This window comes from Neomonachus schauinslandi, chromosome 4 (genome assembly GCF_002201575.2).
Source record: "Neomonachus schauinslandi chromosome 4, ASM220157v2, whole genome shotgun sequence".
Classification (NCBI taxonomy): Eukaryota; Metazoa; Chordata; class Mammalia; order Carnivora; family Phocidae; genus Neomonachus; species Neomonachus schauinslandi.
In genome coordinates this window covers 154,055,621-154,199,799 of record NC_058406.1, presented here as the reverse complement: position 1 = coordinate 154,199,799, position 144,179 = coordinate 154,055,621, and the positions used below count along the sequence as shown (strand labels likewise).

Here is a 144,179-nt window from a genome sequence, read left to right as displayed (position 1 = left end):
AGCATAGCAGTTTGAATAAATGGCCTTTGCATATTTGGGTTTGAATCCTGGCTCAGCCATTCACTATTCTGTGACTTAGACTCTCCAAGCTTTAGTTTATGAATCTGAAAAATTAGAATAATAATAATTCATAGATTTGATATGAGGATTATGTGAGAGAATGTACATAAAACCCTTAGCATGGTGTCTGACATTTAATAAGTCCCTCCACTACCCGCTCTCCACCTAATGGAAGTTAGGAATTTAATTCAATGCATTTTCATGATGTGTAGCATGGTGTCCTGGAAAGAATCAGAAGAAAACTTGAATCAAGTTACTCCAGCTCTCGGAGTCTTCACCTCAATGTGTAAGGAAGGGGATGGATCCTGAGGTCCCCAGGACAGCTTATAGCTCATGATTCACTTTTTCCAGGTTCTCTCATTCTTTTGATCAGAAATAGAATTATGGAGGAGTGTCGGAGTTACGGTAGAGAGCACAAGAAAGTGGAAATTCAACCCTTCCAAGATTAAGTAATCCCTCACTGTAAGAGTTTCTTCTCTGCTTCCCAAGAATATGCCAGGCCACCCTCTCATTGACAATCAAGTACCATGGTCTGGAAGGCCAAAGTTAGGGAGAAATTGCCCTCTTCTGTCCAGGCTTTTTGCCTGGAGTTTAATAAAGTGCTAGATAGAATACAAGGTGTCACAGCAGCTGAAACTGAGGGGACAGGCCACTGGACAAAGGCTGTTCTGGAAAGCAGAAATACCACTGTCAAATGTCACAGGTAAATGCTTGATAAGCTTTACTGTTTTTCTTACATTTCCCTTTCCGTGTCCTCGAAAGTATAGAAAAACAACTGTTTGCCTCTTCCTCTGCATCTTCTCATGTGCTTTTTGTGTGTGATTTTCTTCGAGTGACAGTCTCATATACATAACAGGTGTGGAAATAACCTAAAATTGAAAGACAGCAGTAACGAAGGACCCGGGACTAACTTCCTGGCACTGGCTTAGCTCTTGTTCAGAGGTTAGAAAGGAAGACTGTAGCAAATTATTTACTTCCATGTTCTAGTGACTTATGCTAAGGCTAAGCATGCACTTAAAAAAAATTGATCTAAGTTTTGGCAGATGATGTCCTTAAGTCTCCTAGACATAAGGACTGGATCTAACATGAGAGGGAGGTTTGCAGAACAACGGTGGGTCTTGTGATTTTTTTTCCCTAATGTCAAGAGCTCCCACTAGTGTTAAAAGCATATCCACAGGAAATATTCAGAGCAATCCACGACTCTGGCTGGCTTAAGTGAAAGGTCTGATGTGCCTGTGTTCGGGTCATCACATTATACTGAGAGCAACTTATCCAGGCTCATAGCTGCATGCAGGCTAATCTTGTTATTGTTGGCCTAGGTTCCATTTAGGGCTCAACATTCCTTTTATGTTAACCCTTCCCTCAAAAATGCTCCCTTGTAAGTTATCTAAGAAATGTACCATATTTAACAATGTAGTTGAGCAATAAAAATGTATGTGTGTGTATATATATATATATATATATATATATATATTTTTTTTTTTTTTTTTACCTCATGATAGAATGTTCCACTCCCAGGGTACCTCATTAGTGCTGTTTCTGACTTGAACCAAGATGCTCCTTCAACACCATTGCAAAGGGCAGTCATGTCTTGTGAAATTCCTGTCAATTTCAACCGGAATATTTTTCTCCAGGCCGCTGACAATATATAGGCATATCTATGTTATTTGTGTAAAAAATAAGTATCCAGATGCTAGTCTGCTCTCTTAAACCATGGAAAGAGAAGAGACTGTGGGAAACAGTGCTAGTTTTGGCAAAAATAATAGATTTTGTAATAAATCAAGCCCCACAATGTATCAGAGCTATTATAAAACATTTGCGAGCATTTATAAATCTCATCTTTAAGAATATAATAAGGAGGGGCACCTGGGTGGCTCACTGGATTAAGTGTCCAACTCTTGATTTCAGCTCAGTCATGATTTCAGGGTTGCATCTGGCTCCACGCTCAGCTCAGAGTCTGCTTGTCCCCACCACCCCTTCGTCCCCACGCACTCTCTTTCTCTCAAATAAATAAAGAAATAAAATCTTCTTTTAAAAAAAGAATATAATAAGGAAAAGTCAGTCAGACATAAACTTACCATACAGTGTATTATGGATAAAGCCCCGTGACATGTCATAGTGGTGTCAGAAAAATCACCCCTGGGAACAAAACAATAATTAGCAAGAAAACTTATATCACTGTGGCAGGTCCATCAAACATTATTTTGACATAATTGCAGACTTCTATAGCGTGTAATCATTAGTCAGTTTTCCATATTAGTATGGCTTTAACAGTATGATAATTAAGTCAGTCAAGTAAAAAACAGAATAAAACAAACAGTCCATACTATAAGAAGAATAGAAAGAATGAAATCATCAGACAGACAAAGAATAACACAGAGGAGAAAGAAACTGTTTAGCAAATACACCCACGGAATTACAGCTCTAAGAAGTGTTGGGAGCCAAATCGGCCTACCATCGCTCCGTTAGACATCCTGCATCTTGCCCTGCCTCCCCAAGATCAAGTTTTGGAAATATTTTAGATGATAATTATAATGGACATTTATTGGGTACTTACCATGTGTCAGACATTTGCTGAATGGTTGCATCATCTTACCTGGTTCTGCCAGTAACTGTCCTCCTAGTAGGTAGGTACTATTCTATAACTGACTTCTGGAGACTGAGTCTCTTGCCCAAGGTTACACATCGAGGAAGTGAGAGAGCCAGGGAGGGAACCCACATCTCTCTGGCTTTGACCCTCTGGCCATCATTTGCTTGTTGCTCTCAGCTGCAATCTAGCCCTTCCATGATCTGCTGCACATCACGGGGAGCTAAATCTGTGCTGTCCAATTCGAAACCACTAGCTGCACGTGGTGCCTCAAATTAATTTAAAATGAAATAAAGTTTAAAATTCAGTTCCTCAGGGTGCCTCGGTGGCCCAGTCAGTTAAGCCTCCAACTCTTGGTTTTGGCTCAGGTGGTGATCTCCGGGCCCTGAGATCGAGCCCCGCCTCGGGCTCTGCACTTAATTGCAGAATCTGCTTAAGACTCTCTCTCTCTCTCTATCCCTCTACCCCTGCCCTCCTCTCTCTCTCTCAAATAAATAAATAAAATCTTAAAAAATAAAATAAATTGAGCTCATTGTTCATGGAGACCACTTGACACCTGTTTCCTGTGATTGGAGGAAGCTTTTTTTTTAATTCCTATCTCTATTGGCCTGATAGCGTCACTTCCTCAAGTTTGATTTTTCTTCAGTAATTCTTCCTTCTCTCCTCCACCCCTGAAAAGGTAGGAGATTTCAATATTTTGTGGAAAAGACCACCATCTCGTGGGTTGGGGAGATTCCCTCTTCGGTTTCCCCCACTGGGGTCTTTGCTTACCCCAGGGCTCACATTTAGTTGTTTATGGATCTGTCCTCTCCCCCACTAAATGGAGGACCCTGACCACTTGCAAGGAGAGACAGTTACACCTCCTTGCATCCCTAATTCTTATCCCAGGGCTTGGTAGACCCAAAGAGTTCAAAATAGAGTGTTGGAATGAACGAATATTACAGCTTATGAAACATATTCATTTATTCAGCATCAAAATATTTTACATAGAATATTTTAATATGAGAAATGCATGCCAGAAACTTTACCTATGTTAACATTAATATGTGAGGAATAGATGTACTTGAAATACCATGTACCGTGCTGTTTATCATTTGGTTCATCTTAAGCTCATCAATTTTTCAGGAACTTCCAGCACCAGCAGATGGCACCAACAAATATTGTCATGGGACTGAATTGGAAGTTGGTTGATATTTTTCGACATGTATTTAAAAATAAAAGCAAAATGAATACAACTTACTTAGTTCAAATGATAATAATAACTGGCCTTTATTTAGCATTTTCCAGTTAACAAAGTGTTTTTATACCCTTGTCTCAATTCTGTCTCAGATTCTATCAATGTGCTGAGAAAATCTTATTATGAACTTTAGATTTTTGTGGACATCTCATGTAGTCCTAGTAACAGGATAATTTATGCCACCTAATGACTGTTTATATTTATGACACACCAATTTTTCAAAGACCAAAATTTTCTATGGAAAATTTGGGCATGATCCTACACATGAGAACTGAACAGTCACTCAGACACTAATAATTTAGTGAACTATTCTTTTGGCTCATTAAACAGTAATGATTCCTTTCATTTACATGGTGTGCTGTGGATGCAAAGCACTTGCGTAGACACGGCATCCTTTGATGCTTGCAACAGCCCTATTAAGTGGGTGAAGAGACTATCTCTCCTCCTGTCCTTTCCCATTCTTCATGCCTCCTCTTGGGCCCCATTGCTGCCCTTCCCAGCTTCACTTCAGGCCTAATATGTCATAAATCTTAGCAAAATTCCAGTGACACATGAATGGCAGTTAATATTGGTTTCACTTAGAAAATTGCAAGGAAATGCTTAGGTTAAAACTCATTTCTAAGGGCACAGAGTTATCTGATACTAAGGTCCCAGACAGGAATGTCTATCTTTCCTCTCCCTTCCCAACCAGACAGAGTCATGTTTCCTCCCCACAGCTTCTAGAAACCACTACTATACTTTCTATCTCTATGGATACACCTATTCTGAACAGTTTCTATAAACGGGATCATTCAATGTATGTATTTTGTGGTTAACATTCTCTTAGCACAGCATTCTCAAGATTCATTCATGTCTGTTAGGTCTGGTTGGTGTATAGTATTGTTTGATTCTATTTCCTTACTGATTTTCTGCCTGGTTGTTCTATTATTAAAAGTGGGATAAAGAATGATTCTACCCTTTTGTTCTACCCAGTAACTTGAAGAATTGTATATAAAGTGCCTTCCAAAAAATGGATGAAATAATTATAATAGGTTCATTACAAGCGTAACAGGAGAGAAAAACAAAAGTAAAAATGTAAAAACTGCAACATATGATGATTTTATACCTTTTAAATAACCCAATGGGTAAAGAGTTTCTATTGGGATAGGAAGCCAAATTTTGAGAGGGGCAAAAAAAGGATTATGTTGATTCTTTTGTCTTGTTAGAATGGGACAAAAGTTTACACAAAACGTCTCTTGCGAAGTGTCTTTTGCAAGTCAGAAAAGGATTTTTAAATTGAGTCAAAGATGGCAGTGTAAGGTGTCTGCAAAGGCATAAGAGAATCGGGCTAATGCAATGTGCACTGCTTCCAGGTTCTAATACAGAGCATGCTGACTGGAGTTACCGATATTGTATTATGTACTTGAAATTTGCTAAAAGAGTAGATCTTAAATGTTCTCACTATACACACACACACACACAAATGGTAATTATGTGAGGTGATGGAGGTGTTAACAAACCTTATTAAGGTAATCACTTTGCAATACACACATGTATCAAATCACCATACTGCACACCTTAAATTTACACAACATTATGTATCAATTATATCTCAATAAAGCTGGAAAATAAAACAGAGAAAAATGTACGGTACTTCCCTGCGTTTGTCAATGCTATTGGTGCATGCAGTGATGGGTTATCAGTGCATGCAGACCCACTCTCCAAGTCTTGGCAGAAGTGCTGCTTTATCAGGAAGAGTATTTTTTTTAAAGATTTTATTTATTTATTTGACAGAGACACAGCGAGAGCGGGAACACAAGCTGGGGGAGCAGGAGAAGGAGAGGGAGAAGCAGGCTTCCTGCTGAGCAGGGAGCCAGATGTGGGACTCGATCCCAGGACCCTGGGATCATGACCTGAGCCGAAGGCAGATGCTTAACCATCTGAGCCACCCAGGCACCCCTATCAGGAGGAGTATTAACTTTAATATCTAGTACTGAGTCTGTACATATGCATAACCCAATTTCAAGGATTTAATTGGCATGTTTGAGTTAATATTAAGGACGGTCTACATTGAGTTGGCGAGGATGCAAAGAAAGGGGAACCCTCTTACACTACTGGTGGGAATGCAAACTGGTGCAGCCACTCTGGAGAACAGTATGGAGGCTCCTCAAAAAGTTAAAAATAGAACTGCCCTATGATCTAGCAATCACACTATTTACCCAAAGGATACAAAAATACAGATTCAAAGGAGTACATGTACCCCGATGTTTAAAGCAGCATTATCAATCATAGCCAAACTATGGAAACAGCCCAAATATTCATCAACTAATGAATGAATAAAGAAGATGTGGTATAATGGAATATTACTCAGCCATCAAAAAGAATGAAATCTTGCCATTTCCAATGACATGGATGGAACTAGAGTGTATTATGTTAAAAGTGAAATAAGTCAGAAAAAGACAAGTACCATATGATTTCACTCATATGAGGAATTTAGGAAACAAAACAGATGAACATATGGGAGGGGGGGAAAGAGAGAGAGAAACAAACCATAAGAGATTCTTAATGATAGAGAACAAACTGAGGGTTGATTGAGAGAGGTGGGTGGGGATGGGCTAGATAGGTGATGGGTATTAAGCACTTGTCATGATGACCACTGGGTGTTGTAAGTAAGTGATAAACCACTGAATTCTACACCTGAAACCAATGTTGCACTTTATGTTAACTAATTAAATTTTAAATAAAAAATTGGGGAAAAAAAGGACTGCCTACATTGAGATTTCATAATTTACTTTGTCCCCCACCATGCTTGATGCAGCAAATTAGTGACCTTGTAGTTGAGAGTATGTTTGCCATCTCTTTTTCCTTTCTACCTTACATAATGAATGAATTTTTTAAGGCTTAAACAAAAAATCAAAAGGAATGGCTGTGAAGTTGATCTCCTGGGAGATGTTTGAGAATCTGGGGACTCCTTTCTTCTAGATTGTACTTACTCCTCTTAGCACGGCAGGACCTGGGTCTCTAGAAGTCTTCACTGGGCTCAGGTGATTTTACTGTGTCTAGTTGTGTTCGGATTTGTGATCTTCTAGGGTAAGACACTGTGCTGGGGGAGGCTGGTTAGACCACAGAAGGATCACCATGACCTTCAAGTCTGTTCATTTCCATAAGTTAGACAAACAGAGTTTGCTTTTGTTGTATACAGAGTTAGAGCAAGCTTATTGTTCTGAGAGGAGGGATGATGTCATTTCTTTGCTGACTATAGTAATTGTTCAGGAACGTATTGATATGGTTTTCTATAGCTGGGTTTGTAAGTGTTTTGCTCGTAAATTGCCGAGGTGGGCATGGACATCTTTGTCTAGACAGGCTTTGGCACTCACAGGAAATCTCTGCTTTTCCTTCTCCCCTGCTCCCTGAAATGTGCACAAACTCCTCTCCCCTTTTCTTTACCGCTTCTCAAACTATGTTCCAGGGTCCCATGATGTGTCAGCCAGGATTCAGCTACAGATAACCGAACACTCTTTTGCTGGTTTTAGCAGGAAAGGATTCAATATAAAAAATTATGTGCTTATAGAACTTCTAGAGGGGCTGGAGGGACAGGCTCTAGGCTAAACCCCCCGGGGGATGAGCTCTAGTTCAGCCCCACAGAGCTTGGTTTGTCATATCTCACTCTCGAGTGAGATACATGTTGGGACTTCGGTGTAGACACTTGTCGGTGGGGAGTAGAAAGGGGGTTTGTGACTCATAGACATGAGGTACAATATTATTGAGGCAAAGTGACAGTGAAATTCTGTTCACTCAAAATAACTTTAGTTGAAATAGCAAAATGCTCATTTGTCACTACTTTTCACATACCACTGAAGAAAGAATGTGCCAAAATTCTGAGCTGAATGACTCGAGAGTGAGATATGACAAACCAAGAAAGCACGTGTGGCCGAGGAATGTCCACACACCACACACTCAGTGGTACAGAATTTTTTTTCTATAACTGAATTTAATGTTAATCTCAAGCCCCCACTTTGTCTAGTAGCATAGCTTAATCCCAGCCATTTTAGAGAAAACCCAGTCAAATCAGAGTTTTTTCATTCAGATCCGGATTTTTTTTTTCAGTCCATTCAGGATTTTCACCACCCTCCCCACCTCATTCCCTCGATTACGGCTAAATTCTGGAAGCTCTCACAGAGCCACAGTGCTTGAGGACCAGGAGGTGTATGTCCCAGCTGGCATCTATGGAGATGTGCGTCACCCCTCCTGGACATTTCTAGAACATCTGGGTTCTCCATCTGGTCTCTGGTAGTAGGTCCAGGAAGGTCACCCTGCCTCCCTCTTATCTCCATCTCAAAGTATCTTCAGGCCTGCTGACCTTTGTCAGCTACCTTTGAGCTCCTCCGAATGGAACGGGAAGGGCTTGCAGACATTGATTTTGGATATTCTCCCAAACTACCCTAGGGTCATAGGCGATCTATTAATAGTTATCTCAGGCTCTCCCTGCCTAGACACATCAGGCTGCCATTTCTATTACGGATAACTCACCACATAGGCCTGGGGCAATTCCATGAGGCTTGTCACCTCCTGGATTTTCACCTGGGAGCAAGGCACAGAACCTGTTCTTGCATCCCCCAGTCTATCTGAGGTTTTTTTGGAGGATTTGGTCATGAATCTTCGGGCATAGGAACCTGCTTGGGACCCACAACATCCATTTTCTCCTTACTTCCTTTCTGTTCCTCCCCCATCACCCAGTCTGAAGGATGGTTATCTCATCCTGAGTGAGAAAATTTGCCATTGCATGATCAAGGACTACTCTCAATTTGTATTTATGGTATCAACTTTATACCTTGACTTCTTCAGGGTTGTGGCAGAAACTGCTATTTGTGACCCTATATCCACTCTTTCTTTCTACTTTAGTAACAGAGTGCTGATTTTATTTGTAGTGTGTATGCCCTACAAAAGATTACGTTTTCTGGGCTCCCTTGCAGCTAAGCATAGCCATGTGACTAAGTTCTGGCAAATGAAATACAACATGAGTGTTTGTGGGACCTCTGTGGTGCCTTATGTAAGTGATCTGACTCTGTAGAAGGAATCCTTTCTCCTTTCCCTAGTTCCTATTGCCTCGGATGTGGATATAATAGTTGGAGCTCTAGCAACCATTTTGTACCAGGAGGTAATCATAAGGCTGTAAACCAGTACTAGGAGGGAACTAAAATACAGATGGAATCTGGTATCTGGTGACAATGTCAGGTCTACATGACCAGGCTTTTTTTTTTTTTAGATTTATTTATTTATTTATTTGACAGAGACAGAGACAGCGAGAGCAGGAACACAAGCAGCAGGAGTGGGAGAGGGAGAGCAGGCTTCCGGCCGAGCAGGGAGCCCGATGTGGGACTCGATCCCAGGACCCTGGGATCATGACCTGAGCCGAAGGCAGACGCTTAACGACTGAGCCACCCAGGCGCCCCCAGGCTTTTTTTTTTTTTTTATAAGAAAAAGACATAAACTTCTATATTTAAGTCTTTGCACTTTCTGTCTTATGCTGTCTGACTCTAACAAGGTTAACAAGGGCATTCCTGAAAACCCTTTTTTCTCAAGCCATTTTCTCTGCCCTGAGTTTACAAGATCTGTGTTGAAACCCAAAAGCTAAAATTGAACTCTTTCTGTTTCTTTGAGTTTATATTGCGACAATCCTTTTCTGAGAACGATGAGGAGGACATCTTCTTGCTACCTGAAAGAATAGAGCAGCTGCAAATAATATACTCCAAACTCTCTCTCCTGGCTCCTACTCAACGCCTGAGCATTCTCCCCTCAAAGGTTGAGGAGTCAATGTCTATATCCTATTTCTTTGTATCGCCCACTGAATTTCACAATGTGCCCTTAGTTAACATCTGCTTATTGGTCTGGGGCTTGCCGGGCTGCCCCTTTAATGAATGGTACAGGTAATCAACCTCATGAGTAACTTACTGCTCCTCTGTGTTGCAAATTCTATTCCTTGTTAAGGAAGTAATGGTTAGTCAACCATAGTTAACTAAAGTTTCCTCAAATAGATATATAACATAGGGCATGTCTGCCTTTCTTGATTTTATTTTTCTGCAAGGTTGTTAATGGAAGCACAACCTGCCACCCAAAAATATGCCACTTTGGCACATGATTTTAAACTAAAGTTACTTGAGAAACAGCTGGTGCAAGAAGGACACTCTGACTGTCCTTCGTTTCCCTGAAAGCAGGAAATAAATCTCCCATGTGAAGGTATCCTCCCTATACCAGGAGGACAGAAGGCATCCTTATGGCCAGAGATAGGGAATTCAAAGCCAAGAAGGTTGTATAAATAAACCTTGTTGCTTCATTAATTTGGCACCCGAGCCTAAACCCCATCGTTGTGTCAATTCTTCACAAATATGTTGTTTCTTTGTCTAAAAGGTATAAAAGTTGCCTGATTTGGTCACTTTTTTGAGCCTCATATCTTTGACGCTCCCATACGTAGGAAATTAAATGTGTTTTTCTCCTGTTAATTTCTCATGTCAACTTAATTATTAGACCAGCCAAAGGCCCTAGAAGGGAAGAAGGAAAAAGTTTCCCTCCCCTACAGTTGTGATTAATATGGTTGCCTAATTTGGTGGTATGGATGTTGAGTTAGCTCAGCAATCTAGAGAAGTAGAATTAGTTCTAATAAAAGTTCAATGTATATTAGAATATAGTCAAATAAAAGAAAAGGTATTTATGTTTCATCTCTAGGAATAGATGCCCCTGTGAAGACTTACTTCCCTCCTTTTATTAGATATTCATAAGACATAATTTCAATTATGTAGTATAATTTCAATTTTATAGTATCGATGCAAATGAATTAACTTGATTCCTTGATCAGGCATTACAGGGATGACCATGTTGACAAGGCCATGTGACTTATATTTTTTCAAGACAGTCTTGATTCATGTTTGTTTATACTCCACCCCATTCCACAAAGAATGTCATGTCACAAGAACATACACAATAATACCAATAAAATTCAAATACAGAATCAGGACCGAGGAAAATCAAGATAAGATAAAAGAAAACATAAATATGTAAAATCCAGGAACCTGAGCCAACAATTGTTTCCCATTTGTCTCTGAGCTTCCGGAAAGCCAAAGCAGAAGAGAAGACACAGTAAGTCACATAATTCTCATTATTAGAAAAAAGGAAGCAGACAATTTCCTCAGGAGGTGTTTATTTCGTCCTGGCCCCAAATTCTCACAGAAACTGTTTTGCGATTACATAGGTTGCCCTGAGTTGTGTAGGGGACAAAATCCTCAAGAATATTCACAAAGTAGCAAATTGTTTGTGACTCACTTTCTTTTACTTTAAGCCAACGCTAAGGAAATAACTCTTAATTAAAATTCAGTGAACGACCTCCCAAATTGGTGTTCCGGGGAACAATGTTCTGAAGGAAACTCAAAGGATTGTCACTTTTTAAAAAAATGTGTTCCATAGGCAAATATGTTTGGGAACCTCTGAGTTCACAACCAGTCAGGCAGGTTTCTTTGTTGCAGAATTTTTCAGAAACTTTGATATATTGTGCATTGAGGTTCTCAAAAACAAAAACAAAAACAGGACCATAGGATGAAGTGTTTCTTATTTTACCAGAGAAGTTTTTCTTCTGAGGCTCACCTATGAATAATCTCTGAATTCTGTGACACATAGTTTGGAAGGATGAGCCACAACCCCCTGATGGAAATGCGAGAATGAGAGGGCAGTGCAGTGGTTTTTCTGCTTACTAGCATGTGTGTCGGTCTTGGGCAGATTTGGGTATGAATCCTGTCTCTAACACCTACCAGTTGCATGACTTTGAAAAAGTTACCCAAACTCACAGAGCCTTAGTTTCCTCATCCATAACATGAAATGCATTAATTAGACATGTATTTGGCCCAAGGAACAGAAAATTTGTCAGAGTTACTTCATGGTTTATTTTTCTGATCTAATAATAAGTCCATATTTGGGCCATTCTGGGCCCTTGTAGCTGCTCATGAATGTTGTGGGGCTCTTTCTGCTTTGACATCCTCAGCATGGAGGCATCCGTCTTCCTGCTTGCTGTCCCGTGGTTGCAAAATGGCTGCTGCACGCTCGTCCTCACATCAGCATTCCAGTCATGAAGAAGGAAAGGGATGTAAATGACTTTTGAGTAGTCAATCCACAGTGTCAGCCATAAGGGGTAGTAAGAGAAACTTCCTCAAAGAATTATTTTGAGAATTAAGTGAGATAATGAATGTGCTTGCATAAGTGCCTAGTACTGGTTAGTGGTCAAGAAACATCAGTTATTTTGGGGCGCCTGGGTGGCTCAGTTAAGCGTCTGCCTTCAGCTCAGGTTGTGATCCCAGGATGGAGCCTTGCATTGGGCTCTTTGCTCAGTGGGGAGTCTGCTTCTCCCTCTGCCTGTCGCTCTGCCTACTTGTGCGCACACTCTCTCTGTCAAATAAATAAATAAAATTTTTTTAAAAAGAAAGAAATATTAACTACTGAATATGTATATTAAGTACCATGAGTCCAATATTGTCTCATGGTTGTGTGGAGCTGACTAACACCTTTGTGGGTCACTTTGGGAAATAGTGGGATAAATATCTATTTATACAGATTCACAACAGCCGTGTTTTGGTTTCAAATAGGAAAGAAAACTATTATTATTATTATTATAGAAACCTAATAGAAACAGAAGAGGAAAGGAATCTACACATAGACGAAGGGAATAGTGGGCAATAAATGAGAATGAGGCAAAGTTACATCAAATCGGGTACTTACAACATCCCACCTCATCAGCTGGGGAAGCCCTGGGGAGACAGCCAGGCTGGAGTCCCATTGAGAGGAGCGTCCTCCCCTCAGGTGAGACTTCCAACTGACCATCCCCATAAGGGCCATATTTATAGGGCAAATAACAGGGTTTGAAATTAAACATTTGGTCGCCTACGTGCAATTTGGAGCAAGCTGCATTTTCATGTGATCATGTTTCTCTATTTTCAAGGAGCCTGGGCTATGTCTGCCTCCCCTCCCAGATTCCATTCCAGGGGGCCAGCCCCGCCTGCAGCAGGAGGGGGATGTGAGAAGATTTGATTTGTAGCTCTTGGCGTCCAGAACAGAAGGGCCAGTTCTGACCTGGAGGCCAGATAATATATTTTAAACAATTAGGTTCCCAACGTTATTCACACAGCAGGAGTCTCACAAACAACATTCTTTTAGCCTGCCTGCGTGCATGCAGGCCCAGGTGGTCGGTTATGCAGGACAAATCACAAATCTTTATCTATACAGAACAGTATCCTACATATTAGGAGAAATGCATTGGCAATTAGAGAGAAAAGAAGAAAAGCATTCCAAAAGTAAATCGGAACTGAGTATCGTTACAGGTAATGAAATCAGCTACTAGGGTGATGAAGAAGAGGAGGGCAAAGGGGCGCCTGGGTGGCTCAGTCGTTAAGCGTCTGCCTTCGGCTCAGGTCATGATCCCAGGGTCCTGGTATCAAGCCCCGCATCGAGCCCCGCATCGGGCTCCCTGCTCACCGGGGAGCCTGCTTCTCCCTCTCCCACCCCTCCTGCTTGTGTTCCCTCTCTCCTGTCTCTCTCTCTGTCAAATAAATAAATAAAATATTAAAAAAAAAAAAAAGAGGAGGGCAGGGCTGCTGATGATAATGGCTGGGGTTCAGTCAACACCATGCCAGACACTGTTCTAAGTGCTTTGCAGACCATGAATTCCAAATATGTAATCCCCCCCCATTTTTAGTATCAATAGCTCACTTGGAGTGACTGCTTTGTGTCCAGCACCAGCACCTCGTCCTCACAGCAGATCTCTGATAAGATTTGCACTACTATCATTCTCATTCCAAGGATGAGGAACCTGAGGCTTAGCAGGATAGCTACCTAGCTACTAACTGGGAAGCTGAGATTGGATAGAGATCTGTCCTCCTGAGCCCAAGCACTTAGACTGCACCGTAGGACATAAAATATATACACTATGTATATATTGTATGTATGCTATGGATGCACATAGCTTTTATAAGAAAATGTTAACTTCTTTTCTTTCAAGAAAAATATGAATTGGGGATTTATTTCTTATGAATTGAGCATTGTTTTGCTGATTGAACTGAACCACCCAGGTTCTCTTACGGCTACATGATTTTTTGTTTTCATCATAGTATCTAATATCCATATCCTTTAAGTAAGGGTGGGAGAGCAATACAACATTGAGTCATCCCCTGGGCTAGACAAGCTCCTCAGTCTTTGGGACCAAGAGGAAAAAGATCTCTTTGACCCTCTGCTCAGCTGACTTCCAAGAGTTTCTATAAGGTTATTCAAAACCAATCGGCTGGGCCATGTTCCGCATTACCCGATTTATAACTAAATAAAGTTATCTTGTTCTATTGGGTATTTTCAAGTATTGTTTTGTTCTTTAATGTTGTGAACATCCAACTGATAGCCACCATTAGCGAACAAGCAAATAAAAAAGTAAATGGAGGGACGCCTGGGTGGCTCAGTCGGTTAAGCGTCTGCCTTCGGCTCAGGTCATGATGCCAGGGTCCTGGCATCGAGTCCCGCATCGGGCTCCCTGCTCCGCGGGGAGCCTGCTTCTCCCTCTGCCTCTGTCTCTCTCTCTGTCTCTCATGAATAAATAAATAAAATCTTAAAAAAAAAAAAAAGTAAATGGAGCAGAAAACCCAAGTAATTCTTGATTTCTAAAAATACCTCAGAAAAAAGTTTGTTAGATATTTAAAATATAAATTCTGTAGTATGGTACTGCAAAATTTAATTGAAAACAACAACAACAACAATAGAATATTCTGAGACCTGTGATTTGCAACCCTTATATGATTATCCATCACAGAGTAAAATGAGATTTGACCTCATCCTTCCTTTATCTACCCAGATCAATACCAATGTGCTCTTACTTCCATTCTTGACAGAAAGTCAATGGGGTTTGCCCCCTTTTCTGTAAGGATTATCACTTGAATCTGTTAAAAATGATTACGTATTAAAGGGAGAAAGAGCACAGATATTTATAAGATATTCATTCTGTGCCAGGCAATTTCATATTTTACCTATGTTAGTTATCTCATTTAATCTTTAATGCAAACCCATTAAGCTCTACTTCATCTTCCTCGACAAAGGAGAAAATTGAGGCTTTAAATCATTAATAAATCCACCTTAAGTCACACAACTAGAAAATGCAGACCCAGGGTTTGAACCAAAGTCTAACTCCACAGCCCGTGTCCTTTCCCCTCCACGAGCAGTTCTCAACCCCGGCTGCAGACCAGAGTCACCTGGGGAGCTTTTTAAAATATACTGACAGCTCGGTCCCACTCCCACCCAAATTAGTACGGATCCAAATCTTATGTATGACTAGTGTGTGGCACACTCCTTAATTATGACAAAAACTTCTCTGACATAGCAAAAGAGCTTGACTTTCAAATGTGTTCACTGCTGTTAGAAATGTAATTAGCATTGTTTTCTCCAACTTGAATCCAGAGGAGGAAACTGAGCACAAAGTCTCAAGCTATTTTCTCCAGATTCCCTCAGTGGTAAATAAGAACTTGGCAGGAGAATGAGAATTTTCAGCCTTCTGTGTCATCCCTGGAGCCCTGAGCTTCTGCTGACCACTGCCCATCATGGTACAGCAAATCAATTCTGAAGGACCAGGAGCAAATGCATCTTGAAATGGGAGCAAGTCAGATATTGCTTCCCTGTGAAAAGTAGAAAATATCTTCAGTGCTGTGTTTCAATACCCATATTTCTTCTTCTTCCTGAAGCCCCTGAGTGGTGCTTTCAAAGGCTGTACTTCCAAGAGGCACTTTGTGTTCAGGTCTCAAAAGGACCATTCTTTCCTGAGTTGTCACCTGGCATGTCTTACCTTTCCTGGTAGAATAGTTCCTCTAGATCTTATTGTCTCCAGGCCAAGTATCCCTGGTTCCTTTGACGTCTGGGTCTTCAGGGCAAGGGGAAAGTTCTCACAGCTCCCGATCAGTAGTTCCAGTCCCTAGAACAGACGCCTACACGACGTCTAGGCCACTCAGGAGCCTTCAGGTAGTGGTCTGACTGCTGACTGGAAAGGGATATCACAGGCCAAATGATATCAGAGAGTCCTGGGTTTAAAAGCTGGCTAAGAACTTCTAATTGTATGACCTTCTCCGAGTTACACAACAAATCTTAAACCAAGTTTCCTCATCTATAAAATGAAGATACTAATAATATCCCCCAAGATCTCTGACAATGAGATAATGTCTATGCATTGCACGGCACTTAGTAGGCGTTTGGAAGTAAAAATTCTTTGCTCCCTTTTCTAAGCTACCATGGCTAGGTGTATATATCTAGATGCTGGGATTTTACAAAGACTAAAATAGAGTCTTTTAAGGAGTTTTATTATAGTCAGCAATAATAAAGTCTTTATACTCGTGTTTATCTTCTGATTTCCTATTGTGTTTATCGTTCTATATTTTAGCTGTCTGATTAGGCTATGAGATCATGAGGAGTTGGATCTCTGTTTAAAATTCTTTCTATGCCCACAGGACTTAAAAGCACCCAGTAAATGCTTGATAAATGACAAATGAATTCATGACTTCCTAAGTAAGCATTTAGGTCATGGACTTCGCTAATCCCTATGTCCCACTAGTGCTTTCAGTCTAATAAACATTTGCTGAGCATACAGAATTCTCAACACAGTACCTTCTATGGAGCTAAGGCCCTTACCATAAAGTAAAGTATCTTTATCACTTTATAGACGAGCATAAGAACATCTATGATATGGATAGATTGGTGCCAGAAGCTCTAGAGAGAGCCCTGGGTGTTCAGGGGAAAGAGAGGTTACATTTGGTTGAGGGGATTAAGAAATTTTCATTGAAGAATGAGTTATCACCGGCACTGAACCTCAGAAGATCAGTAAGATTCCCATCGCGGTGGGGAGAGGATGCGCCAGAGGAGACTTGAGCCAAAGGAAGAATGTGTAATGGGCACTCGGAGGGCTGCAAGGAGCCTGATTTGAAGCACAAAATATGTGCAGCTTGGTTAGCTGCAAGGACAAGGAGGGCTTTGAAAGACTGAGAAACTGGTTCTTAAGTCAGGCAATGAGAGCTACTGAAAATTTAGAGCAGGGAAGTTTCTGATTTACAGTAGCCCCCCCTTATCCCCGGGGGATATGTTCCCAAACCCCGAATGGATTTCTGACACCGTGGAAAGTAGTGAACCCCATATACACTACGGTTTTTCCTGTACCCTATATACCTATGAAAGAGTTTAATTTCCAAACTAGGCATAGTAAGAGATTAACAACAACAGTAATCAAATAGAAACAATTATAACAATATACTGTAATAAAAATTATCTGAATGTGGTTTCCCTCTCTCAAAATCTTCCTGTACCGTATTCACCCTTCTTGTGATGATAAAATGCCTACGGGATGAGAGGAAGTGATGTGACTGACACATGACTCAGGCACTGGGACATCGCGTTAGGCTACCATTGACCTTCTGAGGACAGGTCAAAAGGATTGTCTGCTTCCAGAAGCAGTGGAAAGTGAAACCACAGATAAGGGAGGACTACTATAATCAATGTTTATTGAGTGTCCTTGTTTTACAGATTAGATAAACGAGGCTCAGATAGATTAAAATACTTGGGCGGATTTGAAGGTGGCAGGGATGGAAATCTACAGGGGTCCCTTGATATTCCCACCACACCGAAACCCTTCCTTGGGAAGATTGCATCGTGGAGCTGGGTAGCTTGGGCTGGAGCCAGGGAGACAGAAGCTAGATGAGAGGACATGATTGATGTTTCCTTTACATGCATCCAGCGAATCGCTGCCACACATAAAGTGACCTCCAACATAAGATGGTCTTCTATTTTCCCCACGAGAAACGAAAGGATTTTCTGATCCACATGCAGACACTGGCTAAAGGTGGTAGAAGGAGCCAGAGTTCGAAGTGAATATTCAGTAAGCCAGTCTTACTGAGTCTGGATCTTGAGGGCAGTGAACAATTCTAGAAAGGTCATTTTGCCAGCAGTGTGGAGTCTGGATTTCAGGCAAACAGGGAGGCAGAGAGGTAAGGAGAGGTCTGCAGAAACCCAGGAGGCGTGGTGGCCTGGGGGCGGAGGTGGTGGTTGGGAAGCATGCTGGAAAAGACGGGTGGGAAAGACGTTGTCAAGGGTATGAAACAGGATTCCATGACAGAGGCGGAGGGAAGAGCCAAAGGCGACTCCAGAGTTTCTGTTTCGAGGACTCTGGTGGAGAGAGGGCCACTGACTGTGAGATGTAAGGTACACGGATGAGGACACATTTACAGAGCTAGGCACTGGCATTAGGAAGGGAGAGATAAAGGCAAAGGATGGGAGAGAAAGGATGTGACCAAAATATAAGCAGAAACTGAGCTGGGCAAGAGGCTGGGCTCAGGGGAGCTTCATTCTCTCCTGTGCCTTCCCTACCAGCTTACGTTTCCACATTGTCTGGAGGGTTAATCACGTGGTACCATCCAGAAGGATTCGCTTTCCTGCTCTGAGCATTCCAGAAGGAGCAGGAAAACATGGTAATTACTACTCATATTTTCCTCTCAGGAAAAGCTAAATCTCCTCCAAAATGAACATAATAGTTCATGGACATAGAACAAAAATGGACATAGAACAAGAATGAAAACAATCTTCCTTCGAAAACAAGAATAAACAGAGTCATGGACTATAATCACTCAAGTCTCAACTGCCGTTGCCAAAGGAGAAAATGGCCAGAAGATCATTGGTCTGGGACCAGGGTGATCAGATTGTCCTGGGTTGCCTGGGACTGCCATGATTTTAGCACTGAGAGTCTCCCATCCCAGAATCCTTCAGTGTCACCCTAGCCAGCAATTAGACTTGGGTCCTAGTCCTGATTCTGTTGCTGATTGGCTGTGAAAACTTGGCACACAGCTTCTCTGAGGGGAGTTTTCTCATCCATAAAATGAGAGGAAGGGCTTCTCTTTGTACATCCCCCACTCCAGGTGAGTTCATTCAGTCCCATGAATTTAAACATCGTGTACTGCTGATGTGATACTGCAATATTATAATGCGAAGTATATATTTGGTCTTCATCCCCTTTCTTGGCTCAGAGCTCCTAAAACCCTTGGAATTTCCTAAATGATAGGAACCATAAAGGTGTCTTTTGTTAATGAGGTGACTTTCGGAAAGTCCTCAGTGATGTGGGAAAGAAAGGCCGAAGAAAAATTATTAAATTTCCTTACTACTTCCAGCCCACTGACATGGAAACAGGCAGAGTGACCTTCCTCTGGTCACTCAGCTGCCTTCGATGTTGACACTTTGCCAAGGGCAAAAGACAGTCTTAGCCTGACCCTCCAGGATCCTGTGAGTCTACTTTAAACATATAGAAATTCCCTTGGAAGCTCCCTTTTTCTCTATGCCAACCCCCCCCCCCACAAAAAATACATGTTAGGAATCATCCTCTAAGCATGTGACTCACTGATACACATCTGAAGGGTCTCACAGTTGAGGGTTTACTAAACCAGTAATACAGTGAGTAAAATGTTTATCTCAGTTCTGTGAGCTGCTCTAGCAAATGAATGGAACCCAGGGATTGGGTCATGGGAACCTCTGATCTATAGCACACGTGACAACCTGGACTTCTGATTGGCATCTGAAGTGGGGTGGGGGCAGCAGTCAGCAGCAGGAGCTGACCTGGACTTCTGCCCCGTGGCCGGTCAGCCACTTCCTCCAGGCCCTCCCTGCGGCCGCCAGCCCAGCAGGGCAGAGAGCTTACCTTTGAGTGAAGATCCACATCACTGTTGGTAACTTCCCTGGGACTTGCTATTCTCATTTCTGAATGGAGATCACGTTTGTGACTCCCAGTGACTAGCTGGCTTTCTGATACCTAAGAGTGCCCAGAAAAGTCTCAGGGCTGCTGTAGGTGCCAAGGAAAAACCTTCCCTTTTAGGATACATTTTTAAGAGACAGAGAAAAATAAAGCCATATTGGGATCCCAGCCCACGAGCTGTATTGCCTCACGGCGAGTAGCCCAGCCTGGAGCCAAGCCGGGGTCTGTCCTTATTCCAGGCCTTTGGCCCGAGGCTGTAAGAATGGAGTCGAGGCTACAGCCGAGGCTACAGTAGAGTTACCAGAGTCTCTCTCCTCCACTCGGTCTTCTTTGTCCAGAGGCTTTTCTGCGTCTCACAAATTAGCCTTGATTTTACTCAAGAATTAGGTGAATTGCCACTATTCTTTGTCTTTCAGGGATGTCAAATAAAGCTGTTCTAGAAGGATCTTTAAAAGAATTTAATTTTCCATGTCCACGTAAGTGATCTTTTTGAATATACGTATTTACTTGGGTCTTTCCTGGGTCTGACAGCCAGGAAGGAAGCTAAGAGGCCTTAAACAGACGAGGAGAATCCAATGAGCTTACCCTGGGCCTGCAGGGGACATCACCAGCTTTGGCACTGGCTGGAGCTGAGCATTCTCCCTTCCCAGAGAACAGCTTTGCATCTTTGATGCCAGGTTCCAGACATTTTATTGGTGCAAAACAAATATGTGAAAATCCCCAATCCACTGCCAGACAGCTCCTCACTAGGGACTCCCTTACATCTAAAATCATGTCTCACTTGCTAGTTACCAGTTTAACTCCAGAGAGCTTGCAAATGGAAGCTCAGACATCTTCAAAGGGAAACACCAACCCCTTACAGCCTAAAGCCAAGGAAGCAAGTTTTCTTCTGCATTATTCGGAGTCAGTTTTTCTGCCCAGAGCCAAGGACATGTTCCTTAGGATGATTTCTTGAAGGTGGCTGCTCTCCTCATCCCATGGTGCCCAAGGTACATTTTGCATTGAATAATGACCAAGAAAGAATTCGCTGAAAATTTAAGTAAACAGGCATTTATGTGGGCAATTAGAATTGCAATTTGGGAGGCACAGCTTCAGGTGGAAACCTGACTCCTGTTCCAAGGAAGACAAAGAGGAGGCAGAGTTAGAAAGACAGAGGTCATGCGTGCAGTTCTCATTTAGATCCTCTGTGCAGAACAGGGATTGAAACTATGGTGTGGGATTGGTTGGGTTAATACGAAAATGAGGGAATGAAACTTGTCAAATCACGTGGGCTCTTTTCAAAGTGAGGAATGCGAATGAGTCAGGTGTCATGGTGAGGAGGGAGTTAGGTCCTTGCCAAGGGCTTGCAGCTGACAAAAAGTTCATAGTTTCTCTGATGAGGACGTCCATAAATTCTTCCTCCCTTATGGCCTCCCAACCCAATTTCAAAGAGATTTTTCTCAGCTATGCTTGCTAGCTCCATTTTGAAATCTCCTTTATAAGAAGTGCCTATCTTGAAAAAAGGTACATTTGTGGTGAATTGGAGGATACAACGTGCTCAAATAAGGGCCCAGCTCTCTGGTACATTTACCCTTGAGCTGAGTTTTATATGCCAGGCCTTGCCCATGTCCTGGAATTTCAGGGTTGTAGCACAGTTCAACAGTAATTAATAACCCTGTGTTTATCTTCATATGCTGGGCAGCGTGCTAAGGGCTTTACAGACAGAGCCTTACTAAATGCCCCCGCTACCTTGGGCTACCAATTAGCCTCATTTTATAAATGTGCAGACCAGAGCATAAAGAAGTTAAATGACTTGCCCGAGGTCACAAAGCTAGTAAGTGGTGAAACTGGGATTCAAACCCAGGGATTCGGATTTAAGATCCACTCACAGCGTTTTGGAGACACTAATTCTGTCTGTGATCAGCTAAGCCAGTAGTTCTCAGCCCTGGCTGTGCACGAGAACCCTCTAGGGAATTTTGAAACCTCTTCCCGTGCAGATTTGCACCCCAGACAAATTAAACCAGAATCTCTGGGGTGGGACCCAGGCATAAATTGTTTTCGAAAGCTCCCCAGGTGATTCCACTGTGCAGCCATATTGCAAACCATCCATGCCAAGCGATCCTCATTCTTTCCACCTGCTAAGTTTTTTTTTTAACAAGGAAAAAATTCGATTCCATTTTGTTCCTTTCCAGAAGCGGTGGCTGAGAGGCCTCCATGGCTCGGTGCTACCATCTGCATGCTACCTTTCTCCTTGACGACCCAGCTGTCTCAGGCCATCACTTTCCTATTCTGGAACAAAAAGGAAGGAGTGATCACTATGGTAGATCTATAATACCCAGGTTTGCAGTACGTTTTAAAAAGATCCCCCAAATGTATTAGTATTACCTTCAAAGGAATTTTAATATTATAGCACAATTCAAAAGATGGCCACTGCCTTTGTTGCTGTTAAGAAAAAAAAGAGAAAAGTTGAGAACAAACGAGGCTGAGATTTCACAGATTCGTATGTAGGGTGCAATCATTGATCCCGGCGTTAGCGCTGGCAGCTTGGAAGTGCTGAGACACGGACGCTATAAATGGGGCTGCGAAGTCACTTGCCATCCACCGGGACAGGAAGGAAATTCACATTGATGGTGCAATGGACCGAGCATGGGGTTTCACGGGCAGGCATGTCCCAGCTCCCTGTTTGCAGGTGGTGGCATCCTGCCTTTCAGTCTTGGTTTCTTCATCTGTGAAGGGGGCCGACGAGGCTCACCTGGCAGGACTGCTTTACTGATGAGAGAGAAGAGCGTGTGTGCGAGGCACCCAGCTCTGTACCTGGCACGGGGCCATAATTATTATAAGGTGACCGACACCACGTGACCTACATTTGTTGTCTCACTGAATCCTCACAACAGACCCTCAAAAGATGCTATTATTTCCGCTGAAAGGAAGTGAGCCTCTGAGAGGCTCCACAATTTGCAACACCTCCCCCCGGGCACACAGTTGGAAAATGACACGTTAGGATTTGTCTCCTGCACCTGAGGCCTGTGCTCTGTTTTTCCTGGCCGGCTGGCTGCCAGCCCCTATTTCACAGTCCATCCCATGGCTGATGTAGCTATTAGAACAGAAGGACATAGTCTCTCTGGAGAATGAATGAAATAAAAAGGCAAACAAAAATTTTGGGCTCTCTCCCTGGCACATGGCCATGTTATGGAAAAGGATCAGAAAGGGCAATATTAGTCACCCCTTTTTCTTTTTTTTAAGGTTTTTTTATTTATTCATTTGAGACACAGAGATAGAGAGAGAGAGAGAGAGAATATGAGCAGGGGGAGAAGCAGGCCCCCTGCCGAGCAGGAAGCCCGATGCAGGGCTCGATGTGGGGCTCGATGCGGGGCTCGATGCGGGGCTCGATCCCAGGACCCTGGGATCATGACCCGAGCCGAAGGCAGACGCTTAACCAACTGAGCCACCCAGGTGCCCCACCCCTTTTTCTTTTAAAGTGGAGTTCCACCTGGAGAAGGCCTAGCTAAAAAACTAAAACTGCAAAGCTCGGGCTGACAATAACAGACATGCTCTCTGCTGGGTTAAAAAACCTGGGTGATCCGTTGTCTGATTGTGTCAGGATCTTCTAATAGGTCCCATATTCCTACGAGAATTAAGAATACACTCCAAAAAACAAAAAATACACTCCTTCTGATGCTGGTTTCTACGGTCTTCCCTGCGGGGTGGCTTGCGGGAACAATCCAAGGTAATTGAAGGAGACGTAAAGTGCTGAAATAGTTTAGGAGCTCACTGCCAGAGAAACGGGGAAGGATAGCCCAGCTGTGTGAACCACTAACAACAACAAAATGTCTCTCACCCTGTCGTACCCTGTCTTACCAAGAACCATGTTGAACTTTGGAATCTTAGCAATCTTTGGATTCTTAGGAATAGCCCTGATTCCTTCCTTCTTTCCACCTCCTACACCCATTCCATCAGCAAATCTTAATGTTTCTATTTCCAAAATAGAAACTTCTATCCATCTACCCTCTTCCTTGCCACTAACATCCCTCCCCAGGGCCACTGTGGGAGTCTCCTCAATGGTCTCCTGCTTGCATTCCTGCCTCCTTCCAGTCCATTCTTCTGTTAATAGTCTTGTATTTATTTATTTAGTAAAAGATTTACTTATTTGAGAGAGAACATGTGCACGTGTGCACGTGGGGGGAGGGACAGACTCTTCAAGCAGACTCCCCGCTGAGCACGGGGGGGGGGGGCGCCACTCCGCTCTCTGTCCAACAACCCATGATGAGATCACAACCTGAGCCGAAACCAAGAGCCTGACGCTCAAACGACTGGGCTACCCAGGTGCCCCTCCTGTTAATGTTCTTTTAGCAGTTATCACCATCTTAAATTATCGTGATGATTTATTTCTTTTCGTCTGTTTTTATTGTGTTTCCTTCACTAGAATGCCAGCTTGATGAGGGCAGGGGGCCAGGTCTGTTTTATTCTTCACTCACATTGAAGCTTTGAAATAAATACACATGGAGTAAATGAAAGTGTGAGTGAATACATAACTTTAAATATTAAGTCACGTTTGGGGTTTTTTTTTAAGATTTTATTTATTTGACAGAGAGCGAGAGAGCACAGGCAGGGGGAGCTGCAGAGGGAGAGGGAGAAGCAGGCTTCCTGCTGAGGGAGCCCGATGTGGGGCTTGATCCCAGGACCCTGGGATCATGACCGGAGCCAAAGGCAGACACTCAACCAACTGAGCCACCCAGGTGCCTCTTGAGTCATGTTTGTAATTTGCCTGCCCAGAAAATTCTTATGAGAATGGCTTCCCAGACTGCTGGGATGGGGAAAAGGACCTTCTATATTTTGATGACTCCTGAAAAGAACACGTTGGGAACACAATTTGGGGCAGGGGTTGCAAATGCCAATGTCTCAGGGCTCAGGCACGTAACACCAATCTGGAAGCTGCTGTGTGTAAGCCACAATGAGTGGTGGGGGCCGTGACAATCTAGAGACCTCGTAACTTAGCTAATGCACCCTTATCAGCTGCAGCCAACTGTAGCCGAGTGGCAGTAAGAGACCAGAGGGGTAAGATCTCCCAAATTTTCAAAAGAAGACGGAAAGTTTGTATATCAACTAGAATTGGGTTTGGCTGTGAGTAGTGACATGAAACAGTAGCTTAAATGAGGTAGAAGTATATTTCTCTCTCACAAAAAGAGGTCTGGGGTGTGCAATCCATGGAGACTCAGTGGAACGAGGAACCTAGGCTTCTTCTAATTTATTGCTCAGCTCAGCACGGCTTCCATTCTCAAGGTCACCTCATGACCCAGCAGACTGCTGTGGCTCCAGCCATTACCTCTTCATTCCAGGAAGCAGGAAGGAAAAGGAGAAAAGAAAGGAGACTTCCTGGAGGCTTCCATGCCCCACTATTATTTTTCATTGGCCAGAACTAAATCATATAGCTACTCCTAGCTGCAAAGGAGGCTGAAAAATATAATCTTTTTTCTAAGTGGATATGGGCCCAGCTAAGGAAGAACGGGAGGATGGATATTGGAGTTCTAAACTAGAAGTCCCTGCCAGAGCTGCCTTTTTCTGTGAAATTCTCGGGTTTTAACACCAAGACAGACAAACAGAGCATGTCTGTCATCTGGTCCAGCAGAGATACTGCTGGTTTGTGACCCTGCTTGGCGGAGCAAACATGGATGGGATACATTTCTGTGGCAGGTGGGGTAGCCAGCGAGTGGGGCTGGTGAGGGTCATTAGCAGGTGAAGGTTAACAGGGAGTCCAAACAGGAGTGTGTTCAGGTAGCCTGGGGTAGCGGGGAGCACTGTGGAGGTGATGGCGGAACAGGGTGAGGAGGTACAGTCCTTGGCCTGTGCACCGAAGGAGCGCTTGGGGCCTGGGCAGATCGGGAAGGTTCCTGGTGGCCCCTGTTCCTCTCAGCTTGAAGTCTTAGCAGCTCTTCTGACAGGTGCGATGTCAAGCTCCTCTAAATCGTGAGGTCTCTCCTCTTTCTGACCTTCACCAAAGATGCCCTCTTGAGCTAGGTCAGGGTCACCCTCTCTGGAGGGATAAGAAGCCTGGGCCAGACCCAAACTCCCCAAGCTCCCCAGCCCTTCTCAGTCACTGCTGTCACCCTCTCAGACTGGGGCTCAGCTTCCTCTCAGACCTTGTGAAATGGCTCAGCCTCCCAGCCACATTAGACCTTCTTGCCAGGAAAGGCACCACACTATACAACGGAAAAATCCCGGGATTTGCAGGCAGACTTCTCTCCCTTGAGTCTCTGCTCCATCGCTTACTAGTTAAGTGACTATAAATACTTTTGTAACTGTCAATTGGAGAATAGTGGTCTCCTTACCTACTTCATAAGGCTTTTTGAAGGGTTCACAGAGATCACTTATATAAAAGACATTTCTGTCAAAGAAAAAAATCTAAACAGCCCTAAATATAAATTTAAGGTTCCAGTAAAGACTCTCTATATTGTCCATATGGGCTTGAAACTGATGACTTTATCGACACAAACTTCACGATAGAAAGTGATGGTAATAGGATTGTGAGAATCAATTTTTGTATCACACACACATGAAAAAATTGCCAGATGAATTTCCAGTAGCATGGTTTAACTTCTGATCACTATCTTTGTGAAATCCACATTGTTCCAGGGAGAGGCAGATCATATATGCCCTTCATTCCCTTCTCCCCCAGAAGTGAGACCTTGTTTCTACACGAAACAGACGCTCTCTCGAGTTAAATCCCAAACAGCGTGCAGCAGTAAGTGAGGCAAAAACAAGGATGTGAAGAGAAACTGGTGTTGTCCACGACTGATAGCACACGGGGCGGGGGGGGGGGGCAGGAACACCCCACACAGAGACACGACGCATGTGCCCTGGGAGAACGAGCCCTTGAACTTGCAGGACCATCGCCAACCTTTGGCAGTTGGGGGCTCCTGAATAATGCCGGTGGGGCCATAGAAGTCACAGGTTTTGCTTTTATTTTATCATTTTTTTTTTATTTTCAAAACATGAAGTCCCCTAAAAGCCCTTTCTCAAAGAATCTCAAAATGATGGAGGTTTGGGAAAACTAGTTTTGTGCAGGGTAAAGGCTTGTGCAGTGATTAGGAGAACGCCCAGATCCAGGGTTTAAGAGAGAAACCTATTCTGAATGTAAAAGTGAGTTCCACTGTGGAACAATTCACAACATACCCTATACCTTAGGGTTGAATGTAGTCACCTAGTTATTAAGTCCACTGTTAGAGTCAGGATATACAAGTGTGACCGGCCAGACTCCAAATCTCTCAACATCTTGCAAGGTGCCTGGTGCAGGGTTGGTATTTAATGTTAAATGGATAAATACACAGTCTACGGAAGGAAGGAAGGACGGGCACTATTTTCCTGTGTTTGAGGAATAACAAAATTGGCAGGTCATGAGGCCGTTTCTAAATTGTAATCTAGGCATGTCAATTCTCTGGACCATATTATATAAACACACCATCAGGCTGCCTATTTCTGCTACACACGGAGTTTATTGGTACTGTCTGGTACATCTTTAGTCCTACCTTTCACAATCCAGGCTATGTTAACAGTCCTTTAAAAATCATGTTACATTACTTTGGAGGAAGTACTTCCACCTGAACATGTTTAAAGAAATGTTAGATAATAACATTTTCCCCACCTCTGATGTCTAACACAGGGCGCACCAGTCTCATGTCAACGTGAATGCACGGCAACCAGGTCTGGGCTTTCTAAAGCAACTCCTTCACAGACAGCACATGGCACAGTCCTGGCGCCGTGGTCGAGAGGCCAGAGCGAAGCCGTGTATGCTGCTGGTGGGTTCTGGATCATCGCCCTCTTGTGAGCTATGTCCGCGCTTTGATCAACAATTGCAAACGACCCAACTAGAGAGAACAAACACCAAGAGCACAAGCAGAGAGACCTGGAAAGCTCTGTAAATGCAGTGTCTGGCTGAGCCCTGAAGGGCGTCCCAGGTTGGGTGCGTGGACCATGGTGACCGCGGTATTGTGGTACGGAGGCTGACGTGGACACCGGTATGGGGGGCGGACATGGAAGGCAGATGAGAAATGGGTGTGACTGCCTCATGGAGAGCTCCCAAAACACGCTGTGGGTGTTGGGGGGGTTAGTTTGTGTGACAGGGGATCTGAATCTGTCTCCTACTGAGCTAAGGAAACGAGTAGAGCTAGGAGTTTTCCTGGTTCGTGATTTCTCCTATATCCGGGTTTGCAGTTGGGTGAAAGACAGCTGTTAAGTGAACACGGTAAGCTTTCTGATGGCGGTATTGGCGGTATTCCGAAGGAACGAACAAAAGAACTAGCTGGCCCGCAACAGCGCACACGACCACGCGCAGGAGAGCTCAGAACCCACGTGAGCATCTCTCAGCAGGGAACCTACTCCTACTTGTCTCTGTTTCATCACCCACCTGTGGCTTTCGCTCACCACTTTTCCATCAGACCACACTGCAGGAGTTGCAAAGAGGCAAACTGCACATTTGCAGCTTATTACCCTAGGCAAGTACTGTGCCAATTCATCAACGTGGTAAGTAGGAGGCAGAGAATGTCCCAAAAGCCCAGGCGGCCATTGGCCTGCCAGGTAAGAGTGTCTCAAGCAGCAGCATTCTTCACACCCAGCAAGGGCCACCCACTTCTTTGAGACTCCTTGATGGGGTCCAGCATGTGGAGGGCACCAAAGAAGTCCGTCCGCCCTTCTAGTAGAACACTCTGCTAGTTAACACAGTTCTTCGCCATTCTTCGATTTCTGTCCACCTGTCGGATACTGTCTGTAACATTAATGGTGACTTCTTTTGCAGACATTCGCTTAGCATCTCTTTTAGCCTGTTAAAGTTTAACATCATGAATTGAGTTAGTAGAAAATATTCAAATTTGCATTCATCTCTTGAGATTGTTACATAAACGTGCATGTGCGCACACACACACACACACACACACAGAGGCAGGAAGAACCCACGAGAACACATGCACATATACTCCTTTTCAGAGGTTTCTCTGTTGAAACTCTAATACTGACCTAGCACAGAGCCTGGCATAAGGCATGCTCAGTAAAACATTGCGGAATGAATGCATTTATCGCTAAGGTCCATCAAGGGGTAGTGTGGAAGGTTCCACAGTTAGCTTTAGTAAAGCAGCGAAGGAGTGGAGCTTTGGAGCCAGACAGACTTTGTGGTTCAAACACTGACTAGATAATTCCACCATGAGCAAGTTTTTTTCTAACCTAACCCTCAGTTTTCTCATCCGTAAAATAGGGAATATTAATAGTACCTATCTCACCAGATTATTGTAAGGATTAAATAAGGTCATGCATTAAGGGACTCAGCATAATGCCTGTCACTAAAAAAAAAATGACCACGGGGGCCCTTGGTGGCTCAGTCGTTAAGCGTCTGCCTTCGGCTCAGGTCACGATCTCAGGGTCCTGGGATCGAGGCCCGCATCGGGCTCCCTGCTCAGAGGGGAGTCTGCTTCTCCCTCTCCCACTCCCCCTGCTTGTGTTCCCTCTCTGGCTGTCTCTCACTCTGTCGAATAAATAAACTCTTTTAAAAAAATGACCACAAAAAGATTTAGTAAGTATAATAAGTAGAAAGTAAGATAGATTATCCACTTCTAAGTGAAGATAAACCAATGATAAAAGTCCAGAGTTCATATTAAATACTAAAGCACTGACTAAACTGTAGGTTCTTCAACTACATGTGTCCCACCTCAAGAGTAAACTTTAACTAGTGGGGAGTGATTTTGTGCCCGTTCTGCTCAACTGCTTGGAGTGAGCACGGGAGGGGTCACAGGAGTTGCCTCCACAGTGGATGGACAGAGACAGGTGGCACCCAATCCCCAGCCCAGGAAGACCTGGTGCCTAGCTCCTGGGAGCGGAGTCAGTAAATAACTTCCCAGTTAGCTGGCCCAATGCGGGGGTACAAAGGCCTGGCCATTTGGACACAAAGCAGGCCAGCTCTGACAAGCCGCTAGGCTCTACAGGTCCCCACGGGGTGGGGTCAGCTGCAGCTGCTGCTCAGCCTGCATCTGGCTGGCTCACCTCCTCCGTCTGGCCACTCCTGCTTCCATCCGTCCTCACCACAGTGGTTGATGCCCAATGAGCATCCTGTATAATGACATCTCAACATCTGCCTCCTGGAAAACACGGTCCGCCTCAGATCTGAGGGAGCATCTCCCAGGGCGTGAGCATCTCCCCATGCTGGGTGTGAGTGTGAATAGATGCATGTTCGTAATATAATATGACCCCTGAATACAAGACAATTACTTTATCTGTAGTGCATCCAAAGACATGGTGGACTATGGGGCCACTGGAGAAAAAGAAAGTGGCCTGTTTGATTTACTAACAAATGATCTGTAGTTTGTAACCTGTCACATAAATCCTGTGTAGTAGCTGCTGGGATGCCCCTTCCAGATTCTCTTACATGCCTGCTGCATCCATCCCCCAACTGCTGTGAGTTTTGGCAGCTAACTGCTCACAGCAGCACCCATGTTTTGAAAATTGCCCTCATCTGATCAGAGCCACCTTGCTCAGAAATGCGACAGAGGTCACACACTAATTCCTGGAGACAGCCCAAAGCCAATGTCTCATTGTTGGGGATACAAAAGGCTGGCCATTTTGCCTTGAGGGGATATAAATCTATGGCATCTTCATGCTCCAGAGCCCCTGTGGGATCAGGCTCCCTGTGGGATTCAGCAGAGCTCATACAAGCCTGAACTGGGTCCTCTGCCCCAGAAATTGTGAAATCTTGCTTTCAATCAATTGCTTGCACAAGAATCCTCGTCTTGGGCTCTGCTTCTAGGGAACCTGACCTAAGAATACTTTATGGGTGATCTGAGGGGCGTTTAGGGGATAATTTTGTCTATATGCAACTTTAGTCCTGTCCGTTGATGTCATGAGCTAGGACTTCACTGTTCTCCTCTTCATGTTCCCAGTGCCTGGCACCATCTGAAACAGAGCAGGCTCTCTACTGAAGTTTGGCTGAATTAGTGGATGAATGAATGAATGAGCACACTGCATTTGTCAATGTGCCCTTGTTTGAACAACCAGAAGTCAATGCTGTTTTAAGGACTTAGTCTTACTCTCAGCTTTTCCAAGCCTGAACTGGCACCAGGGTAAGCAGTGACTTTGATGGGTTTATTTTTCCCTAAAAGCAGAGAACTCCTAAAGTCCCACAAACAATTTTGTCTCCTAAAGAAAGAAAAGTGCGGCAATTAGGAGGCCGATTCCATCTGATTTGCGTTCCGGGTGTTGCTGCATACAAGCCTTGCAGACAGGGCATGGAATGGAGGCACAGAGGCTTTATTTGAAATGAGCCAAGTTGACAGCAGCTTTCCCCTCAAACTGGTAGGCAGTAAGAGAGCTTTCCAGAATGGAAATGTAAACTTTCCAAACAGTATAACTGCTTTTCTTTAGAGTTCTTGGCAAGATTTCACAAAAGGTTATTAAAGATTATACACAGAAAATGCTCTGTTCTATATTTTAGTCTGCTTTTCTAAGCTTAAAAATATAAGCAAAAATTCAATAGTTGGATGATTCTTCATTTCCTTGCCTGTTTAAGCGTCCAAAGCTACACAATAGTCACTCCCAGAACAGCCACAGAATATGTATGGTTTTAATCTCAAGAACAAGGGGGCAATTTCTGTTTTTCTTTTTGCAGTTTCTTAAATCTGGATATCCAAAGCCCATCCAAAGTGGCATTATTTAGAGCACAAGCTTTGGGGCCAGACAGAGCTCGCCTTAGGGCAAGGCTTTGTCACCAGTTAGCTGCTGCAAGATACGCTGCTTTAGCCTCTCAGTCTCAGTTCCCTTACCTGAAACATGGGGCACTAATGCCTGATTCTTTGTGGGCCTTTTTGAGAGAATTAAGCATGTCACTCAGCATTAATAGGGTGACCAACTTTTCCCAACTGGCCCAAGATTGGCCCGTTTTAAAACTGGAAGTCCTCCGTTCTGGCAACCTGGTCAGGCCCCCGCAAACCAGGATGGTCGGTCAGTCCAGTTAGAGCTGCCATTAATTCTATTTGCAAAATGATGATGTCAAACATTCTAAATTTCAGCTGAAAACCTTCTTATTCTACCAGAACTATGGGTCTTGCTGCAGCTTCTTCTAAACAACACCGACGGTAAGCCTGCGCCGTGTGCATTTGGATAAAGGGCAACTGAAGTTCTGTACTCCCGTGGTGGGTACAGCCTCTAAGCCATAAACGAGTCCACTCTCAAATAATCACACTGTATGAACTCTATCAAGTTAAACAGAACAACAAGGCATTCTCTTGCAAGTGCTTTATGAAAGAGCAATGCAGACATTCGGGGGTGGGGCGGGTGGGTCGTTGCTGGAATCTAGGTACACCTTGGAAATCTCAGATTTCAAGCCCAAATGAGAGGGAGAAAGAGAACTACAATGCCAGGTTATTTTCTCTAGAAGCCCTCTTGAGAAGTTGCGTTGCCCTCCTACAAGAGAATAGCTATCGGGATACACAGAACAATTTTCCTATTTAGTTCCTCAGACAGTGTGTAGAAGAGGCCTTTTCCCCTATGATGTGCTTCTCAGCCAGCCAAACCTTTTTATTTCACAGCCCACTCCCTTTATTTAACTACAGGAAAAGAAAACATGTCCCATTTGCAATTACTGGCTTAAAAAAAAAAAAATCTCCTGGTTTGCAACTCAGTGATGAGAGAAACCTAGTTGGCACCTTTTTCTTCTGTGGCTCTCTGCTCATTCAATCCTTCTCCCACTTCTAAAATTCTTGCTTTGTGAGTTTTATCACCACTGACTCTTGTTAATGGGCCACCTCTTGTTTCTCACTCAGCTTTACAGCTTTTCTCTTCTTCCCTCTGCCTCATTTTCATTTCTGCAGGTTTAGAACTCTATGAATCATGGATTTTAGTCCTCTTGATGCTGCCTCTTTAATTAAAAGTAATTTATCGGCTGCCGTTTCTCAAGGGTAACCAGATTGACCGTGATAACTTCCTGGCAGCCTCGAACTCAGATGAACCTGTTTCTCTTGGGGTTTTAGAAGTCGACGACCCAGCTCATTCTCTATGGAAGTAAGGGCAGTGTGCCTGGACTCAGGGGTGCAGCTGAGTCTGCTCACCATTTCTCAAGTCCCCCCAACATGGGAATACAGATGTTCTCAACTTTACTTTGACTCCACAAATACATCTATACCTAACACAGAATCATCTGAACCTTTTCACAGTTCCTCACACACAACAAAGACAAGCAAGGCTTACTGAGATTATGATTTAGCAGACATCGATTTTTCTATAACTGTATTTTTTATTTATAAAATCAATACAAAATTATAGTAAAAGAAATTCAAAGAGTAGAGAAGGCACAATGAAAGGCATTGTTATGCTCTGGCCACACTTGTGCTTCTCCCAGGGGTAAACACAGCTAATGATTTCTCTCTCCCAGTATTCTTTACTTCCTTCCCGGCCTTAACCGTGGTTTGGATTATGTATTTGCTTTTTTACTTGCATATTTTCTACATCCTCATCAGATTATAAACTTCAAGAAGGTAGGGACCCAGTGTGTTGCGTTCACCAGAATATATCCCCAGAATATAATTTAGTGCCTACCATGTAATAGACACCCAACAAATAACTTGATGAGCACATGTATAAAAAGAAATCTTCAGAAAGAAGACAAAAAATGTCCTGGGAAGGGGCGCCTGGGTGGCTCAGTCATTAAGCGTCTGCCTTCGGCTCAGGTCATGATCCCAGGGTCCTGGGATCGAGCCCCGTATCTGGCTCCCTGCTCCATGGGAAATCTGCTTCTCCCTCTCTCGCTCCCCCTGCTTGTGTTCCCTCTCTCACTGCGTCTCTCTCTGTCAAATAAATAAAATCTTTTAAAAAAAAAATGTCCTGGGAATAGCACACCTGTTTGCACTGCCCTGCCCTAGAACTTTCAAACAGTATTTACATTATGCTTACAATTGATTGTTTCTTGCGCCATCCCTGAGAGACAGCCAGAAATAGTACTGCACTCCCTTTCCCAGTGAGACAGGGGAATTCACTCAAGCCAACATAATTTGCCCAAGGCCAATGTCAATGAAGACGGTGGGTTGAACTAAAGATGGTGGACCCGGGTCCCACATCCAGCCTCCCACAACTCTGCCAAAGCTTACTCTGAATTCTCCACTGTTTTTTGGTAATGGGAAGGAAGAACATGGGGTTTGGAGGCAGACAGATCTGGGTTTTAAGTCTAACAGAGCCACATCACTATTCCTTGGGCCATGTTGGCCAGATACCTAACCTTCCTGAGCCTGTTTTCCCGAGTGGGAAACGCTGCTTCCCCCTTAGAGTGAGGTGTAAAGATGATGCCATATGCAGTGTGTTTGGCTCATGGTAGACACTGAAAATATCAGCTCCCCTCTCTTCCTTCCCAAAAGATTAAAGACTAAGCCTTGTCAGCTGCAACTCAAGACATTTTTCTTCTTTTCAGTCAAGCCCCATTAAAGGGAAACAGATAACAACTAACGTCTAGCTATTCCTGAATTCTGTGATTTTACTTGCTGCTGCTTCATGGCATTCATTCGAGGTCATCAGGAAACATTTGATCGTAGCAACTCCACCCAGGGCCAGATGCTAGGCTCCAAAGGCAGGGGTCAGGTTACGCCTCAGGCAAAACTCTCCAGAACCCCCCAAGCCTGGAGCAAATCCTGTGCTGACCACAGCCTCATGCATGGTACTCACTTAGGCTACTCAGCATAGGGGTTTAGATCTATCTGGTAGCAAGTGCCAAAAGGAGTTTTTGCTTTTCAACTTGAACCTCAGGTAGATCAAACACTAGGAAGGCAGCAGAATCTGCTTGAGAAAAGTACTGGGGATCCCACAGTACAGTCATCAATCATACGATGGTGGCGCCGGGTAGGGGTGGTGCTGTGGGAAAACTTTCTAATCCTAGTGAAGTTCTAGGCCAGCCTCATTCAATCAAGGAGGCCCAGTCAAGGATTTCTCAGATGCTGAGATGTCAGGAAGGTCCCAAGGAGTTAGTGAGTACATACTAGATTCATAACCCTGAAGTAGGCTCAGGGGGCAAGGGAATAATGAATAAGGAGGTCTCTGCCCTGAGAGTCTTCCAGTAGGATTGGTGTTTCTACAGACCCTTAGATGAATAGTGAGTCTTGCAATTCTTCATGTATATAAGGTGGCAGCCAGCAGATAGATAGCTGCAAATATGGAGGGAAATCACCACACACACATACACACACACACCCCTCCACATCCCTATACTGCTAAATTCCCTCCTTTCCCAGGCTCAAACAAAAATGTGTATCAAAGTGTCCTTCTGACAGGTCTCCCTCTCTGGTTTTCCTCAATGGTTTCTTTTGTTCTCTCCCTCCTTTTTTTTTTTTTTTTTAAAGATTTTATTTATTTATTTGAGAGAGAGAGAGAATGAGAGACAGAGAGCATGAGAGGGAGGAGGGTCAGAGGGAGAAGCAGACTCCCCGCTGAGCAGGGAGCCCGATATGGGACTCAATCCCAGGACTCCAGGATCATGACCTGAGCCGAAGGCAGTCGCTTAACCAACTGAGCCACCCAGGCGCCCCTCTCCCTCCTATTAATGGCATGTTTTTGTTTTGCAAGGAGAAACTCATATTTACTTTCCAAACACTTCTCATATATCTCCTATTACCACCACCCCGGAGAAATTCTGGGCTTATCCCATCCTCCTTTCTGGAGCAGGCCTCCCTCTTTGGCCACAGCCATTTCTGGCTGAAGTCCATCTTTCCTGGACTGGACTGAGCCTGGCCACCGGTCAGACATTGGGTTGGGGCGGGGGAGGGGGCAGGAGCAGAAGGAGGAAGCTCCTCTGCTGAGAACCAGTCAGGACATCGGTGGAGTTCTTTGGCACGGTCTGGCCACTTTGTCAAGAATAATAAAGTAACTCACAATGATGCAGCTTCTGAAGACATGCGGGCTCATTGGGAGGCCAGCCACACACTCAAGTTTCGTCTGCTCAGAGCTGTATCCACACATACATTTCTACCTTAGCTGAATACCTGAGGAGATAGTTCTGGGGGAGAAAAACAGGAGTCCTAAGGCTGAGGAAACGGCACATTCAGCCTGGAGAGCAAATATTTGGAGGCAGCCCAGAGTTTCCTGAACAATTAATTAGCAGGACAGAAGAGCAGATACAGGACTTGCTCCTGGGTTTTTGTCAAGCTCAGGGAAGAGGCTGGGGGAAGGAGACCCAGTCAAGGATTTCTCAGACGCTGAGACGTCAGGAAGGTCCCGAGGGACTGGAGGGAATCAAGACACAGTAGAGAAAGAGAAAGAGCTCTCCACCGAGACAGTTCCAACTTGCCGAATATCCTTACCATCACATTCCTCTCGCTAGTTAGCACCTCTTCACACCAGGCGGGAGACAGGGGCCGAGGGGATTGCAAGAAGGAAGCTTTGGTCTGTCTGCTGGGACATGAAGTGGCGAGGGGCTCAGAGCAGGAGATGCTGCTACCCACAGCCATTAGCCCCGCTAGCTGTCCCCAGCGCCCTCCAGAAAGCAGTGCGACCTGTGCGGAGGTGTCTACCTTAATGGGAGGAGTTGCCATCCCCTATTAATGGCCTTTTATTTCCTTGAAATAAACAGCACTGCTTCAAATCGGTGAAGCCCTTGTTCATGTATTCTGTAGTATCTGACCCCCCCCAGCCTCACCCCCATTAAAATTGGCAGTCGCTTCAGAGCACAGGACACGTGTTCCTTTTCCACCCCTGGGTCCCTGGCATCAGAACAGTGCCTGGCACCTCGATGGCCCTCCATGGAAGAACATGACACGAATGAATCCAAGGAGTGCTTATAGGAACCGAGCAGAACTTTTCCAGGCCTCGCAAGGATTGCCTCTAACACGCAGACTTGTTTTCTACATCGGAATGTAGGCAGGTGCATAAAGATGCATGCTTCATGAATAGGTTCTTCTGGAGAAAGAAAGCTCTTAGAAAGTGCCCAAAGCCATCAGCCCGGTGGCCGGATGCCATACAGGGGAACACGGTGAAATGGTAATAGGTCATCTTGGAGGGGAGAGGAAGAGAGAAGAGGCGAGTGGATACTGCCTGAGCAGTCACTTTGGCCCAGAGTATAGGGGAGCAGCGAGGAAGAGGTATGTCAAAGGCCCTGGAGGGTTTAGGAAGAAAATGATTTGCCTTGAGCAGATTCACCGCTGAGAGCTATGTTGGGACGAGATAGTGCTGCTGACAGGAGCTTCAATCAGAGGTAAGCTTGGCTTGTAAACCGCCACTGTGGGTAGAAGAACCTCTGCCATGGCTTTTGGGGGGGCGCAAGACGTCTGGCGGCTGGTGAGATCCCAGGACACAAAGACCACTGATGCACTTGAGCAACTGTCTGAACACTCGGAACCGAAGCCCGCTGCTCCCTGATCCTGTTTGGCAAGTGGCTACACCACAGCCATTGCTCCCTGGGTTGTGAAAACAACCTGCATGGATGGCCTATCAGCGGGTACCACCTGCTCCCGGGGATGTGCTGGTCAGGTGGGCTAGCTCCTCACACCCCCCCGCCTCCGGGGGGGCCCCACCGTGTGTGTGTGTGTGTGTGTGTGTGTGTGTGTGTGTGTGTGTGGTGCGAGGGCTGCTTCCCTCGGCCATCTCTGAGTTTCCGTTTTCTGGTGACAATATCAACATTTTACAGTCATTGTGAGGATTGGGTGAGATAATAGAACAAAGTGCTTAGTGCCCTATGCCTGCCTGCAAGGCTGCTGTCATGGGCCTAAGGAAGACTAAGCACAACTTACTGGCTTTATTTATGTATTTGTTAAAAGATTTTATTTATTTATCTATTTATTTATTTGAGAGAGAGCGAGCAAGGGAGGAGCAGAAGGAGAGAGACAAGCAGACTCCCTGATGAGTGCGGAGCCTGACGTGGGGCTCTATCCCAGGACTCTGAGATCATGACCTGAGCCAAAATCAAGAGTCCGTCCCTTAAGCAATTGAGCCACCCAGGGGCCCCAACTTCCTGGCTTTAAATTCTTATGTTCCATAACTGGAATTCATCCACGGCTCGTTAGCGTGTAAAGCTGGTTAGCGTGGAAAACTACTTGTCAGTATCTATAGAAGTCGAATATATCCCCATCCTATGAACCAGCAATTCTACTTCTAGGAATATACGGAAAAGAAATGAATGTCCACCAGCAGGCATGCACACAAAGGTTAACAGCTGTATTGTTCACAGTAGCCCCAGACCAGAAACAACCCAAGTGTCCTTCAATAGAATGGTTACGTTCACATAAGGGGATACACATAACAATGAAAATGAGCAAATCTTTACAACTCACAACAGCACAGATGAGTCTCACCAGCCCCATGTTGAACAAAAGAAGCCAGGCACAAAAGAGCACATACCATATGGTTCCATTTACAAACGTCTAAAAAATAAACACAACTGACCTAGAATCTAGCTAGCTGTCAGAAGAGTGGTTAGGCTGCAGAGGTGGACAGTGACTGGCACATCCCAGTCACCACGGTGAGGGGCACAAGGGAGATTTCTGGGGTACGGAGAATGTTCTGTGTCTTCACATGGATGATGGTTACATGGGTGTGTCGCCTTATAAAGATTCATTGCACTTACGACCGATGTGGGCGTTTTTCTGAATGTACGTTCCATGTGGTAGATAGCATGATTGCCCTTAATCCTTTGCTGTCTCTCCATTGGGGACAGTGTGTACTTCCTTGCCCTCTTGATGTTGGGCTTGTCCATGTGACCTGCTTGGGCCAAGAGGAGGTTGGCAGGCAGGATACGAGCAGAGACATGAAATGGGTTCGGATAGTTTGGGTTTGCCCTCTTGGGTCTCTACTGTAGTCATGAGAAGGCATGTAGACATGCCTCAGAGATGCTGCTTTTCTGGCCCGATTCCCAAAATAATATACACGGAACAGGTGGAACTACACGTGGAGCCTGGTGTCGAAAGTCAGGCCTAGCCACTCAACTTGCAACTGATTGTGAGGGGAAAAACCAAAGATGACTGTTCGAAGCCACTGAACCTGGTGTGCTTTGGTATGCAGCATCACTGTGGCCATAAAGGACCAATACCTTATTCTTCAGTAAAGAGTCCATTCACATCTGTATGCTCCATCTTTATAATAGCGGCCTGTTTCAAGTTCAAGTCACTGGCACCCACCTCCAGCACTTACATGAACAACTCATGTCATAAGTCAAATGAATCGGTTTCCTTTTCTATAAATTGGGGATGATGCTTACTTTACAGCGCTCTTGGGAGAATTTAATGCCCCAGCAGACCTAAAAGCACTTTGTAAATTGCGGAGCACAATTTTAAAGGGCTGAATGCTGGGGGGGGGGGGCAGGAAGCCAGTGTATGGATCATGCCACACACCAGGCAAAGCTGCTTCCTGCCCACCAGGACCCAGCCTGACTCAAAGGGTGAGGGCACATGCGTGGGAAGGAGGCTCCGGAACAAATGTCAGGCCTGCGCTAAAGCAGTCACCCAGCTTTTGAGCATAGTTCTGTGGGGCCTACCCTTGGGGGGCAGGCAATGATGCTTACGTCTCTAGAAGGCCAGCTCATGCACAGGCCGAGTAGGTGATCCAGGACCCTCAGAGGGCCACCCTCAAGTTCAAGTCTATCCCCTCCCCTCCATGTCTTTCTTCTGAGTCTAAAGAGCTACCACCAGTGCTTCATTCCATCCTGTGGGGTGCTGTGTGCCTAACCATCCGCTGCTAATCCCTACTGCCTGTCTTACAACACTTCTCAGTTTACACAGAGCAGGCCCATCTGTTCTCTCATTGTGCTATTATTTCCATTGTGTGGATAAGGAACCTGAGATTCTGAAAGATTAAGTGGTTCCTGCCAGGCCACTTAGTTAACAAGCATTAAAGCTGAATTGGCAACAGGTTTTCTAACCAAGGGTTAGGGAGGTAACTCACTCAACTGAGCAAGAATTCCATCATTAAAGAACCAGTTGTAGAATCAGGAAACAGGTGGCCCTGGCCTGAGGGGACAGGACCAGTAAATTTTGACAGGGGAGAGCGGGGGCGGGGGGATAGGTTTGGAAAATCAGCATCAGGTAAGCAGTGGACTTTGAGGAGGGTGGGGCAGGGGCAGATGAGGAGGTGGGAGAGGAAGGAAGAGGGAGGAGGCCAACCCCTGGTGGGCCTACTAAGGGCAGTCTTTCCCGTGGGAGGAACTAGGGCCATCAGGGGGAGCACTTCCCCACAACAGCTCTGGGAGAAAGGAAAGACTCCAAAGGAGGCCCCCCGGCTCTGTGATGCCACAGCCCTGCCTCTTCTTCAACACTAACAGTCTGAGGGTGATGCTGCCACCACATTCTGCAATGATAGCCCCCCGCCCCCACCACCGTGGGGATGCTCCCACTGCCTGCCTCGGGGGAGGGTGTGAGGTAAAAACGCCTGGCCTGTCTCCTACCACACCTGTCTTCTCTCTCTCCTTCCCTGCCCACTGCCTGGCCCCAAACTGGTTTCTGTGCCCAGTACCATCCTCAGTATCAAGATGGTGAGAGCTGTGCTGAAGGGATCCTCGAACAAAGCTGTATTTAAGCAAACACACGCTTCCTTTAGAGTGCAGACAGCAAGGGCCCATCTCTGCTGATTCAACAAAACATGGCAACCCTCGAGGCAGGGATGGGAATAGGGTGGGGTCCTGCCTTTGCAACAGTTTTCCCATGGGTGGAGTAGAAGACTCTCCATTGGCATGGGGAGCCGTCACTGCTCCTTTCCTGGGCACCATCTCAGCGTGGCCCTATTCTGAAGCAAGCTTCTCCCCGTTTCTCCAGAACCAAGTGGCTTATGTGGCTGTGACCTACCTCCGTGGTCCGAAGGCCATTCTGTTTCTGGGTCAGAGGGCCTGAGCTGAGGCTCTGGGGATTCGGGCACTGGGTCCCACAGCTCATCTTCTTGTCTGGGTTGGAGATTCCACCTGGGGCTATAGATCGGGGCACACCAGTGGAGGAGAGTCCATCTTCCAGCACACCTTGGGGAAAGAAGCAGAGGATGGCACGGGAGTCTTGCACATGACAGTTGCTGCAAACAATCCCCAAGCGTGTGGGGGGAAAAGCCACAAAGAAATAAGTCACCACAATCCCACCATGCGGAATTACCCTTTCCTAAAAGAACATGTGGGGGGGGGGTTTAAATATACATATATATATATGTGTGTGTGTATATATATATATATATATATATATATATATATATATATGTATGTATAGGCTCCACACCCAGTGTGGAGCCTGATGTGGGGCTTGAACTCATGACCCTACGATCAAGAGTCAGATGCTTAACTGACTGAGCCACCCAGGTGCCCCTTTGTGTGTATTTTTTTTTTAACAAAAATGAGACTTTAAAATAATTTTGTAACCTGAAACTTGACATTTTTCCATGCAATTCAATATTCTGCCTTGTTAGTTTTCACACAATAAGTTTGCCATTGTACAGATGTGTCACCATTTACTTATTTTTAATTTTTTTTAAGTAAGCTCTATGCCCAATGTGGGGCTTGAACTCATGACCCCAAGATCAAGGAGTTGGATGCTCTACCGACTGAGCCAGCCAGCCAACTAATCCCCTCTAGCTGGTTATTTGTTTTCACAATAAATGTCACTGTGGTTGAAACTCCTTAGGCTTTAAGCTTTCTTCTTCTCCTTTTTTTTTTTAAGATTGATTTATTTATTTGAGAGGGAGAGAGGGAGCAGGAGAAGGGGCAGGGCGAGAGGGAGAGAGAGAATCTCAAGCAGACTCCCCAATGAGCTTAAAGCTTGATGTGGGGCTTGATCTCAAGACCCATGAGATCACCACCTGAGCTGAAATCAAGAGTTTGATGTCAATGGACTGAGCCACCCAGGTGCCCCTTAAAACTTTATTCTTAATTACCTCCTTAGGATAAATTCCTGTAAGTGGAGTTACTGGTTCGAAGGTTATACAGTTTTTTACACCATTCCACCTGCAGGTGTTGGACTCAGCATATGTTCCTTCCATAACAAATGCCAAGAAATGATAGAATGGGGTTTAAATAAATAGCCTCACTGAAAAGCAAGAGGGCTACATCAAGGAATACTTGGTTGAAGAGTACCTGACTGAACAGAGCAAAGGCGGCCCAGGAAGCATGAGGGGGACGAGCAGGTGGGAGACCAGAAGCGGGCAGAAGCTCTGCAGCAGCCACAGGGAGGCCAAGGGCAACCAGGTGGACTGGTCATTCTACTCCTCCAGCAGCTGAGGCCAGTCAGCAGTCACAGAGCGGTCTGTGAGGTGGGATGTTGTGACAGAACAAGAAATACATATGTGGTCTTTCCCCCCAGTTCCTGGCACAGATCTCCAAAAACCCTGGTAATTACCTGAGTGATAGGGTGATAGGAGCATCTTTTGTTATAACATTTGGTCTTTGCTCCAGTTCATGACACAGAGCTCCTAAATTCCTTGGAATTTTGTGAGTGACAGGAGAGACAGGGGCGCCATTTATTCTAATGAGGCAACTCTTGGAGGTCCCCTTGATAGCTTCAGGATAGGGGCCGGTTGCCAGAAAAACCTAATCTTGACTAAGAACTTGGAACTTTCAGCCCCACCTCCCAAACTCTGGGGAGGAGGATGGGGCTGGAAATTGAGTCATTTGATTATGCCTACATGATGAAACTTCCAATTAAAAAAACCCTTAAATAACAATATTGGGGGAGCATCCAGGTTGGTAAAAGCATCCATGGGCCAAGAGGGTGACAAACCCCAACTCCACAGGAACAGAATGCACTTACGAATCTTCTAGACCACGCCCTATGTACCTCTTCACCTGGCTGTTCATTTGTATCCTTTACAATATCCTTTACAATAAACTGGCAAACATAAGTAAAGTGTCCCTGAGTTCTGTGAGCCATGCTAGCAAATTATTGAACCTGAGGAGGGGATATAAGAACTCCAACTTACAGCTGACTGGTCACACGTACAGGTGGTGACCTAGGACTTAGGACTGGCATCTGAAGTGGGGGACAGTCTTGTGGGACTGAGCCCTTCACCTGTGGGGGCTGTGCTGACTCCAGGTAGTTGGTGTCAGAATTGAGCTGAATTGTAGGACACCTAGTCAGTATCCGGAGAGTTGGAGAACTGGTTGATTTGGTGGGAAAAAAATCCCACACATTTGGTGTCAGAACTGTTGTAAGTAGAAACAGCACAGAGAGGGGCCTGCCGCAGGGAGAAGAGCAGTACTCTCAAGGGCTGGTGACCCCTGAGAGAAAGAGAAAGAGAAAATCCACACCATGAGGGCTGACTCTGGAAATAGTGCCAAGAGTTAGGCCAATAGTTTCCATCCCTGCCTTCCAAGTGGGCTTCTTAAAAGAAGTAGGTGCAGCTGACGTTCTACATGAAATTTCAGTTACAGAAATTAGCACAAAACAAGAATAAACAAACATTTGGAGAAGGCCAATACCATAGAAGAGAGACAGCAAACTTTACGGTGGAGACCCTAGGAAATGTAGCTAATAAGGTATGTAGCAGAAAATCTTAAATAAGTGTAGTTAATCTGCCCAGAAAAATGAGGGAAGATAAGGAAAGCACAAAACAAGGACATGAGTGACTAAAGATATTTGAAATAATAATTTTAACTGTTGAAATGAATTTTTAAAAACTCAGTAGAGAAGCTGAATAGCAGGACAAACATAAAGAGCAAGTGAATGAGCTGCCCTAGGGATTCTCCTGGAAGGAGCAAGTGAAGGTATGAAAAACACGTTGGGAACACAGGATCAAAATCCAGACATTACAACCTCAATGGAAGATTGGTTCCAGAAGGAGAGAGTAGAGAAAAATGAAGGAAAGTGTTATTCACAGAAATAATAGTATTTCTCAGAACTGAATGAAGAAAGATGTGAAACCCCAAATTGAAATAGCCTACCAAAAACTTGACAAGACCAGTGAAAAGAAAAGCCAACCTAGATAGAGCTTAGTGAAAATTCAAACCCTGTCAATAACAAGAAAAGCTTCAGAAGAGGAAAACAAAAACAAAAACAAAAAGCGGAATGAGACCGACATTAGACTTTTTATCAACAACCAATGGATGTAAGAAAATATGGAACAATGACTTCAAGATTTCAAAGGATAGGCACATTGTAAAGTCTTTTGTAATACTTTGCCAGATTTACCTCTCTAAATCTCCAATTACCCTACTGCCCTCTGCCAACAGTATATGAAATGGCAATATTCCCCAAACCTGCACAAACCCTGAATATTTTCTTTTTTGCTTCTCATCTTTGCCAAATTTAAGAGGCAAAATAAAGTATCTCGCTGCTTGGATTTACACTTCTTGATTTACTAGAGATACTATATTATTTATGTGCCTATTGGCTAATTGCGTGGGGCTTTTTTAAAACTGTCAAGTCATTTGCCTATCTTTCTTTTGGAGTGTTAGCCTGCGTTTGCTTTTAATCAAACTTAAGGAAAACAAACAAAATCCTTTCCCAGAGTGTTGAGAAATTACTTGCCATGAGGCACGCATCAGAAGCACAGCGTGTTTGATGTACAAAGAGAGGGAGGCTTGGCTGACTAGACAGAGCTGGTAAGGCCACAGCCCCAGCGCAGCTGAGGAAGCAGTGATCCAAAGAACACACGTCCACCTAGGACAGCGTATATAGCCTGCATGCCGGATATATTCCTTCTGTTCCTCCACACTCACTTTCCCCTCCTCCCTACCCTGTTCTATGTCCCAGGACACTGACCTGAAGAAACCATGTCAACAGGCTCCCCCGTCCACTGGTTTCTGTTTGGGTTTGCCAATGGGTACCACTAGCTCCTGAGCAGAGGGGTCTAGAGTAGCGTACTGAGGTCAGGTCTTTGTTCCCCTAGCTGCCTCCCCGCAGGGTCGCCATGGGTGCACTGTGTCCTCTATACACTCCTCCACCAAAAAAATGTACAGAACCAAGAAAAGCTGGAGAGACCGTGCAATTAGGAGGCTCCTGGTGACTTCTGGGAGGGCTCAGAGTGGTAGGAACAGAGGACAGATGGCAAGTTGTTGAGTAGGAAGTTATAGATGCTGCATCGGTCAGGGTTCTCAGCTACAAGCAACAGAAATTGACTCTAGGGAATTAAAGTAGAAAAGCAATTCTTTTGAATGCTCTGGGAGGCTCTTAGACTTTCTGGGAGGGTTGGATGTTGAGTCACAGAGGTTATCTATTCAAGCACAATGTCCCAAATCCCTCCATAGGGCTTGGTCTCACAAGCCCTACACCCTGGAAACTGGCCTCAGCATTGCTGCCACGTTTGTATTAAAAAAAATATTGTTGTTTTTCTGAAATTCCTGAATTTTATCTGACAACCCTTCTGGGTGCCAAGTGCCCCAGGCAGGGGGACATTGTTGTGAAAGCTGCACTGTACTAGACCCTAAGCTGCACCTGCAATTCTACTCCATGCCAGCCCTCTCAAGTCTGAAAGATGGAAGAGTGACTCTTATTTTACAGCAGAAGAAACAAGTTTAATGCAGGTTCTGTATGTTTCCAAAGCTTGCGGTCTTAGCAAGTATTCACATATCCTTCAAAGAAAAATCCGAAGTAGGCAGTTCTCAAATTTTAGTGGGCATGAGACCCACCTGGGGTGTCCGATAAAATGCAGATCCCTGTGTCCAACCCCCAGAACTTCTGATTCAGTAGGGGCCCAGGAGTATGCAGTTTAACAAGTTCCCTCCACCCCTACCCACTTCCAGTGATTCTGAGACATGGAATTCTAAAAACTGCACTTTTAGGCTCCTGACATGGAAACTGATGCTCATGCTAGTTTTGAGGGTTACATGCAAAATGCCCAACTATATTTCTTTCCACAGTGAACTCTGTAGTAGGAAATTGAGAGACATCTGTGTGCCCCTGGGGTATGTCTTTTTTTGACATCCTTCACAAAATTTTCATTCCATCCAGAAGACAAGCCAAATCACCGACTTTGCCAAAAGATAGGAAACAGCTGTGTCCAAAGCTTGCTGAGAACTTGCAACCGATGACTTCTTGCCAGTTTCTTGCTATTTTGGAAATGGAGCTGGGAGGGGGTCAGCACAGAGAAATTAAAAATGATAGTGGAGGGGGCCTGAGTGGCTCAGTCGGTTAAGCGTCTGCCTTCAGCTCAGGTCGTGATCCCGGGGTCCTGGGATCGAGTCCCGCATTGGGCTCCTTGCTCCGCGGGAGGCCTGCTTCTCCCTCTCCCACTCCCCCTGCTTGTGTTCCCTCTCTGACTATGTCTCTCTCTGTCAAAAAAATAAAGAAAATCTTTTAAAAAAAAAATGATAGTGGAAGCCATGTGGAGAGCAGGACAAGGGGCAACTCCTCTGTAACCCAAGCATCTGGCTTTCTTTGGTGAAGGTGATCTCAGTGTCCAAAGTCATTGAAACCACCTGCAAGTCAGACCCTCGATGACTGAAAAGCAAAGTATAAGACACTAGCAGTCTATTCGGGAAGAATCTCCTAAAGCCACATCAGATGAAAACTCTGGCTCATCAGCGTCTGGGCTTAGGCCCTGAGCACGTGGCTGATGATAATTTTGCCTGAACTGAGGTATATATTAAATAAACTGCAACTACCCAGCCACTTAGAATTTGTCTCCTTATTTTTCAAAATGAACTAAAATGGAGAGGTAGCTGTCATTTCTTCAATGTGATGAGTAATTTCTGAGCACACACTATGTGTAAGAAGCTGGTATGTGGCTTTTTGTAAGGCTGATATCAGGAAGTCCTTTAAAAGTGGTGAGCAACCCTTACATTTATTGTCAATTGATTTTGAACAAGGGTGCCAATGGAGAAAGAGTTTTTTCTTCTTTTTTTTTTGGTGGGGGGGAGATGGGGGAGAGTTTTTTCAACTAGTGTATGGGGCAACTGGATATCTACATTTGAAATAATGAAACTGGACCCCTAATCTCATACCATATACAAAAGTTAACCCAAAATGGATAAAAAATCTAAATGTAATTGCTAAAACTATAAAACACTTAAAAGAAAACACAGGCATAAATCTTCATGACCTTGGATTAGGCAATGGTTTCTTAAAAATGATCCCACAACCACAAACAACAATAGCAATTGGGCATCAAACCCCCAACCAAAATTTTGGTTGGACACCAAAATTTAAAACTTTTGTGCCTCAAAGGACATCATAAAGAAAGTGAAAAGACAATCCACAAAACAGGAGAAAATTTTTGCAAATTTATATCTGATAAGGGACAACTAACCAAATGAAAACACAGGCAAAGGATATGAATAGACATTTCTTCAAACAAGAATGCAAATGGCCAATAAGCACATGAAAAGATGTTCAACATCACTAGCTATTGGGGAAATATAAATCAAAACCATGAGATACTACTTCACACCCACTAGAATGGCTTTAATAGAAAAAGGCAGATAATAACAAGTGCTGGCGAATATATGTAGAATTCAGAACCCTCATTCACTGCTGGAAAAACAGTGCAGCCACTTTACACATCGTCTGGCAGTTCCTCCAAAGGTTAGACATAGAGTTACCATAGGACCCAGAAATTCCACTCTATGTCTATGAAATGAAATGAAATGAAAACCCACGTCCACACAAAGACTTGTACATAAGTGTTCACAGAGCATTATTCATAGTAGCCCCAAAATGGAAACACCCCTAATATCCAACAATGACAGATGGATAAATAAAATGTGGTATACACATACAATAGAATATTATTTGGCAATAAAGAAAACAAAGTACTGATACATGTTACAACACTGATAAACCTTGAAAACATTATGCTAAGTGAAAGAAGCCAGTTACAGGTCACATAGTATACCATTCCATTTATATGAAATGTGCAGAAATAGGTAAATCTCTAGACAGAAAAAGAGATTAATGATTGCCTGGAGCTGGGGTTGTTGGGGGGGAAATAAGGAATGACTACTAACAAAGGATTTCTTTTTAAGGTGATGAACATGTTCTGAAATTGATTGTTCACAACTCTGAGAATATACTAAAAACCATTTAATTGTACACTTTAAGCAGGTCAATTGTATAGTATGTGAATTATAGCTCAATAAAGCTGTAATTTAAAAAAATGTCAGCAACGCATTATATTGACTAAAGAAAAGAAAGAAGCACATTTTGGCTTTGAACAGCAATGGGCTGTTCCTGGTCAGGGAGAGAGACTGACCGATGGACTTGTCCATCTACAGGGATAACGGCAATTCAAGTCTAACAGTTGCCAAAGGCCATGGGTCCTGGGTAGGAGGGTGTCGGAGGGCCCCTGTTCCCTGAGATGAGTTGCCAGCCTATCACATCTGCCCTTGGCCATGGGGATTGGTGGTGCAAATGGCTTCCCCCTGGTATTCCGCAGCGTGCAAAAAAGACTCCTGCTGAGAGCAACAGCTGAACTGAAAGGATCCCAAGAGAACCAAGGGGAGTCCCGTCTGTCCGCACTGAATTCAGGCGGGCCTGGATGCCTCTCTCCCCAGAGACACCCAAGGACAACAAACAAGCTAATGAACTGGGAGGCAGACAAAAGGAAAGATCAAGATCTCACTCTCCTTCTCCGTGCTGATACTGTTAGAATCTGTCAGTCTTACTTTTCCCTCTCTCCCTTCGATCCCCTCCTTCACGTGCTTTGATCCCCTCCTTCACGTGCTTCTTCCTCATCATCATAAGTGATCACTTATTTGTTCTTTTATCCTCTGTCTTAGAATTAGCCAGTCATTTGAAAAACACTTGTTCCGTGCCTACGACGTGCCAGGCACTCTGCTGGGTGCTGCGTTACACCCGAGCTTATGGTGCAGGAGGATGGCGGTCTCTCAGCGAAATCTTCCCTCCACCCACTTTCCCTTTCTTCCTGCCTCTCCCAGTCTGCACTAAACCCTCCAGGTCCACACCGGAGAGGGTAATGGGAGATGGATGGCAAAGGCTGAATTCCCATTGGCGGGGGGTGGGAGGGAGACAGAAGACAAGAATTTGGACTGGTGTTGACAATTATCTGTGACAGGTAGAGGGCGAGGCGAGGCGGCAAACATTTAGAAGACAACGCATCATATCCATCCATGCATCTAACTTTCCCTTCCTTTTCCATGAAACCCAGTCCGGATCCCACCTTCTTACTCAGGCTGAAATTGCCTCTCCAGAGAATTGTCTACCTGAGCAATCCCAGGCAATCCCCAACAAGTGGCGCCCTTAGCATGGCTGGGAAGGCAGTCCTGGGAATAGGGTGGAGTCCCAGGAGGCCCCTCCAGTGCCTGCTGCCATCCTTGGCCATGGCCCTGCCCATCATGGCCCCATTTCTGCTTGAATGGGGAGGCTTACTTTGATCTTTCATTCCTACCCCACTTCCTTATGTGTGCAGACAAGGTGTGCTGGCTTGTGGCCTGGCTTCTTCCCACAAAGATGGCAGATCTAATCAGTTAGGGTTTTAAAAACACTCCAGGGTTGCACCCTAATGCTGCTCACAAGATGCCTGGCCCCATGCTAGTCTTCATGGCCTGCCCTTCACTCTTTTACTTAGTGAAATTTTTCTTTAAGGAAAGAGTCACCCAATAAAATTTTCCTCTCTGTTTTCTTTTATTCCTTGGTTCATTTTGGGGGATGGTTAGCCCTTTAAGGAAGTGGCAGCTTGTTTCCTGGTGGTTGTTTTTCTTTTTACTCCTTGACACTTCCTGAGTTTAGTACAACTAGCTTTTTCAGCAGGCTCTTTCCAGGCTGGCTGTAGCTGCACTAAATCGTCCTCCTAGGTGGATGTTAGAAATTAGGCAAGACATCCTTATTAGACAGAAGTATATGTGGCTCAATCAGAATTAGGAGATTTAAGTCAATTGTATTGTTTTAATTCTTGACATTTTAAAATGATCCAAAGCAATCAATCAATCCTCTAGCATCTATAAGTGCCTACCCTGTCTAGCACTGGGCTGCTATTAGTGGATATAAAGCATTTGCCTACCTGAATTCTTTATGCTTCTGTCCCTTAATTGGAAACCTCACAGTTTATTTAAAAATTACTGAAAAACAGAGCCGTGCAAAATTCAAAAAACAAAATACTGTTTCTTACCTATCAGAATGGCAAAAGTTAAGTCTGATAATATTCAATGTTGAAAGGGTGTGGGTCCATGGGTTCTCTCATAGGTTGCTGCTGGGAGTGTAAATCAAACAATTTTGGAGGACAATTAGCAGAATCTATTCAAGTTTAAAATGTGCACACCACCATGAGTCAGCGATTCCAGTCGTCAGTGTCTACTGTGGAAAAGCTCTTATCACTGCACAAAGAGGCCTGTTGAGGACACTCTTTATACCACTGAAACAGTGGAAAATGGAACCAGCAGACCAATCAGTTTACTGAGCCAATTTACTAAGTAAACTGTGCTTTACCGATCCTACAGAATTCTGTACAATTTAAAAGTATAAAGATTTATACAAAAAGAAGTCCAATATATAATAATGAGTGTAAGGCAACTAGAGGATAAATATATTAAAAATGACAGCTTTTATGTAGGAAAAACACTTATATACGTTATTATATTTTTTCGCACAGCAATACACACGTGTGTGTATATATCTTTATGTATATATATGTATTTATATGTATACATATATGTGTATGTATATATGTGTGTATGTGTACACCCAACAACCTGATAACAATGTTTGTCTCTGAGGAAAAGGCAGGGAACCAAGATCAGAGGGTGGTTAATGGGGCCTTATCTATAACATGTCTCCTTTTAAAATATATTACTTCTGAAATAAAAATGATTTTTTAAAAATAGAGCTATGTCATATTCTGCCTTTTCTCATTAGTAGTGGCTCTGGACCCACGTAGAATATCTGGCTATTTAACTTGTAGTTATTAGATTATATTTGATCATCAAATACGCTATCAAAAATAGTAATCAAATATAACGACACACAAGAACAAGAACAGCCCGCAAGCTGTTGCTTAACATGTTGCTATTAGTCCATTCTACAAAGAAAGGTCAACCATTTTAAAATCAAGAGATGAGATGTCTAACTCTCTGTAGGGCCGTCAGACAATTCACTGGGGCATCCTAACAGTGAATGTGGATGGAACTAATTACAGATGTTGGTTAGAACCTGGGGATCACTTACATGACTGAAATCAGGCATGGTTAGTCCCCACAGAGGAGAGGATTCTTGCACAATGTTTAGATTCTTGCACATTGTTGCACAATGGAAAGACTGGGCATTGTTGACATGAAGATAATAAAAGAAATGAAATGAAACTCACATTTGTGGGCTCCCATTGAGTGCCAGCCCATGCTAAGAACTGAGGATCTAAAGACAGGAGGACTCCTGAAAAGGACTGGTAGCTAAGAGCATGGCATTGGAATTTGGTTCCCAACTCTATTTCTCTGTCACACCAACCATATAAGTAGGTCTTACAATCCCTTATTTTCCCAGAAGAGGAGACTGAGGCTCACGGAGCTTAAGTACTCTGCCTGAGGTCCTACAGCTGGGGCCAGAGCCAGGCTTCCACCCCAGGTCTGTCAGACTCTAAAACCTTTGCTTTCAATGCATTTGTGTTTACTCCCATCATCTAGAAAAAAAGAAAAAAGAAAACCTACAATGAATCATGTTCTCCCTTTTCAAGGCTAGGCAATAACAGAGGTGTTATGGTATCATCAAAATAAATGAAAGACTTTTTGTTTGTTGTTTAAAAGATAATTCCACAGCTCAAAGGTCTTACTCCTCAGGGTGGAGCTGGTCTTTAGAAAGACTTAGAATCTGGGCGCCTGGATGGCTCAGGCAGTTAAGCGTCTGCCTTCAGCTCAGGTCATGATTCTAGGGTCCTGGGATCGAGTCTGCTTCTCCCTCTCCCTCTGCCTGCAGCTCCCCCTGCTTGTGCTCTCTCTCTGTCAAATAAATAAATAAAATCTTCAAAAAAAAAAAAAAGAAGAAGAAGAAGAATACTTAGAATTCAAGTAACTTGCCAACAGATTCAAGTGGGTGGCAATGAAGTACAGACAGGGAGAAGATGAGTGTATTTAATTAAACTACCTTGGTGCATTTTCTACCCCTTGGAACCCTGAAATTGTTCTGCCAGGTGCGCAGCCCTCTGGGTCACCCACTACACATTCATCACTTGTCCTCGAACACTCAGAAGCCACTGCCAAGGCTCATTTTCTGCACTCAACATCTCCCGTTTCAGGGGTGCAGCCAGCTGGCCAGGGGCAATCTCTGCTCCAGGTGGGATCAGGACTACTTGATCCGGGATGGAAAAGAATTCCAGGGAAGCAAACAAAACCACAGTGTTGCAGACACTTGGTGATCCAATCAAGGGGACGAGAGAGGCTGCGGAACAAAGGGATAACGGCCTGGGGATTCCACTGCACAGCCAGAACAATCTTTTAGGACTAGGCATCAGATCCTAGCCCATCCCTTCACTGACTTCTCCACGCCTTTGGGATAAAGGTCCCAAATCCCCACGTGTCCCGCAGGGCTCTATGTGAGCACTCTTGCCTCCCCTGGCTTCGTGAGTTTATGCTCTCCCGACCGTTCCCTATGTTCCAGCCTCATTAGACATCGAAGGCACCTCACTGCCTTTATCACGCTGTCCCTTCTAATAGATTGCTCCTCCTTTGGCCTGGTTAGTTCTCTGCCTCAACTTAAACATGACTTCCTTGCAGGCAGAGGGCAAGGGGGCTTCCCAGACTCCTTCCTCCCACTAGGTCGGGTTCCCCTAGTTCTGTCCCATAGCACCTTGTACTTCTTGGGAGCAGCCAGCCCAGTTGGGAGTTTTTGTTCTATGCCCGCCTGTCCCATTAGCCTGGTTGCTCCATGAAGACAAGGACCATGCCTGTCTTGTTCATTACCATGCTTGGCATATATGAGGCATTCAAGAAACGGTCCTGAAGCACTGAGGATGCCAGCGCTAGTACCATGACGCAAGGAGAAGCCGCCCTCCAGACCTCTATATGTTGAGTGTTTTCTCCCTCCTGTACCAAATGGCTGAAATTCCAAAGGAAGCGAGTGCAAATGTGAACCATGCTTGCTGTTCTGATTACTGTGCAATTATCAGGGAGTGAAGGAAAGTGCACGTAAACAGTGAAATCAGCCTCCGACAGCCCTGTCCTATGACGCAGACCACTCTCCCCACATCCTTTCCAGGTTGCTGTGGCTCCCAAGGGCCCCCAGTCAAGGCCGGCGTCTTTCCAGGATCCAGGGCTAAATACAAAGACAAAGACAGTACTGTAGCTCTCCCCAGACTCCATTTTCACTTTAGGGGTTTGTGCTGCCAAACAAAGGGATGGCAGCTCATTGTGAACATCACAGCCCTCTGGTGAAAGCAGTCCTCTGACAATCTCGGCTAAGGGCACCCTGAGCCGAGGAACAAGAAGGGTTGGTAACAAGGCTGGGCAATGCTGCCTGGGGGCTGGCGACGGTACAGAGAGGTGAGTCACACTGGGCTGTCCCTTCCTCTCTCTGCAGATGGCAGCAGCGCTGCTAGAAAGGGGAGCTTTGATGATGGGGCCCTGGAAACATGCTGATGGCCTGACCCTTGGGCCTCTGATTCCAGGATGGAAAATCTCCAGGGGCAACTTTGTGTAGAAAAGGAAAGACCCTCCAAACCTCCAAAATGTTCCCTCCTTTCTGCTGATGCTTGAAATTCCTTGCCCCGGGGGAACGGTAACCTTTACGCCGCAATTAGCACTAAGTTTTAAAATTGAGTTAATTCCAGGAGAGTGACATGGTAACTTAAATTCACCTCTGTCCACTTCTCCCAATCATTTCAGAGCAGGAAGGCTTCTTGTTTGCTAGAATGACCTCACGGCTGCTTCTGGGTTTAAGAATCCATGTAAACAAAACAAAACAAAACAAAACAAAACAAAAAACCCAGTGGAAAGGAAGTCAAAGAAAAGAGCGACATTCAGTTGATTTATTTAATAGGGTTTAGGTGGAGAAGGAATAGGAAGCAGAAGAGTGGTATGGGCAGAAGGAGAGAGGAGAGAGATTTGGGGAGAGAGGAGCCACTGCCTGGTTTGTTTAAAAAAAAAAAAAAATGTCTGCGAGTCAGAAGATTTCCAAGAAGTTTTGCTGTGCATCAAAAGTAAACTCCTTCCAAACTCCTGCCATTTGTGACAACATGGATGAAATTGGAGGGCATTATGCTAAATGAAACAAACCAGACAGAAAAAGACAAATACTGCGTAGTATCACTTTTACGTGGAATCTGGGGAAAAAAAAAAAAAAAAACAGGATAGAGAGAAAGAAAGAAAAGGAAATAAAAGAAAAAGCTGAACTCAGAGAGATTAGAAAAGTGGCTGCCAGGGGCTGGGAGTGGGAGAAATAGGAAGAGTTGGTACAGGACAACCTTTCAGCTGTAAGGTGCTTAGTGTGAGGATCTAATGTATAACGTGGTGACTGTAGTAGATAACACTGTACTGAATCACTAAAATTTGCTGAGACAGTAGAACCTGAGTGTTCTCTCTCACACACAGACAAAAGGTAAATATGTGAGGTGATGAATGTGCTACTTAATTCAATGGTGGGATCCTTTTATAATGGATTTCAAGTCACATTGAACACTTTAAATATCTTTTTTTTTAAACATTTTATTTATTAATTTGAGAGAGAGAGCACGAGGGGGTGGGGAGGAGCAGAGGCAGAGGGAGAAGCAGACTCCCAGCCGAGCAGGGAGCCCGATGCGGGGCTCCATCCCAGGACCCTGAGATCATGACCTGAGCCGAAGGCAGATGCTTAACTGACTGAGCCACCCAGGCGCCCCGAACACTTTAAATATCTTACAATTTTGTCAGCTTTACCTCAGTAAAGCTGAAAAAATAAACTCCTTCCCTTGTGATACTTTTCTTTGTGAGACACAAGATTTGAATTACTTTTTTTCTTCATTCCATCTCTCTGAACCTGACTCTATTTCTTTAAAAGATTTTATTCATTTATTTGAGAGAGAGAACACACAAGCAGGGAGGAGTGGCAGAGGGAGAAGCAGATTCCCCACCGAGCAGGGAGCCCGATGCAGGATGCGATCCCAGGACCCTGGGATCATGACCTGAGCCGAAGGCAGCCGCTCAACCGACTGAGCCACCCAGTGCCCTGAACCTGACTCTATTTTGACACTGAATCTCTTGGGGCCCTACGAGTCTGTGAGTTGAATGACTTAAGTCTATGTTCATTCAACATGTATCACTGATGCCTGGCGACTGTACACCCAGGAGGAATGTGCTAGAGTGGGGCAGGCACTGCCTCTGGAGCCAGGCAGGCCTGGGTTCAAAGCTCAGCTCTGCCCCTTGCGAGCCGTGTGACCTTTCTTGAAGTGACAAAATAATAACATTTATTGTTTGTTTGTCAAACTCTCCACTATGATGACTCCCATTTTACTCACTGCCTCAGAGAAGCCAAGTAACTCAAAGAGGAACAAACAGCCAACAGTGCAGCCAGGACTCAACACTCAGATCTGTGTGACTCGAAAGACATCTTGTTCCCATCTACCATCTCTGTCATTGCCCTATGACTTAGCCTCACTAAGCCTCAATTTCCTTGGATATAAAATGAGAATTCTGATGCTGGCATCAAACAGTGGTGATCAAAGAACAGAACAGGTGCGCCTGGCACACAGTCGGGCTTGATTTCACAACTCCCCACCCCCAGGCACAGCGAGGTGCAAAGGCTGATTTCAGATCCTTTCTGGAGAGCGAGGGAGGGCACTGGGTGGATGAAAAAGAATGCAGAAAACCATAGCGACAAGAGAGTATCATCAAAGAGCAACGTGTCACATGGACCACTTTGTCCCAGATCTGGTCAGAGTGTAGCAACCCCTAAAGGGTCTGAGACCAGAGCTAAGGGGCACCCAGGAGGCCAGTCAAGAGGACAGAAGGTTGAGCTGCAGTGGGAGCCCCAGATTGCAGAACAGATTGCTGTTATCTTGGGGTGTGTTCACTGTGTGTTAGCAGAGGGCTGATATGGAACACACGTGACAGAGATAAAAGATAAAACATACTATTCACACCCCTACTGTGCCTCCCCTTCTTTGAAGGACAGACAAGTTGGGCTGAAAATGGCTGATATTTTAAAAATATTTTATTTATTTATTTGACAGAGAGAGAGGGAACACAAGCAGGGGGAGTGTGAGAGGGAGAAGCAGGCTTCCCGCGGAGCAGGGAGCCTGACCACGTGGGGCTCAGTCCCAGGACCCCGGGATCATGACCTGAGCCAAAGGCAGACACTTAACTGACTGAGCCACCCAGGTGCCCTTTTCCTTTTTTCTTTTTTTTTTTTTTCAGTTCAATGGATTTTATTTAGAGGTGAAAGCTTGAGGCAGGGTGACCAAGCTGTTAGCTATTCTAATTACAAAAGAAACCTTAGAGACAAGGTGCCAGAAACCCAAGGTTATCCCTGAAGCATTTCAAGGGATTCAATAGTGATTTTAACACAACAATGGAGAAGACTCCATTAGATTTAGTTTAGCATACTAGAACCAGGGGATGTGAAGCTTGAGAAAAATCAAAATTCCTTCCAGAGCCAGAGAAAAACAGACCACTGGGGAGCGGGTGGTGCCGCCATGTGCATTTCCTGCACCTTTTCGATGTGCCAGGCTCTGCTCTAGAGCTGGGGATGCGGCAGTGAAGGGGATAGGCACCATCTTTGCCCTTTGGCAGTGATATTTGGGAGGTGGGGAAGAGAGATGTCCAAGGGGTATTGCTGGTGGCCAAGTACAAAGCAGGTCAAAGAGAGGCAGAGGGCGAATCATGGGTAGCCATCGGCACCTCGTTAAGGAGTTTGGATGGTGCCCTGTGGGCAAGGGCAGCCTTGGGACAGTGTGGGGGATCCATGCGAAGGGCTCAAGCCTGGAGGCAGGGAGTCCAGTAAGAAGAGCCTTGCCTTTGGGGATCTGCCTCCTTCCAGAGCTTCCCTAGCCCTCTGAATGCATTTTTGAGACGATTATCTTCCCAGCTGCACTCACCAAGTTGGAAACCACTCTCAGAAGGCTGTGACTGGTAATTATGCTGCCTCAGAAAGACAGCTTTTGCCAAAATACGCATCTGACAAGTGCAATGGAGTATTTAGAAAGAAAGAGGGGGGAAAGAGAAAAATAATAGTAATTTAATTAGGATAATCATCTGTAACCACAATCTAGATGACAAGGATTTTGGTAACAATTTTGAAAGGACACAGCCAGAATGAACAGGATTAAGCTTGAGAACCTACTCACTACGTAGCTCACTGTTGTTTTGTTGTTGTTGTTGTTTGTTTGTTTTTTATTCATGAGAGACAGAGCGAGAGAGAAAGGCAGAGGGAGAAGCAGGCTCCCAAGGAGCAGGGAGCCTGATGCGGGACTCGATCCCAGGACCCTGAGATCATGACCCGAGCCGAAGGCAGACGCTTAACCATCTGAGCCACACAGGCGCCCCGTAGCTCACTGTTAATGTTTAAGTAGTTGGTAATATCCAAAAATCTCTTCTGTAGCAGCCACATAAGACAGAAATACTGTGGGTTTTCTGTAGGAAGCATACATTTAAGAACTCCAAATGGGCCAATCTGATTTTCTATTTCTGAAATGCAGTAACTGCCTCTTAAATCCCCAGTTCCTGTCTGTGCAGCTTTCCCCAGATAAAAGCAGGTTTAAGCTTACTTTTTTCTCCTAAGAAGTCAAGTTCAAGCTTCCCCCTTTTGACAAGTTCCTGCAAGGTTCTGGGAGTAGGTGCAGTTGGTTTCGCTTTAAATCATATTACCATTTTTGATATTTACAGGAGGAGGTGGCTTTTCCAGTGGTGTTTGGACCACATCATCTATAAAGACAACAACCTGTTTGTGTGACCTGATCCCACCCTAAATGCACAGAATCCATTTTGAAACAGTTTTGCTTAGTTTAGCACACTAGAACCAGGGGATGTGAAGCTTGAGAAAAATCAAAATTCCATCCAGGGATTTTCCTCTCAGGCAGTTTTTCTTCGGTGTAAAACAATAGCAAAACTGATTTTTCTCCAGCACTCCCATTCAAACTGGATGTACGAGAGGGTAGCCAGCCCTGTGGAAAGGTTCACGAGTCCCAGGTTCACACAGGGATCCCACAGATGCAGTACGGGGACTGGCTTACCCAGGCCCCCCACTATTGACCCACATGGTGTCATAGTTTCTGTTCAGGGAAAAAACCCAGTACCTGGTGGTTCGTGCATCATTGAGATGGCCACTTATCGAAACATCTTATTCCCTGCTCTCTCATATGCTCCTCAGAAATGACACCTGTCCTCACTGGAGTGGCTCACATTGGACACCGAGCTCTCTGCTCCTTTCAGTTCATCTTACCCGGTATCCGCTGATGCCCAACACGCACCAGACATGTCACCAGGCTCCGCTGACTCACAGAGGCATACTTTGCCCCGCAAGTCCTCACATCTAGTGGGAGAGTCAGAAACAGAAATCAGTGCAGTCCTTCTAAATCGAGTCATCCTCATGGTCCAAGTCTTAGAATGACATTATACTGAAGAAAACAACGGTCAACACTCACAAGTTATTCAAAAGTAATCTAAAGCCTTTACTTGCTTTTCTTAGAAAAAAGCAAAGGGAGTTCCCAACAATTTATACTATTCCTAGATAAATACTGAATTAGTGATCTGGAAAACGAAATTATGGGCATAATGAAAATAAGATAAGAAGTTCAAAGACGGGGAAGATGACAGATTAAAGAGGCTGAGCCTGGAGGAAGGAAAATTGGTCAGGACTGCTACACTATCTGGAGGACCTCAACTCGAGCAATGGGATGGGGAACAGGATGTGTTGAAGAGACGGGCGGAAAAGAGGAAGAGATTCAGATAGAGAAGTAGACAGCCCTGCAGAACCAGCTGCAGTCTAACTTTTCCACTTGGAAGTCCCTCAAGTCACTTTAGACTCAATGTGTCCAAATTGAACTTATTACCTTCAATCTGGTTCTCCTTGACTCTCTCCTCTATATCAGTCACGCCACCCATTTTCTAGCCTCTGGCCTTAAAACATGTGAGTTATTTCCTTTCCCTTCTCCTTCATCCCCTATCATCAAGTCTGACACTAAGCCCTGTCACTTCTTCCTTTTACACATCTTCCCATAGAGCTCTTTGCCCTCCACCTATGCTCGCATTGGAAAGGTCCAATGCACCTCACTTCCAGATCACTGCAGTAGCACGCAGCTGGCCTCCTTGATTCCAGTCTCTCTCCACTGTTTGGAATGTCCACATCATGACAGGAAGATGAGTCTTCCCCAAACATGGCTTTCTTCCTCACTGCATCAGATCCAAACACCTCTGCCCGGCTTTCAAGTGCTCCATCGAATGGGCTCACTGTAACTATCTTGCCTTGGTTCTCATCACATACCTTATCCTCCAGGCAGGCTGGTGTCCTTTGTGCCCCATAAGTGCCAGACTCCTGCCGACTTTGGTGTTACTGCTCCGGATGACGCTCTACCTGCAGTGTTCTTCCTCACTCCTTCACCTTTCCAACCTGGTGAGGGCAACACTGATCGGTGTTTGCTCCACAACCTAGGCATCTGTAGTCAATATCACTCAAGTAGGGCTCATTGATTCCTTGCTTGTTCCAAGTGCCCAGGTTTTCTCTCCCCAGCGAGGCTATTCATTTTTCAGGAACAAAATCTATGACTTTGCCCAGATACTTTTACTAACCTGGGAGGAAGAAAGATCTCCAGGGAGCTTTAGCATTTTGGTTTTTGCTCTCATTTACCTATATTATTCTCAAATGGAGCATGGGAAATATAACAATAATTTGTGACCAATTCTTACAATTTGTTCTTTAATTCATTTTTAATTATTAAATGATATATTTTATTTAAACTGAAACTATAAAGCAAGTTCAAGTCTTATAACCTCCTGGCTCACATGAACATCACTATCTCTACAAACTGCAGTGAATAATTTTTTTTCATCAGAGATTTTCAAGGGTTCTAAAAATGAGCAGAAGGGAGTTTCTATTTATAAAGAGCCCACTGCATGTCAGGCACTGAATTGGGTGCCTGGCTTTTAAAAAGCCTCATTACTATCCTGCAATAGGTGCAAAGACATTTTTTCCTTAAATTTTTTTTTTTATTTTAAAATTATGCTTTTAAAAAGTACTTGGATATGAAGTTGAAGAAAAGCACTTTAAAGTCTAATGGAAATTAAAAGTACTTTAATTGCCACATTTTGACTTTACAAAGAAAATAATGAAACATTGTTTTAGAAAGTTGCCTACTGAAATGAAGACGTGAAATTTCACAAGCAGTTTTAGGAAAAATCTAAAACATGAATAAATTAAGATCTAGAAAAATATAAGTACTCATTACTGTCGAATACATCTTGGCATATCATCAAGCAAAAATCAAAGTGTTTATAAATTTCATGTACTGAAAGGTTTAGGAAGGGAAAAACACTCCAAATTATGGGGCTATAAAAAGCATAACTGGAGGAACATGCAGGTAATATTTCCTTTTCATCAAAGTTTCCTTAGAACTTTCTACACCTTCCTAGCTCCCAGCTCCCCACACCATGCATTCCAATTTGCTTAAAGATAAAATCATCAATCCTTTCTCATTTTAAAAGGATATATTCTGGCGGCACCTGGGTGGTTCAGTCCACTGAGCTACTGATTCTTGATTTCAGCTCAGGTCATGATCTCAGGGTCCACAGATGGGATCCTCTGACCATGGAGCCCGCTTAAGATTCTCTCTCTCCCCTCTCTGTCCCTCCCCTATGCACATACTCTCTCTCTCTCTCTCGGATAAATAAATAAAATCTTAAAGAAATAAAAGGACATATTCCTCCTTAGAGAGTCTCTTCCGGATCTCCCTAATGATCCCACAGTTTGTTTAACAGCCCCTAAGATTCTAAACCACGTGCAGCGGCCTTTTCTCCACCACTGGGCTCTTTTTCCCAGGAACCCCACCCTCCCACTCTCCGACCTGGCGGTTTGCGTAGGAGCATGTGACCAAGGGCAAAGCCAATCACCGTTCTGTATTCTTAGGGACCATGTGATTGGTTCAGGGGCATCACATGACCCCAGTAAGTGACACTCAGGCCGTCTGCAGGAGCTATTTTAAGAGTCTGGCTCTTTCCCAGTAGATTTGAGTCTAGGAACTGCACGGTGGGTCTGTGGCAGTGGTCTGACCTGTACAAGGGGAGACCCTTTCTGAGGATGAAACCCACACGGAAGAATGGGCTTGAGAGAAAGAGAGGGAGACACGGTTTACTGGCACCATGGGAGCCTTGAACCCAGCCTCACCCCAAACCAATACAGTCTTTGCTTAGTGTTTTTGCTTAGTGTTTTGTTTTGGTGGATGTTGATATGTTTATTACTTGCTCCCAAAAGAGTCCTAACTGACACAGAAAGTAAACCACAAGCTTTACCCTTCAACTGCGCTCATACAAGTTCTGTAGCACCTGGGCATCGACTCACAAAAAAATCCTCTCGTTTGAGCGTAAGCTGGAATCCAGACTGGCGTGCAGACACAGCAGGACAAACTGGTGGGGGCTAGCAGCATATCTACATCAGGGCCTGAGGAGCCTCCTGAAAATAACTTGCCCTAAGGGAAGAGGAGCCAGGCCCAGCAGGCCTTACCCAGCAAGAAGAGCCAAGCCTCAAGGTCAGAGGAAGGAACAGTTTTAAAGACAATCAGTGCTTGTCCCTAAGACCTGTCTGCTGTCCACGACCTGACCCCAGAGAGAGGACATGGGCCATAAGCAAAAATTCAGAAAGCTGCTTTTCAAAAAATTATCTAAGCTACAGGGTGCAAGCAACGCTATGTGGGGGCCCCTCTAAAATCGCAGCATAACACAAAGTGGGGAGCGAGGTTTTCTTTCCTACTTTATAGCTCTGCTTATTCGGAATATCCTGGCTCTAGAGCAGGGTTTCTCCACCTCAGCACTACTGACTTTTGGGGACAGATGATTTTTTGTCGTGGGGGACTGTCCTGAGCATCGTGGGGCGTTTGGCAGCACTCCTGATCGCTACCCACTAGATGCCAATAGCACCCACCCCCTGTGGTGACAACCCAGGCTCCACACCTTGTCCAGTGTCCCCTAGGGAGTGAAACGGCCTGGTTGAACACAACTGCTTTAGAGTATTAGTGGCGGGGGCACTAAGAGGGGATGAGTGCAGACTGGAAGTAGCAGTGATGCTCTGCCACAGAATTAATGTGCCTGGAAGATGGGCCAGGGCCTTGGGTGTGGGGGGGAGGGAAGGGGGGAGGAACGGTGAGGTGGGAGGCAGTTTCCAAAGCAGAAAGTCAAGAGACCAAAAGCAAAGACAGAACCCCATGGGAGCGGACAGCTGCTGGTTGGTCTCACTGGTGAGCTGCACCCTGGGGACCCCGGAACTACTGTGACAAACTGCAACAGAGCTAGGGGCCTGAGAGAACAAGTGGTGGCAAGAAACAGTGAGAGAGGCTCTTTGCTTTTCATAGGAACCCATTTGTCCCCAGAGGCCAGTGAGACCTGAGGATATACGGATTGAATTCGGACAAATCCCCTAACGTTGAACCCTATCAAATAGCTTAGCTCACCATTACCCACAATTCTTCTCTCTGTCACAAGTAAATTTCCCCCTGGCCACAGGGGAATACACTCCAGACTCCACTTCCGGGGCTGAGGCATTCGGGTATGTGTACCAGGAGACCAAGAAAGCAGGAAGGTGTCTTCTGGGCAAATTTAATCAAGAGTGTCCAGGATAGCAGGGAGATCAGTTTGGATGCAGAGGAGGCATTGAGGCAGATGCAAAATAATCCCTGTGGGCAACAGAAGGAGTTTGGTGAGGGGCGCCTGGGTGGCTCAGTTCGTTAAGTGTCTGCCTTCCGCTCAGATCATGATCCCAGAGTCCTGGGATCGAGCCCCACATTGGGCTCCCTGCTCGGCGGGAAGCCTGCTTCTCCCTCTCCCACTCCCCCTGTTTGTGTTCCCTCTCTCGCTCTCTCTCTCTCTGTCAAATAAATAAATAAAATCTTTAAAAAAAAAAAGAAGGAGTTTGGTGATGAGAAACAAAGCCCTTTGGGATTTTCAGAAGGAACCAGATTCTTCTATTCACCACAGTTTTCTTGACCTCTTATGTCTGGGGCCGAGGTGTTACAGTGTAATGAGAATTGACTTCGCCACCAGACAGAACTGGGGTCCAATCCCTTCACCATCCCCTATTTGTTGAATGAGCTTAGGCAAGTCACTTCTCAAAGTCTCAGTTTCCTCATCTAATAAAGTACCAAGAGCAGGTCTGACACTTAGTAGGTGCCTTACCACACACTAGCTGACCTTCCATAAAGGGAAACAGGAAGTGACTCCCAGACATTGGCTCCATGGACAGTGATCGTGGGTGCTGTTACTCAGCGGCCTCTGGGGCAGGCCCTAAGGATCACAGATGGATGAGGCTTGGCCCTCTGGGCTGAAGGGGCTTAACATCTCATTCTTCAATCCCGTTCAACTAACATTTAAATTGTGTGCAAGTATAGAACTGGGTGTGTGGGCTCCAGTGAGGACTAATGCAAGACCCTGGCAATAAAAGAGGTCTCATACAAACAAAGAAATGGAAAGTGGGCCCGATTCCACAGGCATGTACCAAATGGGAAAGGAGGTGAGTTAGTGAAAGCAAGGTTCCCATGGTGGCCACTCCCACAGTGCTTTGTATTTCAAGTTCAAAGCCCTTAGCACATTTGTGACTCTCTTATTAATGACTTGGTTAATGTTTGTCTCCAGTGTAAGAGGATAAAGCCCTATGAGGGTAAGGACTGTGTCTGACTTTTCTCCATTATAACTCTTAGCACCAGCACTTAGAAGATAACTCCAAAATAGCATATATCTTGAATTCCAAACAACACATTTTTGTTTCTGAAATTATGGTATATTTTTAAATTGATGTGCATATTTAATCTGCTCAGCATTTTCCCCATCTTAAAAGCTGTTATTAAATTGATCTCACAGGACTCCTGGGTGGCTCAGACAGTTAAGCATCTGCCTTTGGCTCAGGTCATGATCCCAAGGTCCTGGGATCGAGCCCCGCATCGGGCTCCCTGCTCAGCGGGGAGTCTGCTTGTCCCTCTGCCTGCCGCTCCCCCTGCTTGTGTGCACTCTCTCTCTCTCTGACAGATAAATAAATAAAACTTAAAAAAAAAAATGATCTTACAACCTGCAGAGTTCTCAGAATTGCAGAAAGGTGTTTTCTAGCCAATTGAACAACGCAGGCAGGGAGTGATGTTTAAACTGCCCCTGTCTGCTCTCCTCCCTTTAGAGATGAGGGATGGGTTTCCATTACAGTTCTAGTGAACAAGAAAACTCAGGGATTGAGATGCCCCATCATTCAACCATTTCTAAGAAAGACACTGTTTGCCCTAGGTGGATTTGGGAAGGGCAAAGAAACACAAATTTAAGACAGGCACACCTAATAAAACAGAGCCCTCGGTAAGCATATATGGTACCTAAGGTATTGCAAAACCTAACTATTCCCTGGAGGTAAGAGGTCTTCCATAGAAATGCAGCTGTCCTTCCAGAACAGAGCCCCGACAAGGGTAGGGTGCACATCTGGCTTTCGATGGACGGCACACCAGTCTCCATTCTCCCAGGCCACCTATGAGACACTATTGCAGGCCAGCTGGGTGGGGAGACGCTGGCATAAAGTATAATGCTTTATTAGGGAAAAAGACAGCCTTCAACAGATGGTGTTGGTAAAACTGCACATTCACATGCTGAAGAATGAAACTGGACCCCTGTCTTACACCACTCACAAGAATTAACTCAAAATGGATTAAAGACTTCAGTGTAAGACCTGAGACCATGAAACTCCCACAAGAAAACACAGGAGAGAATCTCCTTGACATGGGTCTTGGCAATGATTTTTTGGATTTGGCACCCAAAGCACAAGCAATAAGAGCAAAAATAAATAACTGAGACTACATCATACTAAAAGCCTTCTGCACAGCAAAGGAAAACATCGGTACAATGAAAACACATACTGTCAAGTGGGAGAAAATATTTGCAGATCCTCTATCTGACAAGGGGCTAATATCCAAAATATATGAGGAATTCATACAATTCAATAGTAAAAAAACCCAAACAACCCAATTTTAAAAAATGGGCAAAGGACCTAAATAGACATTTTTCCAAAGAAGACATACAGATGGCCAACAGGTACATGAAAGGGTGATCAACATCACTCATCATCAGGGCAATGCAAATCAAAACCACAATGAGATATCATTTTGCACCTTTTAGAATGGCTAATATCAGAAAGACAAGAGATAATAAGTGCTGACGAGGATGCAGAGAAAAGGGAACCCCCTGCACTGCTGGTGAGAATGCAAACTGGTGCAGCCACTGTGGAAAACAGTATGGAGGTTCCTCAAAAAATTAAAACTAGAACTACCATATGATCCAGCAATTCCACTTCTGGGTATGTATCTGAAGGAAAGGAAATTACTATCTTGAAGAGATATCTGCACCCCTTGTTCATTGCAGCATTATTTACAATGGCCAAGACAATGGAAACAACCTAAGTATCCATTGATAGATGATGGATAAAGAAAATATGGTACATATATACTCAATGGAATATTAGCCACAAAAAGAAATCTTAGCGTTTTCAATAACATGGATGAATCCTGAGAGCATTATGTTAAATAAGTTAGAGAAAGACAAATACTGTATGATCTCATTTATATATGGAATCTAAAAAAAACAACAAAACAAACACAGAACAGAACTCCCAGAAACAGGGGGGTGGAGGTGAATGTGGTCAAATTTCCAGTTATAAGATGAGTAAGTTCTAGGGATCTAATGGACAGCTTGGTGACTATACCCAACAGTACTGTCTTGTATACTTGAAAGTTGCTAAGAGAGTAGATCATAAAAGTCCTCACCACACAGAAAAAGGTAACTATATGAGGGGATGGAGGTGTAAACTAATCTTACTATGGTAATCATTTTGCAATATATGCATATATCAAATCATAATGTTTCATACCTTAAACTTACACAATGGTGTATGTCAATTGTATCTCAATAAAGGGGGAAAAAATGAATTACAATGTTTTATTAGTACCACTGAGGTCAAACCCTCAGGTTCAAAAGTACCTTTCAGATACACTGTAATTTTTTTTTTCACAAATGCATTAGAAAGTATAAGTATACTTACTATACTTAGTAGTTTACTTAGTGTTTTAGTCTAATGGATGGTGTCTCCTAAAATTCAAATGCTGTAGTCCTAATCCCCAGGACCTCAGAATGTGACTTTATTTGGAGACCACTGCAGATGAAGTTAGTTAACTTGGTTAAGATGAGATCATGGGGCGCCTGGATGGCTCAGTCATTAAGCGTCTGCCTTCGGCTCAGGTCATGATCCCAGGGTCCTGGGATGGAGCCCCGCATCGGGCTCCCCGCTCGGCGGGAAGCCTGCTTCTCCCTCTCCCACTCCCCCTGCTTGTGTTCCCTCTCTCGCTGTGTCTCTCTCTGTCAAATAAATAAATAAAATCTTAAAAAAAAAAAAAAAAGATGAGATCATTAGGGTGGGCCCTAATCCAAAACAACTGGTGTCCTTTATAAAAAAGGGAAATTTGGACACAGACGCATGCACATAAGGAGAAACAACATGAAGGCAGAGATTGGGGTGATGCTGTTACAAACCAAAAAAACACTAAAAATTGCCAGCAGACCATCAGAGCTAGGAGAGAGGCACGGAGCAGGTTCTCCCTCCCAGCCCACAGAAGGAACCAACCCTGCCGACACCATGATCTCAGACGTCAGCCTCCAGAACGGGGAGGGAACAAATTCCTGTTGCTCTAAGGCCCCCAGGCTGTGGTACTTTGTTAAGGGGCCCTAGAAAATGAACACACTTAGTAACTAAAGAGAACAGACTAGCAGGAATCCAAGGTGGTGGCAGGGGACTGAGTCCTTTTGCAGTTCCTCCCTCTGATCTTCCCAGATCACACACCGAGGTGTCTCTGGCCACGGTTTCTTGGGGTCACATAACTTTGAGGCCTGAGGCACAGCCCCATGTGTGGCTCTCAAGCATGGATGTCTTTTTTTCTAGGAAAGAAGGAAGCTAATATAGGAACAGGAGAAGTATCGATAAACATTAGATCTTGATAAGTGAAGCAGATGTGTGAAAACTTTAGGATAACCACACGATGAGAAAGAGAAGGCTCATAGTGGTTAACGAGAAGGAACGAGAGAAGAGGCCAGCAGAGATTGAGTCAAATGTTCCACCCAGGCTTGGGAGTGGTGAAGCCACGGACAGGGACTATTCTACCCTCCCTCATGACACTGTGCCCTCCCTTTACAGAGGGTTGAATAAAAACCTGAGGCCTCTTTATGACTCATTCTTATGCCTTGATCAGACTCCAAAGGTACCCCTGCATCAGGCAAGTTATAAAACAACTGACTAAAAGACAGCTCTCTGCACTTTCGTCCAGATGGGTCTCCTGGGCCGGCGCCCTGATGACCCTGTTGTCAGCAGCCACAGCCAACAATTCCTCTCAGATGAGTCACTGCACCTGCTTGCCGCTCTCATCTATTTTAAGTTGATTCTTTTTCGCTTCAAGTTCAGAAGGTGACTTCTCACTGTGTTTTTGTCCCTCAGCCTCACCCCCCCCCACACACACACACACGTGTTCACATACATCTGGAAGCCTCTGGGCCCATTTGGGAGGGAGCTAAGGCTAACCCAAGGCAGCACGGACTAGAGGACATGCAGACAGAATTCCACAGTCGCCAGCTCTGGACTTTGGGCAAGTCACTAAACCTCTCAGAACCAGCATTTTCTCACTTGCAAACGAGGCGCTGCATGTTGGGAGACTAAATGAGATCATCTGTAACGGGCCCAGGTTACTGTCCGACACCTAGTAGGCACTCGATAAATGGTGGACCTCTTCTTCTGCAGCTCTGTTTGACCACAGCTCTACCAGGGACATGGTGTGGTCTGCAGAATAATGCCCCCCAACCCCCCCAAAAAAGTGCACTCTTAATCCCCAGACCCTGTGATATATTAAGTTACTTGGCAAAGGGGAATTAAGGTTGCTAAACTAATTAAGGCAGCTATTTTAAACTGACCTTTAAAATAGCCGAGCCTGGATTATCCAGGTGGGTCCAGTGTAATCACAAGAGTCCTTAAAAGTGGAAGAGGAAAGCAGAAGAGCGAGAAGCAAAGGGTGATGGGACTATGAAAAAAACACACAGAGGTGCAGTATCACAGGCTTTGAAGATGGAGGAAAAGGCCATAAACCAAGAAATGTGGGCAGCCTCTAGAAGCTGGGAAGGGGAATGAACTCTCCCCTAGAGATCGAGAGAGGAGCACAGCCCTGCTGACCCCTCAGGCCAGAGAGAGGAGGTCAGGCGTCTAAACTACAGAGCTGGAAGAGAACAAATCGTGTTCACCACATCTGTGGTGATTTGTTACAACAGTAACACGAAACGAATACACTGGCACTGTGGGAGTTTTCCCATCCTGCTTTGCAAACCTAGGTATTCCAATGACAACCCTGACTTCTGTGTCTGGGACCGATCTGGGTGATGAGATGCCTTCGCAGTGGGGCAATATAGAGTGGGGGCGGTGGGGCTGCACTGTTCGTCACCCCAACCTCTGCCGGAAAAGCACTGCTGGCAATCCTGTAGCTGCTGCGCGGAAGCCTACGTGTCCGCCTGTCGCCAGGAAAGATGCCCAGACACACCTGGGCCACGGGGCTCGCCCAACGTATGGATCCCCAGCTAAGTGCCTCACCCCAAATCTTTGTGAGGAGGGATCAGGAGTCGGCCACAGAATGACACTGCAAAATCCAGCCAGTATATAAAGTATGGTTACATGGAGGGGCACCTGGATGGCTCAGTGGGTTAAGCATCTGCCTTCGGCCCAGGTCATGATCCCAGGGTCCTGGGATCGAGTCCCACATTGGGATCCCTGCTCAGCCGGGAGTCTGCTTCTCTCTCTCTCTGCCCCTCCCCCTGCTTGTGCTCTCTCGCTCTCTCTCAAATAAATAAAATCTTTTCTTTAAAAAAAAGTATGGTTACATGTATTCAGGTCTAGCAAACAGGGTTTATTTTATAATGTAGGTTTGGAGGTTCTCAGCTTCCCTTTGTTGCAAAGTCCCAGGTTAACCCATACCAAAGCGGGCCCTATCACCGGTCGGCGGCAGCCCAGGGCAATGTCTGAACAAGGTTCATCCTGGTCTGGTGGGCCAAGCCCCATAGCAATGGGACAAAGCAAGAGATAAATGTGACCTCTTCCAAGCAGCAGAGGAACCACCATTCCTAAAGGGTCTGACTTTTGGCTCTTCCAGGTACTCTGTGGACCTTTTGGCAAGTTGTTTATTCTCACTAACCCTTAGTTTTCTCATCTATAAAATGAGTGTGTGATGGCTGTGAGACTCCAATGAAATAATCCATACAGCGTGCGTGAATTGGCCCATAGAGAGTGCCAAGAAATGTTAGTATTTATATTAGCTATTATTAACCAAATTCTCATTTATTCTGTTATGGCTATTAGGTCCAAATCCATGGTAGCTGTGGCCCCTAGGTCCTGGGAAATCAATATAGACTAAGACAGATAGATGCCAGATAGACAGACATTCAGCACAGGGGGAATTTTATTAGTTAGCAGCATGGAGTTACCACAAACCACTTACACGACTCCCTAGTCACAGCATGACCTGCCCAGGAAAATTTTGCAAAGGTTCATGTTCTAAAATTCCAACTTCCCACCAATCAATTCCTGCCCCTTCCACCCCCACAGCATAACCAACCCACCTCCGTAAGACGAGGGGAGTGGCGGAGAGGGACCCTCCCAAGAGAGCCTAACTGCTGCATCCTCTGTCCTAAGGAGAGGAAAACCAACTCTCTCCCCCTTTTCCCCTATCAAGCTTTGTTTTCAGGAATGCTGTTACTGAGGTTTATCAGGCTTTTCTAATCTAAGTATCCAGAGAGGAAAAGAAAGTAGAAAAACCACTACATAGATGATAGATGTTTGGTTAGCCAGAGTCTTAAAGAAGTTGGACTGATAAAAATCTGGGGATGGGAACATCTTCAACTCGGTTCCTTTACAGTGCTATCTTTATCTGCATATAATCCTGGCGATTCCGCCTCCACATATTTTCCTCCTTTCTGGAAAGGATCTTCCCCCAGGAAAGCTTGCTGCCCGCCAGAGAACTTCCAGGCAGCGCCTCACCTGGCACCTCTCGAGCTCCCTGATTCTGTCTGATCCTTTCCAGAAATCCCACAGGGGCCTATTTTCCAGTTTACCTCTCGCTGACCCTGCAGTGAATCACGAGGAAGGAGGCAAGGGCCGGAAGGCGAGAGCCTCCTTCCTTTAACTGCTACAGTGGGAGAGGTTGATGCTCTGCATGCGAAGTATCTCGGAAGCAGCCCCCCCGCCAGCCCTGCCCTCCCTCCTCTCCAGGGTTTTGTTCGGAAGGTCGACTCTCGGTTCCAGAGGCCGGTTCCTCCAGGGAGCCTCCGGGAGCCCCGCTGCAGCCAGCATGGAAGTCCCAGCTTCAGATTTTCGAGCCTGTGACTGTGAGCTCCCCACGGCCCCATCATGACCTGTAACAACCAGCCCCTGGCACCGCCAGGCTCCAAACGCTGAGTGGCCTGACCCCATTCTCTTCTCCCTCAGCTCCAGCTATCTTCCGTCTCCATCTGGGGATTGCATTCCTCCCACTGGCCCACCCTGTCCTATCTTTGGCCTCTTCTCTTGGCTGTCAATCGGCTCCTTTCTCCCCCTTGTTCTTCACAGGTCCCATTTCTGCATCCCCTCTCTTATCATTCTTTTCTGGCTTCCAGTCATCCCAGAACCTGGCCCAGTCCTGCCCGGTGGGCAGATCCCTGTCAGACCTCACATTCCCCCTGGGCCAGGAGTGACAACTTCGGGCTCCTGCTGAGGATACGACCACCCCTCCTTGATCAGGATCTGGGAATTCTAGGCCTCATTAGGTTTCCCTAAGCCCTGAGACCCTAAGGCCATCGTGACCCTCTACCAGCCCCCATCCACCTTAGTATTATTTCCAAGTCTCACAGTTGTGATTTGCCCACAGCCCCATCTCCCCAGTCAGACCCCAATACCCTGAGGACAGGAGCTCAAATGTTAGTCATCACCCAAGCCTGGAGCCTAGCACAGGACCCGGCACCTGATTGGTGCTCACAAAGTTTTAATGACTCCATAACAACTGCCTCAAATCCATTTTGGAACAAGAGAGGGTTTCACTGAACATACTCTGCCACAAACTAGCTGTTTGCCTTTTGGGAAGCCATCTCCACTCACATTCCTCAGCTGTAAAACGAGGAGGTTGGATCAAGCCTGGTGAATCTCCAAGGCTCCTGTTGTGCTGAATGTCTATGACTCCTGACAGAGCACACTGTGCTTCTGTCCAGCACAATGACCCTGTAATTGGTGGGTTTATTTGTGAACAATTATCCAAAACCTGGGAATAATGCCAAAAGATGATTTATGTCACGTAGGAGCACTTAATAACAAGTTCACCTAAAGGTCTTCTTGCTCTGTGGGCCCTAAGAGCCTAGCATCATGGCTCTCAACCAGAACAACTATACCCCCAGAAGATATCCAGAGACACTGGTTATTGGCTGGGAGAAGCTACTGGCATCTAGTGGATAGAGGCCAGGAATGCCACTAAACATCCTACAATGTATGGGACAGCCTCCCACAACCCAGAATTTTCCAGACCCAAAATGTTAATAATGCTGAGGATGAGAAACTCTGCTCTAGAGTGTGCAACTTTGTTCACACATTTGACTGTGACCCAAGTATGTTACAATTCTATGAACTGAAAATGTGTGGTAAGTTTCTTTTCCAGCTGCTAGAGAGGATAAACCCAAAGACGATGGAGCTGCTTTTCTGCCCATAAAATAGAATGAGTCTTGTATTTAATTTAGCAATGTTATCTCAGCTTTCCTTCTTTCCAAAGTCTATTTAAAATAAACCAACCAGTTTCTCATATTCTCTTTTTTCTGAGCTATTTATTTTGTTTTGTCATTAACCTTTTATTTGAGATCAGTTGGAAGAAATAATACACAGAGGTCTGTATGCCCTTTAGTGGTTCCCCCCAGAACTACAGGACAAGACCATATCCATGATGTTGACACTGATACAATCCACCCAGCTTACTCAGTTTTCCCAAACTTTACGTGGACTCTTTTCTGTATTTGTGTTTAGTGCTGTACAATTTCATCACATGAGTAGGGCCATGTAGCCACCACCACAGTCAAGATACAGAACAGTTCCATCACGACAAGAAGCCCTCATGTTGCCTTTTTAATAACCACACCCTCATCTTCTCTTTTGACCAGTTTATCATCCTGCTGTGACCCTCATTAATGAGTCCAATAGATAGTGACACCTACTCACTATTTCTATGAGAATTAAGTTTTTAACAATTTGAGAAACATGCTTGATATATTCCTTTTCCATTAATGAAATTTCCCTATTAAGTAGCAGCTCCAGGCTGAGCTCTGAAGACAAGCATAGACCAGATGGTTCCTAATATCTTCATCAGAGACTATATTAATGAAAACCATCACCCTTTGTGTGAGGAACACAGAGTAATCTTGAGAAAGCTACTTAACTTCTCTGCGATTCAGCTCCATCTTCTGTAAAATGGAGACAATAATGGCTCCTATCAGAAGGAGTTTGTGGCAAACTCACCTGGTTAATACACACAAAGCACTGAGACTGGCATGTGGTGCATAATAGAGTCTCAATCCATTTTAGCTATCATGCATGCTCTCATTTAATACCCGCAACAACCCTATGAGGTAGACACTCTTATTATCTCAGCATACCAGATAAGAAAACCAGGGTTCAGAAAGTTCAAGTCACTTTCCCAAGGTCTCAGCCTAGTCAGAGGCAGAGCTGGGATTAGAACTCTGGGCTCTGTGATTCTAAGTGCCAAGTGGCCCTACTCACTTCATGAGAATTTGGGACAATGTACTCAGAGAAAAAAGACAGAAACTCAGGTTCTAGAGGAACCCAGGCTGCTGAGAAGGTGGGAAACATTTCATGAGTTGGGTGGCCATAGAGAGAAACTGATCTTCTGAGATCCGAACACCTCTACCATCTTATTTCTAGTTTGAGAAACACCTTTGAACAAAAACTTCAACAACAAAACCCAAAGGAAAACCTTCCTAATACGAATGAAAGGGTATTTTGCATAAATTTTCTTCCCCCAGGCAGCTGGAAACACATGGGGAGAACACACCAGTCCTCACGGGCTCAGGCTCCTTTAGCAAGTCTAGCAAAGGGAAGGGAGCACGGTAGAAGGGCAGGCAGCACAGCACCCCATAACATCTGTCCTCAAGAAGCACAAGTTTTTGATTCATAGTTCTTTCCTGGTAATATTGATTTGCTCTGAGGCATAATGAGAAACTTCCTGGATCATGTCTTAGGCAAGACAAGACCTCAGCCAATCAGTAGCCTAGGAAATGAAAGCCAACTGTTAGAAAAGGCCGGGGGGTGGGTGTGGGTGTGGGGTGGGGGGATGAACCAGCAGCACAGACTGAACCACCCTCACCAGTGCCTCCCATCCCCACTTCTGTGGAGCTAGGACAGCCCAGCGTAGGGGTTTCCACATGTCAGGTCCTAGATGCAAGCTCCCCAGTGTGTGGTAAGTGAGAAAAATGACATCACGTCGTGGGTATGTGTGTGTGCTAAGACTGCACACAGCCTTTTTCAGCAAGAATGGTGTGCTCCTTCACTTTCAACAAGGCCTTCCTCCCCCACACACTCGTATCCCTCTTCCCGGCCCTATTTTTTCCCCTACAGCACTCATTTCTAACATACTATGTGCTTTCCGTCTTTTTTTAAAATTGTATCATGCCTTATTAGAATTTAATAACAAGGGAGAAATTTTTGTTTATTTTGTCACTACTATTCTTCAGTGCCTGGCACATAACAGATGCTCAATAAATACTTGCTGAATTAATTTAGAAATGTTTTCTCTGTGTGTGTGAGAGAGAGAGAGAGAGAGGAGACAGAGAAATATTCTTTCCAACAAAATGGTAATAATAACAAATGACAGACCTTTTCCATGCCCTGATGCAAAATTAAAAATCAGCTCCTCTATATTAGCATGTACACATACAAACACATCTTTTTTTTAAGTTAAAAAATTTTTTTAGGGGCACCTTGGTGGCTCAGCCGTTAAGTGTCTGCCTTCGGCTCAGGTCACGATCCTAGGGTCCTGGGATCGAGCCCCGCATCAGGCTCCCTGCTCCGTGGGAAGCCTGCTTCTCCCTCTCCCACTCCCCCTGCTTGTGTTCTCTCTCTCGCTGTGTCTCTGTCAAATAAATAAAATCTTTAAAAAAAAAAATTTTTTTTTTAAATTTTACTGGCCCAAGAATTCTACAAGTCTGAGACTCTTATGGCTGCAGGGAAGGGTTTTTGGAGGAAGGGCTTGGTTTGAATCTGTCTCCACCAGCTGCGTGATCTTGGGCAAGTTCCTTTTTTTTTTTAGATTTATTTATTTTAGAGAGAGAGAGAGAGAGAGTGGGGGAAGCGGTAGAGGGAGAGAGAATACCCAAGCAGACTCCTGCTGAACGTGGAGCCCGACATGGGGCTTGATCTCATGAACCCTGAGATCACAACCTGAGCTGAAACCAAGAGTCAGACGCTCTGAGCCACCCAGGCGCCCCCCCTCTTCTATCTTTAAGCCTCCATTTCATGACCTGCAAAATGGGACTAGTAATTGAGAGGATGATATACATAAAGTAGGGACTGGTAAGAGTAAGTTTAGTTCAGTGAGTCACTGTGCTCAGCCATGGTCGAGGCTGGCCTTCTCCACCAGAACCTCTTCTCAAAAGCCCACTGGGGGGGTGGCTGGGTACGCTCTGCGCTCCTGGTCCACAGCCCAACAACTGGGGCCAAGCTGGACAAAGGCCACCCAAAGGCAGTTTCCTGGCATTCAAAGGAGCTAATCTTAATTTAGTATTCAATTCCGTTGCTATAAATATGAATGATAAAATCAAAAGGTTTCTAGGTACCATTTCCAAATTGCTGGAGTCAGTCTATTTACTTGAGGGTGGCAACTTTGGAGACCCTTAGAAATGAATAGATTTATACATAAATTCCTTTCCTCAGTATATCTAGGAAAGAGAGGAATCAGGTCAGGAACCACTGCCATGGGGATATTTTTCAGAAATGATAAAATAACCCTGAAACTAGAACATAAGCAAGAACAGGAATTCTTTTCACAGCAATTTGATTTGCATGCATTTTCAATTTTTTGTTTTGCTTTCATTCAAGCATAACCTTGCCTTTCATTGGAGTTCATGCTATCGGAGAATTATGTTAATAAAGGAAAATGAGTAAACCAAGGGTGGTGGAAACCGAGGGAAGGTGAAGGTAGAGGTGGGAAGAGAGAGCCGCTTCGCTTTGAGAAAGAGCTGAGTCAAAGCAAAGAGAGACAAGTCTCTGGGCTTTCCAGTGTTTGGGGAGGGAGGGCATGATGAATAACGGAAGAGGCTAGAGCAGTTTGGCCACACTGACAGGCTCTGTCCTGGGGTTTTGCTGAGTGGATAGCAACCTGTATAATTCCAGGCAATAGAGACAGAGGGGGAAAGCCTCCTTCAGCCGTGGTTCCCATGTTTTCTAAATGATTCAAAAAAGTTTGGGGGGCTGTGGGCATACTGCTAACGGCCATCTGATGTTAAGCCTTTGCTTTGCCTTCGTCACAGAATCTTGGTTTTTAGCCTGGTATGTGGCCAATTAGCTAAAAGTCATTTCCCATCTTCCCTGGCAGCTAGATGTGGTCATGTGACTAAATTCTGGCCAATGAGATGGAAGTGATAGTGGATGCTACCGGAAGGTTGCCTTTCTTTTTTTAAGTTTTTATTTTAATTCCAGTTAGTTAACATACAGTGTTATGTTCATTTCAGGTGTACAATACAGTAATTCAACATCAGAACGTTTCCTTAAAGGCAGGAGGCAGGTCATTCCCTTCTCTTTCTCTACCCTGAAATGTGACATCACGCCTGGACCATGAGTCCAAAGGCCCCCCAAGCATAGCAGAGGAGTAAGCTCATGGCAGAGCCATGAGGTAGAAGAAGGCTGAGTCCCTGAGAACTTTTGGAGCCACCCTACTAGCCCTGGAGGGAAATAGACCTCTCTCATTTTAAAACACAGCTCTTCCGGTTTCTTCTTCACAACTAAACCAAACCCTAACTGATACAGAAAACAACACAGGGTTGTAGACTTTTTTGTCACATAAAACTTAGGAAATAAAATCAAACTACTATATTCTATCACACTAAGAAAGTGACATCAAAATAAAGAACCGTCTTTTAAGTTGAACAATTTTTTTTCATTTACTCAATAACCATTGAGCATTTACAATGTGGCAGGCACTGTACTAGGGCTGAGGGTATAGCAGTAAACATATACAGAAGACATGGGCCCTACCCTTGTGGGGCCAACACTGTAGTGAGACTACAAAGAGCTCCATACACTGGCTGTGTTTCTGACATTTTTGATATTATAAAACATTGCTTATACTCAAGGTGGTGAAAACTATGCTGGAACAGTTTATTAATAAAAGTGACCTAATGTCTTTCTGGCTAGAAGCATCCAAGTTTCTCTGGTTGACCATAATTTCATGGAGATGGGATGCCAGTAACCTAATCCAACAATGTTCTCTTCTTCCTAAGCAGAGCTTTTCTGAAGCTCCAAGGGGTTTAGCCATGGTAGAAAGACCAAGGCACCAAGAATGGGCCTTTTTTTTTTTTTTAAACTCACAGAAGAGATAGGTCTTTATTTCCAACACTGTTATCAGTGCACACACGTGGTGACCAGAACTGTCAGAAGTAAAGTGTTCTGTGTGAGTAGGAAAGGAGACACACAGGAGGTAGACCGAACTGAGTCTTTCTAATAGAAAAAGTCCATCTTGGGGAAGAAGGCTGCATGAGGAGATTGAGGATCTAGCCCCCTTTCAGAGTCTAATTAGCCATTTGCTTCTGGAGTTTTATTCCCCTGAAAGCTGCGCAGTGTCCTCTCTGAGTATTTTTCATTCTCTAGATTGCTTATGGATCAAGTGTTCTCTACAAGGGGAACCAGTGCTCTCCACATGGACAGCTGATGCTCCTCCTCACAGCATCTTCCTTCTTGATGCGATAGGGTTTTTTTAAGAGTTGTTTTTGTTTTGTTTTTTAAAGTAATCTCTACACCCAATATGGGGCTTGAACTTATAATCCCGAGATCAAGAATTGTACTCTCCACTGACTGAGCCAGCCAGACACCACATGTGATAGGTTTTTAAAAGAAATTTCTCAGGGGCCTCCTGGTGACTTTGAGAACTGCAAGACTGTGGGGCAAGAAGCATAACTAAGTTTGCATTCCTCAGATCACTTTACTCACTTCTGGCACCACTGTTACCAGTTATTTGAGATTCAAATTCAACTCTGTCAGGGTTTAATTTGAATAATATTCTTCCTAATATCTTATTAATCTTTTGGAACACAGAGTCATTGAAATCCGGTTGATTTAACCTTAAAAATACAGGTTGGCAATCTCTGGTCTTAGTGGATGGTTCTGATGTAAATTTCACAACAATTTCCCTTTACCAAGTGCCTTCTACATGCCAAATACTTTCCTACATTTTGGCCAATGCGCCTAAAAATGCAGGGGTCAGCAAACTCCTGGGGGAACTGAGGATATATTCTCGTGCTTCCACCTGGATGATAACTGTAACTTATTATTTACAATTTAATTTATTTTCAATTTAACTAATTAAAAAATTATAATCTTCATATTTAAGGTCATCCAGATGGATGTAGTAGAATTCCATGATTTTGGTGCCCCCGTTGGTATTGTTTTTAAGGCTGTATTGGCACCAACTCCCTTAATAGTCTTGAAATGCAAAAAAAATGTATAAATGAGACCTCTGCACTACATACATAAAAGGGAAATGACATCATAAATGAAGACTTTTGAGTCATTTTAATAGCGAAGAGAGTGGGAGAGTTGAATAATCACCCAGCATAAGGAAATACAGGGGTGCTGAGCTGGAAATGATGGCATCCCATTGTAACAGATGTGGTATGCAGTTCCCATCCTTCAAGGTACTGACTTGGTGGATGATGAAAACTGGCATTACTTTTAAAATGAAAAAGAATTACAATAATGATGACTCATCGGATGGTCCACTGTGCTCCCAAATTAAAAGCATCAAGTGCACAAAAGTGAAATAGAAAACAAGTGAACGTATCTTTCTACCACTAAAATCAACAGTATAACTCATTTTCTACAAAACAAAATTATCTGCTAAATTAATACTATTATTCACAATGTTACTGGCTTTCTAGTTTGTAGGTCTCACCTTTGTAAATTGTTTTTTGTTTTATGACTGAGCTGTAAGGGGTAGCTTTACCTAATTTAATATGTGCATTTTTAAATAGATTATGATTTAAATTCTTTTTAAAAATCTGTTTAGGTTATCTTTGGGGTCAATTAACCCTTGGCATTATTATCCCCATCTTATAGGGAAACTGGAGCTTAGGTGATGTGGAAATTTGCCTCAGTAATAAGAAGCCAGCCAGAACAGAATTCAGGATACCTAGTCACCTAATCCTTACAACCTTCTACTGATTTCCTAAAGCAAAAGATGGCCTCTGGGTCATTTTGTCAAAAAACAATTCACCCAGGGGCGCCTGGGTGGCTCAGTTGGTTAAGCGCCTGCCTTCGGCTCAGGTCATGATCCTGGAGTCCCTGGATCGAGTCCCGCATCGGGCTCCCTGCTCGGCAGGGACTCTGCTTCTCCCTCTGACCCTCCCCCCTCTCATGTGGTCTCTCTCAAATAAATAAATAAAATCTTTAAAAAAACAAAACAAAACAAAAAAAAACAATTCACCCAAATCAATTCACTGAAAGACCAATTTGCCAAAAGCTAACTGATCAAATACTCTTTTCACTGGGGTGGAGGGGGGGGGAGTGGAGCCCAATAATTAATCCCCTAAGCACGATCAGACAACAATTTTACCTGTGGTCTAGGAAAGTTCACTGGAACTATATGTGGTCCTACCCAGCAGGAGAGCAGTCAAGGACAGGGGCAGAAGTTGGAGTGGATACAGGAACCCAGCAGCAGTCCAAAGAAGGAGGGCAGACAGCAACAATGATTTAAGGAAAAGCCCCATTATTTACACTTAAAACAATCCTGGACTAACTGTTCTAAGACAAAGCAGCTGCAGGAAAGTTGAGGCAGGACCCCAAGTTGGGGAAAGCCCTTAGGCAGTCAGTGGATTTCCTACCTGGCAAATTGACTTGTGGAGAACTGGCCTTTGGACTGATAGTCAATTCCTCTCTTGCATGCAATCTCGATTTGGGGTGGGAAGCTCACTTTGCCCAGGTTTCCTGAGTTCATCCAGGCCCTCACTCTGACCTGAGAGGTGGGGGACACCTAAAATCTGCTGGTGAGATCTTTCCTCCTCTCTCCTTGTTGCTGTTCTCTGCTCTCCATGGGTCCCTGTCGTTGCCCAGCACTTACTAATGTGTTCTTTAAAATGAATGGTTCCACTGTTGGTGGGATTGCAAACTGGTGTAGCCATTGTAGAAAACAGTTTGGAGGTTCCTCAAAATGTTAAAAACAGAACTACCCTACACTCCAGTAATCACATTACTGGGTATTTCCCCCCAAAATACAAAAACACTAATTCAAAAGGATACATGCACCCCTATGTCTATTGTAGCATTATTTACAATAGCCAAATTATGGAAGAAGCCCAAGTGTCCATCGACTGATGAATGGATAAAGAAGATAGGATATATATACTCACTGGAATATTATTCTGCCATAAAAAATAATGAAATGTTGCCATTTGCAATGACATGGATGGAGCTAAAATAATGCTAAGCAAACTATGTCAGTAAGAGGAAGACAAATACCATATGACTTCCCTCATATGTGGAATTTAAGAAACAAAACAAACGAACAAAGGAAAAAGACAAACCAAGAAACGGACTCTTAACTATAGAGAACAAACTGATGGCTACCAGAGGGGAGGTGGGTTGGGAGGATGGGGGAAATAGGTGAAGAGGACTAAGGAGGGCACTTGTGATGAGCACCAGGTGTTGTATGGAAGGGCTGAATCACTATATTGTACCCCTGAAACTAATATAACACTGTATGTTAACTATACTGGAATTAAAAAAAATAAAATAAAATGAGTGTTCCCAAGATAATTGAAAAATCCTAGTGGATGGCCACCAGTAAGGGACTTGTCATGGTGGCAGAATTAGATAATATCAGGTCCTTAGAAAAATCCATGTGGAGGAACTAGAATCTGGATTGCATGGAAGAATTTGGGGGACCCAACTTAGATTCTGGGGGTTCCCAGTAACCTCAGGAGGAAGACACAGCAGGAGGTGGGGAGAAAGTCCTACTAGATTCATTGTTGTTAGAAGATCCAGTGTTGGATCAAGAGGAATCAAGATATATTTGGACTCTCTCCTTTTTTCAGATTGGCTTTCCTAAACTTCAGCTGGCTCTGTTTGACTTGATGGTTTTCCAAAGAAATCAGACAGGCATTTTAAAAGCTAGCCAGAAATTAAGATACATACAGATGTGTGCTACACTATGACAATTTTTATAGTTTCAAAAAAAATTAAGACTATACTCAATGAAACTGACAGATAAATGATATAGAGAACAAATTCCTATTTCAGGGTAAATCACCTTTCATATCCGCAGGCACATTCAATTTCTAGGAAAACTGGAAGTTTCTCCAAGCACCTTCCATTTCTAAGAACACTAAATTGCATAATTTAATACCCACCCTTATTAGTTTCCTAGGACTGCCATAACAAAATACCACAAACTGGGGGTTTAAAACAACAGAAATTTATTCTCTCACGGTTCTGGAGGCTGGAAGCCTGAAACCAAAATGTGGGCAGAGTTGGTTCCTTCTAGAGGCCCTGAGAGAAAATCTGTTCCATGCCTCTCTCCTAGCTTCAGGTGGTTGCTGGCAATCCTTGGTATTTCTTGGCCCGTAGATGCATCACTCCAATCTCTGCCTCTGTCTTCATATGGTGTTTTCTCCTCTCTGCCTGTGTCCAAATCTCCTTTTCTTATAAGGATATCAGTCATTGGATTAAGGCTCGCCTTAATCCAGTATAACCTTATCTTAACTTGATTACACTTGCAAAGACCCTATATCCAAATAAGGCGACATTCACAGGCACTGGAAATTAGGACTTGAACATATATCTTCCTGGGAGACATATTCTACCCAGTACTTCATATAATTAACACAAGGACCAGGAACCACCAAATCCATTTTCCACACTATAACCAAGGTGGTTTTTTTTTTTTTTTAACAAAACAAAACCAAAACAAAATAGGCTCATTGAATGCCAATTTTTAAATGAAGAATTTTATTATTGCAACTGCGATTAGCTCTGTTCCACTCCCCAATCCCACAAAAACACATGTAAGAGATCCTCCAAGGACAAAGAGAAGGGAAAGAAGAAATATTATTAAATTTTCTCAACAGCAATACTGGACCCTAGCAGACATGGACTAATACCTTCAGACCTCTAAAGAAATGGGATTTCCGTACTAGACTTTTACATCTAGCCAAACTATCAATTGAAGAGAGAAAGCATAAAGAAATTTTTTTAATGCAGTCTCAAAAATGTTACCTCCCACACAGGAAGCTACTAGAGCATGTTCTTGGCTAAATAAAAAGAACCGTCTAAGAAAGAGGAAGACACAGGATCCAGGAAATATGGTATCAACTCAACACAAGAGAGAGGCTAAGAGGGTCCTTAGGTTAATGGTGAAGATAGATTCCAAGCCAAGGGCTGTGCAGTGAGCCTGGAAAGCAAGCAGCCCAGACTGGAGCAGGTCAGAAAGCGCCAAGGGCAATTTCTTCAAAAAGAAAAAAATTGATAGAATTCCTAATGTGCTTAAACATGTTAAAAGGAAATTTATACAACCAGAGGATAGTTTAACATGAATCAGCGATGAGTTCAAATTTTTAAAAAAATTCCTAGTGCAAAAATAAAGTATTGTGTGAAAGAAGTAATCACAATAGATCATATGTTTCAGCTGTGAATAGTGTTGACAAAGTCGTAATAATACAAACATTGACCATCCATCTAACCAAATTATGCTACAACTCTATTGGGAGTGGCGGGGTTGGGGGGGGTGGGGAGAAAGAGTGACATCTTCACCCTCCCTGTGGGTAATCAGTAGACCAGGTCTTCAACTGCAACACTGAGAGAGAGTAACACTTGCAAAGTATTTAGAGACACAGAAGTAAAAACCAAGAGAATCAGGTGAAAGAACTGGAAGTAGTTACCTTGAGGGCACTGAAAACTGGAAAGTACAGCAGGGCACCTGTTGATTTTCATAGCAAGCCTTGTAGAAATTGTTTGACTCTAAAATCTGTACATGTATATAACTGGAAAATATTTAACATTACAAATATATATCATTGGATCAAGTTACTTTCCTGCTCAAGGCTTCTCACTGCTGTTAGGATAACATCCAAGATCCTTAATGTGGCCTATGGGGTCCTAATGTGACCCAGCCCCGCCTCTTCTCCACTCCTCACCCCCAACCCTTCCAGCCCTCCAGCCCCTCTTCTGCCTCCTCTCATGCATTGCTTCATGATGGTTTAATCACACTGGTTGGAGAGTGCCAAGCTCTTCCTGCCCCCAAAGCCTTTGTACATGCTCTTTTTTTTTTTTTTAAGATTTTATTTATTTGAGACAGGAGGGAGCACAAGCAGGGAGGGGGGTCAGAGGGAGGAGGAGAAGCAGACTCCCCACTGAATAGGGAGCCAATGGGGGGCCCGATCCCAGGACCCTGAGATCATGACCTGAGCTGAAGGCAGCTGCTTAACTGACTGAGTCACCCAGGCATCCCTATGCTCTTCCTTTTGCTAAAAATGTTGCCCACATCAACCCCAACCTAGTGAATCTCAAGCACTTCAGTTTTTAACACAAACATCAATATCTCAGAGAAGTCTCAGCCAAGCTTTAGATTAGGTTACGAGCCTTAGATTAGGTTACATTTCCCAGTTTCATCTTCTCAGAGTACCCGTCTTCTCTTTTGTAACATTTACAACAATTGTAATTAACTGTGTGAATCAGGTTATTATCTCTTCTACCTCCCTTTCTAATATGGTAGTCACTAGCTACATTTGAGCTATGTAAATTTAACATTAAAGAATATGAGGGTGCCTGGGTGGCTCAGTCGTTAAGCATCTGCCTTCGGCTCGGGTCATGATCCCAGGGTCCTGGGATCGAGTCCCACATCAGGCTCCCTGCTCAGCAGGAAGCCTGCTTCTCCCTCTCCCCCTGCTTGTGTTCCCTCTCTCGCTGTGTCTCTCTCTGTCAAATAAATAAAATCTTAAAAAAAAAAAAAAGAATATGAGAAATTCAGCTGCACTAGCCCCATTTCAAGTGATCGAGAGCTGTAGCTAGGGTATCAGACAGTGCAGATACAGAACATTCCATCATCACAGAAAGTTCTATTGGATGGCACTGCGTTTAACTGTAAACTCCACCAAGGGCTCTTCATGGATCTCTCCTGACTGCTTAGGACTATATTAAGGGCTTTGAAAGCGCTCCCTACGTAACTATTGAATAAAGAAATTCATTCATAGAGAGCAAAAAGTAAGGTCACTTCTCTAATTGGAAGGATAGAGATATTTGATCCATCTTAGTCTCCAGTCCTTTGATAACATCTATTTCCATATCATCCCAAAAGCAAAACCTGGACCAAAGAAAATTAAAACCTAGGTAACTAAATAAACACTCTGGGCACCATTCGAGGCAAAATAGTGTAGGTAAGTGACTCGTGAAGGCAAAAAGATTATACATTTCAAAAGGATTATCATTCCTAGAATGAGGCTCTTGATTTGTTTTATGAACTAATCATTAGAATTAACTGTTAAAGACATGTATTTTCAGAGTCCATTTAGACTTAAAGCATCCTAATGTGCCTTGTGACTGTGGCAAGCTAAGTCCCTTTGGGCATCAGTGGAGTATAAATCCAGTTTAGATGCTGTCTTTAGTATTACACACAAAGAAAGAGATTAAGTGGTTATGCTTTCCCTTTAAGAGGATTATTACCAGCCTTTCAAAGAGGCACAAGTACCTCATTAATGGTTAATGTGTTCACTGGGTTTCAACAAATTCAACAACCCAGAGATATATTCAAATATATTTATTTAAGCACTCTGGAGATTTTTAAAAAAAATAAAAACAGGTATTTTTTAATAACAGTAAATCACTATCTGCCTCTTCCCAACATACTGGCTAGGGGAGTCTTCTTACCAGTATTCTTGCCCATTCCAGAAAGCGGTATCTGCCCTCAGGTGCTCCCCGTCCCCATCCATATCTCTTCTCCATTTCAAGCCCAGATTCAAGGAGGTCCCTGGCGATATAGAAAGTATTCCTGAGGCCTGCAAAAAGCAGTCTGGGAAAGCAGGGCTCTCTCCTACTCTTTTCAATGACGAATATTTTTGCTTCTGCCTTCTTTTTTATCTGCCTCCCTTCCCTCTTGTTCTCACGCTCTCTGGAACCAAAACAACCAAAGGGAAGCCTACAGCCTTACAGGAGCAGGGACTGGCAAAAAAAGTACGTAGAGAAGCCAAGTGGATTCTGAGAATCGAGCATGACACAAAAGGCAGAAGTTTAAATTCAGGGTCCCTAAAAAAACCTTGTGTGAAGATGACCTCCACTCCCCAAGACAGATCCGTGTCCTGTACCCATCATGTGTGGTCATTTCAGGGAAAAGCAAACAACAGAGGCCCTACTTGGAAGACAGACCTAAAACATCTAAAAGGACTTGAACCTGTATAGCCTAGATGAGGGAAGTACATTGGGAAGGGGGACAGGGTCACAGCGTAATGAATGATGGCCAGTATTCAGAGAGCACATACGAGAGCTGTGTCCTTGACATACATTACAGCATTCAGTCGGCCCCACAACGTTCTAGGGTTGTGCTTTATTATAAGACAACCATGTCGTAAAGTGCTGTGTGGCCTCATCTGCAAGGGCCGGGGGGTGAGGGGTAATGTGACCTCACAGGGTTGCTACAAGTATTCCATGATTAGAACAGTGTCTGGCCCAACGTAAGTAAAACATGTTAAAACTTGTTATACGGAAACAAGTAAATCTCCAATTTGCAGATCACAGGTAAGAAAATACATTCTAGTCTGCATCCTGCTGACAAGCTGGGGCATCAGGAAGGCCCTATGCTCCCAGGTCTTGAACGTCTCATAAAAACTTTAGGGCTTATTTGGATCCGTTTTAGCTATAAACTTTTGCTGATGAACACAGTTTCTCTGTAATTTTCCTTCACTTTATCCCCCTTGTGCTCATGATCTCGGGGTCTTAGGTGGAGAGAGAGGTAGTTTAGAAAGGTATGAGGGCATTCTGGTGTCTTAACGGGAGCCACACTGCCATTTGGTGGTTGGATCAAGAGATGCTAAATGTCCAGCAATGCACGCAGCAGTCCCACCCCAAATGCCAATGGCTTCCCTATGGAAAACACAACCAGCCTCAGAATGTTGCTGGAAATCCTGATGTAACTTACAGAAAAAGCAAAGGGAAGGTTTTCCGGCAAGCAATGAAGCCATATGGGTATGCAGCCACACAGTCCCATGGTAAAGTAGCTACCCAGCCATGCAGCCATGCAAACAGTGGCCAGACAGCTAGGTTTCTATATATTCATGCAGTTAAACAGCCACACAACTATGCAGCCATGCGGTCATGCAGCAAAGCAACGGTGTGGTCACTGGAGCATGGAGTTCTGTATCCGTGCAACCACCCAGCTTTACGTCCATGGAGCCGTGCCTGAAATCTCACAGTTTTATAGCCAAGCAATAGCCCGTCATCTTCTTCAAATGCAAGATAGGATAACAAAGTATGTGTGCCGATCTTGTCAATCTCAGAAAACATTAATGGAGCTCCTATTTCATGCAAGGCTTCATAAGGGACAGATGATGAGCAAGACACGACTTTTACCCCCAAGGAGCCTCATTCCTATGGCAGGGTGGGCCTGTGCACATGTACACGAGGCTGACTATACAACAGTGGAAATAATGATAAAAAGGACAAAAAAATAGAATGGGGATATGGGGAGACAGATTAGTTCCACCTGGGGAGAACTTAGGGAGGTTTTGCAGAGGGTTGGCCTTTGGGTTAGACTTGTACAATGAACAAGTGTGAAGGTGAAATGTTCCATCTGGGGAAAAGGTAAGACTAACGACAGAACAGAAAGAAAAGGCCAGGCCTAGGAAACAGTAAGGACTCAGGAATGTGGAACTGGTAGGGAGAGAAGGCTCAGGCCAGGTGGCCAAGGGCCTGGAATGCCATGCTGAAAATTTCATCATTTGTCCAATAGGAAACAGGGGTCATAAGACGTTTTGGGGCAGGAGAGTGACAGGATCACATCTATGGTCAGGCAGGAGTGTGAGGAATGACCAAGAATGGAAAGGTCAGAACCTAATATGAGACTTCGAGTTGTAGCAGGGGCACCTAATCTTAGCCCTCCTTCCTGCCACCACTGGAATGAAGCCCAAACTCTGCCCATCATCTACAGGCTATTCATATTCCATCCCCTACACAGATCCTCTCCTACCACACACTGCCTCTCAGTTCCCTCCTAACACTTTGGCCTCCTTCTGTGCCTCAATCACATCAAGCTCATTCCAGCCTCAGGGCCTTTGCACTTGCTGGTGGCTCTTCCTGAGGAATTCTGGCTCCTAACATTCCTGAGTCCGTCCCCCCACCCCCCCACTTTTCACTCACAATTTAGCTCAAATACCACTTTTCATAGAGGCCTTCCCTAACCACTCAATCTGTTATTTCCTCCAACCCTCATCCCAGTTATTCTCTATTTCATTATCTGGGTTGTTTCTCCCCCTCCGCCATGGTGCTTACCAATATCTAAAATTACCTATCTTATTTATTTCTCTGCCCATCACCATTACCCCCAACCTGAATGTAAGCTCCAAGAGCAGTCTTGGCTGTCTTCTTTACTGCTACAATATTTAAAACAGTGCCCACCCCACACTGGGTGCTGAAGAATATTTGTAGAAAGGGAGGAAGGGAAAACTAAAAAAGAGCATTCTCTATCTGAGAAATGCATAAGATTAAACTGAGCTTATGGTTTAGGGAGAGATAAGCAGGAGCAATGAGAGAGGAGGGGGATGCCTGCCTAGCTATCAAGATGCCCCACATCCAGAGAGGTCAATGGGAAACAATTTGAAGATGAACATTACTAAGGGCCTGAACTAGGAATATTCCTGGGGCTGGAAAGATGGAAATGATTCATTACAGGAGACATTTCAGAGACAGTCTGGGATCTGATACTGCATTAGATGTGCAGAGAGAGAGAGAAAGATGGGAGTGAAAGCAAAATAACTGCCAAGTCTTGCACTTGGCCACCTAGAGGAGGACCATGGTGAACTGCGTGGGGACACATAGCAGCAGGGACCGATGTGTGGAAGAAGAGGTCAATCAGGCCTCGGGCAAGTTGAATTTGATGAACCGGGCCGACGATGGTCAGATGTCTTGTGACCAGCTGGAAATGTGGGTCTAGAGTCCGGAGAATCACGGAGCCACCACCAGGGGAAAACTGAAGTCAGAGGAGTGGATGAGCTCATGCTGAATGAGGGAAGACTACTGGAGGAGGGTGTGAAGAGTCACATCTCCATGGGTGGGGGCGACGGGAACCAGGAAGGAGGGAGCCAAGAAAGGAGGGGGAGGCAGAGAAGACATAATCAGAGGTAGAAGAGAAAGTCACCAGCAGCGGGGGCGGTGAAACCAAGGGGAAAAGCCGATTTCCAAACTGGGGAGGAGGGTGTGGGCAGAGGAGATGAGCCAGATCCACAGTGCTGAGAGCTGCAGAGAGCTCACGGGGAGTACTGACTGCATTTATAAGACCACTCTTCGTGGGAAGAGTTTCAGCAGATTAGTGGGCACAGAAATCTCCGGTAATGCAGTCTACTGCATGTGCAGACGTCTACCTGGACTCATCCCCGTGGCCCCTTTGAGACTTGGGGAAAGGGGATCAGAGCCAACATGCTGACACTTGTGAGGCTTGCTGTGCCTTTGTTTCTGACCCAGGAGTCTCGTGTCTCACTTACTTCCAAGAAACTCACAGCTAACTAGTCGAGTAAAATCTCAGACCCTTCACAGTTCTTAAAACTGCCGTGCTCTTCTAGAATCTTGTCATCCCTTCATCTGGGGTGGGGTCTAATTCCTCCCTTTGAATCTAGGGAGGCTTGTGACTCACTTGTAACCAAGAATGCAGGAGAAGTGACACTGCGTAATTCCGTAATTCCGAGGCTAAGTCATAAAGAGGCAATGCAGCTTCTCTTTTTAGCTGGGACTGTGCTGGAGCTCAGAGCAGTTATCTAAAGAGTCCAACTGCCCTGAGGCCACCATGCTGTGAGGAAGCCCAAACTAGCCCATGCAGAAAGACCATATGGAGAAGCCCAGCCAGCCCCCAGCTGATCCATCTGATAGCAAAAAACCAACAATTTTATTTACCAAATAACATTAGGGACTTTTTTGCTTTTCAAAATATCTCAGTCAACGTCAAAGGACAAAGATTTGCAACTACTAAATATGATCAAAAGAACAGGCCTAGAGATATGAACAAATTGTATACAGGAGGGAAAAAGCAATGTGCCCATAATCATGTAAAAAGACAGCAACCTCACCCATACAAATGCACAGTAAAACTAACTGAGCTACAATGCCTTATCTATTAAAGTGACAAAGCCCCCTAAGTTTGACAATATACTGTGTTGGCAAGGATGTGGAAAAATAGGCACTCTCATACACTGCTGGTGAAAATGCAAAATGTACAAGGCCTGAGGAGAGGAATTGGGCAATACTGAGCAAAATTACACTTGCATTCAGGCTTTGGCCTAGCCATCCCACTTTTAAGAATCTACCTAAAGATAACACTGGCAAAAATGAAAAAATACGTGGATAAGATTATTTGTGTAGCAAAAGTCTAGAAACAATCCCAATGGCCATTAATAGGAGACCAGTTTAACAAACTATAACATATCCACACAACTGAGCACCACACAAATGTAGCTATAAAAAAGAATGAAGAACTTATCTATATACTGCTTTGAAATGATCCCTGGAATACGTTAAGTGAAAAGGTATAGAACAAAGGGTATAGTATGTGTGTATACTTTTTTTTAATGAAAAGATGAAACAAAAAACTAATAAAATGAGTATCTATAGGAGGACAAAGGGAACAGAGTAAAGGGGGCAGAGATGAAAATTAGACTTCTTTTTTTTTTTTAAGATTTTATTTATTTATTTGTGTGAGAGAGAATGAGAGAGAGCACATGAGGGGGGGAGGGTCAGAGGGAGAAGCAGACTCCCTGCCGAGCAGGGAGCCTGATGTGGGACTCCATCCAGGGACTCCGGGATCATGACCTGAGCTGAAGGCAGTCGCTTAACCAACTGAGCCACCCAGGCGCCCGAAAATTAGACTTCTTAAATGTAATTTTTGTAGATTTGCCATTGGAATCATGTAAACTCCTTACCTAAATATAAGACAAGACAAAATTTAACTGAAATGAAAAAAAAAAGAAAATTTACCACAAAAGCAAAATGAAACATATGAACCTTTAAAACAAAGCAATCTAGGGGTGCCTGGGTGGTTCAGTCTGTTAAGTATCTGACTCTTGATTTCAGCTCAGGTCATGATCCCAGGGTCCTGGGATTGAATCCCGCATTGGGCTCCCTGCTCAGCAGGGAGCCTGCTTCTCCCTCTACCCCTCCTTCCCAGCTTGTGCACTGCTCTCTCTCTCATGCTCTCTCTCTCAAATAAATTTATTTATAATAATAAATAAATAAAATCGTAAAAATAAAATACCTGTTGATCCCCTTTGAAGAAACTAAGGAATGCACTGAAAACTGATCATCAAAGGGAAATAAAGAGGCATTTACTCCACCTTTTCAGGGAAACCAAAGCCAAAGTTATTCTTTTTTTTTTTTAATTTTATTTTATTATGTTATGTTAGTCACCATACATTACATCATTAGTTTTTGATGTAGTGTTCCATGATTTATTGTTTTTGTATAACACCCAGTGCTCCATTCAATATATGCCCTCCTTAATACCCATCACCAGGCTAACCCATCCCCCCACCCCCCTCCCCTCTAAAAGAATTCCAGCTAAGAAATGTTAGAATATTATCGTTTTGCAATTCCTAATAAAATAATTGATGTAGGGAATGATTATCAGCAACGGGAAGCTGAGATACTCTATAACAGATGGATCGAGTTGGCACAGCTGATCGTAACCTCACAGCAATGAGAGATAACCAGATACTGTTCGGTCCCTGATGTGTGCAGCGGGAAGAGTACATCATCACTTACGATGCATTCTTGTCCCCAAAACTGAACCTGAAGCCCTTCAAGCATGCAGTTCTAATTACTAGTTTACAGGGAACACAGGGACACATTTTAAACAACACCATAGGCATGCAATCAGCAAAATCCCCCAAAATGGGAAACCCTACAGAACAAAAAAACAGGTTTCTTCAATAAATAAAAACTGAAAGGGGGGAGGAGGAAATGGGAAATCTATAAGTTGAAGGAAATTTAGGAAAAAGATCAATGAAATACAATGTGTGGACATCTTTTGTATCCCAATTCAAACAAACCAGTTGTAGAAAAAACATTGGTGAGACCATCGGCGAAATCTGGACATGACTGAATTTCAGTTATATTAGAGAATTAAGGAATTTCCATTAATTTTTAGGTGCGATAATGGTATTGTGGTTATAAGGTTAAAGCATATAGAATTGCTGATATTACACCATTTCAACTTAAAGAAATGACCACTTCATATGGTTCAATCTTATCTTTTAAAAAAGCATCCCCATCTTTTGGCGATCCATACAAAAGTATTTATGAACGAAGTTACATGACTTCTGGAATTTGCTTCAAACTAGTCCAATTGGTGAAAGGGAATGGAGGTAGGGAGGAAACAAGATTTGCCATGCGTTGATAATTGTTGAAGCTGGGTAACAGATATGTGGGGGCTTGTTATACCATTCCCCCAATTATATATAGATTTTTGAAATATGTGTATGTCATTTTAAGGTCTTAAACTATTATATGTGTGGAAATGTTATGTTAAAAAAAATGCCTGAGGCTACAGTTAAGGGATTCCAGAGTTGTTTTGAGCAATTGCAAGCAGCTGGTGTCCACTGGGAAGAGCAATGCTCAGTTGAAAATATAATTGCTGATATGTGTGTGTGTATGTGACTACATGTATGTTTAAGTCATCTTCTCATGTAAGTTTTCATTACATTTCCCTCTGATTCTTTTGCTTGTGGCTGTGGGATTTGGGGGTTCTAACAAGAGTCAGTGTTTGAATTTTGAATTCCTGTGCAAAAGAAAAAAAATAAACTAACCGGCTTGGGCACACTCTCCCTGGGTCTCTTCGTCAACGTTTTTGGCAGCTTCTATTTAAATGATCCCTCTTCTCTAAGTTCACTGGGTGTTTTCTGTAGCCTTACGTAATGGCTAGAAGCCCCCATCTCTACAAAGGAACACCTGATTCAGAAAAGCAAACATCATAACAGAAACCCATTCATCAGCTGCCCAGACTCACAACCAACCAGACATGTGGCGACTTTATTTGAAAAGAGAGAGAGAGGCAGACTGAGAGAACAAGTGGGAGGAGGGGCAGAGGGAGAAGCAGACTCCCTGCTGAGCAGGGAGCCCCATGTGGGGCTCCATCCCAGGACCCTAGGATCAAGACCTGAGCCCAAGGCAGATGCTTAACCAACAGAGCCACCCAGGTGCCCATGGGCAACCTTTTAAGCACTCTCAGCAACGGCGTCACAGGCTGTGGGGGAAACTGAGTTAAGGGAAGGTGAGCAAAGCTCCGAGAAACCCAGGAAACTGACTATTCCTCACACCTTCTGGAAGCAGCTCCACACTCTTAGAAGAGTTGCCAGCTGGGAAATGCATTTCTGGAGGCAATGTTCCCAGCACTGAATCAACGTGACCTGTGCTGAAGGGATGGAAGAGTCCCAATTCCTGGAAGCCCGAGGCAAAGAGAGCTCCCCAGAGAACCAGGCACCTTACTCTGGGTGGTGCCAGGATACTGTGCTTCCCAGACCCCACTCCACTCAGGAGCATGATTTGCATAATAAAATATCTAATGCCTTAATGACCTAATGTTATCAGAGATACTTTCACAACCTTCAAAAATTGCCCTCAAGGTGAGAAATGCTCTTAGTCCCATTTATTTGCTCATCCCACCAATATTGCTAAGGGCTTGGTATGTGCTAAGCTCTTTAGAGGTGCATTTGAGGGCTGGGACTCGTAACTGCAAGCCCTGTTCTTTTCTCTCTTCCACGCTGCCTTGAGGGTTAAAGACCGTGGCTCTTAAACCTGGCCGAGCCTCTGCATCACCTAGGACAGGAATCGGTGTTGGCACAGGGCCACAGCCAGTCATTTATGTATCGCCCTTGGCTGCTTTGGTACTAAAAACATCAAGTTGAGTAGCTGCAACAAAGATCACATGGCCCACAAAGCCTAAAATGTTTACCATCTGGCCCTTTACAGCAAAGGTTTGCCAGCCTGTGATTTAGGACCCGCTTCTCTGAGAGGTCCCTGGGCCGGCAGCATCAGCATCACCTGGGACCTGGGTGGCTCAGTTGGTTGGGTGTCTGCCTTCGGCTCGGGTCATGGTCCCGGGGTCCTGGGATCCAGCCCCATATCAGGCTCTCTGCTCAGTGGGGAGCCTGCTTCTCCCTCTCCCTCTGCCTGCAGCTCTGCCTACTTGTGCTCTCTCTCTCTGTCAAATAAATAAACAAAATCGAAAGAAAGAAAGGAGAGAGAGAGAGAGAGAGAGAGAAAGAAAGAAAGAAAGAAAGAAAGAAAGAAAGAAAGAAAGAAAATGCAGAATCCTAAGCCCCACCCCAGACCCAGAGAATTCCACTCTGCCCTGACCTAGAGAACTTGTCAAACCTGCAGCCTTTCTGGACCCTATAGAAGCCCTGGGGTGGGGTCTTTTGTTTACATTGCCCAAGTGAATCTGATGTGTAGCCTTAGGGAAGCTGACTGAGAAATCAGGAGTATGGGCCCTCCCAGGATCTCCCTGCAGGACAGGCACCAGATCCTCAAGAGGCCAGGAGAGGTGACCACTGAAGGCTCATAGCTGAGCGCCTCTCTAGGAATTGCCCTCCGTGGAAGGAAGTGATCCCACCCAAGATCCCTTCCCCTTGCTGGGGGCAGCCTGTGGCTAAAACTTGGCTGGTAGAGGGTGAAAACGCCTCTCATTACAATATCTGAAGGGCCATCCCTGCTCCCTTAGCCCAGTCCCGCCCTCCTCACCCCTCACACATGTTGGTCCCTAAAGCTCGCCCCAGTAAAAGCCCACCTCAGTCTATTTCCTGACAGTCTGTAAGAGTATATGGCATGATAGTAGACATGACATGGCCATAAATAAGAAAATGCAAACCAGAATAAGCGTGCTAGGTGTGTGTTAGAAGGGAACACAGGACTGAGGTGGGCACACAGGAGCTGTGGGGCTTTCAGTGGGGGTGGGGGTGGGGCAACAGGATAAGGTGCTTCAGGCAAAGGGCAAACCCTGCGTCAGGCTAAGTGGAGAGGACCTGCAGACAGCTAGTGGAAGGGAAGGCTGAAGAGAACGCCTTAAATGCCAGGCTAAGACATTTGCATTCAGTTGGCAAAGAAAAATCATGAAAGGCTCTGAGCAGGAGAGTAACACAATAATGATCCCAGTTATGCCTCAGGAATATTCACCTGGCAATGGTATGAAAGATACTGGAGCGGCAGTGACTGGGGTCGGGGGACAGGTCACAAAGCTGTTGCAGACGTCGAGCTGCAAGGCAATGAGGCCCCAGAGCTAGTGATCAGTTAGGTGGCTGGCATGAAGGAAAGAGCACAGGGCTCAGAATGAAGACAGAGCCGGGTTCCAGAGCCCCCTCAGCCACTTACAACTTTCAAGCTCTGGCGCAGGCCACTGGGCCTCTCTGACTTCTCCCACCTGTAAAACGGGGATAACAGAATTAGGTAATACAGATTCCGTGCGGGGCCCACACTGGGCACTTGGCTAAGGGAAACCACGCTCGGGAGCCAGTGGCTGTGTTTATCTGCGTTTGCACACACACCACTTATCACCCCAGCCAAGCAAACCTGAGCCTGGCTGCGCCGGAGACTGTCCCTGAAAAGCGATTCTCACACGTAGCAATTTAATGAGGCCTCGGTTTCATGCTTCAACTTGAACCGTCCCCCTTATGAAGGGTGCGCAGGCAATTGGCACTTCCATTGTAGCTGCCGCTGTGCCCTGTTGTTATGACGACCGGTTTCCCAAACAGCCCTGCTATTTTCTTCAAAGCCTTTCAGTTTCCTCCTGCCCTCAAGTCCACAAGCCCGAAGAGACAATAGCAGGGTGGTTTTTTAAGATTTCCTCAGGAAATACTGTCAAGGCTTTAAATGAGCTGACAGGCTGTCTTGCTTCTCCACCAGAAGCCCCCAGCCTGAGCATCCGTGTGACCCTGCACAGCAGACCTCCACAAACGTTCCTGCCCACTGGAAATTGGTGCCACTGAGTAGCAGGGGGCACATCAGTTTCCGGCTGGCATTAACTTTGCAGGAAAATGAAGCAGAAAACAAAGGAATGCCCACTGCACATCTCGTGTACACCACACAGGGTCTGATGTTAAAAGACTATTCCAAAAGATTTAAGTTTAAGCTATTGTATTATTTCTCAAATCAGTTCAATATTAGCACATGTAACTTTCCCAACAAATATCAACCTTTGTGAACTCACTTAACACAAGGTAATACTAAAAACACTGTTTTATTATTATTATTATTATTATTATTATTATTATTACTATTGTAAAATCTTCATACCAATAATTATGTTGCTCTGGTGTCTAGCAGACCTCCCTCTCCTCGTTTTCCTTTCCCCTTCTCCTTCCTTTCTTTCCTCCTTCCCTTTCTCCTACTAATCTTCTCTCCCCTCTGAGGTAGCCTTAGGATGAAAGGTGTAGTTACCCTGCTGGCAGCCTACCCAATATCCATTCTCCCCCTTTTTTCTTTGCCAAAAGGACCACGAGACTTTTAGGGTGGTGTGCACCCAACTAAAAGTCCCGATCTCCTAGACTATCTTGCAGTCAGGGATAGCCATGTAACACAGTTCTGGCCAATGAGACTCAAGCAAAGCTTACTGGCTTCTGGGAAAGCTATCATTTTGCAGATAAAAAGGAACAGACTCGGGTAGAATGCGCCTTTCCCCCTTCTGCCTATCTAAAGTAAGATGCAACAACACCTTGCAACTATGAGGATGAAATCCACACACCACGGATGGCAAAGCAATCAACTCGGGTCCTTGACAGCATTCCCGAGCAGTGCAGCTGCTTCCCTCCAGACTCTCTGTGAAGCACAGAAGCTAAAGCCTCTACTTGCTAACCCACGTTCCCCTGGTTTCTGTTCCTGCCACCAAAAGCAGTTCCTTACTGATACAGAAGATGAGGAGGGTTCCCTCCATTCAACAAATATTCTTTGAGCGCCTAGTCTGTGCTGAGCACCATGCTAAGTACTTGGGCGACAGTACCGAATATGACCCGCAGCCCTTCACCTCCTAGAGTGAAGGAGTAAAGACATAAACAGTAAATGAACAAGACAATGACAGGCTCGGTGATCAGAAGAAAAAAAATAATCCGATGGTAACTGGGGAAGGCTGGTCTCTCTGAGGAGGTGCCATCTGAACTGAGAGCTGAAGGGTGAGGTGGAGTCAACGAGGGGGAAGGGGGAGGGGCCACATTCCAGCAGGTGCCCCAGGAAAGTGGAGGAAGCCAGCGTGGCTGGAACACTGTGAGGCAGAGAAAGAGAGAGCAGGATAAGCAAAGCTGGAGAAGCAGCGGGACCAGGCTATGCAGGTCAAGGAAAGGGGTTGCTGGGGTTTTATTCTATATATAATAGATTTGGAAGCTACCGGAGGCCGTTAAACAAGAGAGGGACACGAGCTGATAAATGTTTTTAAAAGATTTTTCTCCCGGGCGCCTGGGTGGCTCAGTTGGTTAAGCGACTGCCTTCGGCTCAGGTCATGATCCTGGAGTCCCGGGATCGAGTCCCGCATCGGGCTCCCTGCTCAGCAGGGAGTCTGCTTCTCCCTCTCCTGCTCCCCCCTATTGTGCTCTTTCTCCCTCTCAAATAAATAAATAAATAAAATCTTTAAAAAAAAAAAAAAAAAGATTTTTCTCCCTCTAACATGAAGATGACTTGTCAAAGGCAACAACAGAAGCAGGCTATTGCTGAGGTTCAAGTAAAACATGACGGTGGCCTGGGCTCAGGGAGGACCAATGGAGACGCAGAGTAGCCCTCACCCTGTGGATGGCACTGCCTGTGATGTCCTCACCTATGAACAACCTCATCAGTGCACTTAGAATCCAACCAGGCAGAGATGAGGACAGGGTAGCTAAGATGTTTTTTAAATGCTGAGGTGCCCAGAACATACAACAGGTGATTGGAGAGAAAGATGGGAGAATTCATAGCAAGTCTTTGATTTTTTTTTTATTTAGTATTCAGAGGGAAAGAACAGCAAAGTGTTGGGAGCTATTACATTGGGACTGTCACAGCATGTTAATAAGGAATTAATAGAATTGCCAAGAAGTGGTAAGAACACTGAGGTTCTCAAGAATAAACTGCTATTGGGTACAATCACCAACACCCATGACTTGCTCCAGCAACACCAGGCAACTCAGAACCAGGGATGTAAGGAGCACAGGGGAAGAGTACCCCAGGTTTGACACTGAGCCCAGGGCAAGACTGAAGAGGTGAGGAGAACCTAGGTACCAGAATGGCAGCTCTGAGAGCCCACACACTTCATATTTGTGAACACATTCATTCTACAATGATTCCTATCCTACATTGTGGAAACAGAAACCTAGACAAGCTAAGAAACTTGCTCAAGGTCACAGAGGTGGTCAATGTCTGCTGTCAGAGACTAATTCCCTAACAACTGAACTATAATCTTTAAGCAAAACAATAAGGAAGATGATGATGATAAAGAAGAAAGCCCAAAAAGGTCCAGAGACTGGAGGTCATGATGGGTGTGAGAAGCTGGCTCATCAAAAGGGAAGGAAGCATATGAAATTATAAACCGACAGCAGGTCAGGCTGGGTGGTCCTGTGCATAAGGATGTGTTACAGGCTGATGCAGCGGCTTGCAGGAGAAGCTCAACAGGCTCTGGGTTGGACTTTGGGGCTGAAGGGCATCTGGCCAGGAGCCACCCACTCAGTCTTGCCCAACTGCCCACTAAAATGCCTGTGAAGACAGAAAAAGACCAAGACTCACAATCACCCAAATGAAGACTAATAGAAAACCTAATCCCAGACTCTGGGAGAAATTGGCACTATTCATAAAGAAGATGGAGCTGGATTAAGAAAAATCTAAGGCTTCTGGTTTTGCTTCCTTATACAGACACCACACGGCAGGATGTAGGTAGACACTCTGTACTATTGCTCTGACACAGATCCAGAGCTGGAAGGGAATGGGGTTGTACCTGAAGCAGAACACTGAGCAGCCAGTCTACATGACCTCACGGGCATCTGAGGCTCAGACAGAGAGCGGGCCCCTACACCCCCCCCCACACACACACATACACACACCATAGACCATGTTGCTACAACCATAAAGCAACCATAAATCCCAGAAACAGCTGGGCAGAATATAAAACTCAGCCTGAGCCAACTGTGGGGGGTGGCAGGGAGGTGACAGGGGGATATGATTATCGTAAACGGTGGAGTCACGATATGCATTTGCCTTGTATGTTATTTACCTGAATTCAACTATATTTGCTTAGTATTGAAAGGAAAAAGGGGAGAAAAATCCCTTCACTTATCCAGGGCCTTCCCTACCCCTCACCCCTTCCCCCGTTCAAACTAGCCTTTGGCTGCCATGACCTCCAAATAGTTTCCAAAACACAAAGAGAAACAGAACTACTTTTTTTCTCTTGGCCTTTGAGCTTCCAAGAAATTTGAGGAAGTTCTCCTATGTCCCCCAAACTTTAAACATAATCCCCACAGAAGATACCAGATGCCCCATTGGCACCTAGATGCAGGACCTGAAGGGTAAAACACCCAAATGCTGACAGAGGTGTTCTTTCTTTCTGCGCGCTTCTCTAACACTTTCTAAAGTTTCTTAAGCAACATCCTTGTATTTGAAACCAAAAAAAAAAAAAAAAAAAAATATTCTGCCCTGAGACTGCTCATTTTTAAGGAGGCCATCAGGTGACTGGGATGCGGGTGATTTTCGGGGCACTGTCTGCAGCCTGCTCAGGGCGCTCAGCAAGGCGGGGGGGGTAGCGCTCGTCCCACAGGGTTGCCGGTGTCTGCTCAAGGACTCCTGTCCTCAGCCTTGTAAATGCTGGCAGGAGGCTCCCACTCCAAGTATTTTTTCAAAACCACTAAAGGCAGATGGGGTGGAGGAGGGCACTAACTCCGTGCTCAGCAGTTATGGCATGATGGCCACTGCCCTGGATTTAGAAACAAGACACCTGGTTTCTGATGCGGGCTCTTCCACTCCCTCTGCGGGTGACCTTACTCGCTCTCCTCATCTCACTGAATCTGTTTCCTCATCCAGTAAATGGGGATCACGATGGCTTATGAGATTATTTTAGAGAGTTATGTAAACTAATGTCCCAAAGAAAAATTCTCACATACATTAGATGCTCAATCAATGGTATTAGAATTTAAATGACAAGAGAATAGACCCAATCTCTGAAGGAAGTGTGAGGTAGTGACAATAGAAATTCATGATTTCCAAATGTTCACAATGTTAGTGCTCATAAAGACACTCATATTAGTTTTCCAGGGCTGCTGTAACAAAGGACCACAAACTGGTGGCCTAAGCAGCAGAAATTTATTGTCACACAGGTCTGAGACCAGGAGTCTGAGATCGGGGTGGTTCCTTCTGGGGGCTGTGAGGGAGAATCTGTTTGAAGCCTCTTTCTTAGCTCCTGGTGGCTTGCTGACAATCTTGGATGTTCCTTGGCTTGGAGAAGCATCACCCTGACCTCTGCCTTCACCTTCACATGGGGTTCTCCCTGGGTGTCTATTTGTGTGTTCAAATTTCCCTTTTTATAAGGACGCCAGTCACACTGGATTAGGGCCCACATTAATGACCTCATTTTAACCTCTGTGAAGACCCTATCTCCAAAAATGTCCCATTTGGATGTACTGGGGGTTAGGACTTCAACATAGAAATTTGGGGGGCAGACAATTGAGCCCATAACAACAGAGCGATGGAGGTGGTTGGGGGGCAGAGTGGGAGGAGAGCATGTAAGGTGAATGTTGGTAGCAGCTAAGACGGAAGGTACTAGATCATAATGTGGGCTCACGATACACCATCCAGCCTCCTTTCCAGATGAAAGCTAAGGAGGTGTTCAGACTAGCCAGAGAATCTCTGTAGGAGTCCCGGCAGAGATAGGATTTTGCAACTGAAGCAAAATGGTCTCCTGAGTGTGGCTAGAGGCCGTGGGCCTGACACAGAAAGGCTCCCAGGATACATGCCCAGGTCATCTGCCGGGAACGACAGGCTCAGACATCCGATTGCACCAAAGGCCAGGACGGCCTTATCAGCCGTCTTATCTTCCTTATCTTCCCTTCAGCAGGAAGGGGTTGTGGGTGCAGAGATTCCTAAGCAAAGGCAGGACCAGTAGGGGTCTAAGCCTGAGAGATTGCTGAGTACAGGACAAGCCCGGAAAAAACTCTGTGCCGACTGAGAGGGGACGATGTTCCTCTGAGTGGGGCCCAAGTCTGGAACCTTAAATTCATCTCTGGTTAGAGTCAAAATAGTTTATCTAGCATCTAACAAAGACACAGTTCAGTGGACTGATTTCTAAGACAAAATCATCTAAGATAAAACTCAGGAAAGAGGATATAATATAAAACTTCACTTGCTTAGTGGGATCATTTCTCCAACCATTCATTTATTTCTACAGGCAGGCGTGCAATGGTCACTCATGCAGCGCCCAAGCCGGCAGAGCTCCCAGGCTACCTGGAAAGACAAAACAACGCAGTGTGACCGGGGCCACCACGGGACTGGAGAGCCTGTGGCAGGCTGTATGTCACTCTGCCCAGGTGGGGCCTGGGCCATGAGCACAGGAGACTTCCTAAATTTTATGAATTGCCTGGGTTTGCTCCCACCTGTTTTTGTAGTGATTTTTGCAAAACAACCCTGGTAACAGAGGCTTGTGTTTGGCAAAGGGAGCAGAGAAAAGTGGAGGTGTTTTCTTACTTTGCAACCAATCAGGTAGACAAGAACCCCAAAAGGATGAGCAGATGGAACTTCCGAGGAAGGAAAACATTATCTCTGGGGAATCCAGGAGAACGAAATGGACACAGAGAAGCGTTAGGAGATTTAGTCATTAAAGAAAGATCACTTGAGGTCCTACTACAGACACAGTGTTAGGCACAGGGATCCGGTGGTGAGCAAAAAAGACCCCTAACCTAACTCATACAGCTTGTCATGCTTGAGGGGGCAGGCATTCATGGATAAATTATCTGAAAATATAACCACAACTGTAACAGGTAGACAGAGGGAGCTGGGGGGGAGGGGGAGGGAGGAACCTTATTCATCAGAAAGCCCCAGGTGGGCTCTCTACTGGTACTCCCTCTCAAGGAAGGAAACAGGATAACCTTCCTTCACCTCGCCCATGGTGACAGCCATCGGGAACAGTCCTGCTTCCTCTGCCATGCTCCTGCAGGGGTCTGTACACACACTGCTCCCCGCCCTCCACTCCCCTGCAAAATGAACTACTCAGTCTCCTGTACTCCTCCAGCATCTTTCCCCCATGCTGTTCCAGGATGGTCCACAGGCTGACCTGAAGTGCATCCACCTTTGTATCTGTCTCCACTATATTATTCATTTCTTACAGTTCCAGGAACATATCTTAATCAACTTTGTGCCTAATGTATATTGAATGAGTAAGAGAGCAAATAAATGTCTTTTATCTTTAGTCTGTCAACACAGGGAAACAAAGACCTAGAATATTGTCTTAATGGCACTATCAAGATGAATCAAGGTCAGCACATTTAAGTATTAAACTGAAACCAACAAGATACATTTTAATAGAAGTAAATACAAAATCTCAACTTTGGATGACTGAAATCAATAATATGACTGCAGGATTCATGAGGGGGAAAAGCCATTCATTTGGCAAACATTTACTGAGTGCCACCCATGTTCCAGTCACTGTTCCAGGTGCTGGATTTATAGCACAGACAACATCTCTGATGTCATAGGACTTAAATTTGACTAAAAAGTAGGATCTGAGGGTTTTAACTCACCGCAAGTTTAATGTGAGTCATCAAAGCAATACAGCCCCAGCAACCCCAGCCGGAAACCAGACAAATCCTAACCTGATTTTACCTGCACTAGGAGAGCTTCAGTGCCCACGTGTTGCTCCGTGCTGCTCAGCTAATACCCAAGAGCTTGGAGCTAACCACAGGTCTCTTGTATCAAGAGGGACTTTGACAAACCAAATGGCATATTTGGAAATAATATTGGTCAGGTCCCCACAAGTCTGAGAGATGACTGAAAGATTTGCATGTCTTTGGACTGGAGAACCAATGGTCAGAGGAGATGCAACAGCTCTCTTCAAATATTGAGAGTTGTCTGTACAAGACTTGATTGCAAGGGCATGGAGTTCACCAGGTAGAAATTACAAGGCAGCCAAAAGAGTTTCTCACAAGGGGAACTGCTCCACTAAGGTATGGGGGGCCTCCTTCCCTAGGGAAGACATACCCCATCCTCAGGGATGCTGCAGAAGAAAACTATGCTATCTGAGACCAGACTAGAATATCAAGAGATCACAGTAGACTTTGAGTCCCATCAACTGTAAAAGCAAGAATTCTATAGTTACTCTCCCATCAATCAGGAAGGCAATATTTAGGAGTATGGGCTTTGGATTCAGGCAGAGCTGGATCCCAGTACTGGACTGGGCAGTCACTCCCACACTCTACGCCTCATTCCCTTACTAGTAAGAGAAGGATGGTCACAGCTCCTACCTCATCCTGGCCATGAGGACTTGTGAGATGATTTACGTTAAGTGCTGCTTTGTACAGTCCCCAGCCCTCGGTAAGTCATCAATAAACGTTAACTGATGGTAATATTAAGTGTTCTTCATTTTATTTTACATATTTCAATTTATTTAGGTAAACTGTTTTCCTGTGAGTCTCTAACTTTGTAATCCTCCATCCTGCATTTACTAAAGCAATTATTATAGCAATCTAAAACTGTAAAGTAGAAGGACTTTAGAGAAATTTGATTTCAGTTCAGGTCTTGATCTCAGGGTCCTGAGATGGAGCCCAGTTTGGGGCTCTGTGCTGGGCATGGAGCCTGCTTAAGATTCTCTCTCCGCTTCTGCCCCTCCCTACCCCATCCCAGCCCCTGCTCAGGCTCTCGCTCTCTCTCTCTCAAAAAAAAAAAAAAAAAGAGCAGCTGTGCGATGAGAAAGGCACTTTGAAGAATCTAGGTTAAATGGGTCCAAGTGGGCAAACTTCAGTAGCAAGGACATCTTGAGGACCACCTGCCTGGCAAGGCTGCCCCATATTTGGCAAGGAACCACAAATGAGCATGCTTGTCCCAGGCCCTACCTGTTGCAGGGCCCCGATCTGATGAGGCACAGTGGGATAGGAGTCAGGATGGCAGACTAAAAAGGAGTAAGTACTGGAAATGAATATTTAGCCATCCCATAATAACCATCTCATACCCACACACTTAGGTACACACACACCATATACTCCCAGTTACCAAGGCAACCAGTCCTTGAAGCTGTACTTTTTTTTTCACACTAGATCTTTTCAACCATTCTTTCTTGGAGTGCAGCTCTGGCCTTTGACTCTGCTGAGAAGTACCACACCTCCTGGGGAAATGCTGTTAAATCTAACATTTACCAGGTCCCTTGTGAAGGCTTATGTCTTATCCTCATTTCTGACACTGAACTGAGCCAACACATCATTTGGAGATTTGCTGAAAGCACCAGCAACACAAAGTAACCATTATGATTACTACTGTGAGTCAGAAACATTAGAGACAAATACAGTGCTATGTCTTACACCATTTTTTTTCACTGACAGTTCTTGCTTTTTTAAAAAAAGGGACTCACCAAGTTCATATGAAAAAGGAGCCAGCTTTGGTCCTACAAGATGGAGGGACTGATTCTTAAAATTAAAACGGCAGCTCTTATGTAGGAAGCATGGATTTAGGATTATTGAACTTTTAAGAGTATTTCACATTTCTTTCCTCCTCCTTATAATATACAGTATGCTTCAAATTAACCTCATTTTCTATCTCAGATTTCATTATTCAAAAATGCCAACAACATAAAGGGGTCTGGAAAGAGTTAAAATATTCTATGCAAATAAGGATCTGGCTTTTGACAACATCCATATACTAAGTAGTGAGGTATTTTCCTTTTCCACCAACACATTTATGACTAAAGGTCAGTCTGTGGCAACAGACTATTTTTATCTCTACTCTACAATTATTAGTGTCTCCTTTAAAAAAAAAATCTGATGTGTGACTCGAGGAGAAAGTTCTTTGCATATTCTTCTGTTAAATTTCTGCTACTGGGGGAATGGTGAGAGTATGTAATTTACAGCCCTAGTCCACGCCTGTGCCCTGCCTCATATGAAGCAGGGAGGCACCACAGGGTGGGGAGAGAGTCCTCACTCAGGAACACCTGCTGGAGAAGTAAGCTTAAGTGCAGAATTAGTGATGGGGTGGGCAGGCGTGCACTGTGCCCTGGATCCTGGTTTTCGAAGCCCGAGGGAACTCCTTCCCTGCAGGGAGAGAAGGGGAAGCGAAGAGGAAGACTCCACCCAGGCAATCTGGGTCAGGCGCCGTGTCTATAAATCAAGGCAGAGAGGGTCCAGGCGGCGGGTGGATGGAGACGGGGCCGGATCGGGTACACAAGGGCCGGCGTGGGGGGGGGGGGGTGTGTGTGGGGGGGGGAATGAAGCGGGACAGAGGCGAAGGCAGGCGGGCCGGCGCGCGCGTGGGCTGAGGGGCAGGTATGCGTGTCAGGTGGGCTGTCCTCCCAGCGATGCATGGGGTCCCCGCACTGAGCGAGCACTGGCGGAGGCAGGGAGCTGGGTTCCCCGCGGCTCCGGGGATTGGCTCAGCCTCTGTAAGGGTCTCGCGCTGACCCCACTCCCTGGGCCTGGGTCTGTCGGTCTGTCTTCATCACCGCCCCCCCCCAACCCCGTACCACCCCGACGGAAATCTCAGGCTGCCCCTGGCGCCCCTCATCCCTCCCGCTTCTCTGTCGGCTCCGGCCTCCCCGGCGCCTGGGGTCCGCAGGAGCCGCCTCACTCACCCGCGTGCAGGCCGCCCGCCTCGGGGCCGCTGTCAGTGGCCGCGGCGCTGGGCGGCGCGTCCGAGTCGGTGTAGGTGAGCCAGGTGGACTCGGTCTCCCGGGTCCAGCTCTCGTAGTAGCGGGGCTCGATGGCATCGGCCCGGCTCCCGCCACAGCCCATTCTCCCGCGCTGCGGTCGCGCCCGGCGGCCCCTCGGCTCACGGCTCCGGCTCCCGCGGGAGGGGCGGCGGCTGCTCAGCCCCGGCAGCGCAGCCCAGGCGGCGACGGCGGCGGCGACATCGTGTCCCCGCCCGCCCGTGCCAAAGCCAGGCGCCCAGCTCCCGCCGCGCCCCCCGCCCCCTACGCGTCGCCCTATCCCCGCGCCCCTCCTCCCCGCCTCCCAGGCCCTCCCTTCCCTCGTTCCCCTCCCCTCCCCCTCGTCCCCCGCTCCCTCCCTCGGAACGCCCAAGCTGGTCGGGGGCGCAGGAGCGGTGGTCAGAGAACGAGAGGAAGGCGGGGTCCCAAGAGCGGTTCGGCCTCGCGGGCTGGGGTTACGCTCCCAGGGTCCTGTGCATCCATCCGTCCGCACATTCCCCCGTTCATCCATTCATCTATTCACCCATTCATGCATGTATCCTTCTTCCCACTTTCCTCCTCTCCTTCCTTCCTCCCTCCCTTCCTTCCTTCTTTCCTTCCTCCTTTTTCCCCTTCCTTTCTCCCTTCCTTCCTTCCATTCATCTATTCTGGGAAGAACTGAAGCGCTTGGGAAGGGATCCCAAGCGTTCTGGCCACTTGTTTCAAAAGCAGTAAAGCTGAGGACAATCTCCCCCCCCCCCCCCCCCCAAAATGGGCAGAAAATAATGCCACTAAGAATTAAGGAACTGTCAGAGACCTTTTCTGGTCTTAGCTGGTTTGGAGAGTAGGGAATGGGGCCTATGATTTCTGAGGGAGTTGGGCTAGACTCTATCACTAACACCTCTCCAGTTCTGTGACTTTTAACTTTGTTTTCAAGAAAGCAAAACAGGACCAGGAACCGTTGAGCATCCAGGACACCCTCTCTGGATGAGGCTGGCAGGCATGGCTGGCTTCCCTCCAAGCCCACCTGCAGCCTTGACATTCCTGTGTGCACAGCCCCGCTCTCAGCCCTTCATTCATTCCCTGTTGCACACTCAGCAACTTGTTGCACACTAGAGCTCAGACCTGGGTGGGCCAATGAATTTGCCTGTCCCAGAGAAGCCAGAACACCTGGTAAAAGAAGAAAACTGCCCTGGGCGCCTGGGTGGCTCAGATGGTTAAGCGTCTGCCTTCGGCTCAGGTCACGATCCCAGGGTCCTGGGATCCAGTCCCGCATCGGGCTCCCTGCTCAGCGGGGAGCCTGCTTCTCCCTCTGCCTCTCTCTCTCTGATGAATAAATAAATTTGAAAAAAAAGAAGAAGAAGAAAACTGTCCTTAAAGGAGAGGGCTGGAAAGGGGAAGAACTGGAAGAATAAATCCTCAGTGATCCAGCTCTGCCAGAATAGAACGTGATGTTGAATGAATATCGTTTTCATTCATTCAGCATATATTTACTAAATACCCATTATGGCAAAACATTGCTAGTATATATATAATACCCATATATTGTGTATATTACCCATTGTATATACACTGTAGTGTGTACTGTTTGACACATCTTATAAAGTATATAGAATAAAAGTATAGTATTCATTATATCCTACATAATGTATAGAATGTAGACTACATTGTCTATAATACATAGCATCTAGTAAATAGACCAAGTCTAGGGCATTGCCTTCAAATACTGTTCATCAAATATTTTCTTAATGAATGAATGACAAGAGGCAATATGGGGATGTGGTTAAGAGCACAGATCTAGGGCCAAACTCTCTGAGTTTGGAGCTTGGCTCTGCCACTTACCAACTGAATGGCCTTGGGTAAGTTTCCTAACCTCTCTGTGCCTCAGTTTCCTCATCTGTGAATGGGGATAATAAATGGTCTAAGTACGTGTAAAGTGCTTGGGAGTGTGCCTGGCACATAGAAAGCACTCAATCAATGTTAGCTATCATGCACATTTGGGGCAAGAAGCAAAAATGGCATTTCTGTCCCTGAAAGAGGAAATCACTGAAATATTATATTCACATGAGATAATGTCTGTGAAGTTCTTAGCACATAGAAGTTTGGTAAATCATATTTTTTCTTTTCCCTCCTTCCCTTTTCCTTCCTTTATGATGTTACTAGCAACCTTCCTGCAAATTTCTTACCACCATTCCTACATAATCATCATCGACAGAGCAACATTCTATTTTTTCATGGAATCTCTTCTGCTGTTATATAACACCACAAATTCAGAAAATTTTTGAACCTAGAAAAAGTTAGAGATCAGCTGATCCAGTCCTTTGATTTTACCAACTAGGAAATCATAGTCCAGAGAGGTTTGTGGTATCACCCAAATCACAAAGTAAAGTGTGATCTCTGGCAGAAATGAAGTTTCAATCCGTGTGCTTGGGCCTCTGACTGCTGGCTCTGTACTCTTTTTATTATAACTCTTTAGTTGGTACTGAATTTTCTCCCAAAACTTTAGAAACAAATAAATTAAATGTAAATATGTAAAGTGTAATAAATTATCTTAAACCATCTGTTCCAAATCTATAACTCAACTGGCATGAATTGGTCACCTTTTTTCTTCAAGTTTAAAAGAAACAACAGGAGGGGTGCCTGGGTGGCTCAGTCGTTAAGCGTCTGCCTTCGGCTCAGGTCATGATCCCAAGGTCCTGGAATCGAGCCCCACATTGGGCTCCCTGCTCGGCGGGGAGCCTGCTTCTCCCTCTCCCTCTGCTGCTCCCCTTCCTTGTGCTCTCTCTCTCTCTGTGTCAAATAAATAAATAAAATCTTTAAAAAAAAAGAAACAACAGGGACATTGAGTGGGTTAAGCATCCAACTCTTGATCTCAGCTCAGGTCTTGATCTCAGGTTGTGAGTTCAAGCCCTGCGTTGGGCTCCATGCGTGCAGCCTACATACATACATACATATATACATACATACATAAAATAAAAGCAACAACAAAAAATAATTATTTTAAAGGAAGGAGGGTTGCAACAAGGAATTGAAAGCCTTAGCCAAAGCCATCCTGAGCAATGAAGTACATTATGCCTTTAAAAACTATTGCGGAGGGGCGCCTGGGTGGCTCAGTTGGTTGGGTGACTGCCTTCAGCTCAGGTCATGATCCTGGAGTCCCAGTATCAAGTCCTGCAACAGGCTCCCTGCTCAGCAGGGAGTCTGTTCTCCCTCTGACCCTCCCCCGTCTTGTGCTCTCTCTCTCTCAAATAAATAAATAAAATCTTAAAAAAACAAAGAAACAAACTATTGCTGAATGGTATTTGTAATGTGATGGGATTCTCAGAATGAAGTATCTGTGGCTTTAAGAGCCCTGGTGGTGGGTATCACCCCTGGCTTGTTTCTGTGGAAACTAGAGCAGAGGGCTTTAGGGACCAAAGCCCTCTCACCTCCAGATCTTATTTATGTGGCCTAGCATCACAGAGCTCTGCCCAACTGTCAGCGAGCTGAAGAAAGGCGACCTTCACTGAGACAGTCACAGTCCAGGACAGAACAGAGGCTCTGCAGGACCTTCAACCTGTCCTCAGGATCAGTCATCTGAAAAAAGAATACAGACAGATTCACTGCCTTCTACATTTCAAATTTTACAAGCAAAAAAGTAACACAAATGAGCAGCTATAGCAGCAGTAATTTTGGCCAACAGGATGCAGACCCCAGGTACATCTCTTTAGTCCTGAATGCCAAACCTCAGCAAGTATCCCACAACTCCAAATTCAGTGAGCAAACCAGAACTGTAGCCCCATGCCCTCTGTCTGGAGGATTCTCAAGTAGTTTCCACTGAGCATCCCTCCTGTTCCCCAATCTTGACTAGCTGACACATCCTCATGGATCTACAAATTCTAATTTTGTTGTAAAGGAAAAGAGCTCCATGTTAGCGCCCCAAAGCACAAAATCTAATTGCATTCCTCACATCTGGGTAAAAAAAAATGAGCAAAGTGTCACATGGGCCCATTTCCTCCTCTCTCACCCTTAAAAAATGACTCCAACCCTGGGGAGATGTGTGGCACTGGAGTTCAGGAAATACAAGGTAAACATGACAACTGGAGTAAAAACAAAGAGAAACTGAAATATTAAAACAGCAAGAAGATAAATGAGTTTTGGATTTGGTTTAAGAAGTTAGAAAGGGTGAAAGCAGAAACTTGGAAAAAAGAAAGTAATTGCATGTTACCCCAAGTGAAACTAAACACTGTAAATTCTTCCCCATGAATCTTTAAACCAAGTAAGTCTCAGGAGAGGAGAGGTCAGCTCCTCTGGGTTATTTCTAAAGAGATTCAGCAAATTCCTTCAATGTCTTCAGAATTTATCTCGGCGCCTGGATGAATGTCCTGTGGCGCTTTGTTATATCCCAGAGGAAAACCCAGGACAAAGCAGTTGCCAGTGTTTCCAAGTTTCTGATTTCAGTATAGTTCCTTTCTGTGTAGGACTAGCTCATTGATAAGGTGTAATGAATAACCAATTTGTTCTCTCAATGGGGAGAATAAGCCACATTCTCCTGGAAACGGCCTGGAGAGGAAAATCAGATGATGAAGTGGATGTGTGATGTTTTAAAATGGCAGGACTTCAAATTGTAGACTATAATAGTTGGAAGAAAAGGGGACTGAATTAGAGGTGAGAAGAGATCCAGAGAGCCACAGTCCCACAGGACTAATTTCAGAGACAATTCTGAAAGCCCAGAGAAGGTTTTGATAAAGTGTTCACAGAGCACGACCTAGCACTTTGGCGCCCTCATTATCTATGTCCCCTAGCATCACCCTGGGTGAATTCAGTGTTGTTTCTGCACTTCCTCTTCACCTGAAACAAGGAAAGGTTGAATCATTTGCCAAAGGTCACTCTAAATGTCAGGAAGAGGAAGATTAGAGCCTAGATCTCTCAGTCCGTACACAGGGAGGCTTCCTTCTCTTTAGGGCAAAGGAAGGGCAGGTTGTAACTTCTGCCCGAGTTTGTAGAAAGAGCATTTTCTATGGCTTTGCATGTTGCTGTCTTTATTTAAAGTGCAGTGTTTTTTAAGAACAATGGTCTCAATTCCATGCATCAGCTCTCTCTGATCGAGCCTTCACCTTGAACCCAGGAAGATTCTGACAGCATGTGAATCGGAAAAGTAGTTTGAGAACCAGCAGGCACTTGTCAGAATATAATCTGATGAAGAGAGAGGAACTGAAAGGGAGAACAGATTCGGTCTGCTGCTGCTGGCGGGGGATTGCGAGTTTACAATGCCAGGAGCCTAGGAATGCAGGGTTTGGGTTTTTAAGGTGAAACTCGAGTACAGAACAGAATGTTCTCCTCACCTCTGACCATGGCCTAGAGCACGGAGGCAAACTGTAGCTTGGAGCTCTTGACCATTCTCAGAAATGTTCATGTAGCCCAGAGTAGGCCAGATCATTGAGACGCTTTCTCTGAAAGAAAGCACATCCAATTTTTTGTTTGCCGTTTGCTTACCTACAGGACACTTAACCTGGACCTCCAATCATTAAAGAGATGTGGTGTATCTTATTTATTTCCCTTTGCAAAGAGTTGCTTGCCTTACTGAGTCAGAGCAAATAAAAATGAGTCCCAGGCAAGTGAAAACATACAAATTAATTTTCATATTTATTATATTGCTCCTCAGAGTGGGGCAGGCTGTTAAGTGTACTTATGTATAATGTTAGACCACAGCATGGCAAAGCTCAGGGGAACAGATGGTGACTTTTGTTCATCTTTCCCAGATGAGGGCGAAAAGGACCACAGTCAGTTACTCTGTTGACGCCATCTTGGTTGTTGCCACTGGAATTGACCGCCTTCATCAGGGAAGGTATAGATGTAAGAGACAGGGGTGAGATGCATGAAAGTCAGGCCATCTCTCAATCCTGTCCCTGTAAAATTAACATGGAAAGGAGGTTCAGTTTGCTTTCTGCTAGTCTTCAGTCAACAGAAAAGTAATCGCCTTATCCTATCATGTTTTTCAACATGACTTCCTGATTATAGTGAAGAGAGGGAAGGAAAAAAATGAGCAGGGCAGACACCAGGTCTTTCATTTGTAATAACCCAGTGAAAACACTGCCTCCTGAGAGAGCTGGTTGCTCAGGGGCTGATGGGAGAGCAGCTGAGGCAGCATGCGGGGCATTCTGAAGACTGAAGTTGTCCAGATACATGAAGCTCCTGATACACTGCCCAGGAGAGGGGGATCCATCTGACTCTGCCTACATTTCAGGGTCATTAAATCAAGAATTTAGAGTGTTTTTGGCACTTTTTCCCCCCTCGAATGAACCTGTGTTCCAATTCGGACTCCGATGCTTACTCACGTGAGACCAGAGGCACTGTTCTGTGCCTTGCTCTCATCTATGAAATGGACATAAACACAGTACCCGCTTCACAGTGTTGCTAAGAGGGGACAGTGAACACAAGTCCTAACACACAGCGAGTGTTCAATAGAGGCTAGCTATTGTTTTAATCTTCAAAACTGTTCTATTCTCATCATTGTTATTCCTTGACTGGCTGGGACGGCTAGGTCTTCTTTCTGTCCCGCTTTTGACATCACAGGGCTGACCTCACATGTTCTCCTTCAATGTCCTTAAAGCCTTGGCCTCCTCAGAGCAAGACAGACTGGGAACAAGCTAAGTGAACCCCAAGGGGGCTCCAAATGTATGGAGGCACCTCTCCCTTGGTGTCTCCACCTCTGGCCAGAGAGGCAGAGCTCACAGGCAAGACCAGCTTTCTACACAGATGCAGCTGCATTTTTCACCCAGAGGCGACATGGAAACCAACTGGGGGCTTTGGAGGGTGACCATCCCTGCAAGGACGTCCTTTCTGATAAACAGTGTATCAGATGGACCTTTGGTGCACACCGACAGGCTTCCCAGACTGCAGCAGGTATGCTCAGGGGGCAGGCAGTGGTCTTCCACCCAGCTCCTATGACTAATTCTAGCTAACAGTTATGGAACACCTGTATGTCCCAGTCTCTCTATAACAGGCACTTTGCCTATGGATTAGCTCATTTAATCCTCACAGCAATGCCAGGAGGTAGGTGCTATTAAAAGCCCCATTTTTATAACAAGACACTGAGACTTACAGAGGTTAAGTGACTTGTCTAATGTCAAGCATAATACCAAAGCCAAGATTTAAACACAGGTACAGGCAACACCAAAGTGCACCCATTGATCACATTGCCAGTGCCAGTCTTCCATTTGAGAGCTGTTCAGATGGGGCTGGCTACCTGCAAACATCTAAGGAGAGGTCTTCTCCAAGGGCAACCCCATTTGGAAAAGCTACATGTGCTCCTACTATTCACAGGAGGAAAAATGAAGATTAGTAGAGCCTTGGGAGAAATTTTCCAGTTTCAAGCAGTGTCTATGCTGTTAGTAATCCTACTTGGAATTGAGAAAAATGAAACAGTTACTGGAAATAGGATGAAAAATACTCCACACTTTAGAACTCCCTCGTAAACAGTCACATGACCAAATCCAGGAACAAGCCATGAATGTGAGAACAATGATTTGATCTCTATGTTGATTACCTATATTGCATAGGGTGTTTATCCTGGCAGTGCTGGGGAGAAACAAGCTAGTAAAAATTATGTGTGGGCTGGTAGAATGTTTTATCTGCATTGTTGATTTTACCTCCTGATAGATTCCTTCATAAGGTTGAATTAACTGATGTGCATTTCAAGTTCTCAGCTAACAGCAAGCAACTCACTTAGGAATCTCAGGGAATGGGGCGCCTGGGTGGCTCAGTCGTTAAGCGTCTGCCTTCGGCTCAGGTCATGATCCCAGGGTCCTGAGACTGAGCCCCTCATCGGGCTCCCTCCTCAGCAGGAAGCCTGCTTCTCCCTCTCCCACTCCCCCTGCTTATGTTCCCTCTTGCTGTCTCTGTCAAAAAAATAAATAAAATCTTAAAAAAAAAAAAAAGGAATCTCAGGGAAATGCTGCCATCACAGGTCAGAAAGCAGGCAGCTTCATGCTTATCAAAGCATCTCAAATAATAATAGAAGTAGGATGGGGGAGGGGGGAGAGAAAAGGCACCTTCCTGAATAAGCCCTATACAGGAAGAACAGTATATCTCTTTTGGTCCCTCAAAAATGTATGGAGACATTTTAGGGGGAAAAGGTATGGGGTGGGGAGATGATTAGAGAATTAAAGAAAAGTAAGTGGTCATGGTGAGGAACAAGTTAAAGCTAAATATCTAAATCTCTCTGGACAAAGCTCAGGGGAACTCTACTTGCTTCAGAGACTGAAAGCCTCCTGGGAAGATTTGGGAAAAGCAAGCTTGCTCATAAAGGAAGGTCTTAGCAGTCAGAAAGAAGGAAGGCTCTTAGTGCAGCCTCACAGTGGTTATCCAGATTCACCTCCTGCCCCACACATGTCCCCAGGCTTCCAAATTCTCTTCCTCTATGAACTTGTGCCCAAGCCTAGAGAAAGGAGGCGACTGGAAGCAAAATGAGAAAATAGTTCCACTCGAAGCTGTCTGTGGTGGTTGCCAGGGGTGGGGGGTGGAGAGCAGGTGAAATGGGTGAAGGTGGTCAAAAGGTAGAACTTCCAGTTATAAAATAAATAAGTCCCGGGGATGTAATGTAGAGCATGGCGACCATAGGTAAATGATACTGTGTTGCATATTTGAGCATTGCTGAAAGTAGATGGATGGTAACTAGACTTCTTGTGGTGATCATTTCACAATATGTACAGATAGGGAATCGCTATATTGTCCATCTGAAGCTAATATATGTCAATTATACTCAATAAATAAGATTTTTAAAAGTTTTACAGCTGTCTGATATTAGGGCATAAATTTCACTCCTCTGGCACTCTACTAACCAGATAAAACACACAGAAAAGTAAGAGAGGTGTGTGGTCTGGCATGTCTAGGGCTCCTAACAGGAGACTGCAGTGCCTAGAAGTGGTGGCACCCAGGGAAATAACAAGGGTGCCCAGCAGAGAAGCCATGGCATCTGGTGGAGACATGGCAACAAGTGTGAATTTTGTTATAAGAACAACACAAAGTATTTTTCTCAGAAGAGAAACTAATCTGCTGTTCGGTTTTTAAAAGATCACTTGGGTGGAGAACTGATTTTAGGGAGTCAAGAAAATAAGTAGGGAGACCAGTTCACAGACTGCTGCAATCATCAAAGCAAGAGACAGACAACAGCAGCTCACAGGCTCGGGAAGGTGGCAGTGAAGATGGGAAAAATGGACAGACTGGAGGCACATTACAGAGGGAGAGTCAGGAAGGCCGGCTGATGTTTTGGATGTCAGGGGTAAGGAAGAGGGAGAAAACAAGAATGACTCTCTGATTTCTGCTTGAGTAGCAGGGTGGGTAAGAAAGACTTGATAAGAAATAAATTTAGAGAAAAAAAATCAGGAGTTCCACTTTAGATGCTTCGAAGTTAAACATGTCTGGGAGTTGAGAGAAGATGGGAGATCAAGGAAGGTCAGTGATGGAGCCATGAACAAAAGTGTGGGGTTCCCTAAGGAGAGAGGAGAGAGTGGAGAGGGAGAGAAGGGAGGGTGGTCTGGGACCAGCCCTGAAGAAACCACTCTTCAGAGGATGGGTAGAGGAAAATGAACTTGAGAAGAACATGAGAAGGGGACATCAAAGAAGCGGGAGGTGTTATCCCAGAAGCAGAGAGAAAAGGACCTGCCAAGAAGAGGGCATTCAGTTCTGACAAAAGCTGCTGAGAGGTGGTGTAGGTCAGGGACAAAGAACAGCGTGCTGGATTTGGGAACATGGAGTCACTGGTGACCTTGGTGAGAGAGAGGTCAGTGGGGCCGGGGCCGGAGCCAATAAACAAATGAACACACGCATCCAACTCTACTCCCTCTTGAAACCCCACATAAACCCCAATAACAGGACTATCTTTACCGTAAACCCAGAAGGACAGTGAGAAGGGGAGAGCACGAAACAACCACATTTGGAAAGCTGAAAATCCCATAGATAAGCTGTAACTGATAAAGCAGACTGAAGAAAGCTGCATCTGAGTCAGGAGTGAGGAAGCCTCGAACCAACACAACTGACACTTTCAAAGTCGCAGAGATTGGTGGCACCAGGAAACTTTTAAAAGTAGAGGTAAGGCAAGGGGGCTGGGAATTGGCATGAGAACAAGGAGAATTGGTTGAAAGCAGTCTTAAAAATAATTGTATATGCAGAACCCCCACCATGTCCTGAATAGTCTTTTACTGCTCTCCCTCAGATGGGCTTCATTCTCTGGAAAGATAAAACAATGGGTCTCTAGGCTGGGGTACCAAGCAGGAAGATGAGGAGACTGTATGCTTACGTATGCTGAGACTCCTCGGGGCTCTTCCCCCTCCTCACCTTCCAGAACACAGGCAGGGAAGATTCTCTTGGGAAATTGTCCAGTCCAGAGGCAAGATACCTACATCAGGGTTACCCAAGTGAACAGTCAGGCCAGAGTGCCCTCCTATGAAGCTCACAGTTGATAAGCTCTACTCATGTTAACAAAGCTTCAAACCAGCTTTTTGGCCCCCACTGTCAAGCATAAGCAGACAGCAACTATTACAAGATATCTGAAGAAAGCCTGTCATATGAAAGAGCTACTTAGAGAAAATAAAAACTATGTAAGAGGAAAAAAACTTCCAGAAAATAATATATGTTTAGTATCCTCAGAGATATTAGAGGAGATGCTACAACCACGAAAGAAAAACAGATTGCAAGTAAAATAGGACCTTCAGAGGACAAACAACAACAAACTAGAGTCCTTGGCAATTAAATTTAAGATGGTAGAAATGAAAGACTCAGTAGAAGGGCTAGAAAAATAAAACTTAGGCAAAAAAGCCATTAAGATGGAGTACAGGAAAGAAAATATACGGAAATTAGAGGATCTGCCTAGGAGTTCCAATACCCAAATAATAGGAATCCCAGAAAGAGATATGAAAACACAGAGGGAATGAAATAATTCAAGAAAATTTTCTAGAGTTGAACTGTCGAAATAGATGAAGGCAAACCTATCCCGAAGCACATCATTGTAAAATTTCAGAACACTGGGGACACAGAGGAGAGCCTACAGGCTTCACAAGAGAAAATAGGTGACATTCAGAGGATTAAGAATCAGAATGTCTTTGGACTTCTCAATCATAACACTGGAGGCTAGATCACAGTGGAACATTGCCTTGAAAATTCTGAAGAAGTTATTTTCAACCTAGATTCTTTTTACACCCAGCCCAACCATCTATTAAGTAAAAGCTTAGAATACAGGCAGTTTCATTTGCAAGGTCCTCCCAAATCTACCTCCCATCCACTTTTCTCAAGAAGTAACTGGAAGATGTGCCCCACAAAAACGGGAAGGAAGAAGAGTTTAGAATCAGGACCGAAAAGATGATGAAGAGAATCCCAGGCTGATGGTGAAGGGACCTCCTAAGAGACAGTGCCAACTACACCAGCTCAGGAAGGCAGACTGGAGAAGAACTAAATTTGCAAAGGTCAGAAGGTTCTGGAAGAGATTTCCTCAAGAGGATAAACAAAATTGATAGCTAAATCTAAATGATTTGAGAGGAGAGTTAAATAGTGACAGCTTGAAGTTGAACTGGTGATAAGTACATGGAAACTAAGCAAATAAAAAAAGGCATTCCCAGGGAAAATTAAAGATTGTATAAGAAAGAAAAAGTCATCTAGATTTATGACATAGTCAACTCTCAATATCTTAATAAAATAAAAACTGATTTTTCAATCAAGCAAACCTGTAATGTAACCATATCCTTAATCTGATGTAAGAGTGTACGTGAGTGCTGTGGGAAGAAGAAATGATGGAAAAAATGAGAGTCAAATCCTCACTCTCTCTAAGGGGGAGTCAGTAGATAAAATTGCCTAAAAGTCCCTGAAATTGAGGGATCAAGAAGCAACTTGATATTAGCATTTTATTTAAAAACACAGAATTAAATGCCAAAAAGAAAATCAGCAAAAAGAATTATAAGTAGCTGTCTTTCATGGGGGAAGCAGAGTAGGGGGCTGTTTTTCATAACAAGCCTTATAGAACTACTTGGCTAAAAAATGTGTGTGAATCACCTCACTAAAAATAGAAACCAAAGAGAAAAGAAGGTAAATGGAAAGTGAAGAAGTGATGGGGGCATGTATAGCCAAGTTTTTGAGATATTTGGTTCTAAAGGGGATTAGAATAGTGAGGGTAGGGTAGCTTGGGTCAAGGGTGTTTTTTTAAAAGATGGGAAATTGAGCACATTTGGCATGAGAATTATCTACCGGGGGGGGGGGGGGGAGAAGCTGATGGTGTAGCAGAGGGAGGATTCCAGAAGGAGCAAAGTCCCTGAGAAGATTAGAGGGATGAAATCCCAAACCCACAGAGTGGGGACAGACGTTGATATGGGAGGAACATCTCCTTCCCTGAAATGAGAGGGAAGAAAAAGATAGGCGCAGACACAAATAACACTGTAGAATTTGTTGGGACTCTGCTTTTTGCCTTGTCAGGCCTCAACAAGATACTCTGGGTGGAACCCAGTGGAAAACACCTACAGTTATCTGAGAAATCACACACAGACCATCTCCTGGCATGTTCCTGTCTCCTTCAACCCTCCTACGGTGTGGGATGCCAAACTGCCTCTGCTGAATAACTCCCACGATGGATGTATTACCCTTTTATCTCACAGGAATAAGCACGTCTACATTTGAAAATAAAGACTTCCACTGGTCATGTGCTGGATTCAATATTCTGGGGGGCCCTCCTGCTGCAAAATGACTACACTTACGGATGCAACACTGGGCTTATAGGAAATTGGGGAAGTTGCCAAGGCACCCCTCCCCAGAAAAAGGAGCAGACCAGAAATGGAAATTCGAGCTGCAAGCAGTGATCAGGCAGGGAAGAACAGAACTGTCCTCTGAGCAAATGGTGGTAGCAGTGGCATGGTCCAGATACAACCCTTGAGCCAGCGGCCAGGGGGAGGAGCCAAGCCTTGGACTCTTCCATTAGGCTACCATTCTAGAAGACATCTGAGTGGTTCCAAGTTAGCAGCGCTTGGCAGAAACAGATGCAAATCCTTCCTGAAGAGAGCACCCCCAATTTAAACCTGGGAGAGTCCCACAGATGAAGATCTAACAAATATGAGTTTGGCAGGCCCAGGAGGGGCAACACCACCATGAGTGAGAGTCAGCAGACACATTTTTACGAAAAGATAGGAAAAGGAGATTAAAACAAACAAACAACCCCTGTGTTTTGCTTTCATACCACTATCACCTGAGTTACTAAAATGCACATTCCTGGGTCCCAGTCCAGGCCCACTGAGATGGGGCCCTGGGGGTTGAGCCTGGGAATCTGCATTAATATTCCCCACAGAGAGAAAACCAGACACATAGACCTGGCCTTCCTTTCCGTAATCATATTCCTGTAGCTTTTACTGTCCACTCATCAAGATATCATCGCAGCAGGCCCATCCATTCAAAAGCTAAAGCAAAACTTAAGAAAATAGCTAAACAAGATAGCGCCCCCTAGTGCCAGCAAGATACAAGGACGGAGTTGGCATGGATCCTCTCTCTCCAGTTAGAAGCAACATGGCCCTAGTCTATCCAGCCCCCGAGCGCTGCAGCCATCACTGTGCTGGAATCCTGCTCACACTTTTGTGACTACAATGCATCCAATACTGTGACTGAAGACAATGGGAAGTGGGAACCATAATAACTAACATCATAGCCTAAGGTGTTCACCGGGCAGTTACACGTGCTTAGAGAATCCATGGGCGGGCTGTTAGGAGACTCTGCAGAAGGGACTAAGAAGGGACTGGAAGAACTCACTTCCAAAGAAAGATAGGCATAGGCTGGATCCAAAGACAATGAGCCCATTTCAAATAGAAGACTGATTTTGAGCAGAACGGAGGCTGATTCTAATTTACTTGGCCCAACTTCCATGGCCCTTATTCTGGGGAGAATATTGGACAAAAACAAACAAACAAACAAGACAAAAATGCCAACAAAATATAGCACTGCTTTGAAATTTTGCATCTTAAGGAGCACGGGACAGGCTAGGAGGGTAATGTTAAGTGCCTTGTGGGAAAATTGACGATGGCAACAGCCAGTCAAAGTTGAATGGCAGCTATGGGCCACACAGGGTAGAGTACTGCAACAGTCCTATCAGGCTAGCATTACTGTTATTATTTTACAAATAAAGCCGAGTTCAGAGAGGTTGAGTAACTTGTTCGATAACACACAGCAATAAATTGTAGAGCCAAACTTGAACCCAGGACTGCTCAACTTCATAAGGCACATTTTTAAGACTATTTTTTTCCTGATGTGATTGTTTAAGTGGGTGATTTAATTCAGGTTCTATATTTAGAAAAGTCATTATGGGATGTTCAATGAAAATTCCTTCTCTCTCTCCTGCTGCCAGCCACCCAGCTCCCCTCCTGATGGACAACCAGTGTCATTAGATTATGTGTGATATTCCAGAGATATTTTATGAATTTCATTTTGCTGCCCAAGTGATGGCAGATTATACATACTGTTCTGAACCTCACACTTTTTGCTGAGGAAAATGTCCTGTGGATCACTCCATACTGGTACATAAAGGGTTTCCTTGTACTGTTTTCCAGCTGTAGGATCTCATGGTGGTGTGGATGCCATGATCCTGTTTACCAGCCCCCGGTCAGCAGACATCATGGCATTTCCATTTTTCAAATAGAGTAGCTGATGCACTTTACTCTGAGCAAACTCCGCACCTCTGCAGGGACCTTGCGATTCTCCCAGGTAGATCAGGCTCCTCTAAGCTGAGAGACAGAGCAACACTCCCAGGTTACCTTAACCAGTGGGAGTTTATAGTGAAGGCAGGAAAGAAAGGAAACTGAAAACAGCTAGAGAACAGCAGGAGGCAGAGCAGCTTCTCCCAGGCACCAGGCACCTTTGCGCCCAAAGCAGGTGAGGTGCGCCATGAGCTACCCTCACTCTGCTCCCAAAGCTCCCACTCCCATCCAGTGCACCTGAGTCCAAACGTCTGCACAGGAGAGAGGAGGGTCTCCAGTGCATGAGCCCCTGGGGAGACTTGGGGAGTGGCTGGCCCATCAGAGACCCTGGGAGCAGGGCCCACCCCTAGTCCCACCAGCTGTAGCCAAGGCGGTGAGGTCAAGTGGGTGAAAATGGGAGGGCCTGTGCATAAGGGGCCATTTCCCTGGAAGGGCTTGGAGCCCCTTAAAGCAAAACAGATGCTTTGGTGGTACCTCTAGCCCAGCAATTTCTGAACTGCTTGAGAGGAATTTAAGTGGACTGGAACTCCTACCAAGCAAGTGAGGCCAGAGTCACAGAGTGCCTGTTAAAGTTACCTTGTTCTTAGATTCAGTCTGAGGGGGGAAAATGATTACATGGAACCACTTATAAAGCTTTCTAGCTTAAAAAACAAGCTCACATACTTTAGTTCACCAAAGTCTCCGGAAATGGCTATTATCAGTAGCAGTCCCATTTTAGGGATGAGAAAACTGACGCCTGCAAGGTTATGTGGGTTACCTGGGATCACACAGCCAGTAAGCAGTGGAGCTGAGACGCAAATCCAGGCCCTCTGACTCCAGTTTGTGCTTCCTTCCGATTCCTCATCGCTACAGTAGCCCCCCGTTATCAGCGGGGGGACACGCTGCAAGACCCGCAGTGATGCCTGAAACCGAGGACAGTACCGAACCCCAGACACACCACGTTGTTTCCTGGATGCACGTACCTCTGATGAAGTTTCATGTGTAAATCAGGCACAGCAGGACATTAACAACAAAAGAAGAGAACAATTACAACAATATGCTGTAATAAAAGTTACGTGAACGTGGCCTCTCTCTCCGAAGAGCTTACCGTAGGTACTCGCCCCTGTTCTGGGGAGGACGTGAGAGGACAGACCGCCCAGCCGCGCAGATGAGGTCACGTGAACGACGCAGGCGTGCTGACGCAGGGTGAGGCTACTATTGACGTGTGCTGATTGGTCAGGAGGATCATCTGCGGCGGGCGGGGGCGGGCTGCGGGGAACTGAAACCGCGGGAAGTGAGAGCACGGGTAAGGGGCTTCTGCACGTGCCTTTTTGCTGTTCCCGAATGGTGGTGCTGCCCACGCCCTCCGTTCGGCCCTCCGTTCCGCCCTCCATTCCCCTCCCTGTCTGGACTCTCTCGGCCTGTTGCCCTTTACTGGCCTGGTCGAATTCTAAAAGAGTGATGGCCCCCCGTTCCTCTGCGCAGCCCAGGCCTTCCTCCAGAGCCCCAAACTCGTATCGGTCATATCCTACTGGACACCCCCACGTAACCGCCCAAGTCACCGCAAGGGCAACGTCTCTAGAATGAGACTGCCTGTCTCCCTAAACCGCTTCTCCTCCCTGCTCCCTGTCTCAGGAGCAATGGCTGCCACTTCTCGAGCACGCCGAGCACGCCGTGTGCCATTTTATACTGGCAGCAGAGCGGTACTACCATCCCATTTTACAGGTGAAGAAACCAAGGCACAGAGATGCGCACTGACTTGCACAAGGCCACGGCGCTAAGTAGTTGACAGCCAGGATTCAAACTGAGCTCCATTGTGCAGTGCTCCCTCTCTACGAGACTGCGAACTGTAGGGCCACAGCCGTCCACACTGCTGAACGAGCCAGAAGTCGCGCGGTGCCCTCCCACTCCTCCCTCCTCACGGTCCCCACAGCTGCTCCAGAGCCAGGTCAACCAGTTCTGCTTCCTAAATGTCTCTCAGGCCCTGCCTTCTCTCCGTTCCTATCACCACTCACTCAGCTCGGCCCTCTATGACGGCTTCCCCCATTACTGAAACAGCTTCCTAACTAGTTGGTCTCTAGCATCAGCCCCCGCTTCAAATCCTCTCTGTGAATGAGCCTTCTAAAGTGTACCTGATCATCACACCCCACTGGTTAAGAGCCTCCGAAGGCTTCCTGTTACCCTGAGGATGAAATCTCAACTCGCTGAGCCTGCCATGGCCCGTCCCTCTACACAATCTCTTGCTGGGTCTCTGCGAAAGCCCGTCGCATGATTAATAAAAATGGGCTCACCTCTTGGAGGTTTCCGCTAACTGAGCCAGGATGCATCCACTGTCATGGTGCATTCCACCGATACAGGTCATCTACACTGTATTCCAGGGAATTACAGAATGATGCCTGCGTGAGTGCCCTTTATGTGCAGCAGAAAGAAAGGCTGAATTATGCAGGAACTACTGACAAGCCTCCAGTAATCCATCATGCTGTTGTTTACCCACTTCATCACTTCTATATTGTCTTTGGTACAATGTAATTTGGTGTTAGAACAGTGTCACCAATTACCCAGGATGGCAGGATGTTAAGTGTTACTGAATGATTTATTACTCCACACCTCATAGAAAAGTGCACTTTATAAACTTTCCAAAACTGTTCGACGCAGAGAGCATGATTTGTGCTCTGCAAAGGATTCTGTTGTTGGATGCACATTAACATATTAAAGACCCAGAGAAAACCAGCAATGCTGAAAGGAGAGCAATTTTGTTCAGTTTTCTCTCTGCACATCTATTCAGTAACATCTTTTTAAAAAAAATATATTTATTTATTTGAGACAGAGAGCATGTGAGAGCATGAGCAGGGGGGAGAGAGCATGAACGGGGGGCGGGAATGAGAAGGGGAGAGAGCAGGGGGGAGAGGGAGAAGCAGGCTCCCCACGAGCAGGGAGCCTGACATGGGGCTCCATCCCAGGACCCTGGGATCATGACCTGAGCCAAAGGCAGACGCTTAACTGGCTGAGCCACCCAGGCGCCCCTATCCAGTAACATCTTCTGAAAGCGTTTTCCCTTCATAGATGTTTGGGGAAGCACTAGAACAGAATGCAGAGGCCCTAAAGCCTTCTGAAATTTCACCTACTCTGATGGCAGGATGCAAGCACAGGCCCGCCACTGTCTGGACAAGCTTTGGTTAATTCCTACCAGTCTTTCAAGATTCAGGTCAGGCATCACTTCCTTCCAGAAACCATTACACACACACACACACACACACACACAGTCTCTCTCTTTCACACACACACACACACACAGAGTCTCTCTTTCACACACACACACGCGTTTGTGACACATAATTGTATATGATCCCATAACACCCCTCTTTCCTAATACCTCTCTCTATTTTCTTTTGGTTTCTATAGAGAATTCGGCTCAGACTGCCTGGAGCTGAAGGAGCATTAGAGGCCCAGGCACTGGAGGCGTGCTGCTAGAGTAGCCCCTGCCCCCCTCCCTCCCAGGTTCAAGTTCAGCAGGAAACCAGGCACATGACTCCTCAGTGGGCCCAACCCCTTGGTCACATGCCTAATCATGGAAATGAGTACAGGATTTCGGCCTAGACCTTGGATGCCACTTCTCAAGTTGGGGGAAGAAAACCTCTTGGGTAGGACACGGTTTTCAGGAGAAAAGGTGGAGAGAGAGATCCAGGATGGCCCAAACCACGAGTGCATAGCCCAGAGCAAACACAGCCTACCTCTTCTGTCTACTTACCTATCTGCCCAGGCAGACTGTGAGCTCCCTGAAGGTAGACCCGCTCTCTTTTCTCCCTACCCAGCCCCTAGAACCTTACCTAGCATACCTCATTTTGAACCAATGATACATGGGGGCACAAAATATTTAAAGCAAGACTTCTACCTTGAAGGAGTTTATGGTCTAGTTCCAGAGTTAGTATTTATATAGTAAAAATCAATTAACCATTTAAGGGAGCACTTGATAAGGGCCAAATGAGTGATTGGGGTATTGCCAAAGGAATTCAAAGAAGGAAAAGTTGAGGAAGGGGACCATGGACACCTGAAGCCACCACCCTACCCTCACGAGCCCCCACACCTCAGGAGGAAAGGGAGCCAAGCCAGCTACCCCAGCATGGGGAAACTTTCCTCACCCTGCTACGTCATTTTCCCCATAGATTTTGCCACTAGAATTTGAACAAGTTTGGTTTTAAGGGGGTGGGGGGGTGGTCTTCAATCTGTAGAATTTGGACAACAAACCCTGCTGGGCAGAACTTGTCAGAAGTGAGGAGGGAGAGCTGGTGAACAGTGGTTTTTTGGAGCCCCCTGAAGACATTTCAGTGGCTCCACATCACACAAGGACAAAATTTAAACTCTGTAAATGACTACCACAGCCCTCTCTGTGACCTGCAAGCCAGGCTCATCTCTCAGCACAACTTGACTTGCACATTACCTTCTAGTACCTCAGAACTGCTCATGGCCCCCACATATACCATTCCATGCCCTTGCTCATGCTGTTCCCTCCACTTAATACTTTCCACCTCCTGTCAGCCTGGTGAACTGCTGTTCTTTAAGCCTCAGGTCAGCTGTCATCTGCTCCAGGAAGCCTTCCCTGATCTTTCTGCCTATCGAGGAGTAAGGGTTCCGGTAATACATTGTAAGCATCTCTATTCCTATGAGCTGAGGGTAGGAAATATCCATGCCTTGCATCTAATGTTCAGCCGGGCATGTTGTGGACATTCAATACAATTTTTGAATGACAATGAATAAATACATTCATACAGGAATGAATCTTTGTCTCTGGCACACCAATCTCTGAACCCTTTTCCTTTTGGGTGTCTGTTCCACGTTTTCACTGTTCTATTTCTTTCCTTCCTTCCCTCTCTCCCTTCCTTCCTTCTTTTTCTCTCCCTCCCTTACCCCCAGCTGCCATTAATATCTTCCAACCGGAAAGCTTCCTATAAACTCAGTCTCATTGAGTATAAATGACTAATATGATATAATAGGTCTCCACCCACCAATGCCACCACCACTGAGGATTTTTTAAAACACCACACACAGTCTGAAAGCTAAAGGGACAAAACTATAGCATTGGGGTTGAGGCACTGACTGGAAGTGATCATCTTGGATCTGTGAGGCCCCACTGGCCCCGCCTCTCCTCACATGCTCTACTTCTCTGCTGCTGGGTGACAGAGCGCATGTGCGTGAGGTCAGAGGAGATGCTACTACCCAGCAGAAAAGTCATGAACAAAGGGAACGCTGCATGTGCAGGTCTTGGTGGTTGGGAGCTTAGACCCCAGATCAGACTGTCATCCACTGTCAGGTGACCTTGGACAGATCACTTGACTTCTCGGAGGGTGAGTGAAAATGCTTATCTCAGAGGAATAGTCAGGATTAAATGAGGTAATCTCCATCAAGTACCTAGCACAGTGCTTGACTCAGTCAGTACTTGACAAATATTAAATGTTGTATCAGCTATTGAGACATAACAAATCATCCCTAAAGTTAGTGGCTTAAAACAACAATAATTTATTATTACCTCACAGACCTGGGGATTCTCCCTTAGGGTCCCCTCTGTAGTTAGTCAGGTGGTGAGTGGGGCTAGAACCCCCTGAAGGTTCGCTCGTGTGTCTGGCACCCGGGCTGAGAAGACTCCAAGAGCTGATGGCTGAACGGCAGGGCTCCTCAACCGCCATACTGTCTCTATATCATGAGATATATAGATATTTGCTCTATGGACTCTCCTGCATGGTGGCTTCAAGTAGCCAGACTTCTCACATGGAGGCTCGGGGCTCCAGAGAAAGTGGAGAGAGAGAGAGAGACCTTTTCTGATCTAGCATCAGAAGTCTCAGAGCATCGCTTCCTCCATACTCTTCTAGTCAAGGCAGTCACAAAAGCCCATCCAGGTTCAAGGGGAGGGAGCATAGTCCTCACCTCCCCTCTTGGGGGAGTGGCAAGGTTCTAAAAGAATATATGGGGTGGGAAAGACTGTTATGACCATATTTAGAAAATACAATCCGACACAGCGTTCTTAACAGTTACCATTTACTGAGCGCCTACCATGTGTTTTATGATTTCCATATACTATCTTGAAATATTTTAAAGCACTGGAGGGGTGCCTGGGTGGCTCAGTCATTAAGCGTCTGCCTTCGGCTCAGGTCATGATACTGGGGTCCTGGGATCGAGCCCCGCATCGGGCTCCCTGCTCGGCGGGAAGCCTGCTTCTCCCTCTCCCACTCCCCCTGCTTGTGTTCCCTCTCTTGCTGTCTCTCTCTCTCTGTCAAATAAATAAATAAAGTCTTTGAAAAAAAAAACTGTCTTTAAAAAAAATAAAGCACTGGATTGGTTGAATAAATTGTAGGTTTAGGAACTGAGCATGAAAATAGACATGCTATGGGGGATCTGAAAGAATCACAGAAGATAAAATCCTTTTCCACAGAAAGGGGAAGGAGGAGTAGTTGTCATGACCAAAGGTACAACAGTTACACACAATTCATAGTTCAAATTGCATTGAATTACTCAAAACAAAGCTTAGCAAATTTTGTTTAAACTGCTTGAGAAAATTAAACTAATTTATCTGTACCAGCTAAAAATGATTTGTTCTATTTCTAACAAATAACATCTTTGAGGCTCTGGCAGCCTTGCTCTCTCATACTAACCAACGTTAGAATGCATTAGCCTGATTGTGCTTTAACCTTCCCACCGGCCCAGATGGGAAGGTGTCAAAGGAGGAAGAAACACGCAATGCCCTCATGTTACCTTACACATGGACAGAGTAGATGACTGTGTCTATGTGCATGGAAGCCTCTAGTTAGCCCCTGGGACTGAGATTTCCTCCATCTCTGACATTGCCTAAAGGCCTTCTTAAGAAGCATGTTTATCTAAACCAAGGAAGTAGTTTATCTGGGAGGGAAACATTTCAACTAGCTAGCAAACTAGGGGATTGGGTGATCTTACCAACATCCATGACCAGGTACAGTCACCCAGCAGAACGCAGCCCCTGGGGTGTGGGTGACGGAGAGAAAAGAATGGAAGGCTGGCAGGGTGGTGTGGAGCCTGGGGCTGCCGGAAGCATCTGGGAGTCAGAGCCTGGAAAGGTGTCCTGGATCCAAGAACAAACTTCATCCTTTCACAGCCAGCCCTACACGTGGTAATCGGTCTCAAAGGGATGTGCTTCAATCAATTGGGGGCCAGTCAGGAAAACGGAAACTACATGAGTTGTTTTCACAGAAAACTTAAAACAAGTATAAATACTGTATAAATAAATGACAGGTGGATTTAAAAAATAAACCCTGATGCTTTAAGGAGAAAGCTACACATACTCAAAATAGGATCTCTTTCCAGGCCAGTCCCTCCATGATTTGGGCTCAGATGGGTAGGTCGACTCTGAGTGCAATCAGAAAACAGTGGCATGGAAAGGGACGTCACTTCGACTCCAGACCTAGAAAGTGCCAACTGAATAGTCTCTGTGAATAAAGAAGAAAACGGAGCTTGTCATGTGCTAAGGCAGCATGCTATTCCATCCCCTTCTAATAACTTCTTGACCATTCTGTGAGGTCCATTAAATGGACTGTCAACCATTGTGCGACAGACAGCCTCCTTCGACAGAGATGGCCACATGACCCAAGCTGGCCAGTCAGAGCTTCCCATCTCTTAGCCAAAGAGGTTGGTTCAGGGTGGAATATGACTGGGTTGTCTTTGGGGCTTATAGCTCTGTGGACACTGCTGAGACAAGTTCACTTTCTACCATGGTTGCTGAGCATGGGAGATAGAAGGGGACGGGAGACATTTTCCCCACCATATCGGGGAAAGTTTGTTGAATGAAGCAAAACATCACTAGCAGAGAAAGAGAGAAGCAGCCCTACATCCAGCCATGTCTGAAACCAGATCCACCCCTGGACTTCCCAGCTATATGAACCAATGCATTCTCTTTCAGAAGCTAGTCTGAGTTGGGTTTCTTTTACTCCCAAAGAAGTGTTAACTAACACCAAGAGTAATATATTACCAGATTCAAGCACTAGAATTTCTGGTACTCAAGATACATCAGATTCTTTATAAACTATAAGGCTGTTTTTTTTTTTTAAAGATTTTATTTATTTATTTGACAGAGAGATTGACAGAAGAGCACAAGCAGAGGGAGTGGCAGAGGGAGAGGGAGAAGCAGGCTCTGCACTGAGCAGGGAACCCGATGCGGGACTCGATCCCAGGACCCTGAGATCATGACCTGAGCCGAAGGCAGACACTTAACCATCTGAGCCACCCAGGCGCCCACTATAAGGCTGTTCTAATGCTATTTTATGATTTAATGCATTCCTACGCATTTCAAGTTGCTTAAAAACCTTTAACGCTTAATTGTAATCTTATATAGTTATCTCGCAAATGTCATGCAAAGTACAACTTAAGCAATACTCACCTTCTTTGAATGCAAATAGAAATCCTTAATGGAAACCTATGTTTATTGCTAATTCAGGATTCACTCTAAATAAAATTAATGACATGCCCTTTATGTGGATATTCATTTAGCTACAATAAGGAGAGTGAGCTCTGTTGATCCTTTTATTCCCAGGAAAGGAGGTTCCAAAGTTAACATTTATCTAACTATAACCTCTTTGTTAAAACAGTAAGATGCAGGGCGCCTGGGTGGCTTAAGCATCTGATTTAACCTCAGGTCATGATCTTAGGGTCCTGGGGTCAGGCCCCTGTGGGGAGTCTGCCTTTCCCTCTCACTCTCCCTCTGCTCCTCTCCTTCTGCCCCTCCCCCTCTGCACCTCTCCTCCCCTGCTCTCACACACACTCTCTCTCAAATAAATAAAATCTTTAAAAAAAAAAAAAAGGAATAAAATGCAATATGGTACAAACAGAAAAAAAATCTTGATTCTTTCTGACCACTGCTTCTTTAAGCAACTGCTCTCTGGTTGTTCTTCCCTATCCCGGGATGAATTCTGAGAAAAGTTCCACAGCTTTTCCAGTCACTCCACTGATTAGTGAATACACCTTCTTCAGATACTGGAAAGTCCAGTTCAGTCTACTATCAAAGCTAAAATCCCACAACCAATGTAAAACTCAGGACTGACTCAGGCTGAGGAACTCTAAACAGAAGAGGAAAAGCATGGTGTACTTCTCCCCCATTTCTCACCTCACTCAAATACTGTTCTGGCACCCCCAGACTGAGAGTAGGGAGGGGAGAGGGATACAGCGTAGTACTTGATCAGCATGGGTAGTTTCAGGACAGGACCCAGGGGTGTGGCCTGCCGGAATGCTTACTCTCTCCCACAGGGAGCTCTTGCAGATTCCCCAGAGGTCTCTCTGTGAGGCAATATTAGACATCGGGGATGTTCCTTGAGCTGCCCAGTTATAACTGTCCCTGGCCCCTGGCTTCTGATGTCTGCCCCATCCTGAGTCATACTGCTGGGGTCACCTTGCCTTGCAGATGGTCCTTCGGGGCAAGCATCCCTTTTAAGGTAACTCAGTGTCAGCTCTCCTCTGTGGGGTCCTCATGCAGCTGCAAGAAGCTCTCCTCTGAGCCCTGTGGTCACGAGTGCAGCTCACTACCCTGTCTCTCTCTCCTTGTCCTGCCATCATGGGCTCCTCCAACCAGGCTCTGCATTTGTGATTTGAAATGTGGTTCAAGTATCAGTCCTTTGTCCTTCCCACTCCAGAGGGCACCCGTCGAGCATTCTGTGGGCACTCTGAAGCCAGAGTCTCACTAGGCTTATTGTGGGGAGAGTACGAGGCCAAGGGGGAGAAGCAGCTCCTCACACCACAACAGCTCCCACGCTGAAGAGCTGCTCTCCACCTGTCTTGTGCTGCACCCCACCCCCCAGCCTTTTCTTCTATGGTCTCCAGGTCGGTGGCAAGCTGAAGGTCTCAAAGCTGATTGCATAAGCTCTTAGTGAGTCCTGCATTGGTAAGCAGCTACATATTTCTCTTTCCCTTTGGGGTCTCTGTCGAAACTCTGAAACAACAGAAGGTGCATCTAACACCCTGTGCATGTGATTCACAAGACGCTTTCAAACTGTCTCCTCTGTTCCTCGCCAGCACCCGGAGAGATGGGCAGGCCAGGCGTCATGCTCTCCCCACCCCACCCCAGCCACGTTCCAGATGAGCAACGTGGAAAGGTGAGCTCCATAGGGACAGGCAGCCAGAGGACATGGGGCTGGGAGACTCCCCTACGGAGGTCCCAGCCAGAGGGATGGTGGAGGCCTGCTTTCCACGCATCAAGCTACGACGGCCTTGCAACCTTTCTTCACCCACGCGGGCTCTTTCTCCCACCCGTGCTTTGGTACCAGCTTGCTCAGGCTACCAGAACAAAGTACCACAAAGTAGCACAAGCTGGGAGCACAAGCAGCTGAGCTGTATCCCCCCGCGGGTCTGGAGGCCGGGAGGCTGATGTCAGGTGTTGGCTGGGTGCTTCCTTCCAAGGGCTTCGAGGGCGAGTCTGGGCCACGCCTCTCTGCTGGCTTCTGGCGACAGCCCGAAATCCTGTCCCCAGGCTTGGATGTGATCACTCCTGTCTCTGCTTCATCTCTTTCTTCCCCCAAGCCTTCCTAAGGCAGATGGAAATCCGATGAATCCACAGAAGCCTCTTGAAAAATCTCCCTAGGATCCCATTCTGGTGTCTGCAGGCCTCGAGATGTCCATTTTATAAAACAACGAATTACAATTCAGGCCCGTCTTCCCCTGCCTGCCCCTCGAGGGTGGGAAAACCAGTCCGAGAAGGGCCATGTCGCTGCCTTCCCGTGGCATGGCTCACGGAACCAAGAGAGAGGCGGGTTTCCCCTCCGCATCTGGTAATCATGGAGAGTTCAGTCATTTCCCTGCATCCTACACGGTCTTGTTCCGAGGAGGGATTGGACTTAACCAATATAAGGCCTGACAGGTATGTCTCTCAAATGAGTCAGTGGGGAGGAGCGGAAATGACATTTACCAAAAAAAAAGTAATATTGAAAGAGAGAGTTTTCTGCTCCCCCCTCGAGTGGAGAAGGGAGCCCTTACTATTCCCATCAAGGTGACGCGTGAGTCACGGCCCTTTCGTTCCTGTAAGAGCCGCAGGATCATCACAACCTGCCAGCCGTGGGCTCCTCTGACAGAGCCGCTTCCCCTGGAGACAAGCTCTGGGAACACACCACCCCCAGCTGCGCGACACTGCGAGCCCGCCTCAGTCTACAGCCCTTCGGAGATGGGGACAGACCAGCATAATCTTGCCGCCGGCTGGGAGCTGGTTCCGCAGAGGGGCGGCGTCCCAGCATCCTGCGAACCAAGTCCCCACAGCTGGGAAAGCGAACTGCAGTTTGTGTTTTTATGTCACATTTTGTGCACAAAGAAAAATTTATTTTTTGAATAAATTTGCTGAATTATTTACAGTTAACTACAGCCATTTTACGCATATAGTTCGAGTTTTGATAAAGGGATATACCCGGCCACTTTTGCCCTAATCAAGAAATAGGACATTTCCGCCATCCCAGAAAGTTCCCTCGTGCCCCTTTATAGTCAGCCTCTCCCACTCCCACTCCAGGTAAGCACTGAGCTGCTTTCCATCACTAGAGATTGGTTTTGCTTATTACAGAATACCATGGAAGCGGACTCACACAGTGTGTGCTCTTTTGTGTCTGGCTTCTCTAGCTCAGTGGAATGTTTTTGAGACTCACTAATGTTATTGCATGTATCAGCAGTTGAGTTCAGTGGCTGAGTGGTATTCCATTGTATGGATACATCACAACTGCTTTTTTTTTTTAAGATTTTATTTTTTATTTATTTGAGAGAGAGAGTATAAGAAGGGGTAGGGTCAGAGGGAGAAGCAGACTCCCTGCTGAGCAGGGAGCCCAATGCGGGACTCGATCCCGGGACTCCGGGATCATGACCTGAGCCGAAGGCAGTCGCTTAACCAACTGAGACACCCAGGCGCCCACATCACAACTGCTATATCCATTCACCTGTTGATAGGCGTTTTGGTTGTTTCCAGTTCTGGCTATCATGAATAAAACTGCTATGAACATTACTGTACCAGCCCTTCTGTGGAAATATGCACTTATTTCTCTTGCACATACATCTAGGAGGAGAGCAAATTGCTTTTTTTGTAGATTTTATTTATTTATTTGTGTGTGAGAGAGAGAGCACGAGCAGGGGGGAGAGGCAGAGGGAGAGAGAGAAGCAGGCTCCCCGCTGAGCGGGGAGCCCGTCCTGGGTCTCGATCCCAGGACCCTGGGATTATGACCTGAGCAGAAGGCAGACTGAGCCACCCAGGCGCCCTGCAAATTGCATTTTTAGCCATTCATCAAATGTGATGATGCAGATCATGAGCAGGAACTTGGGGGATATGTGACTATTACAGATGATTAGAAAAGAAAATTATAATACTATAACAGTGAAAATCAAGTGGTGTGGGGTCCTAGGGGCTGGGCAACAGGACAGCAGATACGGAGTGTCCTGGGATTTAATGCTTCCTTACCTTTCTCCAGTCAACATGAACTCGGACAAGCCCCGCACCTTCTGCAACCACCATAAAATGGAAGTAGTTATATCTGCTCCTTCCTTCACTGAGCTTTAAAATCATCTCTTAGCAAACGTTTGGGTCAAGAGAACTTCAGCTATAAAAAGGCAAGGTGACATATATTGTACTTATAAATATGGACTGAGTGCAGGCAGCCACAGAACAGACATAAGGTGAGGATGGCTGGAGAAATACAATCAAAACCAAAATCTTCTTTCAACCCACAAATTCTCTCCACAAAGGGCGTATAGAGAACAAAATCAGTTTTATTACTGAATAAGCATTAAACCAGAGTGTGATGCACAGCACAGACAATCCACTAGGAATTGCAGAGAAAGCAAGCAAGCTCACTCTTTCATAGAACCAAGCAGATGCCCATTCCATACATTTTCTCAGGATGAACCATGACTAGTCCTCAAGTAAAGGGACTTCACAGCACCACTGGTCACACAGAGTTCATCCTAACTTTACCTGGTAATCGAGGACCTTCTGCGCTAGCTAATTGGCTTTATCCAGGGGAGAAACAACCTTCTCCGACTTTATGATAGGATGTTATTTTGCAGTTCAGAAGGAGGTGCCCACTGAAGTTAGGCTCCTACCCTCCCACCTAAGCTGAGAGACAGAACACCATCTCCCCTGATGTTCACATTTCAAAGAGATGGTGCCCAGGTCCCAGGAGGAAGACTCTTGGGCCATAGCGCTGACAAAATGCCAATCTCATCTTCCAAATGATCTGTGTATCTTTCAAAGATGAGAGAAGGTACTTGCAATGGCAAGTGTCCTAAAGTCAATGCTTGGGGAAAAAAAAAAAAAGAAAGAAAGAAAGAGAAAGAAAGAAAGAAAGAAAGAGAGAGAGAGAAAGGGAAATCTTTTCCTTTATTTTCAGCAGAGAGAATCAAACCTATTTTTAATTTGTATTGGTCCTGACAGTACACACTGAATGTTCCTTAAAATGATGCACACAAAATAAATCATTTTTGATCCCTGCTCCCCATCTGGAGCCTCTAGCTTTGGCCCGAGTAAAGCTGAGGGATGCAGCCCAAGGCTTCAAACCCCAGCAACCTTTGACGCGCTGGACTCTGTCTCCGGACTCTTCTCTCCAACCCTTCCCATCTCATTCTTCTTCATTAGGTGGCTGCTCCTAAGAAACTGCCCTCCCCTCCTCCCACTGCTAGCTCAAGGGCTTTGATTTTTGTTTGGTCCCTGCAAGCCTCCAGAAGTCCCAGTAAAGTCCTTGATGGAGCCCTCGCCTCTGGGGGCGCCCGGGGTCAAGGATGACACGAGGCAGCCACGGCGGCTGGGCACCATTTGAGCTCAATGAATCACAGAGGAACTCATGGGATCCAAACCCGGCATGACCTGTGCCCCCTTTCCTGAGCTCATGCCCCTTTATTGTTCTGTCTACAAAGAGACATCGGAAGCTGCCAATCCAATTACTGCAGTTTCTTCCTCTCTCGAGTGCTAGAGATTTCTAACTGAAATGGGCGGCTTCCCTTTCTAATGAACTCGTGTGTCCTCTTCCCTGAAGGTGGCAGCTGTCATTACAGCTCACTTCATTCTGAGAGGACCGCTGAAACTTGGGGGACATACAGAGTCACCTTTTTGTTCCCCCTTGGTCATCTGGGCTGGTTTGGGGGGATGAAAAAGACACTGCTCAGCAGATGCCTTCCTTCACCCCGTCGGCTCGAGGGGATGCGCTGGGACACCCGTGGGTCGTTCCAGCCTTTTCGATCTCCCGCGGAGTGGCTGACTCAGTTCAGTGGGTGCGGGGCTGAGTTTGTGTGTGGTGATGTGTGACACCGCGGGAGGAGGAAGACGGTTGATACTGTCATTATTTAAAATCACTTCCACCTACTGGGCTGAGTCACTGGCACGTCACTGCCTGGGATTCTGCATCAGTCTCAAAAATAGATCTCTGTGGAGCTTTCCATCCTCAGCAGCACGCCCGTTCCCTCACTCAGGCCGCTTAGTGGATCTTGCACCCAGCCACGTCTCTGCCGAGTGCCTAAATCTCCCTCTGCAGCCTCCTGAGAACAGTGATGTGGCATGCTTGTGCAACACGACCTTTCCCACCCGAGCTTGAGGGAGGCCGTGCGGTGCCCCCACTTCACGCACAAGAAGGTTAAGGTGGAGGAGGCTGAAGGGCCCGCCCCGGGGTCCCCGAGAGCAGCCTGGGCCGGCTGGAATCTGCGCTCCCAGCCTCCTGGCCCAATCCTGAACCAGGAAGAGAGGAGAAAGGAGCTTTGGGTCTGACAACATGGACCCCCAAAGCGCACCTGCGGTGGGCCAAGCAGAGACCAAAATCCACTGTGGCTGAAGTGATCTGACCACCTGACATGTGATTTCAGAAGACATGAGACCAATTTCCCTTTTTTCCTTATACCTCAGACTACGATAAATATTCTCTCCCTGCCCCTCAAAGTCCAAAACAAGAGCTTTCCTCTAATAGGCATGACTGGTTTCCAGAACCCTTGTGACTATGCATAAGGAAAACTAATGATTTCCCAAGCAGTGAGTTCGAATGGTTCTAAGAACACAGCTTTGGGGCTGAAGCCAGCTTGTGTGGCTTTGGGCGAGTGACCATGGCTATCTAGTCACTCATGATTATTGTCATCACAGGGTTGCCGGGAAGGTGACACGAGATAACTAAGCACTCAGTACAGAGTCTGGCACTTATTAAACCCTCTGGTGGGCGCCTGGGTGGCTCAGTTGGTTAAGCGACTGCCTTCAGCTCAGGTCATGATCCTGGAGTCCCTGGATCGAGTCCCGCATCGGGCTCCCTGCTCGGCAGGGAGTCTGCTTCTCCCTCTGACCCTCCCCCCTCTCATGTACTCGCTCTCTCTCATTCTCTCTCTCTCAAATAAATAAATAAAATCTTTAAACCCTCTGGAAATGCTGATGATAGTATTATACATTTTCAGTTAATTATCTCATGCTAGCTATCTGGTAGATCCTGGATACTGTAATGGCCCAGTCTTACTTTTTAAGCACTTTCTATAATGACAGTCCCTTAAGATTTATTTTACATTTGTCATATGGGTGACTGGAGCCCCCTACTGTCAGGGGAGCCCCCAACTACCTGGTTTATGGTTTTTTTCCATCCAATTTCCAGACAAACTCTTGGGAGCCTTCAAGGAACCCAGCAAGTCTCAGGAGGGTTGGTTAACCCACGTGAACAGTTCCCACACTGCTAAGAACATGAGAAGAGCCACCCTCTGCATAATAACGGGGCATGCTCTCCAACAGGGATGTGACTTGGGATTTCTGGATGCTTGAATATTCCAGAGCCCCCTCTCCAGATAGGAACCTCCATCCTCCTCACCTCCTCACAGAGTCATGCCTCCTCTCACTGCACCTCTGGATCCGAGGTGTCCTTGTGGCTCTTTGCTACATGGATGCCAACCAGAACTACTCATGGCAGATGCCTCATTGTCCCCACTTTGTCCTGCTCTGAGGAAGGAATGGGGCTTGGGAGCTTCCCCCAGCCTCCTACACTTCAGAAAGGAAGTTCTCAAAAGAGGCAGCAGAGGGATCTAGTCACATGACATTAGCAAGGGTTGGTGTAGAGATGGGCCATAGAGGGGCCATCTGCCCATAGAGCGGCCATCTGCCCATAGAGGGGCCATCTGCCCAAAAGTGGCCTGCACAGAATTCAGACCAGCACTCCCACCGCTAATGGCTGCTCAAATGAAAAGTCCAGGTCCATCTGTCTGATCATCTGGGGACTAAAATAACAGGATCACAACAATAGACAGATATTTATACAGCACTCACTCTGTGCCAGGCATGGTTCTCAGCACATTACGTACATTACACTAACTCTTTAGTTCTGTCCTTAGGCCCCAGAATGGACAGAAATCTGCATTCCTTCCAGGTACTGGGGTGAGGAAGCATGGCAGGTGAGAGGGGTAGGAAAGGAGAGAGCTTTCTCTTTTCCCGAATATCTGAGAACTTGGAATCCTTCCCTCCCTATCTTCTCTGAGATGTTCCTGCTTCACAGAAGTCCAGCCTTTCTTCTGTTTTGGAATTCAGGCATCCCCCAAACATTCCCCCGCCCTGTTCCCCAGCCTGCAATGCCCAGTGTCCCTCCCCAACACCATCACCAGACCACCAGGTGGCCGGGGGTCACATTTGCCTTCTCTGGGCCTCAGCTTTCTAGATCATCACCAGCATCCCTACCCTAAGCAGCCACCTTCACATCCGGTAGGACATAAAGGTAGAATTCATCTGGCCCCAGTAGGACATAAAGATCCTCAGTCCACGAGGAAATTTCCGAAAGGGACCCCTGAGCTAGAGAGTAAATATTTTGAATCCTTTCAATATTGCTAAGCAAAAAACCCATGAGCTTCTCCAAGGTTGGAATTTTTTTCTTTGGCTTTCTATCTCCTACAGCTCCTGTGACCAACACACAGCAGGCACTCCATAAATGTCTACTCGGGAAAAGAATGATACCATCGTCCCAGTCCACACACTCGTACCTCTCTTCAAGAAGATCCAGATTCAGTATGCAGTTGATGAGCAACCGGTGGGCACTTCTAACTGGAACACAATACCTGTAACCGAGTTGAGAGACTGTGGTGGAATCATAAAATCCTTCGTCCATCTACCGAGACAGAGTGAAGGCGGAAGTGGTTCTGATAAGGGCAGACACAGGCCATCCTGTAGAAACCCTGTCAGTTCAAGGAATTCACACCAGGTCAAAATTTCAGAGAGACTCCATGATGGGTCAGTAACAGACGATGGGAAAAGACATTAGGCTCTAGGGGCGCCTGGGTGGCTCAGCTGGTTAAGCATCTGACTCTTGGTTTCCGCTCAGGTCATGATCTCAGGGTCATGAGATCCAACTCTGGCTCCACACTCAGTGGGGAGTCTGCTTGAGATTCTTTCCCTACCCCCTCCCTTTTTCTTTGCCACTCCTCTTTCTCTCTCATTCCCTCATAAATAAATAAGTAAATAAATAAATGTCTTAAAAAAAAAAAGAAATGGAGCTCTAGCTTCTCTCAGCAATTCCCCAGAATGAGCACTGCCCCCCAGACCTGAACCCATCTTCTTTAGTCAGAGCCTCCAGCTGCCACCGACATGCCCAAGAGAAAGGCCCAAGGAGAAAAATGCAAAGGGAGAAACGAACCAGGTAGAAGACAACAGGGTTACCTGCTAAATCCGTTCCCCTGAGAGGGAGGGAGAAGAGTTACCCGAAAGGAAGCTCGCGTACGTAGGTAATGGAGATGCCATATCAATGCATAGAGAGTTGAAGGTGCTGGAGAGGCCAGGCAATGTGGTGCACTTTTAAAATAACTGATAATAAATGTATAGTTTTGATAAAATGTTATTAACCAAGTTTTTAAAATGCAAATTTTGGTTTCCTTTAAAACAGCCCCAAATATTTTATGTCACTGTTGCCTTTGGGGAGGGGAAATGTCACTGACAAAATGAGTCCAAATGAAGCCAAACAAAATTCCATTGCCCGGTACGTGAGGGAATGCCTTTTGAATTTTTAGGGTTTTCCAGAAATCCACACACATTGACTGTATGACTTGCAGGTAATTTTAAAAGCAGTCCTCCTCTGCTTTGCTGTCTACAGTGGTATAGAACAACCCAGGCAGGTGGGGACCTCCGACAACCAATTGCAGGACGCGGCATCCGCCAGCCAGGCATTCTGAAGGGCATCGGTGAAGAGGCACTGTCTAAGCTTCCCTGGTCCGAAGCAGGGCCCTCCCCCGTCTGGCTCCTGTGAGCTCTGGAACCTGGTCTGTTCCTAGTTCACCCTTGTTCACTCCATTCCAGCCACACTGACCTGAACAGTTTTCATCCATGCTGAGCCATCTCCTGCCTGAGCTTCTCCCTCTGCTGGGATGCTCCCACCCCAGGTGTCTATATGGCTGGCTGCCTCCTTATCTCCTTTGTGCACATCTCTCTTTCTCAGGAACCCTGACCTCTACTGAAAACTACAAATCCACCAGCCTATCTCTATCATGCTTATCATCCTCTTAGACTCTCCGTTTTCCTTTACTTGCTTGTGGTCTGTCTTCCCCCTCTAGAATGTAAACTCCACGAGGGCAGAAACTTCTTTCTTTCTGTACACTGCTCTATCCCTAGCACATAGATCTTGGCTCTGAAAATACTTCTTAAATGGATGAAGATTATGTATCGGATTTGAAAGTGGCTTTGCCTTTTTGACAGATCACAAAGGAACAAAGTTGAAAAGTTTTAAAATGTTATTTGTGATTTTTTACCCATGTCCTCTTTGAAATATTAATACTACGAGTGTTAACCACAAGCATCTGTAAAAAGGCTAGAGTTTTTTGAATGGATACAAGGCTTAAAATATTAACTGATACTGTTTTCTGGTTTTTTCCCTTCTACCTACCTTATCCTCTCCCCACCCCCACCCCAGCTCTGCCTTCCACTACAACATATACATGTCCTGTTGGCTTTTTCCCCATTTAAGCATCGAGGCTGTTTTGTAAATTGAAAAATGCTACAGTGGAAGGAGAATAAAGGGATATTTTTAGCTTTAAAAGCGTAGGCCCTGAGAAAATTCAGAGCACAGAAAAATCAGGATGAACATGGGCCAGCTTTTTATACACTCAGATTAGAAAAAGATTTCCCAGGCTGTTGGGGGCAGAGACTAGGAGGGCAACAGGAATAAGGGGAAGAACCCAAGACATGGGGCCTTTATACCTGACAGGGCCTTTGGTTAAGGAGCTAAGTCACCATCCTCAGCCTCTGCCCCAGTGGGCACCAAACACCACCAGGGCTGGGGAGCTCCCTGGATGTCCTTCTCATTGACTTCTTCTTACAACACTTTTGGCTGTAAGTAACACACCTGTCTAAAGATAACATAACAACAGAGATACTTAATCATCTTATATCAGATGTCCTAAGAAAGAAAAGTTGGTTTGGCAACTTAATGTCATTTAAAAACCAGGCTCTCTCTTCTCCTACCTCAGAGGACTGTTTTTTGCTTGTTTGTTTTGTTTTGTTTTTAGGCTTGTCACCTCATGGATGCAAGATGTCTTCCACAGCTCCAAGCATCACATCCTCATACGACTGCATCCAAAGATATAATGAAATGAGACAGGGAAGAAGGGTTCTTGTGCATATTTCTTTTTAGTGGGGAGGAAAATCTTTCCTAGATGCCCTTCAGTAGACTTCCCTTTACATCTCATTGGTTAGGACTAGGTCACATTCTCTCCCCTAGCTGCAGTGGAGGCCAGGAACATCTGACATAGTCAGTCTCTATTGTGGGTAGAGAGCTCTTCTAACAGGGTATGAGAGGAAAGGGAATCTGGACTACTCTACTGAGAGACAACCAACAGTGTCTGCCACAATCTCTGATACCAGGTTGTCTGTCATGCATTAACCACCTCCAGCCACCACTAGACAGGGGGCACCTGTCTGTGCCCAGGAATCTGTCCCTTTCTGACTTATGTTTTAATGTCCTGAACACACGTAAAGCTTCTTCAAGAAGAGGAGGTCCCTAGACACCTGTCAAGGTGAAGGTACTGGGGGAGGGAAACATTCAACATTGTACCTGCGGCAGGGCTAACTGGAGGGTTTGCTTGGGATTCAACTCCTTCAAGCTACCCCTTCAAGCCAAGACAAAGGGGCACTCCCTAGCCCCCCATCATACTAGAACACGAAGGCCCTTAGCCACTCCAGGCCCTGCCATCACAATGGTCACCAACACGATACCGTGAGAAGTGTGGATTCCAAATCATAGTTTTTCCAATGACCAGTCTAAGTGGAATAGCCCAAGGAATAATATGGATTGGAAATAGAACGTGGTTCTGAGAAGGCTGGTAGGGGGGATTTATTTCAGTAGTAATAAGGCAAGACTGGCTGCTGCTTTATTTAGGACTTAGAAGCACTGTTTCGATGAGTAAAAATAGGTTCAAATAACATGAGCATCTGTATCTAGCTGTATTTCCTTTTTTATTAAAATGGAAGAGCCCAAACACTGGCAGCAAAATCAATATGGATAATCAGGCATACTAAGGAAGAAGGCAATAGGTAAGTGAGAACAGAATACCAAACAGGACGTTAAAAATAATTGTACTTACACACATACACACACAATGTAATGTATTATAAAAGTAACAGTTATGTGGGATTATGGATTAGTTAAGCTGTTCTCTTTTGTAGAAAACAGATATGAAAGATAACTGACTTACTTTGGCTTTAGACATATTGGAGCAAGATTTTGCTAGAGCTTTGCTCCCTCCCTTGCACTGAACCTCTTTCACACCCGTTACAAGTCCCACACTACAGTGGACGCATCAAGAACTAACTTAGCTCCAAGAGAAGATGAGTAAAATGAGCTGGCTGGGATCAGGGAAAGCAGCGAGAGGGGACAGTTAAGTCTCCATCTGTAAATGTAGATCATGTGTGTTGAGCTCAGAAATTTCTCTTATTAAACATATTCTATGTGATTCATACAACGTATTAGGTTTAGGAGAATAAATATAACTGTACCGTTGCACAGCGAAGACAAGTTGTATGCCTATCCTAGACACATGACTTCCGAAAATCCACCTTCCAAATTCTTCCTTGTATATGCTATGGCTTCTCGATCCTTTATTGACAATCTGTTTTAAAACGTTATTCGTGATTTTTTTACCCATGTCCTCCTTGAAATATTAATACTATGAGTGTTTATCACAAGCATCTCTAAAAAGGCTAGAGTGATTCTAAATGCCCCTTTTTGATATTTTGTAACTGAAATCTAGGTTGAAAGAAATTCTTGACAGGTTACTTAGTTGCTGGCTAGTTTCCTCATTAAGTTACAAAGGAATGATGTACTTTAGAAGCTAGAAGCAGCTTCTTGACCCTCACTTGGAGAGATTCTTGGACCGAGCTAATGAGCACTTAGAAGGAGGAGACAAAGTTCCTGCATCATTTACACATTCTGTTGGTTCTGCTTTTCAAAGTTGAACCTATTGAGGAAATGGCAAAAATAAATCTGCATGAGTGTTTCTTGTTTGCTTTAGTATTTAATTATTCAAGATAATGTATTCTGCAAAAACACTAAAGGAAAAAATTCAGTTTCATTTAGCAGCCTCACAGGGAGAAAGCGAGTTAGACTGGTGTTTTTTCAAACTTTTAGAGCCACAAGCCACAGTAAGAAATACATTTCACATCACAAAGTTTCACAAAACAGTATTTCTGCTTACAACTTGTGAAACACACTAATGTTTTTTATTTTATTCTACTCTGTTCTGCTCAGCTGTCTTTTTTTTTTTTCTTTCTTTCTTTCTCTCTCTCTTTCTAAGAAAGTGCTGCTTGAACCCCTCTATACTGGTTTTACCACCCTCTGATGGATCTTGGCCTGCATCTCAAAAACACTGGATCAAATGGTGATTATACATTAACAAGGATTAACATAAAAGATATTTTAACAGTCGTTTATAATACTGGGGCTAAGGGAATTTAAAAAGCCCCATGTTATAGACAAGATTATATTAGCAGGCTTTGTAGGATTTTATTACTTCTTCTTTTACTTAAACCCCCCCCCCAAAAAAATCTGTGTTAATTAAAATAATACTGGACTTGAATACGGTCTCACTGTAAAAAATGCACACCATCCAACTAAAGTAAAAATCTTTGTACACCACTCCTCACTCCCCACCCTGGGCTTCCCCAGCAGTGACTCTTTCCAGGCCTTTCCTAGGCATTTACACACATATAGGTCTCTATAGAAAGATGGAGTTTTGCTCTCTGTTTTAATAATACAGTCACATATTATAATATTGCTCTTTAACTTGCTTTTTTTATTTATTAACTTGAATAATAGCTAATGTCTATTGAGTGTGTGCAAACCCCCACGCTAAGCACATTATATTAACATGCTTTTGGAGGACTCATTAAAATGTTCAATTGGATTGAGAATAAATCATTTCTTAGAAAGCCTTTTAACCTTTTAATGTTTAACAATTCCCGGGATGCCTAGCTCTTTGTCTATAAACATGAATCTTCATATATTTTTTCAACAAGTCTTACTCTACTTATCTGATTCATGTTTCCTTCCATGTTATTTTCTCGTCCCGTTCAGCAGGCTGGTTTTCCTCAAACGTCGGGGGATCCCCGGCTATGTCTTTGTGCTGAGTGTCCTTCTAGGTCTGTCTGTGAGCACTGGGTCTGGCTAGTAGACTGCCTGGGGAACAGACAGGAGGGGGAGCAGGCAGGGCTCCTTCCTCCTCGTCCCTTGCTCAAAGCCTGCTCTGTCCCCGGGGCATAGCTCTTCACTGTCCTGCCAACATCTCCCTAGAAGCACACACACCTTCTTATTGCAGCTTGGCACAGAATGATTCATTTAAAATTTTTAAAAAATGAATAAACAACCACTGAAACTAGAGATGTCCCTAAAAAGAAGTTCTTCCACTAAGTTGTAGGAGCAGAGAATCCTCGGAAAAACTCTGGAGAAATAATAACAAGCACCACCAGGAGCAAAAAGTCCTTCCACAAAATCTCAGTGAAGACCTGGAAGAGAGAGCTCCATTGTCCGAACGCATCAGCTCTGGGATTCCACCTTCGCTCACGGTTATAGTCAGGACACACAGTCATCACAAACCCAACTGAACCCTGCTAAGGCCAAAAAAGGGAATTTATTGAGATGTTATAACTTAGAAGTCCAGGTACACATCAGGCTTCAGTATTCTAAATCCAGGGGCTCAAACTAGGTCAGCAGAAATCTATCAGTTTCCATTTTTTAGGTCTGCTTTGATTTTCCAGGTTGGCCTCATTCTCTGGCAGGTTCTTCCCTCTCCTGGTGATGTCAAGATAACCACCTCCATCTCTGGGCTGCCTTTCTATCCAATCGTCTGTCCCACTGGAAGGAGAAAGGCCTCCTGCCCAATAGTTCCAGCAAACGTCCCAGGTCAATGTCTCAGGGGCCTGGTGTGGGGTGGGTCCCCATCCCTGGCCCAATCACTCTTAAGCTGTGTCATCAGGGCCCACCAACCACCCCTGAGCTGGCCGGCCGGCTAAGTACCACCTCACAAACACTGAGAAGTGGGGCTAGAGGATCGGGGTACCATTACCCAAAGGAGGAGGACCAAATCTGGGCTACCAAAAACAACCAACAACTACCTTGCTCACCGTGTGCAAGAAGAGCTGTCTGGTATCACAGAAACAAAGGATTCTTTGGCAGACAATGACCACAGGATCATCAAGGAAGGGAATAACATTCACAGTGATATTTCAGAGAGTTTAGAGGCTGATAGATGTAGCAGGCAGAATAAGGGCCCCTCAAAATGTCTACACTGTAGTCCCCAGGACTGTGCATATGTTATCTCACATGGCAGAAGGGCCTTTATGGATGTGATTGGTCAGAGGGGGCGGAATGAGATGTGATGTCTCATGGCTGGTGCTGAGCTCTAGGGAGCCCCACGCAAGGACCTGAGACAGACTGCTATCTGCTCAGGGTGGCCCCAGGCAACAGCCAGCAAGGAAACAGGAACCTCAGTCTTACAACCTCCTGGAGGTAAAGTCTGCCAACAACCCAAACCAAGGAAGGAAACTGATTATCCCCTAGAGCCTCCAGGACACAACCCTGCCCTTACTGGATAAGGCTGTGTCCGACTTTTGACCTACCAAACTGTAAGATGATCAACTTGTGTTGTCAAAACTACTGAGTTTGCAGTAACTAGTTACGGCAGCAACAGAAAACAAATACAATTGGAATGGCCCTGGCTAGTGCCTCTCGGACTAAGGGCAGTGGAGAGCCCCCGGGGGCATTTTGCCAAACGATTCCCCACTGAGAACTGTATCAGGTGTCTTAATGATGTGATCTCATCTGACCCAGGGAGGCAGAGAGGAGAACCCAAACACCACTCGCGAACAAAGGGGCTACGTGCCAAGGTCACACGCCTCCACAGTAGCTGAGTCAGGATGCAGCCCGAGGTGTGTGTCGTGGGAAAGAGCCCGTGCTCCTTCAACCACATCACACTCAGCAAGTGAAGGAGAAACTGGAAATCGGCTAAAGACAACACACACGCGAAAACACAGGCACACACCTCCCACAATGGGAGCCGAGGGTTAAAGGAGGCACAGGGAAAAGACTTCCCAAAAAGAAAGGGACATTCGAGCCAGCCTAGAAGGAGCAGGCCCTTCCTAGGCAAAGGAGAAACATGGGGATGTGAAGGGGGCGGGGGGGGGGGGGGGGAGGCCTTGAGAGGGGGAGGGAGAGAGAGGGGGAGGGAAGGCGGCAGGGGGGGGGGGTTGGGGGGGTGGTGAGCGGAGGGAGCAGGTTGACAGACAAGAGTAAGGCTGGAAGACTGGGTTGGAATCGTATTTCCAAAGAGCTCTGTAGGCCACGCTAAGGAGTTTAACTGTATGTGCAACGGGGATCCATGAGGATTCCTAAGCAGAGAGTGGCCTGGCCAGGCTACATTTGTAAAAGCTCCTTGGGCGGTGCCCAGCAAGGGCTGGGGCACGGAGACTGGAGGCAGGCAGGGGGCCCCTGCACTGGTCTAAGATAGGAATTGCCAGGCCTGTCTGTGTCAGGGAAAAGTGCTTAGTACTCACTGCCAATCCTCACAATAACGCTATGAAGGAGTTATCTTCTTTTTATGGATTGAAGAGACAGACTCAGAGAGATTAGTTAGCTTGCCTAAGGTCATAAAGCTACTAAAAGGCTTTATGTTAGGATTTTAATTTGAACTCCTGTCAAGAAGCCAGACGTTAAAACCTGTGCTTAAAACTACAGAAGAGGGGGCAGAATTAAGAGCTATTTTAGAAATAAATGGATGGAATTTGGTAACCAATTAAAAGGGAGGAAGGTTGAGGTAGAAGGGCAAGGTCTCCACTTGATTGACTAGGCATGTGCTAGGATACAGGAGGTGCGGGATGGGGGAACCTAGTGAGCTTCCCAACCAGGGACAGCACCACACCCCTAGGGGCATTTGGAAATGTGCAGGGGTGGGGGTTGTCTTGGTTGTTCCAGTGACTGGGTGGAACCAAACATCCTTCGGGGCACAGGACCATCCCACTCAGCAGAGAACCGTCACATCCCAAATGCCAAAAGTACCCTTCCGAGAAATACTAAAGACAATCTCAAAGGACATCTACCTGCCAGACCAGAGAGATGTGGAGATGAGAGACTGAATTTC

At 45.3% G+C, this 144,179-nt stretch overlaps 1 protein-coding gene across 1 annotated transcript; it reads right to left on the bottom strand.

The window, feature by feature from the left end:
• Positions 1-27,130: 27,130 nt before the first annotated feature.
• Positions 27,131-104,183, bottom strand: BAALC (BAALC binder of MAP3K1 and KLF4). Its single transcript, XM_044914273.1, has 3 exons — positions 103,864-104,183; positions 40,407-40,573; positions 27,131-28,442 (listed from the first exon to the last, which is right to left on the bottom strand). Exons 1-3 carry the CDS (start codon positions 104,021-104,023, stop codon positions 28,332-28,334), a joined length of 438 nt encoding a protein of 145 aa, XP_044770208.1. The 5' UTR covers positions 104,024-104,183; the 3' UTR covers positions 27,131-28,331.
• Between the last annotated feature and the right edge of the window lie 39,996 nt (positions 104,184-144,179).

Bases quoted from the DNA above. Each gene is read 5' to 3' on its own strand.
- BAALC (XM_044914273.1), bottom strand. From the start codon at position 104,023: ATGGGCTGTGGCGGGAGCCGGGCCGATGCCATCGAGCCCCGCTACTAC. The intron at 40,574-103,863 runs GTGAGTGAGGCG...TCTTTCCCCAAG, and splicing joins GGCGGGCGGCCTGCACGCGG to GTGTGCTGGAAGATGGACTC. The intron at 28,443-40,406 runs GTAGGTCACAGC...AAACTTTAACAG, and splicing joins ATGGCCTTCGGACCACGGAG to GCTAAAAGAGATGCTAAGCG.